We start from the raw sequence: 121896 nt of genomic DNA on the forward strand, positions 1-121896 counted from the left end.
GATTATGATATTTCACAAACAAATTATTGATGATGAATTGGCATGTGAGGAAGAAAATGACAGGAACTTTAATGTGAAATCTGCATATAGTTTATTATTTTATGATCGACTGCGATGGGGTTGTAGTTCTTTAAATAAACTATGGAGTTGGATAATTATGTTAAAATATACGCTATTTTTGTGGATATTATTTCAAGACAAAACACTAACTGTTGATAATTTGATGAAAAAGGAGAAGAATTATGGTTTACATGTGTTTGATATGTACGACAGCCGAAGAGACAGGAGATCACCTTTTCCTTTATTGTTCTTTGGCTTATAATATTTGGTGTTGGATTTTACAGAAATTGGGATTTGTTATGGTATTTCCTTCTTCACATATGGATATGTTAAATCAATAGGATTTTTATTATCTTTCAAAAGGGGGAAATCTTATATGGAAAATAGTGAAGGGGACTGTCTTAGGGGAGATATGGAAGGAGAAAAATCTAAGGGTGTTTGAGGGAAAAATGATTGAAGAGATTTGAGTTAGAAAGAAGGATTATTCACTGTATTTGGAGTTGGATTACTAACACTAAATAAGGCTTTCGACTTTCAGAAGTTGATGTAGAATTGAATTTGCATAATTTGATAAGACAAAAGGTATGGAAGGTTCGAATGAGAAGTGTTTGGAGTCTACCATTGATAGGCAGTATTAAGATGAATTTTGATGGGAGTTCTTTTAGAAATCTAGGATAGGTCGGATTTGGAGATGTTATTCGAGATTCAAATAGAAATATCGTTCTTTGTTATGCTAGGCCATGTGGAGTGGAAACTGCAATATCTGGAAATGGAGGCGTTGTTACAAGGACTTTGAATTATTAAAAACAGATTCCAATTCACAACATGTATTGTGGAGGGATATTCGCTCAATATCATTAATTGGTGTAACATATGCTCTTGTTCACCTTGGAGGCGTTGAAGTAAGTGGATGGAAATAATGGATTTAAGGACAGTTGCAAACCTTAGTTCATCACATTTATAGAGAGGCGAATGAAGTTGTTGATGTTCTAGCGAAGAGGGGACTTCAGTTGGATACTTTGTTTGTTTATAAGACTTTAAATTTTTAATCAGTTCTTACAATTATGTAATATTTTTTGTACTTATTAATGAAATTTGTGTAATTTTCTCAAAAAAAAAAAAAAAAGACTGAATTCTCCCTCTCACATGCGTCTAGATGAAACATTTCTCTTTACACTATGTTCCATCTCTCTCTCTACCATGGTGCCATATGTACCTCTCACCTCAAAAATGTATTTCTCTCTTTCTCCTACACTGCTAAAAACATTATTAATCTCTCACTCTGCATGATGTAAACATCTCTAAAAAATGTTCTAATTCTCTATCTCCTCCTCCTCTCTCTCCTTCAAGGGCACCAATCTTCTCTTCTTTCTCTCTAAAAATTGGCGTGTACAGTGTAGTGGATGACGGAAACCAACATAGAAACCCCCAATTATGATTGAAAGAAAGTTGATCCAAATATAGGGAAAGAAAAAGAAAAGAAAAACCCTAGATCCTAATGTGATAGGAGAAAAGTACCAGTAAACAAAACCAGAAGAAACCCTGCCTTCTCCTTGAGTTTGAAGGCAGGTAACCCCATTAAGAATACAGTCGAGACTATCATAAGATAAGCATTCACAATCTACATTTTGCTTCCCCTTTATTCTTCTCTTTTGTCCAACTCAGAAGGGCTTCTTCCTCTCCATCGAAGAAGCCTCTTATTAAGTATTGTAGAAACTGTATAAGATTTGGCCTCTCTCTCACCACCACTCATATCACCATTACTCCACCTTTTCCCTCCTATAAACCCTAATTCTCCACTGATTTGCAAAGAAATCATAAGTTTTGAGTTTAGAAAGAGAAAGAGATGCGAGGGTCCAAAGAAACCTTGAGTTTCTCATTAATAAATATATATGAGTAATGATCCTATGAGACCCTCTCACACCCATGTGTGTGGGACCTCAAAGGATCACCATTAAATTTGGCACAAATCTCTAGAAAAGTTATCACATGGGTATGGGACTTGACCTTTTTCTAGATATCCGTACCAAATTTAATAGTGATCCTTTGGAGTCCTACACACATGGGTGTGTGAGGGTCTCATAGGATCATTACTATATATATATATCTATTGGGTTGGATCCGGATTGGATCCACCTGTATTCGGACCTGATTCGAATTTGTATTCGAATATGTATTTTGGATCTGAAACTGAATTTTGAATCCAAATCTTGGATCCATACTCACATCCGAATAGGATCCAAATTCAGGTATCGGATGCGGAGGACGGGCCATTTTGCTTTAAAAATAGGTGCTTATCGATCCGCAAATTATGTACCATTTTTTGAGTTTCAAAATTTATTTCGGCGTTGGAAATTGATTATAGTGCCATCATAGAGATTTCCATCACCAAAGTACTTTGCTGACGAGGACTTGAGGTGAGGCTTTATTTTGTTTTTATAAAGCTTTGGCCTTGTAGAAATTTCATTCTTAATTAAGTAATGTTAACATTCGAAAAAAGGTAATGATCGTATGGATCTATTATATGGGCCTTTATATCTCTTTGTCGATATGACAGAGGTTCTTCAATTCTCTCAGAGTAGCAATGGACGATCAAGGACCTTCAATTCAATCTATTGACTTCAATGATCAAGGACTTTCTTTATTTTCGGTTTTTTATTTTTCTTTCTAATAAGTATTGAAGACCTGGTTATGTCCATATAAAATTACAAGGGATTGTATACTATTATAAGATTATTTGCCTTTAGTACAAGAGGGTTACAATAATTTCTAGCCGTGCATGGCAAACTTTGAGAAAAATTTATAAACTTTAGTTTAGTCATAGCATACATTCCAATCATCCAATTTAACATCCATTGGCTAACATAATTTGTTATCTTATTGTATACTTTCAAAATGGAAGGTAAATACATGATCCTTTCTTTCAAATTCATATAGTCGGTTAGCAGTCCATCCACATATTTGTAAGCATGAGTGTGCGAACGGTGGCTCGTCGTAGAAATAGGGGCAGCTATAGGCCTAGTAGCCCGGCACTAAAAAAACTAGGGCGTGAGCAGGCGAAAATGAGCCCGACTCAGTTTGGCCTATCCTGACCCTTATTTTTTATCATTTGTATATGGGCGTGGTTTCTATAAGGTTACAACCTTAAACAATCCAATTAAGACGCACCTCTAAATTTTAAAATAACATGTAATTTTGGTGTAAAACATTCTTAGGATTATCTCAAAATCTATTTTCATATCTAATTATAAAATTTTAAACTCTAAAAATGGCTAAAATCAAGTAGATCTATATACATATGAAAAACTTGAAAATAAACAGTCTAGATAATGTGTTGCAAGATGCATTATTACTGGGACTCAAAATCTTTTTTTTTTCATAGTTATACATCTCAATGTCGAGGGAAAAAGTTTATATAAAGATGCTACTTTATAATGTAGAACTACATATGCCCCTAAAAAATCCATCGAAAAAGGTCGTTTTAATGTTGAAAACCTTTTGCCCCTAAAAAATCCATCGAAAAAGGTAGTTTTAATGTTGAAAACCTTTCGTTTGATCATCTCGACATCGAGATGTATGACTATGAAAAATAAAAAGATTTTAAGTCTTAAAAATAGTGCATTTTACAATATATTATATGCACCGTCCATTTTCAAGATTTTTGTATGTTTATAGATCTACTTGATTTTAACCATTTTTTGAAATTTAAAATTTTATAATTAGATATAAAAATAGATTTGAGATAATCCTAAGAATATTTTACATCAAAATTATATATTTGAAAGTGCACCTTACCTCTACAACTACGAATGCATCTGTATACAAACTGCCCCCATGTCGAGATCAAGACAGTTTTTCAACATTAAAATAAATTTTTTCGATGGATTTTTTTATGTGCATCTGTAGTTCCACATTTTAAAGTTGCAATCTTATATAAACTATTTCTTTTTTTTTATTGTTTTCTTTTAATTTATCCCAGCCGGCCCGGCCCTCAAGGGAACAGCGGTTAGGCCTGGGCGTCCCGTCCCAAGCCCGGCCTGTTGCCTGCCCTACGTAGAAACGACGGCCTCCATGAAACGCGTCCAACGCTTCTAAATTCCCTCCCCGCCCCTGCGGATGCTGCTTCTACACGCTAAGCAGCTTTCAATTTTCATCTCTGATAAAGAGAGAGGATCAATCTTTTCGATAGCAGAAACTAGAGAAAGATAGAGAAGGCACCTGGTTCTTCCCAATTTCTTAGAGAGAGAGGGGGGGGGATCATTTGTATGTCTGAGAAAGCAGCTGGGGATATGGAAGGTTGTTACAGAGACCGTAGACCTGATGCCCTCGGAGACTTGAGAGTGCTCCCTGATGAACTCATCTGCTCCATTCTCGACTTTCTCTCTCTTCGTGATGTTGCTCGCCTTTCTTGTGTCAGCAGGTCACACAATCTTCTTTTTGCCGTCTAATCATTTCCAATTAGTTTGTTTTCTCCTGATTTATGAATAGAGAATTTTTATTCTGTCTTATATGTTGAATTTAATGGTTTTATCTCAGGTTATGGGAATTTACTGAATGAATTAGGCTAAATTTTATGATAATGACATTTAATTTATGGGCAATTCCTTTGGCCTTCTTCAATTAAACAGTGAATTAGATTTTTGAATTTTGTATCTTGAAACACAATCATAAATACTCTTGGAAAACCATAATGCAAAGCCTCAAAGGATCAGTAGAATGAGGTATTTGAGAATGATGTAGAATTCACTAGATTGGATAAATATATTTGAAAAGTTGGTAACTTTCTTTTATAATTTTGTTCAACCATGGAGTTACAATTAAATACAGCGATTGGGGTAAATTCGTTTACTTATGTATTAATTTTCCCTCTTCTATATTCTCAATACGAGTTTCACTTCTTAAAGTAGCTTCCTAATGAATTACAGAGCAGGGGAAATAAAAAATAAAAAAATAAGAAAAACTACCTTATGGATGCCCTGACTGGTTGTTCCTTAGCAATTACATAGCGTTTCTGCATGTAACCCTGATAAATCAAGATAAAAGAATTCTCTCCCTGCATAAAGTGGTGGTGGTTGTGAATTTCTTGACCTTTCATTCTGAGAATTCCAAACTTTGTGCAAATAGTCAGTGCACTAGTTATAACCACATGTCCTGCCTAATGAAATCATTGTTGTCAAGTTCATCCTCAAAGAGATGGTCATGTTAGAGACCATAGGTGCCTAATGGTATCAATGGTCACATTTGCAATGAGGCATGATATGTATTGTTGGATGTCTGTAGTTACTTCCAAATTCATCCGTTAAGCACCCACTTCTTAACCTGTAATTTGAATATGTAGGAGTTCTACTAGGGGAAGCCCCCCATAATGCATTCTAACTTTACTCTTTTCTGAAATGGCATACTGATGGAGTCAATCATAAAGATGAGTACGGAATGTCAGGTCCTCTTGTCTTAGGCCTCCAGATATCCAGACAAAAAGGGAAAAAAAAATCTATCAGAGTAGACATTGTGAACATTTAACCGTGCACATATCGAATCTACTGAATCTAAATCACATCTCATTGTATGCATGTAAAAGCACCTTTCCACATAATCCTAGGTCTTCTCATGATCTATCATGTTGACAATTCTAGGATTTTGAATCAGACTAGATGATTAGAGAGAGGGTTCTCAATTTTCATTGATCATTCACATTTCCAATAGCCCGTGATTCTTATAAACTGTTCACCATTCTATTTTTTGTCTACTTTTCCTTTAAATTGTAAATTTTTGCCAAAGTGTAGTTCTCATCTACTCAGACTTGTACATTTTTATACGTGTTCATGGAAATTTGAAACAGTCACCTATAAAAGAAGGAAATGCTGGGCTCTTGAATCTTGAACACATTTCCGTCATGGGCTGTCAATGCTCTATCACATTGTACTTTCCCTTGATGATACCCTCCTAATCAAGAGATGATTGAGGAGATACCTGCCAGCTTTTTACTAGTCCCTATGCTTGTATCTACAGTAATAGGTCTCTGCATTTTCATCAGATAATCTTATATACATTTTGTGTCTTTTGGGGAATATTTTGGTTGATACTCTTCACTAAATAACCCTCTATTTTCTTGCTTTCTGATCATTCTCTAGGCTTCACTATTCTTTTTCCTTACTTGAGAATGTCTAAGAAGCCACATATATTTCATACGAAATCTTTAAAGCAGAAACTGTTATTTAGGGTTGAGGTGACTGGAATTTGGTTATTTAGAAATTTGACCACTTTGCATCCTCAATCTGAAGTGTGTTTTAAAATCTGCAGTGTTATGTATATATTCTGCAATGAAGAGCCACTTTGGATGAACCTATGTCTCGCCAATGCTGAGGGCCTGCTCGAGTACAGAGGTTCCTGGAAAAAGACTGCTATACACCAGTAAGTACTCTGCGTAGATCACTTTCCTAGATTTTTGTTTCATTTGAATAAACGTAATTGTTGCCCAGTGAAGCAAGGATTGAATCGTGGGGACCTTCTTCATGGATTTGGAATTAATGAAGATCTGTGGATAAATGGTTGCATTTAAAATGGGCTGAGACTCCTAACTTAGTAGTAATAACATTTATTATTTGTTGCTGCTTATAGACTTGCATATATTCTGTAACATTTGGCCAGTTGGCATCTCATCAAGTCTGTTTTACTCTGGACAGTTTACGTCTTTCCAACGAAGTTTCAGAATCTTGCAGAAAACCTTTGACATTTGACGGTAATAATTGCTTGACCTTCTGGGTCATTATGTATCTATCGGTAAGTCTTTTAAATATTTCCTCTTTTCCATCATTAATATTGATAAGTTTTCCTTTTTTACAGGATTCAATTCTTTGTTCCTGTATAGAAGGTGGTATCGGTGTTTTACTATGTTGAATGATTTTTCCATTGACAGAGGTGTGGATAGGAGAAAAGACCTCTCTATTGAGGAGTTTTATGCTCATTATGATGGGCAGATACCGGTAAATCTGTTTCTAGTTGCTGCAAAATTGGCTTTGTTATTTCTGGTAGAAACTCTGCACTTATTTGCTAAGCAATCCTATGGCTATGATGAAGTTTTTTCCTTCGTGAACCTGGAGTGTCAGATATTTTACTGCCAGTTCTAATACTGGCCAATTATCCGTGCTAGTAATCCTAGCTTCATACAAAATCCTTTGCATTCATATGTTTAACTATTTGATTGAGTCTTTTTTGCCTTTAATAGAGTACTTTTTGTTTTCAGAATCTGAAATGAAGTCCATTTTGATCAGTACAACCTGGAAATGAAGTTCAACATCTGAATTTTTTTTCAGGATGTGGTTTCTTCCACGTCTGATTATTGTTTGGAAGATAAACTTTACTGCCCCATTAATATTGAACAGTTTAAACACTTTATACAGGTTTTGCTAACTGAATTGGTCAATAATTGGCCTGCAAAAAGCAAATGGACTACAGATTATTTACTTCAGAATTATGGAGAAACTTCATTTCGGCTTTCTCAGAGAAGTGCAAAGAAAATCGTTATGAAATTTAAGGATTACATCTCATATATGAAATCTCAACATGATGAGGATCCTCTTTACATCTTTGATGAGAAGGTAAGTTAAATTTAAAAGATTTTTCTCAAAAACAAAAATTTCTTACTTGGAGAAAAGCATTTATAGTTACCATTTCTTTTGTGCAGTTTGTGGAAGTTGCACCAGGTTTGTTGAAAGATTATGCTGTACCTCATCTCTTTGAAGAAGACCTATTTGATGTCCTGGATATATCAGAACGACCATCTTTTAGGTGGTTAATTATTGGGCCTGAAAGGTCTGGTGCATCATGGCATGTAGATCCTGCACTTACAAGTGCCTGGAACACTCTTCTGGTTGGGCGGAAAAGGTATATTCTTTGTCTAACATTGATAAGCAACAATGATCCTCCATTGGTAAAGATAGTCTATTTGCATCCTAACTGTAACCAAAAGACTGTGTGTCTTTGAAACAAAAGTAAACATAATCAGTCATGAGTATTATGCCTTTTCTTAGCTGTATATGGCACAAAAACTCTCTGTTGTTAATAGATATAGCTCATCCAAGTTTTGACCTGATTGTTAGGCCTGTAGGTGTTTATATGGTTTTCCTTGATTGATCCTGAATGTATTGTATGGCGCCTATTTGTGCATGGGATTTTAACCATTTGTTGGTGTAATTTCGTTTTGATGTACTTTATGAGGATCTTAGAAATCATGTGTTCCTTCTCACTTCTTTTATCTGTGTATTTCATGCATAAAAAGGGTCTAGACATCTCTTCATTCTAGTGTATTGGATCTTTTTTTCTAGGCCATTTTGAAAGGTCCTTGCAGACTCTTTTTCTTTAAGGTATTGAAATAAAAGATGACGGTTGGGCCCCCACATGATCATGGTATCCAGGACACCAAAAACATTTATGTTTATGCGCCTAGGATTTTGCTTATTGTGTGCTTTGTTATTATTTCCAAGTTAGTTAGTGAAACAAAAAAATAGTTATGCCCAAATTTAATATGGTGTGTTCTCTCTCTCTCTCTCTCTCTCTCTCTCTCTCTCTCGCTCTCTTCTCTCTCTCTCTCTCTCTCTCTCTCTCTCCTTTTCTTTTCTTGAATTATGTCCCCCAGATTTTGTTGCCTTTTGGGACCTTGTAAGCCCTAAAAACTCCTTTTGGACCGAAGTACAAGCTTAACCATGTTCAAAACAGCATAATTGTGGTTATGACTGCATAAGCATGGTCAATGTGGTTAACCGAGAAGAAGATGCACAACCAAGGCTAATATAAATGCACAAGGTCTAAACTGCATCACCAAGTCCTAAAACTACTTGACCAGCTGAGGTGAAAGTCTACATTCCAAACAGCCCTCCACTGTTTAGATTTCCAAGTTCCAATAGGGCAATGTGAACTCCGTCGAGACTTAAATGACCCCTTTGCTTCATTTGTTGGATGCAAAGCCATGAGATGTACTTTTTTCTTCAATATATTTAATGCCTCTGACTGGAAAGTCCCAAGATGCAATTGGGTCATGGTGAAAATGTGTTCAAGATGCAACCAAGCCCAATGAAGCAATATGAGGATTCTCTGTGTTGCATACTCAAGAAATATCTCTAAAGGAAACAGTCTCTTGCTGATTTGTCCTGAAATGGAGCTAGCCTGGGACAAGGTTTGATTTGGTCCAGGTTTGAAAAAGTTATGTCAGGTCAACTCCAAGAAATAGAGGCTTTTCACTTAACTGTGGCAAGAGATTGTTTTGTATCAGTTAACCATTGCAAAAGCAAGAACAGATAACAGGAGACTTGAAATCAATTCCAAACTGGAGCATATATGAATGGAACTTGGATAAACATGGTGAATAACTATTGGCTGTTGAAACGGTGGCACATGGCAATCATGCATCTATATGTGTGGGACATGTGACAAAGAACTTGGGTGGTGGAGAGAAAGTAACCGTGCGAAAACCCCTAACCGCAATCAAAACTCACAAAATGTAGTTAACCATGATGAAACGTCGTAATCACAGCCAATAGTTAGGTCTTTCATATAAAAAGACTGAGGTTCTAAGTTAGCTCACAAACACCAAACCATGGGTGGAAGTGAAGTTATCTATCCTAACCACTTTAAAGGTTGCTCAAAAGTTTGGCCAGCTAAAAGATAGAATTAGGGACAAAACTCAGCTGCAGCCATGACCTGGCTCGGGTTGGCTCAACCAACCAATTGCACGTGTGTGCACAAATGTTTCTCTCTTCCAAGCCCCCATCTCCCACTTGTAAAGCCGTCGAGAAGCTTATCTCTAGGCCACGTGGGACAAAAACTTTTACCTAAGCCATGATTTAAGTTTGAAAATGCCCTATCAAATTGTAATGTTCCATACATTTGTTTTAAAACACCTTTTTCAAATACTAACAGTGTTTTTAGTTTTTTTTAAAATTTCCAAGTGATCTTCCTTTTCCTTTTAATAAGTGAGGAATTTTCTGGGTCTGCTTCTTATATTCGAAAGATTTGTATTCTGAACGATTTTTCTGGTATTTTTTCACAGGTGGGCATTATATCCACCTGGTAAAGTACCTGTAGGAGTTACAGTAAACGTAAGTGAGGAAGATGGTGATATCAACATTGAGTGTCCATCATCGTTGCAGGTAGTATGCTTACCTTGTCATTCCTGATTAATCTTTTTATCTGGTGGTCCTGTTTTTGTTATTTTCCTCACTCATTAATATTAGAAGTTAGCCTCTAATGCATGCCCCATAAAATTATCTTCTTTTTCATGTTTTTCTTCATTTTATCAGTGGTGGCTAGATATTTATCCCCTTCTTGCGGATGAAGACAAGCCATTGGAGTGCACACAATTACCTGGAGAAACAATATTTGTTCCTAGTGGGTGGTGGCACTGTGTGCTAAATCTAGAGACTTCGATTGCTGTCACTCAGAACTTTGTTAATACAAAAAATTTTGGATTTGTTTGTCTTGATATGGCTCCGGGTTATCGTCATAAAGGAGTTTGTCGTGCTGGAATGATTGCTATTCAGGAAAACAGCTTCGGGACCAGCAAAATAGGCCCATCTTGTGTTACAGAGCAGTTTAATGACTTGGACACTGGTAGGAGGGAGAAAAGGCTCAAAGTTACCAGTCGTCATGAGCATCGCGACAATGGACCTGATTCAATTGTTGGGAATGGCAAATTTTACCAAAATGGAAATGACAAAGTTGTGAGCAATGGAGAAGGAGAATCACAACCCCATGGATTGAAATCTCAAGAATATTCTTATACTGTAGATTTCTTATCCATGTTTCTCGAGGCACATAGAGATCACTACAATTCAATCTGGAGTCCAAGCAATTGCATTGGTCAAAGAGAATTTCGGGAATGGTTGCTCAAACTTTGGGTTTTAAAACCCGGGATGAAGGAAATGATTTGGAAGGTACGTATTTCAAATCGTATTTCATTTGCCACAGCCATCATGGGTTTTATTGGTCTGTTAAGGACTAACGTAACTTGTTATTTTTTTAGGGTGCATGCATATCATTAGATGCTGATAAGTGGTTGGAGCGAGCAATGAAAATATGTGCTTCACATAATTTGCTCTCGTCTTCATTGGAGAATGAGAAGCTTCCTGTTAGTACAGGGAGTAACCCGGTAAGTTGTTTTTTGGCACTGTAAGTTCCCAAAGTTTGATAAATTGCAGTAAATGGTGATGACTGTCTAAACAGAGTTTGTAGGAAATGCCAGTGCCAACATTTTCTCACTGAAATAATTAATTCCTTGAATATTCATTGACTTCAATTTGCATGTTGAAAAATCACATTATATAAGATTCATGTTACCATTTTCTCATGACTGTTTTATAAATTTCACTCTTAACAGGTTTACTTTGCTGGGGAACACGTTATAAAGATTTATGTGGAAGGAGGCTTGGAAGCTTCTGTTAACAGTTTGGGCACAGAGGTATGCTCCTATGTTTCGAGATTGTTCCTTAACCATCATATATTGTTTCTTAGCCATATGCATGCCTTCCATTTATTCTATTGTCTTTGCAGCTGGAGTTCTATAGTCTACTTTGCAAAGTCAAGTCACCTTTAAGAGAACACATTCCAAAGGTTTTGGCAAGTGGTATTCTTTTTTATGAAAGTGGTTCCTACGGAACTGTTTCTTGGGCTGGGAAAGGAGTTCCAGATATAATTGCTAAAAGCAATTTGATTTCTGGAGACAGTGTGGCTGATGATTTTTCATTTGGCATACGGAACAAGAAACGATTTGAATTAAACACGGCTGAATGGAAGAAACCACAAAATGGAGTCGTTTCTAGTTCATGCACTAAAATATGGCCTTACATGATCACAAAAAGATGTGATGGGGACATTTTTGCTCATATGTAAGTTCTGAAATTCCTCGTACTTAATCTATCAGAGTGATTTGTTTCTCGTCCATCATGAATTAGTCTATTTCTTGTTTTATTTGATTCGTTTTTTTGGGGTCAAGTTTTCAATCCCTCAGTGAAGGGTTTTCTGAAATTATTTTTTGAACTACAGACGAGATAGACTGTCATGGAATGATATTCTCAATTTAGCATCATTTCTGGGTGATCAAGTTCGCTGCCTTCACTTACTTCCATTGCCATCTTTTCCAAATTCATATCATCCCCTGTCCTTGGAGGATGCAGAAAACATCGGTAAGAACAAAGCATGTGTCAATGATGAAGAATTGGGCAGTAAGGTGCCTTTAGAGAACAATTTTCAAGCAGTTAATGAAAGCTTTATACCTTTACAATGGGAGTTGTTTGTTGAAATAATGAAGAGAAGGCAGAAAAATGTCTTGACTCGCCTAGCTAAATGGTAAAGCTTCTCTTCTGCTACTTCTATGGTCAAGAAATATTTTGTAAGTCACACGCATCATTTTCACAAGTCAAATGCTGGAAATTTTGATGTTTCGAGGTCTGTTTTTCTCGTGTGTCGTATAAGGGTACCTTATAATTGTAACACATAAAGACATGTTGCTACTATATAATTTGACATAGTATGGCATTTATATGTTAGTGTTTTAAACTTTGAACTGGTAGTTCGGACCAATCATCCACTAGTTCCGAGTCGGATCGACCGTCTCCATGAGCTGGCTTGGCCCAGCTCAGCCGACTCAGTGAAACTTAAAAACAAAAAAATTGTAAAATTTGAATCATAGTTGTTTAAAACTTATAAACAAAGGTTTAGGATTCACAATTCAATCTTATAACAATGGTTTTTATGACATATTGCTTATAGAAAGGATTATTGGGGTGAACTAGTCTGAGGTCCCAATTCCATGGCGTACTCGTACTGGTCCCTGACTAATTCCAATGTGGCTCTGGTGGTTCTAAGCCAGCCCGGCAATTTTTAAAGCATTGGTATCTGTTACAAATTATGTCAAAGTGTATCATGGTACATGTACCTTTTCAGTTTTGCACATGTACCATATTACACAACATATATAAACTTATCATCCCATCATTTATACAAACTATGGATGTCCATGTCTGACTCGACATCCAAGGTTTGAATCGCGGATAGCCTACACAACCCCCGCTTCATGTCTAACCCGACATTCAAGTTGTGAGATTTTCATTGTTGTAGGCTTGGCAGGTTGGAAAAATAGATATTCAGGCATGATCGTATATTGGAATTCTAGACTATCTACTAGTCATTGGACTACAATCTCCATTGTTTGGAACAAAACAATTAGAAAAGATACGAGAATGACCCAAAAAGAAAAAGAAGTAAAGGATGCTTATCACCCAAATTTTATAATGTTTTTGTATTGAAAGATTAGTAAATATTCCTTCTATGTTACAGCTATAATGATTCGAACTTTGTAGAATACTCTTCTGCAGATTGTCAATTTGGTAACATGTATGCTAGCTAACCTTGGTTCCAAAAGCATGGTGATTTCCAATAAAGCTGTTACTATGGTTATGTTTATATAAATGGAATCAAAATAGGTATTTGACTGCAGAAATGTGCATTTTCTTAATTTTGTTATGTTATCTTGATGTTGTGTCAATTACTAAGGGAATTCATCTTACTTCGAAATTAAAATTTGAAATACATAGAATTATCTAGCTACATTGCTGCAAAGAACTTAGTAATTCTCTTGATATGGTTTTGATTAAAGCAATACCTGAACGTGTTGGATTTCTTGTTAAATTTTGCCACTCCGATGTTTTATGTTGATTAAATTTAGCTCTGACACATGGTTCCTACATGTAGGGGCGATATACCGAACACTTTGTTAGAGAAAGTTGAAGAGTATCTCCCACACGATGTGTCTTTGCTGATTAGCAAATATAAGGTTTCATCACTGATCATCATGCTTTGAGATCCTTGATAATAAATATCTGTCCTACAAATTGACACCTACAAATTTTATGTTTTAGGATAATGAAGGTCGTACTGCAGGATGCAAGGCTCCTACTTGGATACACTCAGATATTATGGATGATAATATTCAAATGGAACCATCATCTTCTAGTCAGTTCTCCGATACTATGGACTCAGATGCAAGACTGGTGGGGAATAACCTGATGGAAGTCGATACAGGTGACATCGAAGTGAGGAAATGGCATCCTAGCTATGTTCTCGATTTCAGTGATCTATCTATTGGTGAGCTTTCTGTTAATATTTTATTATTTTAAATATTTCAGAATAAGTTATTCCTTGGCATAACAATCTACTCAAGGGTATTTCTGAATTTTATTTGGCATTAGTTGGTTTATAATGTCAGACTCATAACAACCTGAAATGATGAGATGGCCCAAATACAATATGATATTTATGCATGAGTTTCATTGGGGATAAGTGCTCATGCTTTCTCACCCAGAATAGCTTGAAATTATGAGATGGCACAAATGTAACATGATATTTGTGCATGAGTTTCATTGAGGATAGGCTCGCTGTCTCTGTCTCTCTCTGCATGTGTGTGTCTCTGTCTGTGTGAATGTGTGTGTGTGTTTGCGCATGCATGCGTGCGACTTGCGCACACAGTTACAAAGTTGCATTGTCTCTTTTTATGTTCTTCTGAGCAACCCACTCAATTAAAAGAATTGTTCTCCTCGTGCCAAAGTTCATGTGTGTGAACACATTGATATAATATTGATGATTCTAATACATCAATAGACAAACCTTTTATACCTCACATTCCCCCCACTTATCTCCAGTTTTTTAATTTTCAAAGTTTAGATTACCATTAGAAACAAATCTCTTAATTCATCTGATTCTGATACAAAAGTTTGAGCATGCTCTATTTTTAAAATTATTTCCTTCTTTCTATGTGATTCATTTTCCAATTTAAAAAAGAAATTGATGGAAAAGCTTCTTGTTATATAGGAGGTACCCATGCATACTGGATAGTGTATGTACCAAGAATGAAATTGGGCATGTAATAAACTCATAGCTAGGAGAATGTTGTCCTCTTTGAGTTTTAGTTTTTTAGCTCAGGTTAAAATTGTAGTCTGAAGCCATATCAAAGTTGGAAAAGATAGAACCCTGAGTGTAGATGGATTTAATAGGCATGTTTTCGAGAATGTTTGGATGTGGTGAGGGCTACATGATGGAGGTTTCTCATGAACTCACTAGAAGTTTGGATCATAGATATTGGGATCTACAGACCAAGGGTTTAATCCCGCTACGGAAGCTCACTCCTACGCTTCAGGGAGGGAGATCACTCCTATGTGATTTATACACATTAGGATCTTGATCCTTCCTATTAGTGATAGAGATCCTGAGTTATAAGGGTTCCAGATTCATTAACACCATATCCAAGAGTTCATCAGTAAGCTGAACTAGCTTCCACCAATGTGGAATCAAGTTCCCCTTAGTGGTGGACTCTACTACCCCTCTCGGGCTCTTTCACAGGTCATGAGTTCAAACCTTGAGCTCCAACTGAATTTTAAGTAATGGCTATTTTACATAATTACTCAACACTTTTAGGTGTTATATAATAAATATTAGTTGCATATTTTGTTCACACACATGGTTTTTGATGGTGGTAGACTATATTGTACCTCTTGGACTCTATAACAGGTCACAAATTCAAACCCTGGGGTTCAAGTTAGTGGAATGAGGTATTTTGTTGGAGATTATGAAGAATATGGGATTTGGGGAGACATGGAACTGATGATGTTCACTCAACCTCAGTTTGAGGATGTATCTTCAGCGCTTAAAAATTGCCGATCTGGATCGGGAATTGCCCAAGATCGTGCCCCTTCTTGATCTGGATCGACATTTCAGTTAATATATATATATATATATAAAGAGAGAGACGAGAGAGAGAGATGAGAGAGAGAGAGAGAGAGTTATTTCTTTTTCTTTTTTTAACCTCAAAAAAGGGGAAGACTCAAACCTCTGACCCTGTGGTTGTTAACCACAAGGTCTAGCCAATTAGGCTCTTCAAGTTATTTCTAATAGTTAATATAGTTACACTATATATATGATGATCTTTTTATTTGGGTGGATTGCCAATAGACCCAGTGGGTGAGAGATCCAACCCACAGATTCGTTTTTTTAAATATTGCTTATCTTAACACATTTTTCAATGGAGAAGGATGACCATGATTGTTATTATGTTACGGTCATATGCTACACTCAAAGAATACAAAATTTAAATTATTATATAATGATTCGATCTTTTAAATTTATAAAATTTCAATTTCTTTAAAATTTTATTACTTAATTAAAATATTAACTACACTGTGAGTACAAAATATGAAAATATTATAGAATAATTGGACCTCTTACAGTTTTACAAAATTTTGAATTTAAAATTTTATAAATTATTTATAATATAAAACAAATTTTCTCTCGACCTAGGGAACCCTAGTTAAATGTACCCGAAAACCTTGATTTTTTATCAAATAGAGCTCGACTTACTTATTGTTTGACCTCTCGAGGTTGGGATTGAGCTTAGAAACATATTCCCAGTAAAATTTTGGGTTTAGGGAAGCAATTCCAACCCTAGTGACCTTCTAGCATTTCATGATCCCTCGCATCCATTCTGATTGCGGAACCGGCTGCAGTATCAATCCCAATAATTATGGTTTGGATCAAGATGCAGTTTAATTCAATTCAACGCCCTAGTGATCATAAGTAAAGTGGTAGAGGACATTCACAACATCTGACCTATTGACTTGGCTGGTAATCTGTATATAATAGCTGTGAAGGTTTTCCAAGTAAACCCAAGGGAAACCTTTGGGAGCATTTATCTCCCTGGCAAAATGATCATCTAAGGAGTTGTTTTATCTTTGGTGGAGAACTGGTTCCACAATCATGCTCAGATTCAAGGAATTAGGAAGGAAATTGAGGTCATGTAAGGTAGACTTGCTCATGGCTATTGCAATGATTGGAGTTTCTGGAATATTTCCCAATGGCATTTAGGGCTGGGTGGAGTTGATGAAGATCAACATGCATCTTTTGCTTGCTTTTGTGATGGTGAATGTGTTTCTAAAAGGTTTTCTCAAAGTTCTAGGGACTGAGGCAAGGATATATTAACTTTCATTACATTCAATTTCATTGCATAAGCTTTTAACTGGGACATGATTAGGACAAAGTGTGGGATTCCTTACAATGGAATAATGAGGATCAATGGCCTCCCACCTTTATATTGTTGAGGGTAGTCTACTATTTTATAAGTATGCAGTTAATATCAGGCCTAGGCTTTATGAGAAAAATTTAGGGCAAGGCCATGCCTCTGAACTTCTCTAGAAAATGCATGTTCTGGTGCCAGAAACCCCTATGATGGCCAAAAATTAATTCATCCGTAATTATAAAATTTAAAGATCCAATAGTTATGCAGATCTGGCAGATCTATGAACACTTGAAAATGGACATCCCAGATAATGTGTTGTAAGATACACTATTTTTAGAGCATGGAAATCCTTTTTTCCCATATTCGTAGTTGTCGAAATGGAGATGATCAATTTGAGTGTTTTCCTGCAGTAGAACATGCTTTTGCAGCGGGTTTTTAAGGTATGATTCTAATTTTTTTCACGGGGCCAATGCCATAATTTTAAAATGTCTTAGCAGGCAAATTAAATTCCTAGATGTTACAAGTCTGTCTCAAACCAGGCAGCTAAGCTATAGAAGACTTTGGTTGTACCCTCTTGAGATTTGGGTTCGGTGGATTCGTTTACAGTGGTAACTCGCAAGTTGGGTTGTCAAGTTGGATTGATCCAAAGCTTCTTTCTTGTTGAGCTGAAGAAGATTGTGGGATTCAGTTCTAGCCACATGGAGAAGTTAATATCTATCAATGGATGAAAAACCCTTTTGGAAATTGAATGTTATAGTAAAGTTTCATCTGGTTTCAGCCCATATTTTTCTTTTTCTTTGCGTTCCTTTCTATGCTCGAAGGAAACAGGTATTGGAAACTTTTTATGTTTCATGCATTTTTATAAATTCTGGAAGTTTGTTTTAACTCATGAGTACTATGCTAGATGCTTAAATCTATTTCATAGATATAGACATCATTTTCTCCTTCAGATAATCTATTGTATCAGTTCTATTAGTTCTCACTTGATTTGCTTATTCAGGGGATCCTTTATGTGACTTGATACCCATACATCTGGATGTCTTCAGAGGTGATGTCAATCTGCTTAGGTGCTTCCTACAAAGTTATAAGCTTCCTTTCATCTATAGGTCAGAAGCCAACTTGACTTCAAATAGTCAAGAAGACAATAAAAGGATTGGACGAACCTCCTACCATATCATGTATGTGGATGCATAATATATCTTTCCGTTGATTTGTATATTCTTCTTCTTTCCCTCCCTTTTGGTCTCCTTCATGCTTCTAAATGTCCATCTTATATGTCTCCGTCTGTGCATAATCCTTGAGTACAACTTGATGTATGCAAATTTTCTATGCAATCATGGTTGATGAGTGTGCCTATGTGTGCGCGTTTATAGAGCATTGATTGATTTTTCTGGCTGAGTTTTTGTAGGTGTTACTGCATTTTGCACGAGGATAATGTTTTGGGGGCAATATTCAACCTTTGGAAGGACTTACGAAAAGCTACATCATGGGAAGAAGTCGAAGAGAGGGTATGGGGCACCTTGAATGATTATCAAGGTTTTTTTGATAATTGATTATCAACTCTATTGAGAGAGAATTTAATGGCCTAACTTTTTCTTGTCTAATTTCTTTGCATGTTCATATGGGATTGTTAATAATGAAATGGTATGATTTATTTCTTTCCTTATTTGCAAACCCATATCTGTCCTACTTTTTTCTTTCTAATATTCTCTGGACTCAGTATTCAAAGACTCAGCCAAGTCCACTCGGTTTCCACCTAGTTACTTGGCCCCGAGGTTGTCGAGGTAAGCGCTCCTATAGGCACATTTGGGTATGTGGGACCATGTACTCAAAGGAGTATTTTACTGAATCGACTAAGTGCTATAGAACTCGGGCAAAAATCGCCTTTCTATAGTACTCAAATGGGACTCTATGCTACTCGCCCAAGTATTATTACTGAAAAAAGTACTAGGGGAGCTGATTTCTGCCCCCACCTTATTTCATCTCTCTCTCTCTCTCCACCTCAAATGGAGCAGAAATCCACCCCCCTTTTTATTTCTCTCCCTCCCCCCATCCTCTCTCTCTCTAAAGGCGTGGCAGAATACCACACCCCTATTTTCATCTCTCTCTCACCCCCCTTTTTGTTTTTTTCTCCCTCAACCTCCTCTCTCTCTCCAAAGGGGTGGCAAAAGACCACACCCCTTTTTCATCTCTCTATGTAGGCGCTCTTCCCAAATGCGCTGTCTCTCTCTCTCTCTTCCCCACCCCCTCCCCCTCCCCCAAAATCTATTTCCTTGTTTCCTTTTTTTGCTTTTTTGGGATTGTTATTTTATTTTGCCTTTTGTTAAGGCATTTCCATGCTTGTAAAGTATTTCGAGTGAGTCCACTCGGCTTCACCCAAGTTACTCAACTCAGGCCAGGGACGAGTGCCAATCCCGAGCCAAGTAGTTTGACATTGCTCTCAGCAGAAAGAAGACCTTTGCCATCAACAACAAACAATCATTTGCATATCCTCAAGCAACACATATGGCTTGCAATTAGACCTCGTTCTTTAGCATCATGCATGCATGCTAAGTGAGGCACATGTGAAACCTCCTTAGATATGAAACGTTTCACGAAGGAACACAAGCTCTATACGGGCTTGTGCTACTTTGGGGGTTTAGCTATCTCTCATAATAGATCAATTTTTAGACCGACAAAACTGGATGGAGTAACTTCAGCCTTGGCCAACCTAGGCCAGGATGTGTTGCGTGAGTGCTTGCAAACGTGCCCTAGTGGTAAAGACTCTTGATGCAAGCTTTGGCATGATGATGTAGATAAACAATTAATTCGGTGGCACTTGGTAGGCCACTGAGACGACCTCCTGGAGGTTTGGTCAGTCGAACCAGGGGAGCATAACTTGACCAGGTACGGGCATGTTCCATGTGCCCAAGGTAGATGACCATGTACCTTGCTAGGCTGGTGTGTTGACCCTAACTGTCAAGCATGGATTATGAAAATAATTGTGCAATCGACTCAGACATGGGTTTGTTTAACAGCCATAGGCCATGTGAGCGAGGGTGAGTGCACATCTAGCTGGTGTAGGTGGGCATTAACAGCAGCGTGATGGCCATGCATGTCTGAATTTGTATGCATAAATAATAATAACCTATGCATTGCTTTGCCTTGAACCTTAAATGCCATCCCCCTTTAATGAGCCATGTCACAACCATTGATAGTAAGGCATGGTCAGTTGTATCTGCCACACCAGGTACTGGGCAATGTAATAGTAGTGCAGGCCTTAATGGCTGTGTAAATGAGACTGAGTGTGTGTGTATACGCACATACTCAGAGCTCTATAAACCCCTTATCCATATCCTTAAGGGGCATTTGTGGCTATATATGACGAATACAGAGCAACAAAAGTAGGTTATAGCTCTTGTCTATAACTTGTGCATGTCTTGTGTTCTTGTTTGCTCCATTCTTCTTGTATACTTGTTTGGGGCTTCTTTGACTCAGCTTAGTGTGGCTTTGGTTGGCACTGCAAGGGTTTCACTATCTGCAAAGTTGGGCTCTGCGGCAGTTGGTATTAGAGTGTGATTATATGACCATAGCTAGTGGTCTCTCAGCCAAAATGCGAGTGTGTCAACAACCTTCTAAGAGCAATTGAAGCTAGTCATGACTCTATGTGCAAGAAAATGCTCCCTCTCCCCCCCCTTTGCAGTTAGAGAGATGCTCCCTATCTCCCCCCTTCCAGGTAGAGAGATTCTCCCTCTCCCCCCTTTGTAAGTAGAGAGAGAAACAAGGGTGTGGACCAAATGGTATCTCCCACTTTATGTGCAAGCAAAGGCTCTCTCTCTCCTGTTGGATTAAAAATTGTTGGTTGCTCCATACGGGACCATGGTTCAGTTCCTATTCAGGCAACTGTTTTTATACACCTATTCAAGAGCTCAGAGAAAACCCAGAGAGAAGAGTCAATTTCACTGGTTTTGTTAACCACCCTTTATTTCATCCTTAGATGAAGAGAGAGAAAGGCTCCCAATCTTTACGTTGACTATATAATTGAGAGGGAATCAGGTGTTTAAAGCATTTGAGCCCTGATATTTCCATTTTCTAGTGAAAAGAAAACATAGCTCTTCATCCAATGTTCGTCTTATAAAACCTTTTTTAATGAAACCTTTTTTAGTGAGAGAAAGCTTGAATCAGCATTTGGTGACTACTCATTGAACCCATGTCCAATTGAGAGAAACCATGAACTATTAATGAACAATTCCCATTGAGAGAAAGCAAGAAACACCATTTAGTTTTGATGCTTCTAACCCTTTCTTGTGAGAGAACCCAAGAATCAATGTTGGGTTTGATTCAATTGCTGAGAAAAGATTCAAAGGATCCTATGATCCTTAATTGGATAGAAGACAGGGATGAGATGGAGAATTTTGAGGCCCAGACCTTAGGGCTTGAAAGGCATTGTTTCTTAACATTCAAAATACTTCTTGGGTAGAAGAATATCCCTGTCAGATATTTCCCTTGTCCCTTCTCTCTTATTTTGTTTTTCGTTCTCTATCTTTTTTGGTAAGTCGTGCATTTTCCATGGAGAATTCTGGGCTCAAAACCCTAGGGATTGAATTTTCACACACAACTCTATTTTTTCTCTCTAGCGTAATTGATAATCCCTAGAAATATAAGGTTGTTGTAATGTCTTGTTTATCTATTTGTTTTAAATAAAGTGTTTTGTTAGTGTACTTCCTCTCATGGTGTATTTCACTTAACCAGCTCAACATTCATTGGACCCTCATTACCCTTACTTTGTAATACAAAACTTTTCGAGTAGGGGTATGAGGCATCTTTTGTTATTAGAAGAGGTAAAATAGATATTTCTATAAAAAATTAGTGGCATTCTATCAGTTATTAGAAAATTAATATTCCATGTACATGACATCATATCCCATGTATATAATATCACATCCCATGAAGGTGATGTCATTCCCTCTATAGATAATAAATGTTTTTTTATGAAAAATTTCTACTTAACCCTTGATTAATTATCTAAAATACCCCTACAGGAAAAGTTACTATCTTGTGGATTAAGGTTGTCAAGTGTCAAAAAATGTTGAGTAAACTAAGGGAATACCTCATGTCAGGAAATAACCTAACAAAACGCTTAAATAAATTTCTTGCCAAATAGTGAAATTACATATATGGGGATTCATCTAGATGTTCAAATCAAGATGTGATTTGAAAGTTCCAAAAACTCATTTTCAAGATTGAAATCATTTTCAAGAATTTATTTTCTAGGGACAGCAAGCAAGCCAAAGGATCAATTCTTGACAAGCAATGCGCTCTAGATTGCTTATGAGGCTTTATGAAGCTTCGATGGACGGGCTCGATGAGGAAGTGTGTGAAGAGACATCCAAAGCATGACTGATGAGAAGCGGTTGTTCAATTTCATTTCTGGGTTACAAGGTTGGGCCCAAGCTGGGTTGAGGAGGCGAGGTGTGCGAGACTCACCCATGCTATGGCAACAACTAAGTGCCTAGCAAACTACAACCTCATTGGAAAGTTGGTGTCAACCCATGAGGAATAGACATCCTAGACCCATTGGATAGAGAGTGTTGCATGGTAGTGGGACCGGACCTTATAAGTGGCGACCAAAGAGAGAGAGGCACCCTGAAAGGCCTTCTTAGCTTGCTTCATAAGTAAGGGTGACCATTGAGCTAGGACTACCCACAAATGTGGCGCCTTAATTTGGTTCAGCAGTTGAGGATGAGGAGGCCTGGGCCTGCTTAATGCACTATTGACCATGAACTGGTGGGTTTGGGAGGAGTATAAGCAGATGATCATTGATGAGGTCAAGTAAGAGGAGTCAAATGATGATGAGTTTGGTGGGGTCATCGTGAGGAGTCCGTGCTTGTTGAGGCTAGTGCAGTGGCCAAGGAGGCCCTGCTCCACAGGGAATGAGGTGTCCTTAACCAATAAAAGCTATGATGCAGGGAGGCATCCACCAAGTCCAAGTGGAGCAAATAAGAGTAGATTTGGCAACCAGAATTAGTGCCAATGGTGCTATCATCACTGCAGTAAGGTTGAACTTAGGCCCTCCTCTTGAGCGCCACATGAGGTGGCATGGCTTGTGATGGCAACAACGGACTTAAACACACCCAGGTGGGCTTATGGGGTAAGCATAGGATTTGACCATGTGTGCATCAGTAGTAAGACTTGGTGGCAATAGTCCTAACCAGGGCCATAACAAAGAGGACTTAGCAAAAGCCTTTATTCAAGCATGTTTCAGTCTTGTATTATACCAAGGTCTGGAGGGCTCTAGTGCAAGACAAGTGTCCAACATGGATGTTGGAGTAAAGCTGGCGGAAGCTTGTTAGAACCCTTTTGCCTCGTGTGTGTGCAAGCTATGGGAGACATGCGCTTAACCTCCTTAGCATTGGAATATTTTACAAGGATCTGTAGGTCATGTATGGAGTTCTGCTGCTTTATGTGATTTAGCTGTTTCTCCTAGCAAGCCAGTTGTTTAGACTTATAAACCTATATGATGAAGTACATTTAGCCTTAAATGATCTTGGGTTGGAGGCAAAGCAGGTGCGGCATGTAGTGACCTGACTGTACATGTGGGATAGCTGCAAAGACCTTTGGAAAAATAGTAAGAACAAATGGACAAGTTGGTAGGATTTGGTGGATCGCTGATACCAACTAGCAAAGGCTTGGTTGATCGAACCATGGGCAGCAAGACATGACAAGACATGGGCAAGCTCTATGTGCAAGAGGGGATATACTTGGCTTGAAGCTGTGTTGACATTGACGTTGTCAGGCGCCCAACTTGGTGCATGAGTGCTGGATAAGGTGGAGAGCCAGAAAACTTCCATTGACCTAGCCAGCCTTAGGTGTAGGCAGCACCATGGTGCATGTGATGCACATATGCCAGTTTGGCGGGATGAGGTGTCACTCTTGCCTGCCCAGTTCTTTACACCTACACTCCTTGTTGAGAGGGCGGTGATTGCCTTGGGTCGACTGATGGACCCAGGTGGACAAGGCATGCGAGCGGTGCTTGACCCAAAGATGCAACACAAAGATAGTGGTGTATGGAAACAAGGGGGGCAGGCCCCACAACCAGCTTAGTGCACAGCGAGGTGGTGCACTGGACCGTGGGCTCCATGGCGAACCTAGGCTGGGCGGGCAGCCAAATTTGAATTCAAAAGTGTCGGGAGAATGATGGTGCAATAGGAGGCCCACGTGGCTAGTCAGCATGGCGTGTGGAGGTGGCAGTCCTGCAAGCACCTGCCAGGGGCTTGCAGCGCCCATCATGAGGCACCAGGAGGCCTGAGCAGGCCCAACAGTCATATTGGCAGTGCACAACAAAGGCTGGTTGCCATTTGTCTAATGTAATTTGAAATTCAAATGTGTAACTTGGATTCTCTAACCCCACCTAGATCGTTGGTGGGCATCTGTGGCAGTGTACCCTATAAGTGTAAAGAGCTAATAAAATTGGACCACAGCCCTTAGACCCTTGTCTTTGTGCATGTGTATGCTTGTGTGCTATTTTGTGCACTTGTGCTGTGTTGGTGGTGCTGGTGAGGTTGAACCTGTGCTCAAAGTAAGTCAAGCTTGCAAGCCAAGGCCACTCTGTTGGCTAGGGGAAAATAAAAACTCTAGCACTCGTGACAACAGCCAAGTGTGGGATTCAGATTCAAATTATGTAACCTCCCCAAGCTTGGGCTTGTATAGCAAACAAAGGCCATGTGAGAGAGGGTGAGTTCACAAGTAGTGCGCCTGGTTGGGCATTAACAGCAGCCATGTAACCATTCACGTTGCATGGGTAATAATGACCGATGGAGTTGGTTGACCAGACCCTCAATCAGCCTACCCCTCACCTTAGCGTGGGCTAGTGTAATGGCCATGCTATGTAATTGGCAGTAATGGTGCTGCAAGCTTTAATGGCCATGTAAATATGGGTGGGTGTATAGGTGCATACACGTGGCTATATAAACCTCTTGCCTTGCCCTTTAGAGGCATCTATAGTCACATATGACCAACTGTATATAACAATAAGAGCAAGCTATTGCCCCTGTCTATAACTTGTGCGTGCTTTATGTGCTTGTTTTCAACATTTTTCTTGGATGTACTTGTAGAAGGCTTGCCTTGCATTAGTCCAGGTTCAACTTTGGCTTGGCAGTGCACAGTTTGATTAAAGTGAAAAGTTTACCCCCGCGACACCTATTGTCAATTCAATCTGCCCAGGGCGCTTTCAGGCCATTGAATAAGGCTCAGATCCATATGAATTTGTTCGAAGTTCCAAAATTTGAGTTAAGAGTTCTTTTCTAAGGAATTTGGACCGCAATCAATGTCTTTTCTAATTTATACTGAGACATGACTGATCATTATCATAATCAAGCACAACGCTTATTTCTTCCTTTACAATTTACCAATCTTTTTGTTGTTAATATGACAGACTATTGAACTATGTGATCATCAATTAGGTGTCCCAAAAGTGCACATACAATGCCCTCAGATAATGTGAAGTTCTCAAATGTGATTACAAAATTGAAACTTTTAGAAATGAATTTAAGCATACCGTACAGTAGCATATGTAGGGCTATCCATGGTCTTTTTCCATGGATGGAGCGATGAATCATAATTCTCAATAACAGACCTTCACCAGGGTATGCTTTATATCTGCAGTTGATGGAAAGGGTGGTACATGCCTGTGCGGTTTTCAAGAATTATATCTGATTTCTCTGACTAAGTATTTTGGACTTCAGAGTGTGTATAAAGCAGGACTTACTAGTAATGCACTAAACCTGCCTTTGAGTTACATGCCCTCTGAGGCTTGATAATTTTGAGAAACAAGAAATGTTAGAAAGTTTTTCAAGGACATCCAATTTATGTGAAAGGTAACATACCATCTCAAGGTAATGGTCCTCAGGTCCTCACAAACAACACTTTGTAAACCACATGCCCTTTGTACGTAGGTAATGAGAGAGAGAGATCTACATAGAAAGGAATCATAGGATTTCCTATTAACTCTTGACCTTAATGAGACTAAAACTAGCTCTCTTTCCAAGGCCTTTCTCTCATCCCCTGCCTCACATTCCCCACGCAACATCTGAACATCACCTCCCGGGTCGGTTGATATTAGATGGAATAATTCAATATTTGATGTTCAAAGGGTCCAAAATACAGGTCCTCCCCGGGCCACTCTTGTGAGGCTGACATCCCCTTGAACTTGTTAGGTAACAAGCAGGGTCCCCAAAGAATTAGCCACCTTGCCTCCCCTATTTGCATCTGCTTAGCACTTTTCTTTTTGGGGGAGGGTTGGTGGTAGGATCGAACATGTGACATTGTGGCGGAAATTTCACCACAGTAGTCATTAAGCCAAATACCAGGTTCCCCTCTTCCCATAGTCAAATGTCTCATCTACCATTCCTTCCCTCCCCAAAAGATCAACCATTCAAGCATTGTTAACCCCAACTGGCTTTATACCATAACCATGGCTATAGTGTTGATATACTCCAAACCTCTCTTTCCCATCCCACAGAGGATGGAAGTACATGACAACCCTGTGAAGGTTATAGCATCGGGGTTCATCATGTTCTTTCTCATCTATCAAACTATGCAAATATTCTTTCTGCCTCACTGCTGATCCCGATCCCATGAATCATATCATTGTAGAGAGGCAAGTTAGGTTATTTCGAACTTTTCACAAGCATATGCAGCTCCATGATAACGTTCTCTCTTTGGAAGCATTCAAGAAGGGCCTGGATTGGAGTCTTTTGCTGGCTGGTTGTGCTCAACATCCATTGATGGTTCATTACATTGAATGCATAGAGAGGACCCACCTTTTGCTGGCCCTGACACAATTTAATCAGGTCCATTGCCCACACAAGTCCTATCCTTTTGCTGGCTGGTTGTGCTCAACAAAATCCTCACCATTGCTCACCTGGGGAACTGCGGATTGACTATCCCCTACATTTCCTACTCCACAACAAAAACAATGAATCTGAGTCATCTCTTTTTACATTATCTTTGTGCTTTTCATGTCTGGTCTTCTGTACCGAGCTTGTCAACTTCAGCTGGGTTTTGTGTGGTTCTTTCTTTCTTTTCTTTCTCCAATTGTTTTTTCCACCATAACCAAGTCGGGATCATTGGCATAGAGGTTGTTTCTATTCACTTTCCAATGGCTATTATGGATCGGGTGCAACAACAGAACTTCTGAAAACACAGGTATGGGAGTCGAGTTACTGCATGCTAACATATTAGCTGATGTTATTTTTGAGCGAGATCTACAGAGAAATTCTGTAAGTTAAAGCTATGGAGGAGAAAAAAGAAGAGGTCTTTTAAAATTAGCAAATTTTAATATTTTCAGTGTGTTCACTAAAAAGCACAGGTAAAAGGTAAAGAAGAAAAATAGCTCGAGCTCATGGTTAACCTAGAAGGATTTCTTGTTGCGGCCTTGAGGTTTTGCTCGAACCCAGCTTACCTTCTTAGAAAAGAAGATTTGGCAAAATCCTTGTATTCAGGAAGGAAAAAGTTTATATAAAGGTTGCAACCTTAAAAAGTAGAATTACAGGTGCACCTCATAACTCCATGGAAAAGGTTGTTTTAATGAAAAAACTTATAATTGACTATCTCGATGTATAAATATGAAAAAAAAAAAAGATTTTGAGTCTAAAAAATAGTGCATCTGCAATACATTATCTAGACATCTATTTTTAAGATATTTATATGTTTATAGATCTATTTTTGAAGTTTAAAATTTTATAATTAGATATGAAAATGGATTTTAAAATAATCATAAGAATTTGTTTTTTCAAAATTACATGCTAAGATGAAATTTGGAAGTGCGCTGTAATTGAATTGTTTAAGGTTGCAACCTCATAGAAACCAGGCCCATTCATAAATGGTATATGTTATTGAAACACACTTTCCCGCATCTATTGGCTGTCCACCTAACCTCTTTTAGGGCCCCTGTAGATAGGAGAAAACCATGAATGCTAGATATTTGAAATCTAAAGAAATCAATGGATTTTCAATATCAATGATTTTTATCATGGATTCCTTAAATCTCTTGATTGGATAAGCTATACAAAATTCATGGATTCCTTGCAATCACTTCTATGTCTATTATTTGGTAACAAAACTTGATACAAATTCTCTCTCTAAAATTTTTATATACTTTCTCTCTAAACTCAAAATTGGGGATAGTGTATCTATAAATTTTTTGAGATAGTTTCTCTCTCTATTATTTGATACGGTTTGTCTCTCTAAAATTTTGAAATAGTTTCTCTCTCTAAAATTTGATATAGTTTTTCGCTAAACTTTGATATACTTTCTCTCTCTAAAGTTTAAAATTTGAGATACTTTCTCTCTCTAAAACTTAAATTTTGAGATAGTTTCTTTTACTTTTTTTTTGAAATAGTTTCTCTCTAAAACTTTTATGTACTTTCTCTATTTAAAATTTGATATACTTTCTCTCAAAAATTTTAATATACTCTCTCTAAAACATAAATTTTGCGATAGTTTTTCTTTCCAAAAAATTTGAGATAGTTTATCTCTCTAAAAACATTTAGGTAGTTTCTCTCTCTAAAATTTGATATAATTTCTATTTTTAAAATTTTCATATATTTTCTCTTTCTAAAATTCAAAATTCGGGATAGTTTCCCTCTAAAACTCAAAATTCGAGATAGTTTATCTCTCTAAAAAACGAGATATTTATCTCTAAATTTTTTTTTTTGGCCGTTTCTCTTTTTAAAATTTGTAAGAGTTTCCATCTAAAAGTTTAAGAATATTTTTTCTTTCTATAATTCTAAGAATACTTTCTCTCTCTAAAACTTAAGATTTGATATAGTTTCTTTCTCTAAAAAATTTTGAGATAGTTTCTATTTCTAAAACTTTTTAGGTACTCTCTCTAAAATTCGATATAGTTTTTCTCTCTAAAAATTAAAATATGAGATTGTTTCTCTCTCTAAAAATTTTGAAATAATTTCTCTCTATAAAAAACCGAGATAGTTTCTCTCTCTAAAACTTAAAATTTGAGATAATTTCTCTCTCTAAAATTTTGAGATGGTTTATCTCTCTAAAACATTTTGGTACTCACTCTCTAAAATTTTAACATACTTTTTCTCTCTAAAAGTTAAAATTTGAGATAATTTATCTCTCTAAAATTCTGAGATAGTTCATCTCTCTAAAAAAATTGATACTTTTTCTCTCTAAAAGTTAAAATTTGAGATAGTTCATTTCTTTAAAAAATTGATACTTTCTCTCTCTAAAAGTTAAAATTTGAGATAGTTAAAAATAAAATAAAATAAAGGGTTGCCTAATTGAAAATCTGATGGGTACCCTGAGGGGGGGAAACCCGCTACTGCATTGGTGATTGGGGGGTGGATGCCTTTTGCATAATGTCCCTCCCACCTTCATCATTCTCACGGTTAACATACCCCAAGAAACTTAAAAAAAAAAAAAAAAAATAAAAATATTTGCCTAACTATAAATCTGTTGGGTACCCTACCCCATGAGGGAAAAACCACCCACCCGGGTATTTCATAAAAAGGGACGGACCCCTATTGTATTGTATTGTATTCCCCCAATTCTCAGCACACAGAAGGCACATAGAGAAAGGAGCCTAAACCGCATCCCACGCTCAAATCATTATAAACACACCCCATTTACTCGCACAGAGGCTTCCCAAATTCTCTCCATTAGTATAGTAGAATAAACAAACAGAGCAAAATAAACAAGTGGGATAAGAAAAGCATAGCAGAATAAATAAGAGAGCTCTTGCCTTCCTACTCATTTCCTTTCCCTCTTTACCGTATGCCTCCCCATCTAAACCCAGAGTAGGGAAGGAGAAAAAAAAATGAACAGTAGACCCAACCACATTCTAGAACCAAACCGAAAAATATTTCAAATCTTATGGGAAAAAACTATTATCTTCCAGGTATAAGGTGAGCAACTTACACAAAGAATACTAAATTATTCTCGAATTTTTAAGAGCCCTACTTTCGGTGTTGCACGTGGCATTCTAATTTACCCTACAATGCAAGACCCAACTGCATGATTCAGTTGTCCCAATAATGAGATTCAACTTCTCTTTTCAAATCTTGTCACAAGCATTCAAATATTTGCCCTCATACTGGAGCATCAAATTCTCCCAACACTTGGAACTTATTAGTTTATTAAAAACCTCAAATTTGCATCACGCGACATTTGTGGATCTTTTCAGGATTGAGCACAAGAGTATAACCAATTTAGTAACTCATTGGTTTATCATATAACCTTAGCTGCCATTCACAATAAAGCAGGCACGCATTATTACGGGTGTGTCTTCAAAAGCTCTCTCAATTTCTGACCATGACTATCGCGGACCAGAAAGGAAGGGGTTCTCAAAACAGGAAGCAGAGGAGGCAGTGTGATCTAAAGTTAGATGGGCCTTTTCATATTTTGGCCCCAAATAATGAAGGTTTTACTAAAGCTCAATAAAAGAGAAATATATCATGACAACCCTAGCTCTTAAAGAGCACCCAAAAAAAAATTTCAACTCACTCCATAACAGGAGCTTCCCAATCAAAATCAACATCGTCAACGCATAGGTTTCAGTTAAAATTTAAAAACTCACTCTAGCCATTATCGAATCCCGGGAAAATTAAAGGAAAAAAAAAAAAAAGAGACCTTTCTAGGCGGCAACAGAAGGTTTTGATGCAGCAGACAGCCTCGATCTCTTCTTGGCCAAGCTCTCGCTCCTCCTCTCACGCTGCTCCTTGATCCTGCTGGCAAGAAGCTTCTGGTACTCTGCTGCCTCAGACTTGGCCTTTGCAATCCTCTTCTTCTTCTCTGCCATCCTTGCACGCTTCCTCTGAAGGGTCAAGGGGGTCACCAACCTCTGAATTTTTGGAGCCTTACTGCACTTCTTCCCTGAAGCTCAAATGTACTTTTTATAAGCAAAAATCAATGAAGCACAAAAACTTCCAAGAAAACATCGAAATAGCAATACCTGACAAAATAACAGAATGTAACCTCTTATTCTATGCAGCATGTGCGTGTTTGTAGCTCAACACACAATGACAATAGGAGACATCACATCAATCCCACAGGTGGATGAAGAGGAGAGATTTTTTCTCTCATCTCTCTCCATCCCTCTCATCAGAAAGAGGCACCAAACACAGGCTGGGAACCAGTAATAGTAAGATGTATAACATTGATCAAGGAAACCAATAGCCCAGCTCCCAGATGCCAATTTTAAGAACATAAAGTTCGAACCCACCTGACTTGGTTGTGAAGGTTCGGCGATAAGTATTCACATATTTGCGAACATCATCCTCCTTGGAGAGGTTGAAGAGCTTGCGGATTTTAGAAGCCCTCTTTGGACCCCTCATCCTTGGCTTCTCAGTGTCAGTGAGGCCAGGGAGATCATTCTCACCCTTCTTCACGATCACGAGGTTCAGAACAGAGAGATCAGGGCTCACAATGCATCCACGAACTGACTTACGCCTGCGCTCCCCATTACGCCTCCCATACCCACGAAAGCAAGGGATGCCTGCAAAAACTCATAAAAATAACCCATTAGAGCAAGGGGTGCCTGCAAAAACTCATAAAAATAAATTTAAGAAAAATAACCAGTAGGAGGAAACAAGAGAATGATGAGGTAGAACTTCATGATTACAAACAGATTTCCTGAAGTTGTGGTAGATCTCAGCCGAACAGCTTCCAATTGCTAAATGGCTGGTGTTCGACTGTGAGAGAGACCCACCAAAGCATGACAAGACCCAGTCATCTGACCAGTTCTCTCTCCAACACCATCCATCTATTTTGAATGGTGTAGTCCAGATTCAATTTCTACCTGATCATCCCTCAAAACCATGAACACATAGAAAATTGAGAAATAAGCCCTTTTCACCTTGAGGGTCAGGACATAACAGGCTTCAGCACAATGCCTCTTGAATTAGATTCCAATTTAGCCATTTGTCTTTTAACAAAAGCCCTCAACTACCACACAAATGCACACACAACATGTAAACGTAAGATAAAGAGGAATGGAGCCCACCTCTATGCAGCAACAGGCGGACACGGCCAGGAGTTAGGACCCCCTGCTTCATAGGGAACCCTTGTTTATCGCAACCTCCCATGATTTTAAAAACATAGCCCTTGAATTCCTGTGGATAATCTAATGGTCAGAACTGACAAGATTATACCATGAGAACTTGGCCACATTTAAAAGGGGTCATGAAGATGGCTATACCTCACCAAGGGCATCTCCGCTGACCTCCTGTGAGATCCTCTTGTCGTAAAAGGCACGGCTGTAAAGTATACAAGGAGTTTCAGGAAGACATCCATTACATTTAAAAGGTTGCAAGGTGGGTCCAGTCATAGTAATTTAATTTGAAATGAAATAAATATTACATGCTACAATTAAAGAAACAAACAAATCACTATTACACAACATGATTCAGCACACTGAGAGGCCAAGTTTTATGCATATGCCTTCATTTGTCATGTTGACTTGACTTACTCAATCATTATGTTTTATATGAATAGAATATATTATGAACAATCAATATGTACTTGACAATGTATTGCATAAGTACTCCAAATGTCGCTGCAAAAGTATTCAAACATTTCCTAATATTAAATACTTATTATAATTTTATGAGTCCCAAGCAAGGCTGTTATTAGCATTAATTTCACAAATAAAAAAAAGGTCGGTATTAGCATTAATGTGCAGCATTGTGAATAGATATCATGTTGTAACAATCGACACCTGTTCAACTGCAAAATATAACAGTCCGCACACAATGTTGGAGGAATTGAGAAGATTATAATTTTAATTCTCCAACAATATAATAAAGAATAGAAAAAGGAAAAGTATATGCACAGCTTTCATCAGAGAAGCTATAATTCATGTTTTCACACCAACATTACTACAAAATTACAAATAGGAGATACCAACTACAAAGCATTAACTCAATAGCTAGCTAGCAGTGCCCACTTCACTGTCCCAGAGCATGACTTATGTTTCATCAGATTTATGCCCTCTTGAGATGTCATGATACTCTTATACATACACTTCAATAGGGTAGGTGATATATCAAAGTATCAAACTTAGCAGAAGTAAGAGGATGGATTAGACAGACAGTTGCAAGCCTCGAGAGCAATGTTCAAATGACCAGGCAAGAAAGAAAAGTTAATTTGGTAATATATCAATTCATTTCAACTAACACAAACTAAGGGAAAAAGAACCGGGCCAGATCATATCATACCAAAGCAAAACTGAACAGAACATACAACGGATCTAAATCATGATCAAACAGCGTAGTAATGCATCAAATGACTCTGTACTCTAATAAAAAAAACATCAAGCAGGTCATCTCTTCGCCCCAATCTCTTATTGGTCTTTAATATTACTACTAAAATGTGAACAGAACTACCTTCTCTTTTTTTTGAGAATTGAGCTGCTAAATTAAAAATTCATCATTCAATATCCATGCAGAAGTACACAATCACCAATGGTATACAAAGTTTGAAATGAAACCATTGCTACAACAGGTATGCTGCTCCTATCCCACAATCCAGTAGAACAGCAATTAAAAAAGAATAAAAAGCTTGATGAGAGAGACACAAATTGCAGCAGAATATCAAAAGCCATCCATTGCAGGGCTATACGCCACCTCTCTCGCATGTCAAAGTTAAATAAGATGGCAAGTACTGCAGGATTTGACATAGTGATCAGAAATTCAAAAGCGATTTATCTTAAGAGCTTACATGGAAATGTTGGGTTCTACACCCTGCAGACATTAACTGGGTAGAACCAAATTCAGTCTTAGAAGGTTTCAATACCCATCTAGAGAGTTGGAGGACGCAGTAATCAAAAGGAGACATGGATGGAAGGTGGTTTCCCATGAATGTAGAATAGAGATGGGAGGAATTTCTGCTGAAATCCAAGATCAGTTAACCAAAACATTGCATTAAAGACATTGTACACATTCTTTTTCTTTTTTCTCTGCTGAATGACATTGTACACAATTCTGCTGAATGGTTTATACTATGGATAACTTGGATGCATGGCATGTCAGAATTTTCTGTTGCCTAAGGCAACAATTAATTGTAGTCTGTAGACTTCCTTTACTTAATGAAGTTTGTCACAAAGCAGAAATTTTCCACCAACAAGCCAAAGGTCGACCTCTGACCAACAGACAATGCAAGGAGGCAAAACATAGTAGACTTGAAATATTTACCAACCTAGGAAAAAATGCAGCTGATAACAAAATCAAAATCATTGCCACAATATATATATAACAATCACTCATACAGGTCATTTTAATTTTGTTAAGTAGTCGCCACCACGTTAGTGGGGTGAGGGTCGAGATATCTTAAATAACCAAGTTTTGATGCAAGTATTTAAGGGGTAAATATACTATCTATCATTCGGATTTCAAACAATATGCTAGCAACTCTTCAACCATCAGATGCAAAAAAACAACAGTTGACAAGCTGCTATCAGACTGTTTGATACCCCAATCCTAGCTTGGTATGACTTTCCAACATCTGACACTCATTTTCTGCCCTCAAGCTATCAACAGAGTACAATAATCATCCCTAGGAACTTGACATAATAAATATACCAAGAAATGTCCCCTAAAATTCAGAATGTAAATATACCACTAAAAAAGGGGAAAAAAAACTAAAAATAAATTTCTCAAATACATTTCAAAGTAATGTCAGATAAGCAGTAGATCCAAGACAAAGATTCATGCTTTACAACTTAACAAGTATTGAAATATACAGGAAATAACTCCTCCTACTCCACTCCTACGTTTGCTTCTGAGTTGAACACCAATACAGCTATGTCAATCCATTCTGTTCCTCAATTCTAAGGTCTAACTCAATCTAGAAAATTCCCCAAATTTGGCTCTTTCCAGAATTTTAGTAGAAACACAGAAAATTTGAGTACATATCATTGAAAACTAACTTACAGAACTGGAAAGATGTCAGGACGGCTGGACCAGCTAGTTTACAGATTTAGACTGGGTTATAGATCCATCTCGAAATCATCATATATTTATCTTCCTTGCAGGCAATAAAAAAAATATAGAAAGGCAGCCAGCCAGCCAATGTACACAGGTAAACGAGGATGGAGATTAAAATTCCACCATGGCATTTGGACAGCATAGTCATAGAAATCAAGCATACGGAGTCTAACTCTCCTATGCTTGGAATATTTCATGTTCCAAGGGAGCCAATTCAAAGAAAAATAGCCTAAGAGTTTAAACATAAGTTACATAGGAAACTGTGCAGAATTTGCAAACATGCTCAATGTGGTGAACTTTGTTAATATGGTCCTTTTATTTTGACATACATTGCCCCTGCCCTCTCTCACAAAAACATTATGCACAGGGTGCAAGTTTCATTATTCACTACAAAAAAGATGAAAAACCTTCATAAGGAAATGACTTAATCTGAAATCACTAAAACTACACTCTATCTGCCCTAATGGGTCACTGAGTACTTCATATCTGATGCCAGCGTAATGTCAGCCCTCATTTTCACTCACTTAGGCCAAATCAATTATCACTTGCTTCAATCAATGTTATCAGGTTCACTCACTTAGGCCAAATCAGTCAAACTCTTCAACCTCAGTACCTAAACTGAAGCCAAGAGAATCACTCCCAAGTAATTGCAATACATAGGTATCATTTCCAAAACTAGCCCCTCATTGAGAATTCAGTAGCAATACCCCCGACACATTAACATTTTCAGAAAATTATATACATCTCATAAATTGAAATCTTTTAGAAGAACACGAATCAGCCAAATAGCAGTACTTCCCTTTCATGCCAAAATGAAGAGCCCCCGGAAGGCATCTGATATAAAACCTAGTGACAACTAGACATGAAGCACCGACAAAACCACATCCATCCACAACTTCAGAATTTTTTTAAACTAAAAAAAAAAAATTTAACAGACATCCCAGGTTTCATCCCATATATCACCCATCTAACCCTAGACCCACCATCAGGGTTTGATTTCTGTTAACATTGAATCAATCCATCCAATAGACTCTGGCTTTTATAGCAACAGTTTAACTATTCCAACTTTTTTTTTTTGAAAGCCATATGATTCCAGACCATTGCATCCTGGTCTAGGCCCTTCCTTTAAACGTGTGTATAAAGCCTGGAACATCGGAGACTTTTTGTTCACAAGTATTGCTCCCACCAAATTGTGGTGACAAAACCTAGGAAATTCTGGTTGCAATTAGCTTCTTAAAAATACACAGAGGTTCAATAACGTTCCTAATATATGCAACACGAGATCAGTGGAAATCTGCACACGAGATTGCAAAGAAAGTACTCAAAATCAAATGAGATAAGAAATGTATAATATACACATGAGCATCCATCTGAGATCTCAATAAATCAAACGAAAACGTTCCAGAACGAACAACCATTCACTTTTGGCAAACTAACTCCCAAGTGATAAGTATAAGTATGTAAAAGAATTAGACAAAGCAATCACACCATGCAATGTATGAATTTTGCAGCTATGTATCAGATCGAAAACAGACACCACTAAACATACCTTAAAACAAGGATCTTACTTATATACTATCAAACTAAATCAATAAAATAAGTACAAACTGTGGCGCAAATCACTACATGAACATGCAAAAAAAAAAAAAAAGTAAAAAAACAAGGGAAAAAAAAGAAACATGCTCTTTCCTCTGCTCAAATTCATAATGGCTACTTGTCCTAACGAGAATTCTTGTTCTTTAGGTCAAATATTGCATATTACAAGACTAAACAAGCCAAATGTCAATATTACAAGAATCTTATCAGTTTCAAATCCCAAAGAAGAACACTAGCTCGCTTTCAGCAATTACGGGTATTCCAGTATCAAAAACACAGCGGCCAGAAACAGATAAATGCAGAAACTTAAACAAGTAATTTGATGGAAAACAAAAACTAGATCAAGGGCCGAAAGAAAAGCATACAGTTTCTGGTCATCGTCGATTTCTAACTTCTTCTGGCAACCGGTGGTTGGATTAGCAATGTTGAACTGTTACACAACACAAGCACAACAACAAGAAGGAGGTGAATATCAATCACGCCAAAGAGGGAAAGTATCAGTCAAGCTATAAATCCACAGTAGACAGAGAGAAACCTTCATCTTGGCCAAACCACCGAACGCTGAGGAGAGGAGATTGCAGTTAGGGTTTCTTGGAGCTACTTATACTCCCCTCTTATTTTACGGTAATTTACGCTCATGTCCGATTAGTATTGAGAGGCTGGGGTTTGTAATTTCGTATGAGGAAAGTATAGAATGACACAATTTACCTTTTATATAAGATCACACTAATAAAGACTATTTGGTGGCTCCAATTATTTCATTGACCAAGCTCAAATTTTAAAAGAAATTTTCTCTAACACCAAACTATCAAAATTCATATCAAATGGTTGCAAGGAATTGTGACTGTCTTGTATAAAAAGTAAATCACCTCATTGTATACAATCATGTATGTATAAGGGGTCAAATTTAAACCATTATAGCAGATACGCCCTCTAAATCTTGCTAAAATAATATAGTTTACAATGGCTTAAAATTTATTAGAAAATTGTCTCATGAGAGCAGGGCTACATTTGTACAATATGTGGTCCAGAGTTACAAATCATCCATCTTAAAGATGGATGCAAATAGGTGGTCCATCTAAAAATTAGTATAATTAACGGTCCAAATGTTTTCTTAATATAATTACTATTTCTAGTTTTCAACTTTTAAATTTCTTTTCATATTTATGATTTCCATGTTAAAGATTTTATATTCTCTAAAAATTAGGATCAAATTATATTAAAAAATATATTTATTGCCAAGCCCTCATTTCTACAATATGCGAGCTGGCCGCATAAAAACCATGTCCAAATTGATTTTCATTGTCAATTACAAAATTTAAAGTTTAGAAAAGGGGCTAGGGTCGTGGTGGTAGCATCCCCATACCTAGTTACTACATTGTGGTTTTTATTTCTACCACTAACACCACCTCACTAATACCTTCAAAAATCTAACTCCTAATCTACTTAAAAAAATGAGTTGGGGCCTGTTTTTCTCATTAAATTACCCAAAAAAATAATAATTAAAGCTCCAAAAATAGTGTAGATCGAACATATTTATAAATATTTAAAATGATTTAAAATAGCCTGTCTAGATAATGAGTTGTTGGATGTTGTACTTTTAAGGCTTTAAATTCTCCTTTTTTATATCTATATATCTCAAGTCGAGATTATCAATTATAGAGTTTTTTTGACATGGAAATAACCTTTTTTAATTAGAATTTTAGGATTTACCTTACTTCAACTTACTTATGTATTATAAGGTGTTAACCTTATATAAACTTTTTCTTTATATAAATCTTTTTATCTTGCTATGTCTATACCCACTTCTTGTCTTTCTTGCTAAGGGGATTGTATACTATGTGACTATTCATTTTTAATACAAAGAGGTCACAAACGCCTTTATGCTCACTTTTAGACCATTCGCTTTACGAAAGTACCCATCAAGTATCACATAATGCTCCCTACATCAACCCCGCACGCACCCATGTTCCCTCTCACTTGCTCTCCAAGTCTATCTCTAAGGGCCTCTCTCTCTTTTTGACAAGATTACTATCATTTCATTAATTTGTCAAAAGACAACATTACACTTTCATTAATTTGTCAAAAGACAACAATACAAATTTACAGATAAAAAAAAGTCAAACAATTAAAGATTAAAAAATAACAATCTCTCTCAAGCTAGCTCCTTTTTTGGCCAAAACATATGCCACCTCATTAGCCTATCTGTAGACATGTTGTAAAGAAACTACCAATTGAGAAGTGATATCTATAACCTCCATCCATTTATCTTGCAACATCCATGGTGATTTAGTTTCCTTATTGCAGCAATTTATGATGTTGAGCGAATCACCCTCCACAATAGGAGGCACGCTCTTGAATCTTTGAAAAAGAATATGAAGTCGCTGCAACACCCTTTCCATCTCCACATAATTGGCAATATTCAGGCATAGCATAGCACAATACCCCCATTGGATCCCTTATGATGCCTCCAAATCCAGCCACACCCAGGTCCTAAAGAACTCTCATCAAAATTTAATTTGAGACTCTTAATTACAAGCGGTATCCATACTCATCTGATCGTAACCTTTAAAACCTTTTGCTTAAACAAGTTTACAAGGTTAACATAAACATCAACTTCAGAAATGCCAAACCTCTCTTTGGTGATCGACAACCAACTCCAAATATTGATGACAAATTTTCCTTTTACCCAAATTTTCCCCTACCGCTCTTCCTTCAAGGATTCCCAGATTTCTTGCTTTCCACAACTCCCACAATACAGATTGCCTTTACCATTTGCTAAATTTTCTTACCAACGAGTGTTAAAGAACCGCACTCCCATTGAGTCAACATGTTAGTATGAGAGTTAGGGGAAACCACAGAAAATCCCAGCCACTGAAACATCCAACTCCAAATATTATATGCAAAAGAACAATGTAGAAACAAATGATCCTCACATTCTTCCACTGCCCTACACATAAAGCACATATTAACCATAGCTCTGCCTCTCTCCATCAAATTATCAACCATTAGAGTCTTTTCTTGAAATAAAATCCATAATAAACTCTAATTTATAAAGGGATTGCCCAACTCCATATTTTGTATAAAGACGGGCAGTTCCATCTCAACCGACCATAGGACAACAAGGAATATGCAGATCAAACACTGAAAATTCCATTACTTCCAACTTTCCAAACTAACTCATCATCTAGCAATTGAGAAAAATGGCATCCTTGAAGATTATTAAGCAACTTCGTATATTCAGCAATCACAAAATCTAAAATCCTATTTCGCGTCAACTGAATCCTCCACTCCCCTAACCCAACGTCTCCATTGAAAATTTGCAAGACAGTCCGCCTCTTGACTCGAAGAAAGAGCAAAGACCAGTGGAAACTGAAATTTAAGAGGAGTCTCTCCTAGCCAAATATATTACCAAAATGAGATCGAGTTCCATTTTCCAAGCATCCATCTTGAGCCATTAAACACTCGTAATCTATTTCCCATAATCCCTTTCCGTAAAGGTGATTGATCTGTTGCCCTTCTTCCCCTTGAAATCCATTGAGATGTATGACCTACTCCATATTTAAGTGTCAACACTTCTTTCCACATTTGATCCCCACAATGTATAGACCGCTACTACCACTTTGTTAGAAGGCCTTGATTAACCAACTTCGCTCTCCAAATTCTCAACCCACCAACTTTTTTAGGAGTACATACTCTCTCCTAATTTACTAAATGATATTTTCTGCCTTCCCAATAAGATCCCTATAAGAAATTCCACATCAGTTGTTCCAAGTGTTTGCATACTGCACTAAGCATCACCAATAAAGACATTAGATATGTGAAGAGTCTCAGGTTTATCAGAAGAGACTCAATGTCTAATTATAGTATGAATATACAAACTTGTCTTTTATAGATAAATTACAGATGGAAAAATATAAAAATAAACCAAAGACACATAAACTATATTCAGACTTAACATAAATATAAGATATTCTACCTATCATTCTCATATATACTGATTATATTATACACCTTCCATAATAACTTGGCATACAAGATATACTTTCCTTTCACACTCTCCCTCAAACTCAATATGCTATGAGAGAGAGTAGCTGGAGTTTGAACACTAAATTATATAAACAAGCAGTTATATTCTTTAAGTGCATACTCAAATTGTTTGATCAACCAGCACAGATGAGCAACAAAATAGGTCAGGCTTAAGCAATTATAGATAAGCAAGCCTCAGAAATAAAAACAGGAACATAAGAAGCTTGAGCAACAGCCAATTAGTAAGCCTTAGAAACAGATGGCTCGAATAGAGCATGCTCGAACAACAGCAGATCAGCAGGGCTCGAGAACAAAGCATGCTTGAGCAATAGCAGATCAGCAAGCCTTGAGAATAGACGACCCGAACAGAGTAGGCTCGAGTAACAGATAAAAACTCTAGATCTTCACTAGTCAAGTAATGTTCTCTCTCTCTCTCTCTCTCTCTCTAAAATGAAACCATGGAAGGTATTCTACAACAAAGGAAGTTTCACAGTTGAAAAAAAAAAAAAGTGGATTTTACAGTTATTAAAAGTGTTATACTGTCATACAAGCGGTTTTCAGGGAAGCGAATAACTAACTGATCTACCATTGGCGGTTTTAACGTATCTAACATAGGATATTTTGATAGAGGGTGATATTGCAGGTGGTATTCAAATACTGATAAGGGCTGGGTGGTTTTTTGATGAACGGTTTCAAATGGTGGTTTTGATAAGGTGATTTCAATAGGTGGTTTTTGTATGGTGGCTTTCAAGGGACAGGATTTCATGTTGAGTGGCAGAATGGTGGGTTCAAGGACCTTTTTGGAGGGTCCAAAGCATTATTCGGTAAGCTCATATACTTTTTTGATGAGTTTTTTGGTTAAGTGGGTTAGATTTGCGATGGATTTGGACCATGAGATCAAAATATAGAGGCTAACAACACAAAGGGGTGGAAGACTATTTCCTAGATAGATTGAATTGGGACAGAATCAAATAATAACATATGACACTTGATCATAGGAATGGACACGATGAAGATGAATTTGGCTATAATTCCATGTGAAAAGTCACAGGTTTCTTAGAAGAGACTCAGTGTCCATCAATAGTATGAATATACAGGCTTGTCTTTTATAGACAAATTACAAATGAAAAAATAGAAAAATAAATCAAAGACACATAAATTATACCCAGGCTTACCAAAAATACAAGATATTTTATCTACCATTCCCATATATACTGATTACATTATACACATTCTATAATAACCTGGTATACAAGATATACTTTCCTTTCACAAGATAAACTGGCAAATTGGATAGTGATGCTTGAATTAACGTCACTCTTCCCCCTTAATGATAAGTGTTTGGTCTTCCATAAATCTAATTTGACATGGACTTTTGTATAATGAGATCCCAAACGAACTTGGGTCTATTTGATAGGCCCACAATATTAAGATATTTTAGAATATTATAAGATCCGAGCTTTCTTAATTTGATTTGGTCAATGAGGATTTTTATAACACCAAAATAGATTACATATGATTTAAATATCACCCCAAAAACATAATCCCCAAAAAAATATGTCTTGACTTGAATTTTAGAAACTTTTAAATAACGGTACCTTGTGGGTTAGCGTTTCTCTATCAAAATATTAACGTGAGAAGGTCCCCTCTCTTTTACATAAAAAACTAGCCTCTCTCTTTTTTATTTTATGATGGAAGGTGGGAAGCCTTGCCTGATGGGATGCTCTCATGGTGGAAGTGGGATGCTTCTTTCTCCCGATTGATATGAGTGATTCGTTCTCTCTCTAAAATATTTCTCTCTCTCTCACTCTACATATTTTCTTGGAGCATAAGTTTGGTAGAGGAGGTGAGGATGTGCAGGGTTTAATGATTGTTGCTTTGGAATTAGAGAACGTGTTGAGGTATACTCTCTCTCTTTCTCTCTCTCTCTCTGTCTCTCTTTCTCTCTCTCTTCTATTTTGTTAAACTGCTTCTAATGGTTGTAAAAACCGACTTAATGTCAACAAACTAGTTCTAATGACTGTAAAAATTTGACTTAATAACTTAAGTATGATTAAGTTATCCACTGTCTAATGAGAGTTGGTTACAATCTATCCAGCATACACAATAATATCCTAGGACATCTTTTCCTACCTTTTGATCTGCCATTGACATGAGTGATTCTTTCATGTTATTTGTGACTTGATAGTTTCTTTTTCCCTATTAATTGTGTTCGTAGATAGTTTCTTTCAGTTACATAGGTATTAAGGATTTAATAATGAGTCATCTTTTTTGTTCAAGTATTCAAATCTACAGCGGGATGAAATCAGTGATATTTTCATAAATCAAAATATTTATGTAGTCTTGCATTGCAATGCATGCCATTAAGTTTCATTTAAGAAGGATTTCTATTTTTAAGGACCAATCTTGTCGTAGAAGGTTTCTCTTCTTTAAACAAAAGAATAGTAATGCCCCGAATGTATTCTATGGTTGTGGGAGAAGAGGCTACCTTCCTTGGTGAACTTTAATTTCCACCCGAATCCTAGCCAAGCTACGACCTAAGCATGCTAGTCCTACAGTAGGTGTTCTCCAGCATGATAATTTTATGTTTGTTGATATTAAGTCAAGTTTTTAAAGCCCTCTATGGCTTGTTTATTTAGTTATAAGAAACTCATTTATGAAATTGATAGGATTTGTTTATATTTGTTGCAAGGTACCTTTGTTCATCACATATATGGCATGCAACTCTGAATTTTTTGATAATTCATTTCCTAGATTATTTGTTCATTATATATATATAGTGTGCAACTCTGAATTCTTTGGATCATAATTTAGATATGCCTTGGTGACTAGTATGTTTGCTGACTTGCAGTTAGGCTGTCACTTATTTCACCTTATCGAAAACTCAAGTTTTTCTTCTGATGATAATCGTTGTCTTCATGCCCATTTTTGCCTTGTCTTATTTTGTAAATTTTTATTTTTAATTGAAATTGGGGCCATGACCAAGGCAAGTTAGATCACAATAGATAAACATATTGGATGATCTCCTCATTGTTCCTTGGCATGGTAACGCTTGACATTGTCTAATGATCGAATACTTTCATATGTTTTTTTGACATAATGAAATTTTTTTAAAAAATTAGGTGTCAAAATATGGTGTCTACTGCTCCTGGATCCCAAGACTGTAATAGGGCCAACTAGACACAAGAAGATAATGCTTTTATTTTAATTTATTTTCAACGCTTATAAAAAGACCCGAACTTTTAATAGGTACTACTACACAAGGAAGAGTCGCATTGTCAACTATCTAACCAGAGCAAAGAGGGCAAGCTAGAAATGATTCTGAGGCTCCAAATTCCCCACCTAATTTTGTGCCGCTATCACCTGATTTAGATGATGAACCTTATGTTAATGAAATGAAGGATGATGTTTCTTAAAGTAACTTGCAACGGGCTACCACCCTATCAACCACCCCTCACCATAAAAGGAAGAGAGGCTTGGGTGCTAGCCAACACATTGCAAATGCTATAGATAAGATAGTAGAGCAAAGCGCCAATTGTGATCAAGAAAAGATGATGCAACCTACTAAAGAAGATTGTTCTTATGAAACTTGCTTAGAAGAATTGCAGGAGTTACGAGAATTTTCTGCAGTTGAGATGGTGGAACTAGTAGAAATTTTGAAGAATGGAAACAATAGATTTACATTTAAGAAAGTAAAAGGATTAATTTGTGCGGCTTGGTTATGCTAAAAAACTAGTGAACCGTATAATCTAGTTGTTAGTTTCTAGATGGCATGAACATAGTTTGATGGTGACATCAAACTTGGTTCAATTTCATTTATTATGATTTTGTAATTAGTTGGATTTGAGATTTGTTAATTACTTTGTAATTGATTTGCTAGAAATGTTAAAAGTTATTCTCGTTGTCCTCAATGACATTATTAGATTATTGCAAGAAGGTCCCATGTTTATGAAATGATTTATTAATTAGGGTGAACTGAAGTCAGAATTGATAAATTGTAGCCATGGATTACGAATTTAAAGAAGAAAGCGAACAGGAGGTTATGCGATTCCTTGTCGAACATCTAGTCTCCAAGTTGCTAAATATATGCAGGAGTTAATAGATGAAATTCCTATCCATTGTAAGGACAATCTTCGTATGGAGCAACATGTCTTTAAGAATCTTTGTAATACCTTACTGTTGACAGTTAAAGAAACCAGATATTCAGTTTCATATCTTGTATATTACAAGATATTAAGTTTCCTATATTGAGTTTCCTTTTTTGTGAGATTACTATTGTGGTGATATTTGTTTCTTAAAAGACAAGTGTTGTAACTTCATAAATCTCTGGTAAACCAGAGTAATCCCTATGAATGAAATATGGTTTCTCTCCATGGACATAGGCACCATTGTCGAATCACATATATGTTTTGTCAATCTATTTCTCTTATCTATTTCTTTTATTGCAACTTCAACATGGTATTAGAGCAAGCTAATCCATCACCATTGCTATGCGACCTTCAATTTTTTTTACAAAAAACAAGGAAGAACTCTGCTCTTGCTGTGTACTAACTCTGTTCTACTCTCCTGCTCTTCTTTCTCCTTTCTGAAGGTGATAAACAAACGTTTCTGCACGAACGTGGCCGCCAACCTTTCTTCTTCTCTTTCCCTGGTTATCTTTCTGTCTCATCAGTTTGTCTCTCTTCGAGCATGGGGGTGGTTGAATGAAAAGTGTAAAAGTCAAAGGAAAGTGCAAGTTGAAGGATAATGCAAGTGAAGGAAAGTGCAAACTTTCATCCTTTTTCACGAGTGCAAACTCTCCTTTTTTTTATGGCTTTTACTTGTTGTCATGGTGGCGTATTGTTTATGCGCGTCGATGTCTCGATTTGAAGCCCAATTTGACTAACGCTCTAGCATGTGGTCTAGTTTTTTTTTTGGATAGTATGGAAGTTTGCAAATTGAGTTTGCACTAAAAGAACATCCCTCTTACAAACAAAAGGTTTGCAACTTTATTATTTATTTTGGAGTGCAAAAGGTTGCAGTGCACCCTCAAATTCACCTTGATATTGATGTGCTCTCGGCAATTTCTAGAGAGAGAGATACTGTCATTCTCATTGGGTTTTTTGGTTGGTTCTAATTGGGTCATCTTCTATTATTTAATCGCACTTGCTATTGATCAGATAAGTTTTCTAGTCCTTGTTATCTCTTTATAATAGCAGATTCGAAAAATAACTTCAGTATGAAACTTTCTATTGTTCATTTGAGTGGACTTAATTATCTTGCTTGGTCAAAAGTTGTTTCTTATTCTCTCATTGGAAAATATAAACTTCGATACATAACTATAAAGAAAATCATAAATCTTAATTTCAAAACCTCTAAAAAAAGTGTTGAGAAATATTATCTGGTTGCTAATAATGAGAAATATGAAACAAAAATGCCTCAAAATAGCAGTAATAAGACAAAAGACAGATTTACCGCTAAGACTGCAACCACTCAAACCCATCACTGTAACTGTGATCATTATCAACAATCAAGTAATAATCAGTTCTTCTGCCACACATGATCCCTCCTTTTTATTCCCGGACACAAATAACCTAATTTCGTTCATGTCTTCTTATGACATTTTTCCTTGAATAATATACTCAAGGGTCACAAATCATATGAATAGTAACTTGTAGTGTCTATCTAACCTAAAAAATAATGAAAATATGAACTCTATGTCCATTAGTAATGGTTATTTGATGCATGTCCATAGTGTTGGTAAGACCAATTTCTTCTCCATGTCACAAAACTTTGAAGTTTGTTTTATGCTATCATTTTCCTCTAACTTGATATATGTTAGTAAAATTACTCAAAATATGAATTGTAATGTTATTTTTTCTCCCAACTTTGTGACTTTCCAAGGCCAGGCCACGGGGAGAAAGATTGGTGAAGGAAGATTGTATCATGGGCTATATTTATTCAATCATGAGAATAAAGCTTTGGTTGCCAATCAAGATAATTATGATATTAATAAATTGTGGCATTAGAGATTTGGACACCCCTCAGATAAATTTTTAAATTTTTTATGCTCTCTTTATCTTTGAACTCTCATTCTTGTGAAGTCTGTAATTCTCAAAACAAACAAGGCTTCTTTTCAGTCTTCTATGCATGTTTCAAATGAACCATTTTATTTAATACATTATGATGTGTGTTAGAACTCCTCAGCATAATGGAGTTGCTGAAAGGAAAAATATACACGTTTTTTAAACTACAAGGTCTTTGATGTTTCATATGCATGTTCCCAAAATTTATTGGTTATTTGTTTTAACTACTTGCTATCTGATTAATTGACTTCCAAGTAAAATTAAGGATAAATCTCCCATTGAAATTTTGAAAAGTAGAAAAAATTGATTTGTCCCATTTGCGAGTATTTGGATGCGTGTCTTATGTTTATGTGGCTGGGAACAACCAGAATAAACTTGATAAACATTCCAGTAGATGTATCCTACTTGGATACTCCTCTACTCAAAAGGGATACAAATGTTATAATCCCATATTTATAGAGATACTCAATTTGTTGAAACAGAGCCATATTTCCATGACACATTGGAGAGTGGTTTGGAAAATAGAACTTAGGGGGAGTGTTCAAGAGGTTATTTGCCCTTACATGATATTAGCACCAGTGATGTGTCCAACACACCCGGAATAAGTCATGATCATCAAGCCGAAGCTGAAGATACCTCTGAAACTCACCAAACTGGTTTAGAAGAAGAAGACTACACCGTGGCAATGGCCCCACCAGACCTCCCTTGCACAGGTTTTCTCGTATCTCTCAACCTTCATCTAGACTTCAAAATTTTTATACTTACCATGCAGTTTCTTATCTTGTTCAAAATCATATTTCCTATTTAAATATCTCTCCTGACTATTTTACTTTTTTGAGTTCTATTTCTAATAATTATGAGCCAACCAATTTTCAAAATGATATTTTTCAACCTGTGTGGAGGAAGGCTATGAAAGAAGAACTTTAAGCACTTGGCAAGTATCATACTTGAGATATTGTCAAGCTACCTAAATGGAAAAATGCAGTTGGATGTAAATGGTTTGTAAAATCAAATATAATAGTGATGAGTCTGTTGAGAGACATAAGGTCAGGTTGGTGGTTAAAGGGCGTACCCAAACTTATAGAGTCGACTATAAAGAGACTTTTGCACCAATTGTCAAGATGAATAATGTTCGTGTTCTTTCGTTCATCGTAGTTAATTGTGGGTGGTCTCTACATTAGATGGATGTTAAAAATGCCTTCGTACATGGTAACCTTGAAGAAGAAGTCTATATGAGTCTGCCTCCAGGTCATTCTAAAGAAAATGAGAAAGGTCTTGTATGTAAATTAAAGAAGGCCTTGTATGGACTTATATACACCTCTCGCATGGTATGCCAAACTGATCTCAGCTTTAATGAGTGTCGGGTTTCTTAGAAGTATAACTGATTCTTCGATATTTATAAAAAAGGGGACTTTAGGTATAACAGTTGTACTCATTTATGTTAATGATATTATCGTTACAGGTGATGATAAAGAAAGAATCATGCAACTTAAACATTATCTTCACAAGAAATTTGACATCAAGAACTTTGGTCAACTAAAGTATTTTCTTGGGATTGAAGTAGTGCATTAAAAAAAAGGACTCTTTATTTCTCAAAGGAAATATGTATTAGATCTGTTGAAATAAACTGAGAAACTGGGAGTCAAACCCGTTGAGACTCCTATTGATATTAATTGCAAACTTAATTCAACAAATGGTAAACCTCTTAAAGATGTGGACCGCTTTCAGAGACTTGTGGGAAAATTGATTTATTTGACTGTGACAAGACCAGATATAATGCATGCGGTTAGTGTTGTGAGTCAATTTATGCAGCCTCCTAGATCATGTAATATGAAGGCCGTCGATAGGATTTTTAGATGTCTTAAGTCATTACTTGGCAGAGGTGTTTGGTTGAAACTAAATGGTCATCCTAATATTAGTGGTTATTTTGATGTTGACTGGGCAGGTAGTCTAGTTGATAAGAGGTCTATTATTGGCTATTGTACATTGGTCGGGGGAAATTTAGTTACTTGGAAAAGTAAGAAGCAAAATGTAGTTTCTCGATTCAGTGCAGAGGCCAAATATAGAGCGATGGCTTACCTACTTTGAGATATGAGCTTCCCAATGGTCAATCCAATGGAGATGTTTTGTGATAATCAAGCAACTATGCATATAGCCTCCAATCCAGTTTTTCTTGGAAGAACCAAGCACATAGAAGTTAATTGTTACTTTGTGAGATAAAAGGTTCAGTAAAAAATTATTGGTACTCCTTATATTTGAAGTGAAGACCGACTTGCAGACATGTTTATCAAAGCTATTGCAAAGGCAAAGTTCCATTAGATATTATCTAAGTTGGGCTCCATTGATATCTACACACCAACTTAAGGGGGAGTGTTCAGTTATAAAAACCAGATTTTGAGTTTCATATCTTATATATTACAAGATATTAAGTTTACTATATTGAGTTTCTTTTTTTATGGGATTACTATTGTGGTGAGATTTGTTTCTTAAAAGACAAGAATTGTAACTCTATAAATCTCTAGTAAATCTCTAGTGAATCAAAGTAATCCCTATAAATGAAACACTAGTTTACCCTTCGTTTACATAAGCACCATAGTCAAATCATGTATATGTTGTGTCGAGCAACAAGTGGGAATGTTTTTATACATCGTAGCTCATAACTCTGACAATCGCATAATATAAGAACGATTCCAATACTCTGGTCAAATAGTTAATTGGTACTTTGAATATGTTCTTAAAGCTACGTATACATTAACACCTTGCTACATCTGCGTCTCATCAACAAATACTCCTCAAGAGCTTTGTTATGGGGACATTTACTTCCCTTTCTCCAAGGTACAATTTATATAACATTATTTTCAAAATTATAGTTATTATTATTAGTATCTCACCAAAATTTTATCTTATGAAAGATTGTTTTGGAGCAATTGATGGAACTTACATCACAGTGACAATTGACGCTGAGAACCAAGTCCTATATCGCAATTAGAAAGGGTTTCTTTCCCATATTATTATGGCAATATGTTCATTCAATTTTTTATTCACATATGTCTATGCAGAGTGGGAGCGCTTTGTTGTTGATTCTACAGTTTTCCAAGTAGCTTTACAAAATGGCTTCCACGTTCCCCAAGGTGCTTCTAACTCATGGTCAACTAAGCTAAGTAAATACTACCTAGCCAATGCAGGTTATGTGAATACCTCACATTTTATTGCCCCATATTGTGGAGTTCGTTACCATCGTAAAGAATATGAGCGTGGACAAAGTGCTTCACAAGACTACAATGAGTTATTCAATTTGAGACATTCTTGTCTAAGAAATGCTATAGAGCGCATATTTGGTGTACTTAAAAAGCGCTTTGCTATGATCTCAAGGCCACCTACATATCCAATTAAAAAACAAGTCGAGTTAGTTATTGTAATGTGTTGTATAATTTTATTCTGAAGGTGTTGACTGGCTCTATGAGGAATATGACAAGGAAATCATGTTCGAGTACATCGACTAAAGGATTTTGAAAAGAAAGTAATCCACGTGATGCGGGTAGTCGATTGTGAGACAACATTGCAAATGATATGTGGGCTGATTATTATAATAGAAAAAGAAGCTAGTTTGTTGTTTGGTTGATGATATCTTTATTTCTTTTCTTTTTTAAATAACTTCTTCACTATTACCTTACTTAGGAATTATGTCTCTATATTGATTTTCTAATGTAGCAAGTTTCTTATATGAAATGTCAATAAACTTTCAATTCAAAACAAATGGTCTCCCTCTATTCCTCTCATGTAATATTAATATGTTACGCATAATAAAGGTTGGATGTCACTGATGCTCTCCCTCTCTTCTTTTCTATTGCATTATGCTTTTATAAATTATTGGTTTTTATAAATAATTTTTACGAGGAATGCTTATCTTTAATAGCCAGAGAAAATACAAGTTTATTATAAATCAAATATGTGCTTAATGAAAAAACTTCAATTTGTTTTGATTTTGTCTTCCAAAAAATCATCTATCTTAAATCTTAAAAAAAAGGTAGATAGTCAAACATGCACAGAAAGATACATATCAGGATAACATATATATACATCCAAATACTTTCTCGGAAACCTTTCAACCTTACATTCCATTTCTAAAGCCAAAACCTCCACCACCGCTTGAGAACACTCAACACCCACCAAAGAAGTTTTCAAAACATTAACTTTTAACCCCAAAGCCATCTCACAACATTGTAGGGTTCTTTTATCCCTCAAATTCCCTCTAACTTAGCACCACAAAAAAGTAGGGTATCATCAACATACTGTAAATGTGAAATAACCAATCCTGCATTGTTAGCAGCCTTAAACACAATAAAACATCCTCTTAATTGTATGTTTGAAATCATGAGGCTGAAATCCTCAGTCACCATTGTAAATAAAAATGGTAATAGTGGATCCCCTTGCTGTAGTCCTCTCGAAGATTTAAAAAATCCTTTGGGGCTCTTGTTAACTAGAACCAAGAAGTGAGCACTAGTAAGACAACCACATATCCAAAATCTGCATTTCTTTCCAAATCCCATACATCTCATGATTTCCTGCAATACACTCAATTCCACCCTATCGTAAGCCTTTCTCATATCCAATTTCAAAACAATCTCAGATTCCGTGCTCATCTTACCCCGAGTGGATATATTCTTATGCAATCAGAACCCCATCAAAAATAATCTGATCCTTAGTGAAAGCCATATGAGGCCCTGATATCATAAACATAAGAACCATTTTCAACCTTTTTGCTAAGATTTTTGCAATCATCTTATAAAGGCTAATACGTCGCACATCTGAAATCCTAAAATAAACGTGTTTTTTACAATTAAAGCAATGTATCCTGCATTAATCCCTTGGTGTAGAACCCATTTTATAAAGAACTCTGTCACCATCAAAAGATGATCCCTTTTCATAATATCCCAAAACTTCTAAAAGGAAATCAGCGGGAACCCATCCGGTCTTAGTGTCTTATTACTAGGCAAAGCAAAGACCACCTCTTTTAACTCCTTTTCCATTATCATTTTTTTCAAGTAAAGTATTGTCATTTGAGAATGGGGTTGAGGTCATGGTGATAGCACCACTTGTGCCCCAACTAAGATTTAGGCTTCCATTTTCACCTAAGGCATTAAAGAACCACTAACGATTTCAAAAAATGGGCAGGGGCTCGTCATCCCCACAGAATTACCAAAAAAAAAAAAAAAAAGTGCTATGTTACTAGATAGCCATTTGAAGGGAACCCCTTGGTAATGTACTTGAAAAGACATCTTACTCATAATTTTTTTTTGAAAATGTTTAATAAATTTCATTTCCCAGCCTTCGGTATCTTTTTCCCCTATTCTAAAAGACAATACCTTTAACATCATTTTTGTCTTCTCCTTGAGTTTGTTATTGCTTGAAAGAACTTGGTACTCACATCTCCCTCCTTCAGCCACTTAACTCTTGATCGCTGCTTCCAATAAATTTCTTCTAGCACATGGTTCTTATTCAGCTCAACCAACATGCGCCGTTTTTCGTTCTCCTCCTCGGTATTAGCATGCCCATGATTTTGGATGGATGCTTCAATTAAGTCAAGATGAGATAAGATATCATTCAACTTATTTTGGACCAAAAAATTATTGTCCCTCTTCAATTGCAACAATATTACCTTAATATTTTTAGCAATTTTTTATACACCTAAAAGCCAAACCAACCATAAACAATTGTATTACACAAAGTGTTTTTAACCATCATTCTCTTCCAACCAAGTCTTCTCCATCCGAAATGGCTTGAGCCCACTCAATGAACTTTCTGTTTGCAAACTAATGGTACATAATCTGAAGCTAATTTTGTTAATGCATTGACACGCACTAAAAGATAGCATCTCTTCCAGCTTTTCGAAATAAAAAACCATATATCTTGCTCATAATCCACTTATGAGAGCAATTATTAGCCTGTGTAAATTTTGCACCATGAACAGGAATATCAACCAGTTCATTTTGCATTATAAAGTTGTTAAAATATCTGACACTAGAATTGATTGGAATAGCAATAGAAATTTCATCAGGCCAACGTATCATGTTAAATTCCCCTCCGATACACCACGAGAAGTTAGAAGAAATTGCCATAAAAGAAATTTCAGCCAAAAAACTTCTTTCATAGCATTAAAATTAGGGCCATAAACATTGAAAAGAACCCATCTAGAACGTATACATGGACTATAAAAAACAACAGCTATCAATCTTTCCTTAACCACAATATCTACCCAAGTCAAAATTGAAGAATCTCACATAATCCACCCCCAGAAGACGCAACAACATCTATCCCATCAAAACCAACAGATCCACCCCCGCACACACCCCTTACACTACTTGGGAAGTTTAGTTTCTTGGAGCATTACAATTTCCAAACTATGATGCCTGATAAACATCAAATATGATGCCTGATCAACATCAAAACCTCCTTTTTTTTCTATGAGCCCCCCCCCCCCCAAGGCCCTTCACATTTCAGTTATGGATTTTCAACCCCCCCCCCCCCCCCCCCCCCCCCCCCCCCCTCCAAGGCCCTTCACATTTCAGTTATGGACTTTCAACCCCCCCCCCCCCCCCCCCCTCACAAGGCCCCTCACATTCCAGTTATGGATTTTCAAGCCCCCCAAGGCCCTTCACATTCCAGTTATGGATTTTCATAGGGACCAAAAGATGAAGCACCATCTACCACCGCCCCATCCTCAGAAGTAGTCTCGCTGTTATCAGTCAACACTGTGAACTTCTCTTTGTCTATCCTCCAACACCACTCCCAACTTGAGCACGACTTGCTCATTTTAATGCAATCCTCAGAGAGGATCGAACCCCCTTACCATTTTCCCACGCCTGAGCTTTGCCATTATCTTTAACGATTCCCTTCTTATTGATCTCTCCATCCTTCTTCTCAGCTACAACAATCTCGCCCTTTTTCTTCTTACACCACTCTTTCATAGTTTGTAAAGCTTTGCCAATATGGACCTCAAAATAAGCCCCTATGTCCGAAGAACATTTCTTCAAGAGCTTTGTCCTCATTCTCCATAGGATTGTTATTCTCTAAACCAACAGATGCTTTTTCATGATCAGCCCCGTCAACCTCCTTTTCCACCATTTCCGCATGCAACACTTGTAGAGGTTGAGCTCCAAATCACCTCCCCATCCGAGCCCCCTTCAAGTACGCAACCAAAGGAAAGGAAAAAAAAAAAAAGTAAAAAAAAGAAAAAGAAAAAGAAAGAAAAAGTATTAAAAAAAAAAAAGAAAAAAAAAAGAAAGAAAGTAAATTTTCTGAGTTCATCTCTGTGTTGTTTGATCGAGTTTGTTGTCCTGTTACTCAATAATGTCTATTTTCGTCTGCGAGCTACTAAATCCGTCTCAAATCCACACCAAGTTATGTTGGCTCTTCCAAGTGCCATGTTGTTCTCTCAACTGTCTCGACTGCTTTGTCTAGAATTTTTTAATCTACTTTGATATGGCCCTCAGTTCTTAAAGCCATATGTTCTTGAGACTTGTTATCGGTCGCTGCTTTATGTACATGTTGATCAATCAATTTGAGCATGGCAACCACTGTACTTACCACTCCTGCTGTACACTTGAAGATCCAACTGCTTGTTTCCTCAATTAATATTGTTGTTCTCTCATAACATCTTGAGTTTGATGGAGAGTGTGAAAAGAAAGTATATATTGTGTATCAGGTTAATATGACAGGTGTATATTGTAATCTGTATATCTGAGAAGAGTAGATACAATATCTTGTATTTATGATAAGTTTAGGAATAGTATAAGATTTATTTATATTATTGTCATTTGTTTATAAAAACAAGTTTGTATATTCATATGTTTAATGGACACTAGGTCTCTTCAGAGAAACTCGAGGCTATCCACAAAATCAACATTATGAAGAAAATAAAAAAAAAAACTCAAATCAAGTAGATATATAAATACTAAAAAATTTTAAAAATGAAAGGTCCAAAAAATTTATTGTGAAATACACTTATATTATTTTTTTTTTTTTTTTTTTTATATTCATACATCTCGATCTGATAATCAATTAGAGAGTTTTCCAACATCAAAACATTCAAAACAAACCTATGTTTTTTTAGGCGCATTATAATTCTACATTTTGAATTAACCTTGACCTTATATGAACGTCATCCTTGCTTGTATATTATAAAAATTTCACGTATCCTTATCTCTGTGGATAATGGCATTTTTGGCAGTTTCATTAGCTTTCGACTCGTCCAAGTGGGCGAGGCAAAATCACGGGAGGAGTGACAGAGTCCAACTTCTTCGTTTACAGGAGTACTGAAGCTATTCGTAGTGGTGGTGCTAGTTGTGGCGCTAGATAGAGAGAGGATAATTGAAGGAAGAGAAAGATTCTAGCTCTGCTGATAGAGGGAGAGGGAACCAGAAATGCAGGTCCCGTCTTTATAGCCTCTGGAAATTAAAACAATGGCTTTTGCAGCCCCTTTCTCCTGTTCCCTGCTCTGCTTTTCTCCTACAAACCTTTCTAAAACATTCCTCCGTCCTTTTAATGGCAACCCAACTTCAAATCTCTGCACAACTCAAAGACTATTGGGTAGAGGCATAAGAAATGGAAGACGGTATACAGAAATAATCGGAGTTTCTGAGAGCTCTTCTTTTCTAGGTTCCAATGAACCTGCAATAAAGGCTTCTGGTTTAGGAAGAGATGATGGAGAAGAACTTTCAAAGGCGACTCTGTTATGGAGGGCGGTTAAGCTTCCCATTTATTCAGTGGCTTTGGTTCCTCTCACTGTATGTTGAATTTATGTTCCTCCTTTTAAAATGTTGAATATTTGTAAAAGATTTTTTTTTATATACTTTTTGTTCAGTTTTTGCACTTGGCTGTTTGCTATAGTTTTACTTTTGCAAATTTGGTTTCAAATTTCCCTTCTTGATGCTTATGGATCCTTAAATATCATTAAGAGATCCTCGGTTTTGAGTTACGACTTGTCTGGTAAATTTATGGTGAAGGTTTGTAGGCAAATTGGTTTGGTGCTCTGCAAGATGAAATTTTTTAGTGCCCGAATCACAATGGTAGTATCTCTAATATTCTTAGAATTTATGTGGTGGGGAACTTGCGTTTCTTCAAGCTGTCATCAAACCTTTTGGAAATTAGAGATATCTAGCTGGCAAGTAGGTTCATATTTGTTATCGTTATTCATATTTGTTATCTTTATTGGGAATTTGAGGATAATCTGCTTCATGGAACTTGTTTCATGATTGAGTTAATGCTCAATCATCAATTATATTAATCTAGAAAGCTCTTATATCAACCTTAGGAAGTTTGTAAGTGACTACTCATGAACGCCATTATCTTCATGATCACATTCATCCGCTTCATTGTGATGGTCATGTCATGATCGCATCCATCAGCTTCATTATGATGGTCATACCATGATCACATTCATCAGCTTCATTATGATGGTCATGCAAGAGTCGATAGTTTACACTTAACATAAGAAAAAAAAGAAAACGAAAAAGCATAATAGCCCCTAGTTATCAGATTCATAAAAACACATAAACCATTCCCAATATCCTCCAAACTATCAATTTTTTAGTCATGTTTTTTGGCTACAAGCTCGTTGTTAGTTTGCTACGAGCTTATATGGCTCAACTCTATTGAAATTTCCTTGTGAAAATTCCAAATCACTGCTTAACTTGAGGGGTGCCACAAAATGGCATTTCATATTCTCATATTTACTCCACAAGCACTTGCTAATCCCAGGGATGATAAATGCATTAGACTTCATTTATCAGGATAAAAGACCATAATGCCAATAATTTTGAGAAAAACCAGAGTTGATTCGCTATCACTGTCATATGAAAATGATAAACAGTGGTGGAGAATGACTGGGACCCACTAGAACAAGACAAGATCCCCATCGTGGGTACACTGCTTCCATTACTATCCATCATCATAATTTTTTCAATGAGGATCTCAAGGGAAAGGGTTTACCACCGTTTGCTTGTATGCAATCTATGCTTGGGTACTTAATTTGTTTTGTGCAGAGTTGGTTTGTTTTTTTTTAAATTGTTATCAGTGATTTCTCTAGATTTAGATGGTTATATCTTACCAGAAAATGCAAAATTTACTTGGTTGTGGCTTAATGAAAAGAAAATATTACTTCATTTTATTTTATGAAACACTAATTAGAATTGCATTTTTCCATAAAATCTGACCAAGCATATGTTTGTACAAGTTGAAGAGTTTGCACAAATTGCACGGTCTAGTTCACCATAAAACACTCCCTTGACTTTCAACTTGACATAATGGGGTTGGTGAACTGAAAAATGAAGATAACATGGAAACAAACTACACTCATTGTTGATCTTAACATTCTTATAGCTGTTGGGGTAATGTTGATGCTTGAAGGGTGCATATGCACCCATCAATGGTTCAGATTGAACCTAGTCTCACTCAACAGCTTCAAAACAATTTCTTTTTTCTTCTTTTTTTATTTTTTTATTTTTTATTTTTTTATAATTTAATATTTATCTAAAATTTTTGATGTAAATTATTTTTTATAAGGGGAACCAAATAAAAATAATAAAAAATATTTTTAACAAAAAAGATTGACCAAAATACCCATACTTGTTTAAAATATTTTATTACTTTTTTTATTTGATTCCCCTTATAAAAATTAATTTATGCCCTAAATTTTAGATAAATATAATATTAAAAAAAAAAAAAAATTTGGCTGTTGGATATGGCCTTCTTGAATCTGTGCCATTGGATAGGTGCTTGTGCACCCTTCCAATCATCCACATGATGTGGACGGAAGACTTTCCTCTCGAGGTATTGAGTTCCATGATGCAAATTATTGATTGGTAGAGTTACGATTCTATTTGTTTAATATTTTTTTTGTTGAACATCTTGCAGAAGAACCTTGATTACATGCATATTAAGGTGTTCTGGTTTTTGCTAATAAGCATTCTTGGCCAATGCTTCACAATATTTTTGTTATGTATGCTGTGTTCTTTTGGTGTTTCACCGTTGGAGAAACTTAATAGCTATTCATAGGTTTACCTAGTTGATTAGGGAGGTTGTCATTTTTATAGTTCCGATGAAAATTAGGCTTTCTTGTTATGTTTCTTTTAAAGGGGCTCTATTCTTAAAGCTTTTTGATCTCTAATCTGATCAGAGCAGTGTTCGTAAAATTGAACCGGCCTCGGAAACCTGCCAAGGGCCAGTACCGAGTAATCGGTAAACCGGCCTTTTTGGGCAAGCCCCGGCCGGTCAAAAAAGTTTTAAAAAAATAGTAAAAAATCTAAAAAGTAAGAAGAGTATATTGCATGCTTGATTAAATAAAGCACATCCAAATGAAGTTGAAAATTAGTGAAAAAAATGGATTTAAAAAAATTGATTTGTGCCTAGGGATATTTTTGAAAATTTTCAAAAAAGATGGAAAAATGTAAAAATAAGTATTAATGGCCAAAACACTTTCCAATCTTTGCCAAAATGATGAAAGACATTCAAAAACGCATTACAAACAAATCCCTTATTTTTTGGGATTTTATATAATTGTTTTTGAATTTGTTTTAAAATACCTGATCACCAAATCAACCAGCGACCGGTTCTGATCTAACCGGGCGGTTCCAATTTGAACTGCCCGATTCTGTGAACACTGGATCAGAGTGCACCATATTTGTTGATCTTTCTTCATATTGCCCTGATATTCGTATTATAGCTAACTAAATTTGCTGCTGCATGGTTTGAGATGTGCTCAAAGTCTGTTGGTGTGTGATACATAAAAATTTGATAACTCTATTGATCTAGCTCTGTCATCTGATCCAAGTGTAAATTCTGACAAATACATCAGGTATATTCTTTCACCATGCATTTCGTGGTTCTGTATCTCTTCATTAATCCTATTGCAGCTATGTTTAGTAGCCTTCACTTAGTTGTCAATCCACTTTTGTTGCTTTTCTTTCTTCCTGTTAGTTGCCTCTTTCTACAAGTAGATAGGAATACATAGTTCCCGAAAAGTGTAAACAAGACATGACGGCCATACTAGAAGAAATTAATGCATTTAAGCAAAATAATACATGAGATTCAGAGAGCTCCTCTAGTTGATATGATTCATTTATTTTTTGAGTAGATATGGATCTAATTAATTGTAAGTTTTTAGCTTAAGGCTCATCCAGTGGCCGAATGAGAGTGTGGTAAGTTACGAAGAAATGTTTTAGCAGTATGATCAAGAGCATGGACTTAAGGTGATAATGAGGACACACACTTTTGCACCTATGATATAACTTACTGCTGTCTGTTCAGGTTCTTCTCCATATCGTTAGTACTAGATGCTGGCTAATATATCAGATGAATTTAAGAATGTCTTCTAAATGGGATCTCTCCGAGGAGATTTATGGGTAGGCCGCTCCATGATGTGATTAGATGCTTACTTCCCATCAAATCCTACTCTATATGTTAAACATTCTGGTCATGACATGGTGTTTACTATTGATACTGATTCTCCTAGCATATCTCTTCTCAAGCATGCATGAATGAAATATATGATGACTCTGCTATTCTTTCTTGATCTTGGGGCATTGATGTCAGTTGTCGCATAGAAGTAAAGGCAAGAAGTATTTTCTTCAGCACATCTCATTGACATGAAGAGCTTTACTATTGTACATGAACCTAAGTATTTGTGAGTGATGATGTTCATCTTGACTGGACAACATACAGTTGCCTGTTTGGTTGGCCTATCTAACTGACTATTACCAGACTATATGTTTCCATTGCCGACTTGCTGCCAGATGGTAACCCACTTTTTTAGTCACCACAGAGCCCTTAGTTTTTGTTCCCATTGTGTCATCAACGATGCTACTTGAATTCAGATCATAGGCTCATTGTCTCTCCATCTTCAAAGGGAGATATTACTTGATGACATTATTCACCCCGCAATTTCTTTCCACTTCCAAAGAAATACGCCCAGATTTTAAGATAATACTAAGTGTTTCAAGATTTTCATATATTTATAGATCTCGACATTGAGATGCATGAATATGAAAAAAAAAATGTTTTTGAGTCCCAAAAATAGTGCATCATGCAACACATTATCTGGACCGTCCGTTTTCAAGATTTTCATATATTTATAGATCTACTTGATTTTAACTATTTTTGGAATTTTAAATTTTCTAATTAGGTATGAAAATAGATTTTAAGATAGTACTAAGTGTTTTTTACAACAAAATTATATGTTATAATAAAATTTTAAGGTGCTCTTTAATTGGATTGTTTAAGGTTGCAATTGTATAGAAACCACACACATAGTATAATGTGACTCCATGCAGCACAAACAGTGAGGTGCAAGTCAACTCAATGATATGTTATTAACACCGACGGTTGAAATGGTAAGGCTGTTGACATCTGCTCAAGCAGAGGAGTGGTCTACCTCTATCATCTGTAGTTGATAAAGGACAGTTGAGATGTGTGCTGCATGCATCATAAGATACAATCCGTTGCATGAATTCTCCAGCTACACTTACAAGTACAAACAATTTATACATTTGTCAACCTCCTCTCCTTCAAACCGGAGCGTTCAATTTATATGTGCAGTGATTTGCACCAAGAGTTTATGTTTTTTGAGGGTTATTTTTGAAGGTTCATATGAAATCTTTTCTGCTAAGGTAATGATGATGGACAATATCTTTGATGTAGTGAAAAACTGAAAATCATTTCTTAAGTTATTTAGTGTTCTTTTTTTTTTTGACAAGGTTACATAGGATTGGAACTTGAGATGTTGTCCTATGAAAACCCAGCCTGTACCGTCTTGACCCAAGCCCGATTCCTAGTTTGTTATGTCTTCTTATTATTAAATACAAGATAACATGTCATTCTGATTGTACTAATAGTTTTTGTTCCATGCATCTCAACCTTCCATATCAGCGAATAGAGTTTAAATCCATATATGCTCAGGAAAAGCTTCCTGTACATTAATTAAAATATGGTATCTTTTTCTTCCCTCTCTATGCCAAAAACATATACAACCTCCCTAGAAAGTATGTAATATCTAGATATTTTTTCCGAATATCTCAATCCATGGTTCAGTTGTTGTCGATCAAACAAGCAAAAGATACACGGTTCGGTTAAGGCTGGTAACCACCTAGAGGCTAATGATGGTGACAACCTAAGATTGTTATATTTGTGAATCCAAATTACACATTTGGGTTGTTTAGCTTCATTTATTTATACGTTCTTTTTGACTTTTCTCTCTAGTTTTGAGTCATTGGATTTCAACTAATCCAATGGCTGTGGTGCTTTGATAGTACCATATAGAAAGGTTTATTTATTTACTTTTTAAGTTAACCTTTTCTCGAAAAAAAGTTTTTTTTTTTTTTCTTTTGTAGGAGAGAAGGAAAGGATGCAAAGAAAAGAGAGCTTACAGTGGGTTTTTATGCCATGTTTCTGTGCCTTACTTTCTAGAGAGAGTGAAAAAGGAGGGTCATCTTTTTGGATTTTGAAGCCCTATTGCAGGACCCATTCTAGTGAGAGAGAGAGTCGAGAGAGAACCCTTTTTTGTTGTCTGGTGCCCTGTTTTGGGCTTTGTTTTGGAGAGAGAAGGTTGTTGTAATTTGGTGTTTTGGGCCTTGTTTTCTCTTGTAATCTCCTTGAATCAATTAGTAAGGCCTCACACCATTCTCCCATGGATGGAAGTCACAATTTGTAGGTAAACTACGTTAAATCTTATGTCGTTTCATGGTTGATTGCTTTCCCATGCTTTCTTACATTGTTATTTTGATTGTATAAGATTCCATGTTATTTCCACTGTATGTTTATGTGGATTAGATGCACAATAGCTGTTTATGCTTCATAATCAACAACTAGTATCTGAGATTAAGGTTTTGTGATTCACTTTATTTATGAAGAAAAGGGTTTTCGTTCTTGTGCTTGTTTGTTATATTTTTTAAAATGGACAAGGCCAATGGAATTTGAAAAATTAAACGAAAGTAATTGGTCAATATGGAAGATGTTGATAGAAGATTCTTGTTGGGAAAGAATTAGATCAATCACTTTGAGAAAAAGAGCCCATCCTTGTTGGAATGGAAGACTAGGGATTGGATATTCTTCATAAAAAATATTTGGCAGCCATTAGACCTTGTATTTCACTCCCAATTTTATTTCATGTTTGCCAATGTAAAATATCTACAAAGCTTTGGCAATCTTAGGAGCAATCTTTTGAACAACCCTCTGATGCAAATAAAATGCATGTGATGAAAAAGATATTTCTTTTGAAAATGAAAGAAGGAGCAACAATGGAAAAATGCTTGAGTGAATTTAATTCTGTTGCTGCACAATTGAGGTCTCTAAAAGTCAAGTTCGATGAAGAAGTTTTACATTTTCTCTTGCTGAGTTCTTTACCTCCTAGTTGGGATACCTTGATTACTACTATGACAAATACAATAACAAGTTTAATTTGAAGGATGGTATTACTTCATTGTTGAATGAAAGGGTGGAAAAGTATCTACGCAAATGCTTGCTGAATCAAATCAAGTACTGACAATAGAAAATAGATGAAGGACAAAACAAACACACCAATCCTTGGAATCTAACAGGGATAAATCTCAGGGTAGAGGAAGATCCATGTCATAATGCAAGAATGTTACTTGTTGGAATTGCAAGAAACCTTGTCATACAAGAAAAGGTTGTTATGCTTTGAAGAATAAGCAAAGGGCTAAGAGCAAGAATAACAATGTAGAAGCAAGTACTGTAGCTGATGGTGAAGAAGGGGTCACTTTTACTGTTGCATGTACATCATTATTTACTGAAGACACTTAGGTTTTTGACTCTGATGCTTCATTTCATGCTTGCCTAGAAAGCTTATATTTTCATCATGCGCAAATGTAGATGGTGGTTTTGTCTATCTTGGTAATGACCATGCTTGCAAAAATTTGGGCATTGGAATGTTATTATTAAGCAACCGGATGGAAAGAAGCACACATTGAGAAATGTGAGGCATGTTCATGACTTCTCATTTTAGTTGAGCAATTGGATGACTCTGGTTTCATTGTAACTTTTGGAAGTGGATCATGGAAGATTTCACAAGGTAGTATGACAATCTTAAAGAGGCAAAAAGATGGAACTCTCTACATTCTTCATGGCACAGCTCAAAGGAATGATGCTATAGAGCAGATCGTTGCTATGACTGGTAAGCATGAGTTTATGCATATTTGATATAGTTGCTTGGATCATCTCAGTGAGCATGGTATGTAGGTATCATAAAATCAAAACCTTATTCCTATTTCTAAACATTCCATTCTTTATTTTTGTGATCATTGTGCCATGGGTAAGCAGTGTAGAATTAGCTTCAAAAGCAATGAATCTCATAGAAAAAGCAAAGCATTAGGATTATAATATGTTCTGATGTTTGTGGCCATGTTGATTTTAAATCTCTTATGAAGCTTCTTATCTTGTGACCTTTTTAGATTATTATTCTGGAAAGTGTTGGTTGTATCCTTTGACATTTGAGGATCAAGTTTTTGATGTTTTCAAAGCTAAGGTTGGAAAAGAAACAAAAAGATTTATTAAATGCCTACAAACTGATAATGGTGTGAATTGCTCAAATGCTTTTGATGCTTTTTATAGAGAGAATGACATTAGCAGAGTAAGAACTATTCTTGGAGCACCACAATAGAATAGTGTCATTGCGAGGATGAATAAGACCATCATTGAATGTGTAAGACGTATGCATTCGCAATCTGGTCTTGGCAAGCAATTTTGTGCTGAAGCTATTGTTAGAATTGTATATTTGATCAATATATCTCCTAGTGCACCCTTGAATGGTAAAATACCTGAAATTCTTTGGAGCGATAAAAGTGTGTCATATGATCACTTGAACATTTCGGTGTGAAGTTTATGTTCAAACGTCAAGTGTAAATAGAACAAAGATGGATTGCTAGTCAAGAACATGTACTTTCTTAGATATGGTAGTGATGATAGAGGCTATAGGCTTTGGGATGCTATTGCAAAGAAGACCATAAGGAGTAGGGATGTTCTCTTAATGAGAATGTGATGTTCTCTTTAATGAGAATGTGATGTTTGCTTAAAAGAAGTAAGAAGAGCCAAAGCAAGAGAGACTTGTTGTAGATATGCAAGTTTGAGATCCCATTGTTTCAATGCAAAAAATTCAACCTCATGCTCAAGATGATGTTGATGGAGGTGATGATCCATTCCTTTTACTCTCTCTCTCCAGAGCCGGGCCCAAAATCAGGCACCAAACACAAGGGTTGCAGCATAAACAATTATTGTGCATTCAATTTATATAAACATGCAGTGGAAACAATATGAAATTTCATACAATCAAGACAACAATGTAAATGGGAATGCAATTAACCATCAAACAACACAAGATTTAACATTGTTCAGCCACAAATTGTAACCTATATCCACGGGAGAACGGTGTGAGGCTTTACATACTGATTCAAAGATATTAGAAAGAACAAGGTTCAAAGCACGCAATTACAACAACCTTCTTTCTTTAAAACAAGGCCTAATTGAGGGCACCAAATACAACAAAAATGGGTTTTCTCTTGACTCTTTCTCTCACTAGAAAAGGGCCTACAACAGGGATTCAAAACCCAACAAGATAACCCTCTTTCTTCATTTTCTCTCTCTAGAAGGTTAGGCACGTAGATAGGGAATAAAAATCTGTTGTGATCTCTATTCTATCTTTTTTTCCTTTTTGTTCTCTCTTACTAAAACAAATGACAAAACCCCTTTTAACATGGTAATTTCAAAGCACCACAATCATTGGATTAGTTTCAATCCAATGGCTCTAAACAACCCACGTGTGTGATTTGGATTCAGACATATAATATCTCCCACTTGAAGACAAGTCACCAAGCCTCTAAAGCAACCACACATGCACCATTCTCCATCTCCTTGAGGTTATGTCTCCTCCAATTTTGAAAACCTTCTACACATCTTATTCTTCTCAGTTGAAACAACTATTGCCAATACATCAATGAGGTTCTTCTCAGTGTTGATCTTATCCATTTGCAAATCCTTATGTTCCAGGGCTAACCGAATGACATAGTGTCTAACCACTAACAATGTATGACATAATTATCTTATTTCAGCCCAAACTGGTCAAGTAATCTCCTCAACCAAATCATTTCTTTTGTTGCATTTGAAAATGTTGCCAATAGTGGATCTTCTAGTCTCATGGCACCTTGGCATAATCTGTATCTACAAAACCAACAACTTCCAAAGGTGAATTTTCAAAGCACAGACGTACATTTTGTGCCCCCTTCAAATACCTAAGGATCCACTTTGCTGTTTGCCAAAGTTCTCAACTGGGATAAGACATATCTAGAAACAACTCCCACTGCATACAAACCATTGCAGACATGGAACTACCCTTTGCAAAACTATATGGAACATTTTTCATCTTGCTTTTATCTACCTCGGTAATTGGAGAGTCATTTTTAGACAACTTAAAATGTGCAGCTAATGGTGTAGGAACAAGTTTATTGTCAATCATATTAAAGCGCTCAAGAATTTTAGAAATGTATTCAGATTGACTCAACTAAAGCTTGTCTTGCTTTATATCTTTGTGAATGTGCATGCCCAATATCTGCTTGGTTGGAACAAGGTCCTTGGTGGCAAAATGCTTGGACATATCAAGCTTCAAATGCTTGATCGACATATAGCAATAAAACAACAAAAAAATCATGTCTGAAGTACACACAATGATGGAATTCACATCTAGTATAACCTTCATCTTGCAAAAAGTTGTCAAATTTCTTATACCATTACCTAGATGCTTGCTTCAAAACATATAATCCTTTTTTCAACTTGCAAACCGAGGAAGTATTGGTTTTGTCCTCAAAACCTTCAGTTTGACATAAAAATTTCTTCCAAGATCACAATGCAAGAAGGCAATTATGATATTCAATTGTTCTAGTTCCAAATTCAAGTTAGCAATCAAAGATAAAACAACTCTAATAGAGCTATGCTTAACAATAGGAGCAAAAATTTCATTAAAATCAACACGTAGTTTTTGCCCATAGCCTTTCACCACAAGTCTGGCCTTATGTCGTATAATACCATTTGCCTCCTAGTTAATTGCATACATTCACCTATTCTTTAATGTTTTCTTCCCCTGTGGAATTTCCACCACCTTCCATGTACGATTCTTGTGCAAAGTATCAATCTGTTCCTCATCATTAGGACAATAAATAGCCTCTTGAAAAGACTCAGGTTCATCATCATCAGTATATAAGGAAGGGGAGTACCTTTGTGTGGGCTTGTGAGGGCGTGTGGATCTTCTCAATTCTTGTCTAGGTGTAACTGGTATACGTTCTTCATTTTCAATCAATTCAGTGTCTTCCTCCTAACAAAGAGACAAACAAATGTATTACAATACGGTCATCACTCTGAGATGAGAGGTTTTTACTTGGATAGTGTGAGAACAAAGAGGCCAAGTAAAACTCTATATACAATGCCTGGGATGGTGATGCTCCAGTTTCCATGTTTGGCATTTCTTATGAAATTCTTGTCCATAAATACCTTCTCAGTCCTTCTGAGGCTCCTGTTCCCTCTCTTGCTCCCTAAGTTTATTAGTTCCCCATCTTCCTGTTCCAACTATTGTTCATGATCTTTGTTTTTCTCCAACCGTGTTTTCCATCTCCTTGATATTCTCTAGTATCCTGAGAAATTATGTTGTAGCTGTGAAAATTGATGACCGATAAACTACCATTCTTTATGATGCTAATTCAGCTGTGGAATTGATGACTGGTAAACTACCATTCTTTATGATGCTTATTCTAGCTCATGTTGCACATTGAGAAGTATGCTTCATTGCCCTCACAAAAAAAGAAAAAGAGGGGGCCTGCTGGAGGGGGGTTGGCTTTTGTTTCTTGTAGAACTTCAGAATCTTATGGATTGCCCTGTGGTCTCCACTTGTAAGATTGTAAGTTGTGAGTTACCTTCTGTGTTTATAATTGTCGTATAGGCAACCAAAAACATGAATACTTCACTGTTATTTTACTATGGTTTGCTCCAAATTGCACTGATTCCCCAAATCAATACAGTTTCTTGAATCCCCTGCATATAAATGCTAGCACTTTTGTCTACAAGAAATGTGAACACAGCATTATTCAGATGCTGAAATCTTCCATAGTTGAAAGTGACAAAAGATATTTTTCCAAATTCCACTATGAGGAAAAGATACCAAGTCCATTTTTAGTGAACTCCTGCAAACTATCCTTCTTAAAATTGCCGGGAACCATACTTCTTTCTGTGAAATATTATTATATTGTGGTTATGTTAACCATAGGCCTGTGCTTCAGTACTGGATATTTCAGCCTGCAGATAAGAATAGCTGTTATCAGAATCATAATTATTTCATAGAATCTGATTTAGACTAAAAAGCTGCATTATGATGATTCAACTGTTGCTTATTTTTGGTACCACAGTTTGAACCATTCCTAGAACTCACATATATACTTGATAAATGCATGTAAAAATATGACAAAGAAACTCTAAGAATTGTGTCCCTTGTATGAATATTTTCTGCGTAACTCTTTTTTAGCATCTTGCATGGTTGCTATTCCGAAATTGATATTCTACCCTCCTACAATGAAGCAATACTCAATTCTATATATTTTCACTAATGCTGTGACAGGTAGGTGGTGCAGCAGCATATTTACAGACTGGATTCTTTGCTGCTAGGCGCTATCTTGTGCTCTTATTGGCATCAGCTTCCATCATTACTTGGCTCAATTTGAGGTGAGATTCATTGCGACGCAAGAATTTGACTGTGCCACAAAGTACATCAGGGAACCAATCCATCAATATTCATATCTAATGTCTGTTTTGCTACTATAGTTGATCATTGTGGTTCCTTTTATTGATATGATTTTTATTTTTCACATAATCAACTCAAGGTTGAAAAAAAGGCCAGATGTTGCTCATGTGTTGGTGGGCACCAAGGGTCTCTCTGAGACCAAGATACGCATATATGTGCATTCCAAACACACAGACACACACACACACACACACACACACACATATATATATATATATATATATATATGCATATATTTGTATTTATTTTAAATGTTTACATGTGCAAATATATTCACTTTAATGCTGTGAAACACATTGAAATAATTGAATCACATTTCACAATTGTAACAAATCAGTAGTCACGTATTAATGGAATATTAAATTAACTTAGCTGAGAGTAAAGGTCTAAAAGATATGACATTGATATGTTCATATCCATAAAGTAATAAAAGTACTCAAATATTGAATAAATACAAGTCTGCAATCTCAAGTCCAAAATTCACAGACTTGATCTCCATGCACATTCCAAAACGTAAATTTTCAATTTCCAAACCACGATATATTGAAATCAGTTTTCTAGGCATTAGGTGCGCCTTACCTGCCTAGGCGGCCACCTCCGGCTTCCCAGGAAGGGCCCCATAGGCCTAGCCGGGGCACCCTGGCCTCCTAGGCGGCGTGCCACTCCCTAGGTACTAGACAATTGTTTTTATGATATTATCCAATGGGCTTTATATAAACCATGTCCTTGAGTCTTCACCATCAAATGAATTGATAAATTGTAGAGAAGTTGGACCCACCATTCCACCATTGAGTCCACTTTTTCTCCATTGTGCCCACCATTTTGTTGGGAAGTGATGACCCAACAAATAATGAGTATTCCATAGTCCATTATATTATAAAATATTCAAGTTGTCCGAGGACCTTTTTTGGTTTTTACGCAGCAATGATGTTTATGATTATGATACTGGGGCTGACAAAGACAAGAAAGAATCAGTGGTGAACATTTTTGGCAGGTGAGCACTTAAGGAAATGTAATAAAACCCCATGGACTGTGGAAAAACCATAGTCCATTGGGCCATCTATTCATTGAAATGTTGGATGGTGATGGAGTGAGTTTGGCGCCAAACCATTATGGTGATGTCAATGTTCCTCTCTCTCTCTCTCTCTTTTACATACACATACACACACGTACACACACACACACACCTTACTCCAGCATTTCAATGGATTGTGATGACTAGTGGACTTGTAGTTTTTTCATAGTCCACTGGCCACTAGTCTACTTATTTTTTTTCAGTTTGGGAGATCCATGCTTCTTGTAGAATCCTGCAAAAATAGTAGTGAGGTTGATAATTATGTTATTCATGTGATGCAGTCGTGGAATGACCCTCTATGCTGCCTTTGCTTTCCTAGCCTTTGGCTTTGTTGGACTTGTTTTTGCTTCTATAGAAGCGGGAAGCATTGTCTCTATTATGTTATTAACAGGTGCTACAATGTGTGGCTATGCCTATCAGGTATGAAGTTGTCCCTGGTCTAAGCTTTTTAATCTCCGCCAATGGAGAAGTTTGGTGTTGAATGCCTTATGAGAAATCTTAGATATCTTCTTATTTATTGCTGATTTTGTAGAAGTGGTTTGGTTACAATAAAAATATGGACCTTGTCCAGCTTGAAAGTAGCAGCATATTCACTAGCTAGTGATGGGTTCTAGGTTAGAAAGGTTAAAAAATGGAATTTACAGGGCATTCAACCCAATCGAGGAGGTGATATTGTGGATTGCCTTTGAGTGCGGGCAATGTTGCGAATCATATGGTATGGGTATATGGTAGGGAGGACATAAGATGACCTGATATGGGAGTGGGGATATGTGATGCCATTTGGGTTCTTTTATTTTATTATTTTTATTAGGACGTTGAAATTAAGTTTGGGGTTATTTGGGCTTCTAGTGTTTTAGGGAATTTGTATCCTTTTTGTTATAGAGAATTGAAGGATAGACTTGAAAGTTTAGCTTTTAATAAAAAGGTTGGGATTTAATATTGATTAGGATTTCTTAAGGAGGAAGTTAGGTTTTACGGTATTCTTTTATAAATATATAACTAGTGGACTAGAAATAGTGAGAGAGGAGATGAAAGTTGATTTGAACTCTTGGGGAAAGATCATTTTGAGTAGATTCCCCTGAAAACCTAGAGAGGGTATATTCTCTCACCTTTATGTTCTTTTTTATTTTTCTGATTTATTTTTTCTTTCTGCCCCTTTTTCTTCATTAATAAGACTGCATTTTTCAAAATTCAGGACATAGATACAGATATGATTGTCCTCTCCTATATAGGAGCAAATGTATATTGTAGTTTCAATAAGATTATATATGATGATATGTCATCATCATCAACATCACACACACACATATATATATATATATATATATATATATATACACACACACACATATAGGTTTTGTTAGGCTACACCACTTGGTGGTGTAGACCCTTAAAGTGCTCAACATTTTTGGACACTAAAATACCCTTGAATTGTAATACAAAATTTTTCAAGTAGGGGCACTTTTTGTCATTTAGAAGGGTAGAATGGATATTTTTATAAGAAAATAGTGGCATTCTATTAGTAGTTAAAAACAATTAATGCATCTTGTGGGTGATGTCACACACCATATCGATGATGTCATTATCCACTATTGTTAATAAATGCTTTTGTTTCTATTAGGAATTTCTAGTTTACACTTGACTAATTACTTAAAATACCCCTAAACAAAAAGTTACTATACTATAAGATAAGGGTATCTAAATGTCTAAAATGTTATGCACTTTAAGCGTCTACACCACAAATGGTGTAGCCTAAGAAAACCCATATATATATGGGTAAATATAGAATGAGACCATTTATCTTTGGTACAAGGTGAGACAGTAATCTTGACCATTGGATGTGAAATTGGGTGGCTGCAATTATTCCATTAACCAAGCTCAAATTTCAAAAGAAATTTTTTTGAACTTTGTGACACATCCAAGCTATCAAACTTCACATCATATGGTTGTAAGTAATTGTGACCACCTTGTATCAAAAGTAAATGGTCTCATTGTATACAATCCCTATATATATATATATATATATATATATATATATATATATATATATATATATATATATATATATATATTGTTTTTAGATGGAACACCTACATGCGTCCGTCTTTAAGATGGATGCTTTACACTGTTTGGACCTCATATGTGGTCATGTGGTCCAGCCGCATGAAACAATTTTCCATATATATATATAAAACCAAAATATTAATGCTTACAAATACAATTATCATAATGATATTCTATGAGTGCATATACTATGTTTCTGCAAAAGCAAAATTGACATTTACTTCCTTTAGCAAATGACCTGCTTAAAGAGAATTCCTTGATCTGATATTGTGTGATCCATTTTACTATCATCAGGCGAGTAAATTAGGGAAAAAAGGGAAATTGAGTACCTAAACACCTAGTTTTATCTGTTCAAAAAGTGGACAGTCTGTGTGCAATCCTAGGGTATAATATTTTTTTCTTTTTTCATGCAATTCCAGGATGCATATTGAAGTTCTCTTTCTAGGGTCAGTCACCAGGTTGACGTTTGCCTAAGGTTCTTGAAAACTAGAACCTGACGTTTTATTGTTGGAAGCTGGTCATATTTTATAGGGTGCTGTATAATGAATCATATTACAAAGGGGAAAAAAACGAAGCTGTGGAAAATGTGGAAATTCAGGAAAATGCAACTTTCTAAGTAGAACAACTAGAGATGGATTCCACCATTCAAAATCTAACTGCATTGTATTTTTCCATATTAAACAACTCTTAACAGGTTGCTTTGTTATTTTTCATCTAAATGGAGTTGGAATATATCCCCCTATTGTGTCTTGTGCATAGCAGCATAGTAAACTCCATTACAGTAATTTTTTTGTGCTAGATGTCTTTTTCTAACAAAACGAGCATTAGTAAGCTTTTCTCATATCTTGCACCTTACTATCCTTTCCTATTTTTATAAATGTTACTGTGCCTTAGGTTTTTAAATTCTGAGGTAGATAGGGATGGATATATCTGATCTTTTTGGCAGTGTCCTCCATTTCGACTGGGATACCTGGGACTTGGGGAACCATTGTGTTTTATCGCATTTGGCCCTCTTGCCACCACTGCATTTTATTTGTCTCAAAGAAATAAAAGGTAATTATGCATCAGATGATAAGCTTTTGTAGGCCCCTATTTGATTTACAGTGTCTCTCATTATGATTTTAAACGATTGGCTTTTCAGTGTTACAGTCCTTCTTCCATTAAATGGCACAGTTCTATCAGCAGCTATCCTTGTTGGCATTACAACCTCTCTGATTCTATTTTGCAGCCATTTTCATCAGGTCTCTCTCTCTCTCTCTCTCTCTCTCTCTCTCTCTCTCTCTCTCTCTCTCTCTCTCTCTCTCCAGTCCTGTTCTTCAAAGGCAAATAATATAAGTGTATGACCTTAACTATATCAGATTGAAGGAGATCTGGCTGTGGGTAAAATGTCTCCCCTGGTAATATCCAAACCTGAACATTACTACTTATTTTAAATTGCACATAGCCATATTGTTGTGGAAGTAATGAAAAGCTTTGTGTTCAGGTCCAAATTGGAACTGAGAAGGGGTCGAAGGTGGTGAAGTTCAGCATTTTGATACTTTATTCCTTTCTATTTGTTTTGGGTGCATTGAGGGCTCTTCCTTTAACATGTGTCGTAAGTCTCTGATAACTTATGAAATATCTCTTTAAAATCCCTCAAATTTGTCATAGGATTTTCGGAAACATGTTGCTTTAACATCGTGCATTGTGTAAGTATCATTATTGATATGTGTAGTTCTTGCACTGATTCTTTTATTATTAGCTAGATTTATTTGTTATTTCCTTTTGGTGTTCTCTGTCATTGGTACCATATGCTGATTGTCTCATAGTACTAAGTGATTTTAGGTCCTCTGCACATTAACCCTCCCGATTGGAAAGCTAGTTGTTGACTACGTTCAAGATAACCATAACGTAAGCGTCCTTGCCCACCCTTTTACTTGCTCCTATGTGTTATTGCCTCTCAGAACTGTGGATTCTCATCTCTTACAGGATAAGACGAAGATTTTTATGGCCAAGTATTACTGTGTGCGCCTTCATGCTTTATTTGGAATTGCTCTGGCTATTGGACTAGCCATGGCTAGAAGGATGGCTCATTTTTTGAATGAAGGTACAAGAAGGTCTTTTGTATTTAGGGGTTCTACTTGGTTTTTACCTTTTCTTTTGGAGTTCTTTAGGGGGACCTAGGCTTTTGGATCACCTGTTTTGCGCTCTAATGGGGTTTGTTATAATGCCTATAGAGATGCAAATGAGCCATGACAGAAGGAAAAGCTTGAAAAAAAGGAAAAGCAGTGTGAATGTATACTATCTGATGGTTAATGTTTTGGTATTTTGTCAGCATGCATTTATAAGGGAAAAAAAGAAGCAGCCGCGCATATCTGTATCATTTTAGGGCAAATAAAAAGACAATCAAGGTAAAGAGTGTAGGATGTGAGGAAGTCCCTTATTAACTCTCTAAGGTCCGTCTTGACTCCTTTTGGGTAGATCAGTGTGGATTCCTGTCGAAAGAGTCAATTTTTTGGAAGTCTTAGTGAGAATGGAGGACTTAACTATCAACTCAAGTGGTACTAGCAGCACAACCCCAGCCCCATCGTAGCGGTTCGTCTTTACTCCAGAATCCCTAAGTTAGGGACTTTTATTGTTTAAAAACAAATTACATAGAGCTCAAACAATAATGTGGTCATTTCCAACAATTATTTGAGGCAAAGATACCCCATGCTTAGTCAAACCATCCGCAATATAATTCGCTTTCCGGTAGACGTGATTAAATTAGATCATGACATAAATCAACAATTTCAGCCCATAGAGAATAAAATTTCCAATGAGGCTACGTCACTTTGTTGCTCCAATTTATGATATTTTGCGAATCGTCTTCCACCACAAATGCAACCCTTCGAAATTTTCTTTTGATACATCGCAGCCCCTTGCAATATATTTCAGAATTATGTTTCATTTGAGGTTGCAATCCCAACAAGGCCTTGCACAAGAAAGAAAGAAAGAACCAATCCTCTCCCATCTCTTAGCACCCTTCCAAAACCTGCGAGCTCTGGAAATACCATCAAAGTTAAAAACTTCAAACAACCCTTTTGTGGTCGGCACCACCTTTCCTTTGGTCTCAACTTCCATGATTTATTTAAAACCACATTTTTTAGATTCATTGAAATGTCAACCTTATAAATACCCCTTCCTTCTTTTGAAACTGAGAACCAATTCCAAACTCCAAATAGAATAACCTCCTTCATCTTTGATACACTTCAAAAGCTTTATTGTTACTTTCCCTCCCTACTTCCCACAAAATAGCTGCTTGAGAAATAACCCGCCACCTGTAAGTAAACCTAATCCCTCTTGGCCATTGTTTCTTCACGATCCTCGAGGTTTTTAGCACTAGTGTTTTCAGAACTAAATTGGACATGCAACTGATTATAGGCCAATCCAAACTAATCAAAGCAATGAGAAGGAAAATTGTTTCATGCGGGCTGGACTGCATTTCTACATATGCGGTTCAGAAAGTGTGAAGTATCTATTTTAAAGATGGATGCAAGTGGGTGTTCCATCTAAAAACAATGAAAACTAACAATCCAAAAGTTTTCTTACTAAAATTATTTTTAATTTTTAATATTTAATTTTTAATATTTAATTTTAATTTTAATTTTTTCATATTCATGATCTCATGTTACAGATTACATGTTCTTAAAATTATGCCTTAAAATCCATTTCAAAAATAGATTTCTACCTATGCAAGCTTGGCCGCATAAAAACCGGGACCATGAGAAATTACTCCATTCACATCACAAACCAGTTTTAGCCAATCCTTTTGACTGAAATATGAAATTTTGTGATTGGCCTGTGTGAATTGTATTGCTCCTCCCTTATTTTCCTCCTATAGTGGTTCCTACCTTTGCATAAAATAAAACAAAAAAGAAGCTAGAAGAGGTGAAAATAAATTAGATGGTTGCACACAGTGATCTTCTTGTAGTATAGGTATATGGTTTCACATAAGAAGTTAGTACATAATTCTGATCTCCTTATAGTATAGGTATATAGTTTCATATAAGATGTTTGTAAATAATTGTTATCTCCTGGTAATATAGGTATATGGTTTCATTGAATGCATCGCTTCTTTTTAACTGGTTACGTTATTGAGAGTTTGTTTGAACTAATTTTTTAATATATTTCCTACACTGTTTCCTGCCTCTCCTTTGATATCGTATATGCGGAGATAATATGGAGGTATATGAGGTAATTATTTAAATGGTGTGGTGGTTCCTGATGGGTTACAACCTCAAAATTAAAGCGACGTCTGAATTTTATTACATAATTTTGGTATAAAAAATTATTCACTGTATGCATAATTTTGGTATATTGAATTAAAAAATTTTAAACTTTACACTTAAAAATAATTATAAAACACCTAGATATATAAATATATAAAAATCTTAAAAATGAAATGTGCTACAAAATGCACTATTTATTTTATTTTATTTATATTCATGCATCTCAATGTCAAATCTCAATATCAAGACGATCAATTAGAAGATTTTTGAACATGCTAAACAACATTTTGAGATGGATTTTTAAGGTGCACCTTTAATTCTACATTTTTTTGAGATGGATTTTTAAGGTGCACCTTTAATTCTACATTTTAAGATTGCAACCTTTCATAAACTTTTTCATTGTTTAAATGATCTTTTACATATTTAATTTTGTATTAATTGCTAGATAAATTTAACTGGGACCAAGAGTTTTATTATCATCAACCTCCAAAACAAAAACTGATTTAATTTTTACAAATAATTTGTAGAGAACCAACTCTCATTGGAAGAGATTTTTGATGAGAGAAATTTGTTGGAGGTTTGTTTCCAAACAAAGTTTATTGTTTTATACGAATTGGAAACTGATTTTTGGAGTGAGACAAACTTATTAATATCAATGTTTAACTGCATTATACCGATTGGAATACTGTATTTTTCTTTGTGATTTTGTATGCGACGAAACAACTCAAGAACGTTTATTTCTAATCTCGCCACACTTATAGTCAACCGCAACCCAAAATAACCACCATGAATAATAATCATTTTCAATGTATATAATATGATCTCATTCCATCTACCAAAGTAATGTAATTTTTAATAATTTGAAGACCACGCTTTACACTGCCTTCCTACTTTCATCTGTTGAAAATTTTCCCTTCGCCGGAAAAATTTGAGATTTTCAAGAACATAGATTTATTTTTTATTGCACTAAACAAGAAAGCGCAATTGTTTTTTGGGGAAATTATAATCCCCCCCGGAAACTAAACTTTCGTGAAAATCGAAAGCTCTGATACATTCCAAAGCATGGCCAAGTTAATATACTTTTGAGAAATTAGAAACAAACAAAAAAGGCCCCAATAAAAGAGAGAGCTCCCTTATATGGATAACTCAGTTATAAGGCCCGAAACAATTAAAAGTAAAGCCTAGAAAATCAAATTAAAACTTAGAAGAGGTTATTTTGATGCCAAAAACATTGATAATCTCAAAAGAAAAAATATTTTAAATCTTGGTAAACGTTGTAAAACATTTTGTGGACCATCGGTTTCCAAGATGTTCATCGGTTTAAGCAGAACTTCTTTTTTAAGCAGAACTTCCTTTTTAAGCAGAAATTTTATAATTAGAGATGTTGAACATAAATTTTCCTGCCATCAGCTCAAAATGCGATTGAAAAAAATCAATTTAAACATGAAAAAAATACATATTAAAAGTCCAAATACATCCAGGAATCACAGAGAGGAATACTTGCTCAAAAACGAGTATCACAACCAGCAAAAAAATTCTAAACTGTTAAAACTGTAAATAAGAATTCATAAAAATCTTAAAAATGTCAAAAGAGCAAAGAAGAATTCATAGAGAGATCGAGAGAGAATAAGCAAGAATAAGATAACAAAAATTAACCAAAAGAGACAATTAAATAGACGGAGAAGAAGATCTGTGAGAGAGAGAGAGAGAGAGAGAGAGAGAGAGAGAGAGAGAGAGAGAATGAAGACATAACTTCTAGAAAAGCACAGACTTTAAAGAAAGACAGGAGTAGGACTGAATTTTGTGAGAGTGTCTCAGACATCCAAGGAAGAGTTAGGCAGCATTAGCTCTCAAGCCTGGCGGGGCGAAAGCTCTTAGGCGGCCACTGCGAATGTTTTTCTGAGAAACAAGCCTTTCCTTTTATCATCATTGACACACCCATTCATCCAATATACACATCTTCACATGAAGATCACATCAAAACCATTACAGAGTTATCAAAGACCTTGACTTAAAAAGCCCAACAGATCAGAGAAACAAACCCTAAAATTTGAAAAAAATAGAAATAAGAAAAATTGAAGTATACATCTTCCGTCTTATGAAAGACCTACATCACAGAGAGAAACTTTTAGTAAGATAAAATGAAATCCTTAAAGCAGATCAGAGAAACCCATTTATGGAGGAGGAAACCCAAACCCCAATCCAATACCTCATGAACCCTTAGAAAGTACAAAATAGCTATCTATAAAACCCTAAGAAAGTACAACACAGCACTCGGATTTCTCTGTGCAAAGCGCTGAGAGAAACCCCAAGAAAAAACCCTCGGACACTGGTTTTTGGGAGAGAGGAGAGGCATTATATAGAAGTTGTTTGGTACCCAAAACCCTAATGGAAGCTTCTAGGTATTGGATCTCTTCGCGAGCCTTGGGCCGTCCATTTCCAGTAATCAGAACGGCTGAGATTTAGTTAACGTTTGGAAGGCTAAACTTAAGGCGTAACTAGACCCAAGATTTTCGGGATTTCCCGGTGAGCTCTCTCCTCAAATTGGAAGGAAGAGCATGTAATCCACGTCATCCATCTCAAAAATATATCGGTTAAGAGGCCCCATTTAATATATATAGAGGCCTCGTGGCATAAAAACCAGTTCTATTATTTAAATTAAGTAGATCTATTAACATATGAAAATCTAAAAAATAGATAGTGTAAATAATGTTTTTGAAAGATGTACTATTTTTTTAGACTTAAAAATTTTTATTTATTTATTTTTCATATTCATACATGTTGCAATATGTATTATTTTTGGGACTTAAAAACATTATTTGCATATCATATTCATACATCTGGATGTGGAGATGATTAATTATACAGTTTTTAGCTTAAAAACAATTTTTTACCATGGATTTCTTAGGTGCATATAAACTTTTTTCTTTTAAAAATGGGAAAAGTTTGTATAAGGTGTCAACTTTTTATTATAGAAGTGAAATACGTTGGGAAGGGGCTAAGGTCGCAATGGTAGCACCCCATACCCTAGTCAGCACATTGTAGTTTACATTCCCACCATTAACACCATCCCACTAACATCTTCAAAAAGCCAACTCCTAATCTACTTGAAAAGAAGGGTAAGGGGCTCGTCTTCCCCATTGAATTACCCGAAAAAAAGAAGAAGAAGTGAGATACACCTAAACAAACCCATTGAAAGGTTCATTATGTTATCATCCCGACATCGAGATATATAGATGTAAAAAACAAAAAAAGTTATTTCAAGGTTGGTTTGAAGTTGGAAAGGTTTTTAACTGAACATCTCGACATCGAGATGTATGTTGAAAAAACAAAAATAAATAAATTTCAAGTCCCAAAAATAGTGCATCTTGCAACACAATATCTGAATCGTCTATTTTAAAGATTTTCATGTGTTTATAGATCTACTTGAATTAAACTATTTTTTGGGTCCAAAATTTAGAATTAGAAATGATAATAGATTATTAAGGTATCCTAAGAATTTTCGGCACCCAAATTATATCTTATACTAAAATTTGGTATTGCAGCTTATTTTGATTTTTTAAAGTTGCAATCTTATACAAACCACACCCTTAAAAATATTACAATGCTTATTCTTTATTAAATTTTTTTACCATTTCATATTTTTTGAGTCCACATACTCATGTAGAAATGCGGTCCTCTTAATAATTTATTGTCCAAAATTTAACAATTATAAATAAAAATAGATTATTAAGCTATCTTAAGAATTTTCGGTACCCAAATTATATCTTATACTAAAATTTGGTGTTGCACCTTACTTTGATTATTTAAGGTTGCAACCTTGTACAAACCACACCCTTAAAAATATTGTATTGCTTATTCTTTACTCTCTTTTTTACCATTTTATATTCTTTGAGTCCACAAACTCATGTAGAAATGTGGTCCCCTTAATAATTTAATTTTAAAATAGAATTTGATCCTAATTTTGAGGGAGTATATAATATTTAACATGGAGATTATTAGCCTATAAAAATAAATATTTTATAAAACTAGAAATGATATTTTTTGAAAAAAATATTTGAATTTTACTTTTTCTTTGGAGGACTATTATTTATGTGACCCGATTTTGGTAGACAGTGTAGATCTCCAAGTCCGTATAGTAACATGTGGGGGCTTGGACGCACCAAACAATTTTCCTGACATTGAGGGTATTTTAGTTCTTGGATTATTTCTTAGGGAAAGTCTTAAGTGTAACCCTACCCACATATAAAATATATGTGATCTCTGCTCTCAATTGTAAGATTTGAGAAGATGGCTGGAATACCTTTAGTCACAATGTCATAAGTTGGCTCTTGAGTGTCAGATCTTGATTTGACGTCTTAAAGTATTTTATTTGTAATATTTTTATTCTATAAATCATTTTGCAGCGAAATTTGGGGCACATATATATCTGACAGGGATGAACATGATAAAAATAAATTAAAAAATATTTTCCTAGATAATTGTCACACCCCAAGAATTTACAATACTGATATTCCTGAGATGTGGCAGTCAAAACATATATATACATCTCTTTTTAGGACAAATTTACAATGACAAATTTTTAAAAAGTACCAAAAGAAAGTTTAAGCACAACTTCAATATCTTCCCAAAGTTGATCCTGACGAGCACTCAAATGAAACCGCAATTATCCTAAAAAATGTTTATCATAGTTTGATGAGTTTGGCTACCCAGTAAGTGATCATCATAATCCTAAAAATAATCATGATTGAAAGATATCAATATTTTCCAAAGTGAGATCTATTAACAGAAATGTATCAACAGTTTCACTTTCAATAAATGCATAATTAAGTATAATCCAAGTAATTGAAATGCTTATAACACTTTTAACGGCAGTGCATAATTCAAAGGATTTCACAAAATACCCTACTGGCGTCCCAAGTAGGTCACCTATATACCCCATCAGCGTCTTGATGGGTCCACTTAATCCCTATCGGCGTCCCAGATAGGTCCACTTAATCCCTGCAGGTCCACTTATACCTCACCGGCGTAACGGATGAGTCCATTTAATCCCTACCGACGTCCTAGATAGGTCCACTTATACCTCACCGGCGAACCGGATGAGTCCACTTGCATACTTAAATTATTTCTAAATCTCTTTAAACATTCGAAAGCAGCAATATTATGTACTCAACATATCACTGAAATCATTAATATGAATTTCACTTAAACCATTAATAACAGTCACGCTCTATAACATTTCAAAAATAACCAATCAAATATTTTGGGCTCAAATTTAGAAAGGTAGCAGTTTGTAAAGGCATTCTAGCATAATTGCCAATTTAATATGTATAGAAAAACTCTTATAGAAATTCAAGAATACGAAATTATCACAATTTATGGGATATCAATCCACAAATAAACATTTCACAACAATACTATAATCAATTGCAAAAATGTCAATTTTTAAATATTAAGGCAGTCATTTGCGCATGAATTTTACAATGTCTAAATATTCAAAACAGTAGAAAGAAATATCACAATTTTACTAAAAGTAGAAATATCACATTTATTTCTAACAATAGACAAGAAAAATAAATAAATTTATTTTTCATAATTTACAGCATTCAAAATTTCTAACATAGATAAAATATCACAATTTTTATTAAATAGATTATTTTTCAGGAAGATGATGTCACTTACTCACAAATATTTGAGAGGGGGCTTCCAATAAAAATTCAGCTCGAGAGAGGAGTTCACTGTGTTTCGACCAGAGAAAAAATCTCAAAAGTTTTCTAAGGTAGGAGTCTTCACCTCTCTGAATTTAAATTCTACTAACATATTATTTTATTCTTTTATTACGATACAGGTGTGAGCGTTAGTTTACGCTTTAAACACCTCAAGCTTTTATTACGTTACAGGTGTGAGCGTTAGTTTACGCTTTAAACACCTAAAGCCCACGTCCTTTAGTGGACGTGGCAAGAGCAAGGAAACACAAAGCTTTTAAACGAAAAGCTTTGAAAAGTAGCAATGGTCCCTAAACACCATCATGTTCAAACGAATCATCATGTATTAAAAGATTATTATTATTATTTTTTTTTTTGAAAGTTTAGGATTGTTACAATAAAACAATACTAGAATACCCTTAAAACTTTAGAGGCATTCTGGTTATTTATTCTCCACATAAATATTTTTTTGCTAGGTGCCCAATAAGAAGATGGGATACCTTAGTAGAATAAATATTTTTTTATTTTTTGCTAAGTGCCCAATAAGAAGATGGGATACCTCAAATTTAACTTGATTTTTTTAATTAAAAATCAAATAATGTTTTGGTGTGACATTGTAGTATGAGCAATCCTAACAATCTATTCAAATTGAACAGCTGAGAAGTGGGATCACATGAAATCTATATGTGGGTGGGTCATGTAGAATGCTTTCCATATATACCTCTTCCAAAGAGAGGGGTAGGTTAATAATATTAGTTCGGGAGCTGTCGGTGTCACTCTTTCGCCACTGAACATTTTGTTAGATGTTATATGCATCTTTAAAAAAACAAATAAATAGACATTATTGAATTACTGGGTTCAACAAAAAAAAGGTCATTACCTTCATAATACAATTACAAAGTATATGGATCATCGACCTCATGTTTCTTATTGAATTCCATGGATGGGCTCTTCTAAGTTCAAAAAAGCCATAGGGAAGGGAACACCTATGGAAAGCCACTACGTTGCGATAAGAGAAATTTACAGAAAATCTGTTTCTATTTTTGGAAATTTGAAAATAGTCATGTATATCCTATAATTTAAACTAAAATCTTACGTTTTTATCTAATAATGTATTTCAATTCTATATTTTATATTTTATATTTTACACCAAAGTCTAACTTTTTTTTTGTAGTGAATAATGTATTTTAATTCTATCTTATTTTCAATACATTGATTAAGTTCAAATTTTAAGTATCCATGCTTCTTATCTTAATACACTTGTAAAACATTATTAAAAATATATTTCAATGACAAAAATACCCCTATAAATTTCAAAATTTTTGTATATTTTGTTTATTATTATTATTTTATTTTATTTTTATTTTGTTTATATTGTGAGATGGTGATAGAGAAGTTTCTATAAGGCCTAGGTATTATGAAAACAAGATAAGCCACACCTAAAATCCTCATCTAGAAAGTACTTTTGGCAGCATAAATCTCCATGCTGTATCTAAAATCAATTTTCAACCTCGATAATGAAATTTGAAACTCAAAAAATGATAAACATATTGAGAATCTATGAACACTTGCTTTTAGGGGAAAATGGATGGCCTAGATAATTTGTTACAATATACATTATTTTTAGAGCTTAAAATCCTAATTTTTTCCCAACCATAACGTTCAAGCTGAAATGATCGATGTAAATATTTTCCAATACTTGAATCGCAATTTCCAATATTTTGATAGGGCTGCAGCCTTATCAAACCAATTTCCAATATTGATTCCCCAAATTTGAGCTATATTAAATAAAATAAAAGTTAAAACACAATTCACACTCTCAAAAAGTGAGACTATAAAATATACATGTCGATTTTTAAATTTTGATAATTATAAATTTTGCTTGAGTGATGCCTAAATTGCGATCAATCCTATATTTCATGAGCTCATTGAGAGAGAGCAAGGAAGTACAATAATAATACGTAACACTTTTTTTTTCTTTTGGGAATACATATATAAATTTTTTTTTTTGATAAGTCAGTGGGGGAGAAATCCTCATCCCAAAATTTTCATTAATAATAGAATACATACACATAATTACTATACAATAAATAAATGGCAATGGAAAAACATATACAATGACCCTAGCCTAACATGTACATTAACATCATTTCAAGTAACAGATGATCTCTCCCCACCATGAAGGGAACTGCATCATATTTGATAATTTCGAGGGTTATCCAACCTCATAGTAATAAGTGTACCAATACGTGTACTGTATATTTACCCTGGAGATCCAACTTCCATGTTCCTACAAAATCAACTTGTTTCATTTGTCAAACGGACAAAAAGATAGGAAGAAAACTTGTATCTTCGCTATTATCAATGCGTAGATACAAAATCAGTAGTAATTTTGCAACAAATTAATTTGTACAGTAAGAAACAAATTCTATTCTAGGAGAAAAGGGCATTTCTTTCTACTCTTGTGCCGCTTGCTAGCAAGGCCTAGCTAAAAAAGCCAAAAAAGCCCTTACATATTGGAGTATGGCCACAAAGGCCTCACGACTGCCATTTACTTCATGGTCTCTTTTTCTATTATTTTAAAATATATTTAATAATATTATTTACTTTATGCTATTTTCAATAAGTTACTTTTCAACTATTTTTTCTTCATCACATTCTCACTAAACTTAATTATGCCCAAGAACATGAGCCTATATAAAACCACCATGCCCAACAATATGGCCAAGTCCACCCACTTGGAGTACCCCATCTCCACTTGCCATGTCTCTGAAAAAATCTTCTCTCCTGTTATGGTGGGTGACCCTCCTACTAAGCCATTAGGGAAAGTAAGACCCTCAAACTCATTCTTGTAAAAACCTTGGTTAGCATACTTATGGAATGCGATGTAGTACATTGGGTACTTCCAAAACGGCTTAGGCAAGTCGTTAGGCAGTCGGAAAAAGCCACCGTTCAGCATCATGACACCTTGGATACCGGCACCGGTGATGATGCCCATGAGGAAGTCGGGGATGAGGCTCGCAACAATCATCATGAGGCTCTCTACAAGCATCATGCACACAAAGAGGACTAGAGCAAAGTAGATGAAGTACTCGGCTCCATCTTGAAGACGAGCCAAGTAGTAGGCGATGGCTCCCGGGATTAGAGAGATGAGGAGGAGGTAGGGGGTGGAAGAGATGGTGTTTCCAATCTCATAGGCGCCCACGCTGTAGTGCCCGTTTAGTCTCTCACGTCCGAAGATCTGTGACCATGAGGATCAATCCATGTGAGAGAGGCAGAGAGAGAGCGAGAGTCTCTAGTCATTTGCATCTTGGATTATTAGGTGAGATGTTTTGACCCCTCGATGTAATTTTTTCGTTTTCTTCTAATCTTTAAGCTTTTTATATGGAAAATTTTTATATAGAGCCGAGGCTCTAAACAATCAAATTAGAGTCGACCTAAAACTTTTTGAGGTTGTTTTGATGCCCAAATATCCTTAAATTGATCATCTCGATATCAAGATTCATAGACATGAGAGAAAATTGGATTTCAAGTTTTAGAAATAGTGTATCTTGTAATGCATTTTTGGACCGTCAATTCTCAAGTTTTCATAGATATGCTTGATCTACAGTGTTTTTCAAACTTTGAATTTTATTACTAAAGATGAAAATATATTTTAAGGCTATCATAAAGATTTCCAGTATTTAAACTACCTTTCTCGATACTATTTGAAGGTGCGCTTTACTTTGATTGTTTAGAGCCTCAGCTCTATACAAATTGCACCCTTTTTATATAGGTTCATGGTTCCGTACTCTTGATTCTTTTTTCTTTAGTATTCTAATTGAGTCATCAAATTTTTTTTTATTGTTGCTGTAAAAAGGAAAATAAATATATGGAAAGATAGTAATGAAAAAACGACCTTCATGTCCTCCACAAAGGAAGGGAAGCCTCCAATCGCCATGAACGTCAAAAATGCTGCCACAAACATGAGCATGGAGCCTCTCGCCTAAAATATTTGTCAATACAAAACACACGAGAACCATGATATTTAGAAGGTAGAAAGCATAGGTTGTTCAACTTTTGATTGAAGTTGAATGGACTCAAGGTAAAGGCGATCAGGTGCCACAACATGACATTTTGAGTTCCATTTTTACCACAAGTAAAGCTGTTCCCCACTGATCTACCCTAAAAAGCAAAAAAAACTTTTAATTGAAGCACAATGTCACACTAACCTGAATGGAGCCAAAGTTGTGGCCAATGTCAAAGAAGATGGTGCCTACACACACGCACAACGCAATGTAGATTCCTAGGCGCAACCAATAATATCCCAAATCCCTATACATGTTCACAAAAGATCTTCTTGTCAAGACTGATGCTTGTGTAAAGAAGCTTGCTTGGCTTCCTTTCTTTGTCAATGCTTCTCCCTCCTATAACAAATCTTTCAAAGAGTTAGACATACACACATATGGAGAGAGAGAGATTGAGAGAGAGAGAGGTCTTACACCTTTGGATATATCAGCTACACGAGCAAGGACTTGTTTGGCCATGTTGGATGACTTGTAAGACTTGACTAAGATATCAATGGCCGCATAAGCTTTTATGGCCTTGGCCTCGGGACCTTGTTCAATATCCTAAGGAAATTGACTACTTCTTAGTGACAAGCAACAACCTTGGATCAACAAACACCAGCCCAAATCCAAGAATTGCAAGCCTAGGAGTGCTTGAAAAAGTATTAGGCTTGACTTGGGCCATCATACAAATATATATGATATATATTCTCCAGCATGGCATAACTCGGCCCATTGGCCAGTGCACTTTACTTTTTAGAAAAATATCAATAAAAGTGTCAAAACCCATTGCAATGTAGCTAAAAGAATAAAAAGATTACAAATTACACTTAATATAAATGGATATATTAATCGGGTACTTAAAGAAATTGTGGAAACTTTCTCTTCCAACTTGCCCCAATTCGATATTAGGAAGCCATAACAATTAAGGGTGCTTTGGTAATTTTTGTCCCAAATAAGCCTTAACTAAAGGATGTGGTTTGTATAGAGCCTAGGCTCTAAACAATAAAATTAAAGCCTACTTTCAAATAGTATCGAGAAAATCTTTGTGAAAGCTATAAAATATATTTTCATATTTACTTATAAAGTTTCAAGTTTCAATTTATCTATGAAAACTTGAAAATCTTGAAAATTGACTGTCCAAAAATATGTTACAAAATACAATATTTTGAAAATCTTGAAAATTTTGATGTCGAGATGATCAAGTTGAAGATATTTGGGAATCAAAACAACCTCTTTTAGTAAATTTTTATAGGAAGGCTCAAATTTGATTGTTTAGAGCCTCGGCTCTGTATAAACTTTTCCCATAACTAAATGACACTTTTGAGGGTAAAATTACCAAAAACCTCCAATTTTTTTGGCTTGTCAATACTGATTGGGTGAAATTTGGATAGTTTTTAACATTTTCTTTGATGAAGTGCTTGATTGATAATGAAATTTAAAGGCATATCGCCAATTGTAATTTGTAATATTTTAACCCATTTAGTGATGTTGTAAAGGTTTCAACCCATTTTCCCTATTTTCTTGCCCAAACCCGGTCCAAAAGCCCACATAGACATGAGAGGGGGATAGATTGTGCATATTCCAATTACCTTATCAAAGTCAGAGTTGATGGTGCGGAGGAAGTGATCTGATGGGTTTCTCAGTGAAGGGCAAGGGAACCCACTCAGTGCAAAAAACTCACTGGCTGCAGTGGCCGGGCCAAAATACACAGTTTTCCCAGTGGAGAGGAGGCATAGTGTGCTGAAGAGGCCGAACACCTCAGCACTAGGCTGGTGTATCGATGCCACGATGGTTCGACCATCATGCGAAGCCAAACGTGCAATTCGAGTCATGACATGGTAAGATACTGCACTGTCGAGCCCACTAGTGGGCTCATCAAGAAAGAGAAGGCTAGGTCTCGTGAGGATCTCAATACAAACGCTCACCCTTCTCTTTTGGCCACCACTTAGTCCCTTAACGCCCCAACCCCCTATCCTTGTATGCATCGCATCTTGTAAACCCATCTCTCTGATGGTTTTCTCAGCCCTCTCTCTCTTTTGGGAGCTCGACATGGTGCTGGGCAACTGGAGCTTGGCTGAGTAGTACACCGCTTCCCATACCGTGAGGGTGGTCATGAGTGTATCATCCTGGGTCACATGGGCCTAGGTTCCAAAAGGCATATGAGGCTATATAGATTAGAAATTGAAAGTGAACGGTGCTGGATCGGTCCTTTGCATCTACGAAGAGGTTTATATAGAGGCGAGGCTCTAAACAATCAAATTAGAGCCCACCTAAAAAATTTCATTAGAAGAGGTTGTTTTGATGTCCAAACATCCTCAAATTGATCATCTCGACATCAAGATGCATGGACATGAGAAGCAACATAAATTTCAAGTTTCGGAAATAGTGCATCTTGTAATGCATTTTTGGATCTTCAATATTCAAGCTCTTCATGTTTTCACGGATTTGATCTATCCACACTATTTTTGAAGCTGTAAAATTTTTAATTAAAGACTAAAAAATATTTTAAGGCTATCACAAAGATTTCCAATATTGAAACCATATTTCTCGACACTATTTGAAGGTAGGCTTTACTTTGATTGTTTAAAGCCTCGGCTCTATACAAACCGCACCCTTACATTTAAGGTGCATGATGTATCCTACACCATAGGAACATGTATTGCGTTCTAAATGGTGAATAGTCGAGATTAACTCTATCCAATTGACTGCTCATCATCAAGAATTGTTGTTAATCTCTCAATGGATTTTGGATGTTCCCATGGTGTAGCACATACTATATGGAACTTTAGGAACCCTGTCCTTCTATTTAGGAACCATGTACCTTAGTATAGGGTCCAACGACTAAAATAAGAGGGCTCAACGACTAAATTAAGAGGGCTGATCCCAATGTAAAATCCAGAATTAATGCATCAAGTAAGGTATGTCCATACCGATGTTCCATATGCCAGGGCTTGTTTCCGACCATTGACAAGGATCTCCCCTGTTTGCTTTGTGTTAGAACTCACTCGGCCTACAAATCAAGCAATCCAAGTGTAGGACATCACAAGTGTCAGAATACAATGAACACTCATGAAAAATGAAAGGGCTGTGTGATCTAGCACAACATGTACAATCAAATTTTTTGCATTCTTTCTTTTGCAATACCGGCTGGATGACTTACATATGTCTAGAAAATATAACTTTAATTTACAAAAATAAAACCAAATACAACCTAGGATCTTCTCTTGCACACCATTGCAATTCTATGAAAAAAATATAGTTAAATTCATTATTTTTAACAAATATTTGTATTAGTAGGAATTTAGAAGAGATGCTATCCTTGTACAATAGAGTCTTAATGAACAAAGTTTATTTCCGTAAATATTAAATTTAAGTCCTCAAATTATAAGGAGTCCCTTAATTTTTATTTCCAATGCAATAAGGAATGCGACATTTTTTAATTTTTATAAAATTTAATTATTAACATTTTATTGTTAAACATAATTTATTCCAATTTAAATTATGAAATTTAAAAATAAAGTAATAATGTTAAAGCATCAAAGGCTATCTATTTTGATTGATAGCTGCTCGTGACTAAACACACTCATTTAAGGAAGGAACAAGTTTAGATGAGGTGTGAACATCAAACTATAGAGGTAAAGCGTACCATAAACATCCACTTCAAATTAATCATCCCGGCCACAGAATATAAGAATATACAAGAAAGATTTCAAGTCCTAGAATTAATGCAATGAACTATTTGGACCATTCATTTTCTAAAATTTAAAGTAATTTTAGATTAACTATATCTGCACTATTTTTGGAGCTTTAAATTCATAATTTAGAGAAATATAGATTTTCAAGCTACCATTGCTCGAGCAAATGGAGAAGTAAAAGTCTAATCCGAGATTGGAACCCTAATTATCGTATCAAATTGCATTGCCTGCCTTTTATAGGTAACTTCAAATAATCTGTATTTTTTTTTAAATAACATTTTGTTTTCTTTTGGATAAGTTGGGTTACTGAAATTAGGCTCCCCTAAAAATAGGGGCAGACCAGGTTGACAGCTTTATTACGCTTAAAAGGACGAGAAAACCCTAATGTTCCAAAAATTTTGTGCATCCAAACAAAGTATAAACAACCAAACATCTTTTTTGGTGGTATTAGAACTTCACTTTGATTAGAATGTTCCGTTTTGTTACGGCATGTTTGGTTGGTGCACGTTAAAATTGCCTTATACATATTTTTGTAAATAAATCTCATCATAAAATATTTTACTATAAAATGGTCCACTTTGCATAAAAATATAACCACATTTCAACCCATGGCAAGCATTTCTCTGGTTTTATTTAAATATAATATATAAATTACTAATATATATTTATTTTATGTTATGTTATATTATACTATATGTTTTATATTATTGATGTATATTAGTATTATATATAATAGATATTACCTCTATATCTATGTCTTCTCACATATTTTTGGATTTTGTTAAAACCCCATCGACAAATGCTATCCCCACTTGGACCAATACAACACCAAAAGTGCGTCAGAAAGGGTGGAGTTGAAGCTTATTTTTACATATCCAGTCCCTATACATTGGATTCAGAACTAATGGAATAGCTATATAATATATAAAGAGGAAAGTTTATATAGAGCTGAGGCTCTAAACTTTGAGCCTACCTCAAAAAGTTCACTAAAGAGGTTGTTTTGATGCTCAAATTTATTCAAATTGATCATCTTGACATCAAGATGCATGGACATGAGAAAACATGGATTTCAAGTTTTGCAAATAGTGTATTTTGTAATGCATTTCTGGACCGTCAATTTTCAAGATTTTCAAGTTTTCATAGATCAACCGATCTATACTTTTTTTGAAGCCTTGAACTTTATAAATAAATATGGAAATATATTTTCAGGCTATCACAAAGATTTCTAGTAGTGAAACCATATTTCTCGACATTATTTGAAAGTAGGCTCTAATTTGATTGTTTAGAGCCTATGCTCTATACAAACTGCACCCATAAAGTTATATACTATATTACATATATTTATATTATACTAAATTATATTATATAGATATATATTATATTTATATTGTATTACATATTATATCTAATATATTTAGTTTATTATATATAATATATAATATATTGTATTTTATTAATATTTAAATATTATTTGAATAAATATAACTATATATTTTAAGTTATAATATTTAAATAACACATGTATTTAAGTACTAAGAAAGTTATCAAACATATGAATTACCCAAAAAAAAAAAAACAAATTGCCAATTACATGTTAACAAACTTTGAGAAATGAAAGTTTACAAAAGTCTTTTTTTTTGCAAAGTGTTTACGTCTATAAATATTTTTTTTCAAAAAAACGTGCCCTTAGACCAAGCCCGGATCACAAGAGCCTACCTAGACCACTAAAGGCTTCTACCAAATAAAAAAATCAATCGGCCAAAATATTTTGCACTCCCCCTTGAGAGTATCTATTTACTATGGGTAAAACTCAATTTAGAAGCACTTTTAGGATTCCAAATTCCGGAGATGTAACCTTCTCAATCCATAAACCAACTTTACTAATTTTTTTTTTTATGAATCACAATCTCGATGTACTTAAACAACAATGCCTCAAGATTAAAAAGAGGCTGTTCATTTCTTGGAGGTTTAGATCGAAGTGTTAGAGAACTCAAAATCAAAATTCTCTTCCCAAAATAATGATAGGGGGTTCCTCAAATCTGAGATAAAAATCCTTTTAAGTCAGTCTTTTCCCCAAGGGATAAATTAATATGTGAACAATTGTTTCATGCGGGCTGGACTGCATTTCTATAATATGCGATCGATAGGTATAAAGTATCCCTCTTAAAGATGGATGCAAGCAGGTGATCCATCTAAACGGTCCAAATGTTTTTTTTTTAATATAATTATTATTTATAGTTTCAAAATATATTTATTTTCATATTCGTGATCTCCATGGTAAAAATTATATATTCGCTAATTATTAGGATTAAATTATATTTAAAATAAATATAATTTAATTGCCAAGCCCACATTTCTACATTTGCAGGCTTGGCCGCATGCTAACCACGTCCTTAATATATTCCCACATGAACATAGTGAACATGCTCAATAATAAAAAAATCTAAAGTTGAAAGAAAAGCCTCAAACCTGCAAGTGCATCGAGAAGGGTTGACTTTCCGCACCCTGACAGGCCCATGATAGCCAAGACCTCGCCTGGTTGGGCGCACCCATTGAGCCCCTTTAGAATTGTGCACGCACCCTCTGTCCCAAGAGCCGTGACCCACAGATCGGTCCATGTTAATGACAATTTGGACCCAATGGAGCCTACTGGATCGATATCGGGCAGAACAAACTTATGCTTGGTCCTACCCATCTCCACACTAGTCTCAGCAGTGTGTTTAGAGCAAATCTTGGCCGGTTGGAGAGCTGGTGAATTGAGGTGGAAGAAGCATTCGGTGGTGGTTGATGCATCCTCATCTGTGTCGGAGACATTTAGGCTGGGGTTTGGTTGGAATGGTTTGGGAGTGATTTCATCAAGGGAGATGTCGTCTTTGGATTCATGTTGGAAGGGATTTCGGCCGAGGAAAGGGTTTGGGGATTGTGTTGGGCTCGACCTCGGCGTCCATCGTGGGACATAAGGGGGTGAGGCCATCGAGATTGAGAGCAGCTTGAACAAGAATGTAGGGGAGAGAGAGAGAGAGAGAGAGAGAGATTGGGGAGGGGCGGACGGGGGCTGGGAAGACTGGCCTGAGGGGACGATGGTTTTAAACTCTTTTTGGTCCATTTAAAATGCGCGTGTAGAGGTATTTTGATCATTTTAATTTATCGAAAATATTTTTTGAATATTTTTTGCTAGTGCGATTTTAATAGAGGAATGAACATAAAAAATTTAGTGTCAAATTAGTCTATAGAAAAAACGAAAATCCACACATAGTACATCAAGCAATGAACTTAGGGGCCCTCTTGTGGAAAAAATGGCTCCTGCCATTGTTTCAAATGGCTCCTGCCTTTGCTTCAAAAGAAAATTTAATGGCCTCAATCATCAATGCAAACAGTTGCCTCTCTCTCTCTCCAATGACTTGGAGATGCAGTTGTCTGTCTCTTGACATGGAGATGACCCACACATCTTTCTCTTTCTTAGATGGTTTTAAGAGGACCTGACTTTCTACATTTTTCATGGAAATTTTTTTAATGAATAACATCAATGCATTGTGCCTATCTTCATGTATAGAAACTCCATCTTTCGACAAGATTTAGAGGTGTGCCATCTTGGATTATTTACGATGGAAACCTCAAGGAAATACTCTCTAATTCCCCGAAACTAGTTTTTGGGTCCACAAGTAAATTTTGCCTCCCCTATAGAAGGGACTCGCGAGGAGGGCTTGTAGCAAGCATTTCATCAGTGCTTGTTTAGTCAATGGAAGCACCATGGAAGCTAGAAAAGGAGCCCTTCTTCCCCACCCTCTGCGTCTTATCCCAATATTTCCATTCACTGCTGTCATGTGCTTTTTCGATTTCTCCATGGCCTTAGAGGGCTCCGCATTTTGTAGAAAAAATGAAATAGTGGCCCTCTTGGATTTCAATGCTTCTAATTCCAACCCAAATGCTACATTGAAGGTCCAAATGGATTCCTGGAAGGGGTTGAATTGTTGTGATTGGGAAGCAGTGGAGTGCCACACTTCCTCTTGTAGTGGTTCCTACCTTTATGTTATTTTGGGATGGGTTGACGCAATAATATAAATCCAAATATTAAAAATGGGTTGATCTGATGATGACGACTTCATTTTATAATATAATTTTAATATTTTTTCTATAAATCCCAATCACATGAAATTTGAAATATCCATTCTTCTCATCAAGGCACATCTAATAAAAGTTCTACAAAATAATTTAAAATAATAAATTAATCAAAATTCCCTTTAAAATTTTTAAGTGTATTTTGGTCTTTTTATTAATTATTTTTTGATATCTTTATTTGATTATTCTATTTTTAAAGATAAAAGCCTTAAATTTAAAATGATTTAGATTTATTGGAAAAAATTAAAATTAAAATGCAAAATACAATCCTGATCATTAGATCACCCTAAAACCAATATGGGCCATTGAGCATTCACTGTAACTATCAGCTAGCGGCCTGCCCTCATATTCTCCCTGTTATTGTATATTAAACTTCCCAAGTTTTTTTTGTTCTTTCAATGCACATTTTTATTATGGGTGGGGTTACAACATTAAACAGTTCAATTAAGGTGAACCTCCAAATTTTATCATAACTTGTAATTTTGGTATTAAAAATTCTTAAGATTATTTGAAAAACTATTTTCACATCTAATTATAAACCTTTAAGCTCTAAAAATAGTTAAAATCAAGTAGATCTAGATATGTATGAAAATCTTGAAAATGGATGGTCTATATATATGTATGAAAATCTTGAGAATGGACGGTCTAGATAATGTGTTTCAATATGCACTATTTTTTAGATTTTAATCTTTTTTTTTTTCTTTTTCATATTCATACATCTCAATGTCGAGATAATCAATTAGAAGATTTTTCAACATTAAAACAACCTTTTTCAAATGGATTTTTTAGGCGCATCCGTAGTTCTACATTTTAAGGTACATTTCATGGACGCAACCCTATGTAAAATTTTTCAGTGATCTTCTTGTAGTATAGGTATATGGTTTCACATAAGATGTTTGTAAATAATTGTGATCTTCTTATAGTATAGGTATATGGTTTCATATAAGATGTTTGTAAACAATTGTGATCTCCTTGTAATATAGGTATATGGCTTCAATGAATACATCGCTTCTTTTTAACTGGGTTATGTTATTGAGAGTTTGTTTGAAATAATTTTCTAATGTATTTCCTACACTCTGTTTCTTGCCTCGCCTTTGGATGTCGTACATGCGGAGATAATATGATGGAGGTATATGAAGTAATTATTTAAATGGTGTGGTTTTTGAAGGGTTACAACCTCAAAATTAAAGCGAGGTCCAAATTTTATCATATAATTTTGGTATAAAAAAGTATTCAGATTGATCTCAAAATCTATTTTCATATTTAATTAAAAAGTTTTAAATTCTAAAAACTAAAAATAATTACAAACAACTAGATATATAAATATATAAAAATCTAAAAAATGAAATGTGTTGCAACATGCACTATTCATTTTATTTTTTTTATATTCATGCATCTCAATGTCAAATCTCAATATCAAGATGATCAATTAGAGGATTTTTCAGCATTAAAATAGCATTTTCAGATGGATTTTTAAGGTGCACCTTTAATTCTACTTTTTAAGATTGCAACCTTTCATAAACTTTTTCATTATTTAAATAATCTTTTACATATTTAATTTTGTATTAATTCCTACATAAATTTAACTGGGACTAAGAGTTTTATTATCATCAACCTCCAAAACCAAAACTGATTTAATTTTTACAAATAATTTATAGAGAGCCAACTCTCATTAGAAGAGATTTTTGATGAGAGAAATTTGTTGGAGGTTTGTTTCCAAACAAAGTTTATTGTTTTATACGAATTGGAAAATGATTTTTGGAGTGAGACAAGTTTGTTTTCAATCAATGTTTAACTGTATTATATTGATTAGAATACAGTATTTTTCATTGTGATTTTGTATGCAACGAAACAACTCCAGAACGCCTATTTCTAATCTCGCCACACTTATAGTCAACCGCAACCCAAAAGAAGCAACATGAATAATAACCATTTTAAATGTATATAATATGATCTCATTCCCTCTGCCAAAGTAATGTAATTTTTAATAATTTTAAGACTACGCTTTTCACTGCCTTCCTACTTTCGTGATACATCTGTTGCAAATTTTCCCTTCGCCGGAAAAATTTGAGTTTTTCAAGAGAATATAAATTTATTTTTTGTTGCACTAAACAAGAAAGCGCAATTGTTTTTTGGGGAAATTATAATTCCCCGCACCCCCCCCCCCCCCAAGAGCTAAACTTTCGTGAAAATCGAAAGCTCTGATACATTCCATAGCATGGCCAAGTTAATATACTTTTGAGAAATTAGAAACAAACAAAAAAGGCCCAAATAAAATAGAGAGCTACCTTATATGGATAACTCAGTTAAAAGGCCCGAAACAATTAAAGTAAAGCTTAGAAAATCAAATTAAAACTTTGAAGAGGTTATTTTGATGTCAAAAATATTGATAATTTCAAAAGAAAAAATATTTTAAATCTTGGTGTCCGTATCTCTTGTAATACGTTGTAATACATTTTATGGAACATTAGAGATGTTGAACATAAATTTTCCTGCCATCAACTTTAAATGCAATTGAAAAAAATCAATTTAAACATGAAAAAAAACATATTAAAAGTCAAAATACATCCAGGAATAACAGAGAGGAATACTCACTCCAAAACGAGTATCACAACCAGCAAAAATATTCTAAAATGTTAAAACAGTACATAAGAATTCATAAAAATCTTAAAAATGTCAAAAGAGCAAAGAAGAATTCATAGAGAGATCGAGAGAGAATAAGCAAGAATAAGATAACAAAAATTAACCAAAAGAGACCATTAAATAGATGGACAAGAAGATCTGAGAGAGAGAGAGAGAGAGAAAAAGAGAGAACGAAGACATAACTTCTAAAAAGGCACAGAATTTAAAGAAGGACAGGAGTAGGACTGAATTTTGTGAGAGAGAGTGTCTCAAACATCCAAGGAAGAGTTAGGCAGCATTAGCTCTCAAGCTTGGCGGGGCGAAAGCTCTTAGGCGGCCACTGTGAATGTTTTTCTGAGAAAGAAGCGTTTCTTTTTATCATCATTGACACAACCATTCATCCAATATAAACATCTTCACATGAAGATCACATCAAAACCATTACAGAGTTATCAAAGACCTTGATTTAAAAAGCCCAACAGATCAGAGAAAAAAACCCTTTGAAAGGTTCATTATGTTATCATCCCGACCTCGAGATATATAGGTGTAAAAAAAAAAAAAAGTTATTTCAAGGTTGGTTAGAAGTTTGGAAGGTTTTTAACAGATCATCTCGACATCGTGATGTATGTTGAAAAAACAAAAATAAATAAATTTCAAGTCCCAAAAATAGTGCATCTTGCAACACAATATCTGAATCGTCTATTTTAAAGATTTCATGTGTTTATAGACCTACTTGAATTAAACTATTTTTTGGGTCCAAAATTTAGAATTAAAAATGAGAATAGATTATTAAGCTATCCTAAGAATTTTCTTCATCCAAATTATATCTTGTACTAAAATTTGGTATTGCAGCATATTTTGATTTTTTAAAGTTGCAATCTTATACAAACCACACCATTAAAAATATTACATTGCTTATTCTCTATTATCTTTTTCTACCATTTCATATTTTATGAGTCCACATACTCATGTAGAACTGCGGTCCTCTTAATAATTTATTTTACAAAATTTAACAAATATAAATAAAAATAGATTATTAAACTATCCTAAGAATTTTCGGTACCCAAATTATATCTTATACTAAAATTTGGTGTTGCACCTTACTTTGATTATTTAAGGTTGCAACCTTGTACAAACCACACCCTTAAAAATATTGCATTGCTTATTCTTTACTCTCTTTTTTACCATTTTATATTCTTTGAGTCCACAAACTCATGTAGAAATGTGGTCCCCTTAATAATTTAATTTTGAAATAGAATTTGATCCTAATTTTGAGGGAGTACATAATATTTAACAAGGAGAATATTAGCCTCTAAAAATAAAGATTTTATAAAACTAAAAACGAGATTTTTTTAAAAAAATATTTGAATTTTACTTTTTCTTTGGAGGACTATTATTTATGTGACCCGATTTTGGGGGACAGTGTAGATCTCCAAGTCCTTATAGTAACATGTGGGGGCTTGGACACACCAAACAATTTTCCTTACATTGAGGGTATTTTAGTCCATGGATTATTTTTTAGGGAAAGTCTTAAGTGTGACCCTACCCACATATAAAATATATGTGATCTCTGCTCTCAATTGTAAGATCTGAGAAGATGGCTGGAATACCTTGAGTCACAATGCCATAAGTTGGCTCTTGAGTGTCAGATCTTGATCCGACGGCTTAAAATATTTTATTTGTAATATTTTTATTCTATAAATCATTTTGCAGCGAAATTTGGGTCACATATATATCTAACAGGGGTGAACATGATAAACATAAATTAAAAAATATTTCCCCAGATAAAACAATACTAGAATACCCTTAAAACTTTAGAGGCATTCTGGTTATTTATTCTCCACATAAATATTTTTTTATTTTTTTGCTAGGTGGCCAATAAGAAGATGGGATACCTTAGTAGAATAAATATTTTTTTATTTTTTGCTAAGTGCCCAATAAGAAGATGGGATACCTCAAATTTAACTTGATTTTCATAATTAAAAATCAAATAATGTTTTGGTGTGACATTGTAATATGAGCAATCCTAACAATCTATTCAAATTGAACAGTTGAGAAGTGGGATCACATGAAATCTATATGTGGGTGGGTCACGTGGAATGCTTTCCGTATATACCTCTTTCAAGAGAGGGGCAAGTTAATAATATTAGTTTGAGAGCAGCCCGTGTCACTCTTTCGCCACTGAACATTTTGTTAGATGTTATATGCATCTTTAAAAAAAACAAAGAAGAAGACATTATTGGATTTCTAGGTTCAACAAAAAAAAGGTCATTACCTTCATAATACAATTACAAAGTATATGGATCATCGACCTCATGTCTCTTATTGAATTCCATGGATGGGTTCTTCTAAGTTCAAAGAAGCCATAGGGAAGGGAACACCTATGGGAAGCCACTACGTTGCGATAAGAGAAATTTACAGAAAATCCGTTTCTATTTTTGGAAATTTGAAAATGGTCATGTATATCCTATATTTTACACTAAAATCTTACTTTTTGATCTAATAATGTATTTCAATTCTATATTTTATATTTTACACCAAAGTCTAACTTTTTTTTTATAGTGAATAGTGTATTTTAATTCTATCTTATTTTCAATAAATTTGATTAAGTTCAAATTTTAAGTATCCATGCTTCTTATCATAATACACATGTAAAACATTATTAAAAATATATTTCAATGACAAAAATACCCCTATAAATTTCAAAATTTTTATATATTTTGTTAATTATTATTTTTTTATTTTATTTTTATTTTGGTTATATTGTGAGATGGTGATAGAGAAGTTTCTATAAGGCCTAGGTATTATGAAAACAAGATAAGCCACACCTAAAATCCTCATCTAGAAAGTACTTTTGGCAGCATAAATCTCCATGATGTATCTAAAATCAATTTTCAACATCGATAATGAAATTTGAAACTCAAAAAATGATACACATATTGAGAATCTATGAAAACTTGCTTTTAGGGGAAAATGGATGGCCTAGATAATTTGTTACAATATACATTATTTTTAGAGCTTAAAATCCTAATTTTTTCCCAACCATAACCTTCAAGCTGAAATGATCGATGTATATATTTTCCAATACTTGAATCGCAATTTCCAATATTTTGATAGGGCTGCAGCCTTATCAAACCAATTTCCAATATTGATTCCCCAAATTTGAGCTAAATTAAATAAAATAAAAGTTAAAACACAATTCACACTCGCAAAAAGTGAGACTATAAAATATACATGTCGATTTTTAAATTTTGATAATTATAAATTTTGCTTGAGTGATGCCTAAATTGCGATCAATCCTATATTTCATGAGCTCATTGAGAGAGAGCAAGGAAATACAATAATAATACGTAACACTTTTTTTTTCTTTTGGGAATACATTTATAATTTTTTTTTTTTTGATAAGTCAGTGGGGGAGAAAGCCTTATCCCAAAATTTTCATTAATAATAGAATACATACGCATAATTACTATACAATAAATAAATGGCAATGGAAAAACATATACAATGACCCTAGCCTAACATGTACATTAACATCATTTCAAGTAAACAGATGATCTCTGCCCACCATGAAGGGGACTGCATCATATTTGATAATTTCGAGGGTTATCCAACCTCATAGTAATAAGTGTACCAATACGTGTACTGTGTATTTACCCCGGAGATCCAACTTCCATGTTCCTACGAAATCAGCTTGTTTCATCTGTCAAACGGACAAGGAGATAGGAAGAAAACTTGTATCTTCACTATTATCAACACGTAGATATAAAATCAGTAGTAATTTTGCAACAAATTAATTTGTACAGTAAGAAACAAATTCTATTCTAGGAGAAAAGGGCATTTCTTTCTGCTCTTCTGTCGCTTGCTAGCAAGGCCGAGCTAAAAGAGCCAAAAAAGCCCTTACATATTGGAGTATGGCCACAAAGGCCTCACGATTGCCATTTACTTCATGGTCTCTTTTTTCTATTATTTTAAAATACATTTAATAATATTATTTACTTGATGCTATTTTCAATAAGTTACTTTTCAACTATTTTTTCTTCATCACATTCTCACTAAACTTAATTATGCCCAAGAACATGAGCCTATATAAAACCACCATGCCCAACAATATGGCCAAGTCCACCCACTTGGAGTACCCCATCTCCACTTGCCATGTCTCTGTTAAAATCTTCTCTCCTGTTATGGTGGGTGACCCTCCTACTAAGCCATTAGGGAAAGTAAGACCCTCATACTCATTCTTGTAAAAACGTTGGTTAGCATACTTATGGAATGCGATGTAGTACATTGGGTACTTCCAGAACGGCTTAGGCAAGTCGTTAGGCAGTCGGAAAAAGCCACCGTTCAGCATCATGACACCTTGGATACCGGCACCGGTGATGATGCCCATGAGGAAGTCGGGGACGAGGCTCGCAACAATCATCATGAGGCTCTCTACAAGCATCATGCACACAAAGAGGACTAGAGCAAAGTAGATGAAGTGCTCGGCTCCATCTTGAAGACGAGTCAGGTAGTAGGCGATGGCTCCCGGGATTAGAGAGATGAGGAGGAGGTAGGGGGTGGAAGAGATGGTGTTTCCAATCACATAGGCGCCCACGCCGTAGTGCCCGTTTAGTCTCTCACGCCCGAAGATCTGTGACCATGAGGATCAATCCATGTGAGAGAGGCAGAGAGAGAGCGAGAGTCTCTAGTCATTTGCATCTTGGATTATCAGGTGAGATGTTTTGACCCCTCAATGTAATTTTTTCGTTTTCTTCTAATCTTTAAGCTTTTTATATGGAAAATGTTTATATAGAGCCGAGGCTCTAAACAATCAAATTAGAGTCCACCTAAAACTTTTTGAGGTTGTTTTGATGCCCAAATATCCTTAAATTGATCATCTCGATATCAAGATTCATAGACATGAGAAAAAATTGGATTTCAAGTTTTAGAAATAGTGTATCTTGTAACGCATTTTTGGACCGTCAATTTTCAAGTTTTTATAGATATGCTTGATCTACAGTGTTTTTCAAACTTTGAGCTTTATTAGTAAAGATGAAAATATATTTTAAGGCTATCACAAAGATTTCCAGTATTTAAACTACCTTTCTCGATACTATTTGAAGGTGCGCTTTACTTTGATTGTTTAGAGCTTCAGCTCTATACAAATTGCACCCTTTTTATATAGGTTCATGGTTCCGTACTCTTGATTCTTTTTTCTTTAGTATTCTACTTGAGTCATCAAATTTTTTTTTATTGTTGCTGTATAAAGGAAAATAAATATATGGAAAGATAGTAATGAAAAAACGACCTTCATGTCCTCCACAAAGGAAGGGAAGCCTCCAATCGCCATGAACGTCAAAAATGCTGCCACAAACATGAGCATGGACCCTCTCGCCTAAAATTTTTGTCAATACAAAACACACGAGAACCATGATATTTAGAAGGTAGAATGCATAGGTTGTTCAACTTTTGATTGAAGTTGAATGGACTCAAGGCAAAGGCGATCAGGTGCCACAACATGACATTTTGAGTTCCATTTTTACCACAAGTAAGGCTGTTCCCCACTGATCTACCTAAAAAGCAAAAAAAACTTTTAATTGAAGCACAATGTCACACTAACCTGAATGGAGCCAAAGTTGTGGCCAATGTCAAAGAAGATGGTGCCTACACACACGCACAACGCAATGTAAACTCCTAGGCGCAACCAATAATATCCCAAATCCCTATACATGTTCACAAAAGATCTTCTTGTCAAGACTGATGCTTGTGTAAAGAAGCTTACTTGGCTTCCTTTCTTTGTCAATGCTTCTCCCTCCTATAACAAATCTTTCAAAGAGTTAGACATACACACATATGGAGAGAGAGAGATTGAGAGAGAGAGGTCTTACACTCTTGGATATATCAGCTACACGAGCAAGGACTTGTTTGGCCATGGTGGATGACTTGTAAGACTTGACTAAGATATCAATGGCCGCAGAAGCTTTTATCGACTTGGCCTCGGGACCTTGTTCAATATCCTAAGGAAATTGACTACTTCTTAGTGACAAGCAACAACCTTGGATCAACAAACACCAGCCCAAATCCAAGAATTGCAAGCCTAGGAGTGCTTGAAAAAGTATTGGGCTTGACTTGGGCCATCATATAAATATATATGATGTATATTCTCCAGCATGGCATAACTCGGCCCATGGGCCAGTGCACCTTACTTTTTAGAAAAATATCAATAAAAGTGTCGAAACCCATTGCAATGTAGCTAAAAGAATAAAAAGATTACAAATTACACTTAATATAAATGGCTATATTAATCGGGTACTTAAAGAAATGGTGGAAACTTTGTCTTCCAACTTGCCTCAATTCGATATTAGGAAGCCATAACAATTAAGGGTGCTTTGGTAATTTTAGCCCCAAATAAGCTTTAACTAAAGGATGTGGTTTGTATAGAGCCTAGGCTCTAAACAATAAAAATTAAAGCCTACTTTCAAATAGTATCGAGAAAATCTTTGTGAAAGCTATAAAATATATTTTCATATTTACTTATAAAGTTTCAAGTTTCAAATTATCCATGAAAACTTGAAAATCTTGAAAATTGACTGTCCAAAAATATGTTACAAAATACAATATTTTGAAAATCTTGAAAATTTTGATGTCGAGATGATCAAGTTGAAGATATTTGGGAATCAAAACAACCTCTTTTAGTAAATTTTTATAGGAAGGCTCAAATTTGATTGTTTAGAGCCTCGGCTCTGTATAAACTTTTCCCATAACTAAATGACACTTTTGAGGGTAAAATTACCAAAAACCTCCAATTTTTTTGGCTTGTCAATACTGATTGGGTGAAATTTGGATAGTTTTTAACATTTTCTTTGATGAAGTGATTGATTGATAATGAAATTTAAAGGCATATCGCGAATTGTAATTTGTAATATTTTAACCCATTTAGTGATATTGTAAAGGTTTCAACCCATTTTCCTTATTTTCTTGGCCCAAACCAGGTCCAAAAGCTCACATAGACATGAGAGGGGGATAGACTGTGCATATTCCAATTACCTTATCAAAGTCAGAGTTGATGGTGCGGAGGAAGTGATCTGATGGGTTTCTCAGTGAAGGGCAAGGGAACCCACTCAGTGCGAAAAACTCACTGGCTACAGTGGCCGGGCCAAAATACACAGTTTTCCCAGTGGAGAGGAGGCATAGTGTGCTGAAGAGGCCGAACACCTCAGCACTAGGCTGGTGTATCGATGCCACCACGGTTCGACCATCATGCGAAGCCAAACGTGCAGCTCGAGTCATGATATGGTAAGATGCTGCACTGTCGAGCCCACTAGTGGGCTCATCAAGAAAGAGAAGGCTAGGTCTCGTGAGGATCTCAATACAAACGCTCACCCTTCTCTTTTGGCCACCACTTAGTCCCTTAACGCCCCAACCCCCTATCCTTGTATGCATCGCATCTTGTAAACCCATCTCTCTGATGGTTGTCTTAGCCCTCTTAAAATTATTAAAAAATACATTACTTTGGTAGAGGGAATGAGATCATATTATATACATTTAAAATGGTTATTATTCATGTTGCTTATTTTGGGTTGCGGTTGACTATAAGTGTGGCGAGATTAGAAATAGACGTTCTTGAGTTGTTTCGTTGCATACAAAATCACAATGAAAAATACTGTATTCTAATCAATATAATACAGTTAAACATTGATTGAAAACAAACTTGTCTCACTCCAAAAATCATTTTCCAATTCGTATAAAACAATAAACTTTGTTTGGAAACAAACCTCCAACAAATTTATCTCATCAAAAATCTCTTCCAATGAGAGTTTGTTCTCTATAAATTATTTGTAAATATTAAATCAGTTTTGGTTTTGGAGGTTGATGATAATAAAACTCTTAGTCCCAGTTAAATTTATGTAGGAATTAATACAAAATTAAATATGTAAAAGATTATTTAAATAATGAAAAAGTTTATGAAAGGTTGCAATCTTAAAAAGTAGAATTAAAGGTGCACCTTAAAAATCCATCTGAAAATGTTATTTTAATGCTGAAAAATCCTCTAATTGATCATCTTGATATTGAGATTTGACATTGAGATGCATGAATATAAAAAAAATAAAATGAATAGTGCATGTTGCAACACATTTCATTTTTTAGATTTTTATATATTTATATATCTAGTTGTTTGTAATTATTTTTAATTTTTAGAATTTAAAAATTTTTAATTAAATATGAAAATAGATTTTGAGATCAATCTGAATACTTTTTTATACCAAAATTATATGATAAAATTTGGACCTCGCTTTAATTTTGAGGTTGTAACCCTTCAAAAACCACACCATTTAAATAATTACTTCATATACCTCCATCATATTATCTCCGCATGTACGACATCCAAAGGCGAGGCAGGAAACAGAGTGTAGGAAATACATTAAAAAATTATTTCAAACAAACTCTCAATAACATAACCCAGTTAAAAAGAAGCGATGTATTCATTGAAGCCATATACCTATATTACAAGGAGATCACAATTATTTACAAACATCTTATATGAAACCATATACCTATACTATAACGAGATCACAATTATTTACAAACATCTTATGTGAAACCATATACCTATACTACAAGGAGATCACTGAAAAAGTTTACATAGGGTTGCATCCATGAAATGTACCTTAAAATGTAGAACTACGGATGCGCCTAAAAAATCCATCTGAAAAAGGTTGTTTTAGTGTTGAAAAATCTTCTAATTGATTATCTCGACATTGAGATGTATGAATATGAAAAAAAAAAAAAAAAAGCTTAAAATCTAAAAAATAGTGCATATTGCAACACATTATCTAGACCGTCCTTTCTCAAGATTTTCATACATATATATAGACCATCCATTTTCAAGATTTTCATACATATATAGATCTACTTGATTTTAACTATTTTTAGAGCTTAAAGGTTTATAATTAGATGTGAAAATAGTTTTTCAAAGAATCTTAAGAATTTTTAATACCAAAATTACAAGTTATGATAAAATTTGGAGGTTCACCTTAATTGAATTGTTTAATGTTGTAACCACACCCTTAATAAAAATGTGCATTGAAAGAACAAAAAAAACTTGGGAAGTTTAATATACAATAACAGGGAGAATATGAGGGCAGGCCGCTAGCTGATAGTTACAGTGAATGCTCAACGGCCCATATTGATTTTAGGGTGATCTAATGATCAGGATTGTATTTTGCATTTTAATTTTAATTTTTTCCTATAAATCTAAATCATTTTAAATTTAAGGCTTTTATCTTTAAAAATAGAATAATCAAATAAAGATATCAAAAAATAATTAATAAAAAGACCAAAATACACTTAAAAATTTTAAAGGGAATTTTGATTAATTTATTATTTTAAATTATTTTGTAGAACTTTTATTAGATGTGCCTTGATGAGAAGAATGGATATTCCAAATTTCATGTGATTGGGATTTATAGAAAAATTAATAAAATTATATTATAAAATGAAGTCGTCATCATCAGATCAACCCATTTTTAATATGGGCCGTTGGATTTATATTATTGCGTCAACCCATGCCAAAATAACATAAAGGTGGGAACCACTACAAGAGGAAGTGTGGCACTCCACTGCTTCCCACTCACAACAATTCAACCAATCCATTTGGACCGTCAATGTAGCATTTGGGTTGGAATTAGAAGTATTGAAATCCAAGAGGGCCACTATTTCATTTTCTCTACAAAATGGGGAGCCCTCTAAGGCCATGGAGAAATCGAAAAAGCACATGACAGTAGTGAATGGTAATATTGGGATAAGACGCAGATGGTGGGGAAGAAGGGCTCCTTTTCTAGCTTCCATGGTGCTTCCATTGACTAAACAAGCACTGATGAAATGCTTGCTACAAGCCCTCCTCGCGAGTCCCTTCTATAGGGGAGGCAAAATTTACGTGTGGACCCAAAAACTAGTTTCGGGGAATTAGAGAGTATTTCCTTGAGGTATCCATCGTAAATAATCCAAGAAGGCACACCTCTAAATCATGTCGAAAGATGGAGTTTCTATACATGAAGATAGGCACAATGCATTGATGTGATTCATTAAAAAAATTTCCATGACAAAATGTAGAAAGTCAGGTCCTCTTAAAACCATCTAAGAGAGAGAAAGATGTGTGGGTCATCTCCATGTCAAGAGACAGACAACTGCATCTCCAAGTCATTGGAGAGAGAGAGAGGCAACTGTTTGCATTGATGATTGAGGCCATTAAATTTTCTTTTGAAGCAAAGGCAGGAGCCATTTGAAACAATGGCAGGAGCCATTTTTTCCACAAGCGGGCCCCTAAGTTCATTGCTTGATGTACTATGTGTGGATTTTCCTTTTTTCTATAGACTAATTTGACACTAAATTTTTTATGTTCATTCCTCTATTAAAATCGCACTAGCGAAAAATATTCAAAAAATATTTTCGATAAATTAAAATGATCAAAATACCTCTACACGCGCATTTTAAATGGACCAAAAAGAGTTTAAAACCATCGTCCCCTCAGACCAGTCTTCCCAGCCCCCGTCCGCCCCTCCCCAATCTCTCTCTCTCTCTCTCTCTCTCTCTCTCTCTCTCTCTCTTTCCCCTACATTCTTGTTCAAGCTGCTCTCAATCTCGATGGCCTCACCCCCTTATGTCCCACGATGGACGCCGAGGTCGAGCCCAACGCAATCCCCAAACCCTTTCCTCGGCCAAAGTCTCTTCCAACATGAATCTAAAGACGACATCTCCCTTGATGAAATCACTCCCAAACCATTCCAACCAAACCCGAGCCTAGATGTCTCCGACACAGATGAGGATGCATCAACCACCACCGAATGCTTCTTCCACCTCAATTCATCAGCTCTCCAACCGGCCAAGATTTGCTCTAAACACACTGCTGTGACTAGTGTGGAGATGGGTAGGACCAAGCATAAGTCTGTTCTGCCCGATATCGATCCAGTAGGCTCCATTGGGTCCAAATTGTCATTAACATGGACCGATCTGTGGGTCACGGCTCTTGGGACAGAGGGTGCGTGCACAATTCTAAAGGGGCTCAATGGGTGCGCCCAACCAGGCGAGGTCTTGGCTATCATGGGCCCGTCAGGGTGCGGAAAGTCAACCCTTCTCGATGCACTTGTAGGTTTGAGGCTTTCTTTCAACTTTAGATTTTTTTATTATTGAGCATGTTCACTATGTTCATGTGGGAATATATTAAGGACGTGGTTAGCATGCGGCCAAGCCCGCAAATGTAGAAATGTGGGCTTGGCAATTAAATTATATTTATTTTAAATATAATTTAATCCTAATAATTAGCGAATATATAATTTTTACCATGGAGATCATGAATATGAAAATAAATATATTTTGAAACTATAAATAATAATTATATTAAAAAAAAAACATTTGGACCGTTTAGATGGATCACCTACTTGCATCCATCTTTAAGAGGGATACTTTACACCTATCGATCGCATATTGTAGAAATGCAGTCCAGCCCACATGAAACAATTGTTCACATATTAATTTATCCCTTGAGGAAAAGACTGACTTAAAAGGATTTTTTATCTCAGATTTGAGGAACCCCCTATCATTATTTTGGGAAGAGAATTTTCATTTTGAGTTCTCTAACACTTCGATCTAAACCTCCAAGAAATGAACAGCCTCTTTTTAATCTTGAGGCATTGTTGTTTAAGTACATCGAGATTGTGATTCATAAAAAAAAAAAATAGTAAAGTTGGTTTATGGATTGAGAAGGTTACATCTCCGGAATTTGGAATCCTAAAAGTGCTTCTAAATTGAGTTTTACCCATAGTAAATAGATACTCTCAAGGGGGAGTGCAAAATATTTTGGCCGACTGATTTTTTTATTTGGTAGAAGCCTTTAGTGGTCTAGGTAGGCTCTTGCGATCCGGGCTTGGTCTAAGGGAACGTTTCTTTGAAAAAAAATATTTATAGACGTAAACACTTTGCAAAAAAAAAGACTTTTGTAAACTTTCATTTTTCAAAGTTTGTTAACATGTGTTTGGCAATTTGTTTTTTTTTTTTTGGGTAATTCATATGTTTGATAACTTGCGTAGTACTTAAATACATGTGTTATTTAAATATTATAACTTAAAATATATAGTTATATTTATTCAAATAATATTTAAATATTAATAAAATACAATATATTATATATTATATATAATAAACTAAATATATTAGATATAATATGTAATACAATACAAATATAATATATATCTATATAATATAATTTAGTATAATATAAATATATGTAATATAGTATATAACTTTATGGGTGCAGTTTGTATAGAGCATAGGCTCTAAACAATCAAATTAGAGCCTACTTTCAAATAATGTCGAGAAATATGGTTTCACTACTAGAAATCTTTGTGATAGCCTGAAAATATATTTCCATATTTATTTATAAAGTTCAAGGCTACAAAAAAAGTATAGATCGGTTGATCTATGAAAACTTGAAAATCTTGAAAATTGACGGTCCAGAAATACATTACAAAATACACTATTTGCAAAACTTGAAATCCATGTTTTCTCATGTCCATGCATCTTGATGTCAAGATGATCAATTTGAATAAATTTGAGCATCAAAACAACCTCTTTAGTGAACTTTTTGAGGTAGGCTCAAAGTTTATTGTTTAGAGCCTCAGCTCTATATAAACTTTCCTCTTTATATATTATATAGCTATTCCATTAGTTCTGAATCCAATGATAGGGACTGGATATGTAAGGATAAGCTTCAACTCCACCCTTTCTGACGCACTTTTGGTGTTGTATTGGTCCAAGTGGGGATAGCATTTGTCGATGGGGTTTTAACAAAATCCAAAAATATGTGAGAAGACATAGATATAGAGGTAATATCTATTATATATAATACTAATATACATTAATAATATAAAACATATAGTATAATATAACATAACATAAAATAAATATATATTAGTAATTTATATATTATATTTAAATAAAACCAGAGAAATGCTTGCCATGGGTTGAAATGTGGTTATATTTTTATGCAAAGTGGACCATTTTATACTAAAATATTTTATGATGAGTTTTATTTACAAAAATATGTATAAGGCAATTTTAACGTGCACCAACCAAACATGCCGTAACAAAACGGAACATTCTAATCAAAGTGAAGTTCTAATACCACCAAAAAAGATGTTTGGTTGTTTTTACTTTGTTTGGATGCACAAAATTTTTGGAACATTAGGGTTTTCTCGTCCTTTTAAGCGTAATAAAGCTGTCAACTTGGTCTGCCCCTATTTTTAGGGGAGCCTAATTTCAGTAACCCAACTTATCCAAAAGAAAACAAAATGTTATTTAAAAAATAATACAGATTATTTGAAGTTACCTATAAAAGGCAGGCAATGCAATTTGATACGATAATTAGGGTTCCAATCTCGGATTAGACTTTTACTTCTCCATTTGCTTGAGCAATGGTAGCTTGAAAATCTATATTTCTCTAAATTATGAATTTAAAGCTCTAAAAATAGTGCAGATATAGTTAATCTAAACTTACTTTAAATTTTAGAAAATGAATGGTCCAAATAGTTCATTGCATTGATTCTAGGACTTGAAATCTTTCTTGTATATTCTTATATTCTGTGGCCGGGATGATTAATTTGAAGTGGATGTTTATGGTACGCTTTACCTCTATAGTTTGATGTTCACACCTCATCTAAACTTGTTCCTTCCTTAAATGAGTGTGTTTAGTCACGAGCAGCTATCAATCAAAATAGATAGCCTTTGATGCTTTAACATTATTACTTTATTTTTAAATTTCATAATTTAAATTGGAATAAATTATGTTTAACAATAAAATGTTAACCATTAAATTTTATAAAAATTAAAAATTGTCGCATTCCTTATTTGTATTGGAAATAAAAATTAAGGGACTCCTTATAATTTGAGGACTTAAATTTAATATTTACGGAAATAAACTTTGTTCATTAAGACTCTATTGTACAAGAATAGCATCTCTTCTAAATTCCTACTAATACAAATATTTGTTAAAAATAATGAATTTAACTATATTTTTTTCATAGAATTGCACTGGTATGCAAGAGAAGATCCTAGGTTGTATTTGGTTTTATTTTTGTAAATTAATGTTATATTTTCTAGACATATGGAAGTCATCTAGCCGGTATTGCAAAAGAAAGAATGCAAAAAATTTGATTGTACATGTTGTGCTAGATCACACAGCCCTTTCATTTTTCATGAGTGTTCATTGTATTCTGACACTTGTGATGTCCTACACTTGGATTGCTTGAATTGTAGGCCGAGTGAGTTCTAACACAAAGCAAACAGGGGAGATCCTTGTCAATGGTCGGAAACAAGCCCTAGCATATGGAACATCGGTATGGACATACCTTACTTGATGCATTAATTCTGTATTTTACATTGGGATCAGCCCTCTTAATTTAGTCGTTGGACCCTATACTAAGGTACATGGTTCCTAAATAGAAGGACAGGGTTCCTAAAGTTCTATTTAGTATGTGCTACACCATGGGAACATCCAAAATCCATTGAGAGATTAACAACAATTCTTGATGATGAGCAGTCAATTGGATAGAGTTAATCTCGACCATTCATCATTTAGAACGCAATACATGTTCCTATGGTGTAGGATACATCATGCACCTTAAATGTAAGGGTGCGGTTTGTATAGAGCCGAGGCTTTAAACAATCAAAGTAAAGCCTACCTTCAAATAGTGTCGAGAAATATGGTTTCAATATTGGAAATCTTTGTGATAGCCTTAAAATATTTTTTAGTCTTTAATTAAAAATTTTACAGCTTCAAAAATAGCGTAGATAGAGCAAATCCGTGAAAACATGAAGAGCTTGAAAATTGATGATCCAAAAATGCATTACAAGATGCACTATTTCCAAAACTTGAAATTTATGTTGCTTCTCATGTCCATGCATCTTGATGTCGAGATGATCAATTTGAGGATGTTTGGACATCGAAACAACCTCTTCTAATGAAATTTTTTAGGTGGGCTCTAATTTGATTGTTTAGAGCCTCGCCTCTATATAAACCTCTTCGTAGATGCAAAGGACCGATCCAGCACCGTTCACTTTCAATTTCTAATCTATATAGGCTCATATGCCTTTTGAAACCTAGGCCCATGTGACCCAGGATGATACACTCATGACCACCCTCACGGTATGGGAAGCAGTGTACTACTCAGCCCAGCTCCAGTTGCCCAGCACCATGTCGAGCTCCCAAAAGAGAGAGAGGGCTGAGACAACCATCAGAGAGATGGGTTTACAAGATGCGATGCATACAAGGATAGGGGGTTGGGGCGTTAAGGGACTAAGTGGTGGCCAAAAGAGAAGGGTGAGCGTTTGTATTGAGATCCTCACGAGACCTAGCCTTCTCTTTCTTGATGAGCCCACTAGTGGGCTCGACAGTGCAGCATCTTACCATGTCATGACTAGAATGCACGTTTGGCTTTGCATGATGGTCGAACCGTGGTGGCATCGATACACCAGCCTAGTGCTGAGGTGTTCGGCCTCTTCAGCACACTATGCCTCCTCTCCACTGGGAAAACTGTGTATTTTGGCCCTGCCACTGCAGCCAGTGAGTTTTTTGCACTGAGTGGGTTCCCTTGCCCTTCACTGAGAAACCCATCAGATCACTTCCTCCGCACCATCAACTCTGACTTTGATAAGGTAATTGGAATATGCACAATCTATCCCCCTCTCATGTCTGTGTGGGCTTTTGGACCGGGTTTGGGCTAAGAAAATAGGGAAAATGGGTTGAAACCTTTACAATATCACTAAATGGGTTAAAATATTACAAATTACAATTGGCGATATGCCTTTAAATTTCATTATCAATCAAGCACTTCATCAAAGAAAATGTTAAAAACTATCCAAATTTCACCCAATCAGTATTGACAAGCCAAAAAAATTGGAGGTTTTTGGTAATTTTACCCTCAAAAGTGTCATTTAGTATGGGAAAAGTTTATACAGAGCCGAGGCTCTAAACAATCAAATTTGAGCCTTCCTATAAAAATTTACTAAAAGAGGTTGTTTTGATTCCCAAATATCTTCAACTTGATCATCTCGACATCAAAATTTTCAAGATTTTCAAAATATTGCATTTTGTAACATATTTTTGGACAGTCAATTTTCAAGATTTTCAAGTTTTCATGGATAATTTGAAACTTGAAACTTTATAAGTAAATATGAAAATATATTTTATAGCTTTCACAAAGATTTTCTCGATACTATTTGAAAGTAGGCTTTAATTTTTATTGTTTAGAGCCTAGGCTCTATACAAACCACATCCTTTAGTTAAAGCTTATTTGGGGCTAAAATTACCAAAGCACCCTTAATTGTTATGGCTTCCTAATATCAAATTGGGGCAAGTTGGAAGACAAAGTTTCCACAATTTCTTTAAGTACCCGATTAATATATCCATTTATATTAAGTGTAATTTGCAATCTTTTTATTCTTTTAGCTACATTGCAATGGGTTTCGACACTTTTATTGATATTTTTCTAAAAAGTAAGGTGCACTGGCCAATGGGCCGAGTTATGCCATGCTGGAGAATATATATCATATATATTTATATGATGGCCCAAGTCAAGCCCAATACTTTTTCAAGCACTCCTAGGCTTGCAATTCTTGGATTTGGGCTGGTGTTTGTTGATCAAAGGTTGTTGCTTGTCACTAAGAAGTAGTCAATCTCCTTAGGATATTGAACAAGGTCCCGAGGCCAAGGCCATAAAAGCTTCTGCGGCCATTGATATCTTAGTCAAGTCTTACAAGTCATCCACCATGGCCAAACAAGTCCTTCCTCGTGTAGCTGATATATCCAAGAGTGTAAGACCTCTCTCTCTCAATCTCTCTCTCTCCATATGTGTGTATGTCTAACTCTTTGAAAGATTTGTTATAGGAGGGAGAAGCATTGACAAAGAAAGGAAGCCAAGCAAGCTTCTTTACACAAGCATCAGTCTTGACAAGAAGATCTTTTGTGAACATGTATAGGGATTTGGGATATTATTGGTTGCGCCTAGGAGTTTACATTGCGTTGTGCGTGTGTGTAGGCACCATCTTCTTTGACATTGGCCACAACTTTGGCTCCATTCAGGTTAGTGTGACATTGTGCTTCAATTAAAAGTTTTTTTTGCTTTTTAGGGTAGATCAGTGGGGAACAGCCTTACTTGTGGTAAAAATGGAACTCAAAATGTCATGTTGTGGCACCTGATCGCCTTTGCCTTGAGTCCATTCAACTTCAATCAAAAGTTGAACAGCTTATGCATTCTACCTTCTAAATATCATGGTTCTCGTGTGTTTTGTATTGACAAACATTTTAGGCGAGAGGGTCCATGCTCATGTTTGTGGCAGCATTTTTGACGTTCATGGCGATTGGAGGCTTCCCTTCCTTTGTGGAGGACATGAAGGTCGTTTTTTCATTACTATCTTTCCATATATTTATTTTCCTTTTTACAGCAACAATAAAAAAAAATTTGATGACTCAAGTAGAATACTAAAGAAAAAAGAATCAAGACTACGGAACCATGAACCTATATAAAAAGGGTGCAATTTGTATAGAGCTGAAGCTCTAAACAATCAAAGTAAAGCGCACCTTCAAATAGTATCGAGAAAGGTAGTTTAAATACTGGAAATCTTTGTGATAGCCTTAAAATATATTTTCATCTTTAGTAATAAAATTCAAAGTTTGAAAAACACTGTAGATCAAGCATATCTATAAAAACTTGAAAATTGACGGTCCAAAAATGCGTTACAAGATACACTATTTCTAAAACTTGAAATCCAATTTTTTCTCATGTCTATGAATCTTGATATCAAGATGATCAATTTAAGGATATTTGGGCATCAAAACAACCTCAAAAAGTTTTAGGTGGACTCTAATTTGATTGTTTAGAGCCTCGGCTCTATATAAACATTTTCCATATAAAAAGCTTAAAGATTAGAAGAAAACGAAAAAATTACATCGAGTGGTCAAAACATCTCACCTGATAATCCAAGATGCAAATGACTAGAGACTCTCGCTCTCTCTCTGCCTCTCTCACATGGATTGATCCTCATGGTCACAGATCTTCGGGCGTGAGAGACTAAACGGGCACTACGGCGTGGGCGCCTATGTGATTGGAAACACCATCTCTTCCACCCCCTACCTCCTCCTCATCTCTCTAATCCCGGGAGCCATCGCCTACTACCTGGCTCGTCTTCAAGATGGAGCCGAGCACTTCATCTACTTTGCTCTAGTCCTCTTTGTGTGCATGATGCTTGTAGAGAGCCTCATGATGATTGTTGCGAGCCTCGTCCCCGACTTCCTCATGGGCATCATCACCGGTGCCGGTATCCAAGGTGTCATGATGCTGAACGGTGGCTTTTTCCGACTGCCTAACGACTTGCCTAAGCCGTTCTGGAAGTACCCAATGTACTACATCGCATTCCATAAGTATGCTAACCAAGGTTTTTACAAGAATGAGTTTGAGGGTCTTACTTTACCTAATGGCTTAGTAGGAGGGTCACCCACCATAACAGGAGAGAAGATTTTAACAGAGACATGGCAAGTGGAGATGGGGTACTCCAAGTGGGTGGACTTGGCCATATTGTTGGGCATGGTGGTTTTATATAGGCTCATGTTCTTGGGCATAATTAAGTTTAGTGAGAATGTGATGAAGAAAAAATAGTTGAAAAGTAACTTATTGAAAATAGCATCAAGTAAATAATATTATTAAATGTATTTTAAAATAATAGAAAAAAGAGACCATGAAGTAAATGGCAGTCGTGAGGCCTTTGTGGCCATACTCCAATATGTAAGGGCTTTTTTGGCTCTTTTAGCTCGACCTTGCTAGCAAGCGACAAAAGAGTAGAAAGAAATGCCCTTTTCTCCTAGAATAGAATTTGTTTCTTACTGTACAAATTAATTTGTTGCAAAATTACTACTGATTTTATATCTATGTGTTGATAATAGTGAAGATACAAGTTTTCTTCCTATCTCCTTGTTTGTTTGACAGATGAAACAAGCTGATTTCGTAGGAACATGGAAGTTGGATCTCCGGGGTAAATATACAGTACACGAATTGGTACACTTATTACTATGAGGTTGGATAACCCTCGAAATTATCAAATATGACACAGTCCCCTTCATGGTGGGCAGAGATCATCTGTTTACTCGAAATGATGTTAATGTACATGTTAGGCTAGGGTCATTGTATATGTTTTTCCGTTGCCATTTATTTATTGTATAGTAATTATGCGTATGTATTCTATTATTAATGAAAATTTTGGGATGAGGCTTTCTCCCCCACTGACTTATCAAAAAAAAAAAAAAAATATATGTATTCCCAAAAGAAAAAAAAAGTGTTACGTATTATTATTGTACTTCCTTGCTCTCTCTCAATGAGCTCATGAAATATAGGATTGATCGCAATTTAGGCATCACTCAAGCAAAATTTATAATTATCAAAATTTAAAAATCGACATGTATATTTTATAGTCTCACTTTTTGAGAGTGTGAATTGTGTTTTAACTTTTATTTTATTTAATTTAGCTCAAATTTGGGGAATCAATATTGGAAATTGGTTTGATAAGGCTGCAGCCCTATCAAAATATTGGAAATTGCGATTCATGTATTGGAAAATATATACATCGATCATTTCAGCTTGAACGTTATGGTTGGGAAAAAATTAGGATTTTAAGCTCTAAAAATAATGTATATTGTAACAAATTATCTAGGCCATCCATTTTCCCCTAAAAGCAAGTTTTCATGGATTCTCAAATGTGTATCATTTTTTGAGTTTCAAATTTCATTATCGATGTTGAAAATTGATTTTAGATACATCATGGAGATTTATGCGGCCAAAAGTACTTTCTTGATGAGGATTTTAGGTGTGGCTTATCTTGTTTTCATAATACCTAGGCCTTATAGAAACTTCTCTATCACCATCTCACAATATAACCAAAATAAAAAAAAAAAAAAAAAAATAATTAACAAAATATATAAAAATTTTGAAATTTATAGGGGTATTTTTGTCATTGAAATATATTTTTAATAATGTTTTACATGTGTATTATGATAAGAAGCATGGATACTTAAAATTTGAACTTAATCAAATTTATTGAAAATAAGATAGAATTAAAATACACTATTCACTATAAAAAAAAAGTTAGCCTTTGGTGTAAAATATAAAATATAGAATTGAAATACATTATTAGATCAAAAAGTAAGATTTTAGTGTAAAATATAGGATATACATTACCATTTTCAAATTTCCAAAAATAGAAACGGATTTTCTGTAAATTTCTCTTATCGCAACGTAGTGGCTTCCCATAGGTGTTCCCTTCCCTATGGCTTCTTTGAACTTAGAAGAGCCCATCCATGGAATTCAATAAGAAACATGAGGTCGATGATCCATATACTTTGTAATTGTATTATGAAGGTAATGACCTTTTTTTTGTTGAACCCAGAAATTCAATAATGTCTTCTTCTTTGTTTTTTTTAAAGATGCATATAACATCTAACAAAATGTTCAGTGGCGAAAGAGTGACACGGGCTGCTCTCAAACTAATATTATTAACTTGCCCCTCTCTTGAAAGAGGTATATACGGAAAGCATTCCACGTGACCCACCCACATATAGATTTCATGTGATCCCACTTCTCAGTTGTTCAATTTGAATAGATTGTTAGGATTGCTCATATTACAATGTCACACCAAAAAATTATTTGATTTTTAATTAAGAAAATCAAGTTAAATTTGAGGTATCCCATCTTCTTATTGGGCACTTAGCAAAAAATAAAAAAATATTTATTCTACTAAGGTATCCCATCTTCCTATTGGCCACCTAGCAAAAAAATAAAAAAATATTTATGTGGAGAATAAATAACCAGAATGCCTCTAAAGTTTTAAGGGTATTCTAGTATTGTTTTATCTGGGGAAATATTTTTTAATTTATGTTTATCATGTTCACCCCTGTTAGATATATATGTGACCCAAATTTCGCTGCAAAATGATTTATAGAATAAAAATATTACAAATAAAATATTTTAAGCCGTCGGATCAAGATCTGACACTCAAGAGCCAACTTATGGCATTGTGACTCAAGGTATTCCAGCCATCTTCTCAGATCTTACAATTGAGAGCAGAGATCACATATATTTTATATGTGGGTAGGGTCACACTTAAGACTTTCCCTAAAAAATAATCCAAGGACTAAAATACCCTCAATGTAAGGAAAATTGTTTGGTGTGTCCAAGCCCCCACATGTTACTATAAGGACTTGGAGATCTACATTGTCCCCCAAAATTGGGTCACATAAATAATAGTCCTCCAAAGAAAAAGTAAAATTCAAATATTTTTTTAAAAAAATCTCGTTTCTAGTTTTATAAAATCTTTATTTTTAGAGGCTAATATTCTCCTTGTTAAATATTATGTACTCCCTCAAAATTAGGATCAAATTCTATTTCAAAATTAAATTATTAAGGGGACCACATTTCTACATGAGTTTGTGGACTCAAAGAATATAAAATGGTAAAAAAGAGAGTAAAGAATAAGCATTGCAATATGTTTAAGGGTGTGGTTTGTACAAGGTTGCAACCTTAAATAATCAAAGTAAGGTGCAACACCAAATTTTAGTATAAGATATAATTTGGGTACCGAAAATTCTTAGGATAGTTTAATAATCTATTTTTATTTATATTTGTTAAATTTTGTAAAATAAATTATTAAGAGGACCGCAGTTCTACATGAGTATGTGGACTCATAAAATATGAAATGGTAGAAAAAGATAATAGAGAATAAGCAATGTAATATTTTTAATGGTGTGGTTTGTATAAGATTGCAACTTTAAAAAATCAAAATATGCTGCAATACCAAATTTTAGTACAAGATATAATTTGGATGAAGAAAATTCTTAGGATAGCTTAATAATCTATTCTCATTTTTAATTCTAAATTTTGGACCCAAAAAATAGGTTAATTCAGATAGGTCTATAAACACATGAAAATCTTTAAATAGACGATTCAGATATTGTGTTGCAAGATGCACTATTTTTGGGACTTGAAATTTATTTATTTTTGTTTTTTCAACATACATCACGATGTCGAGATGATCTGTTAAAAACCTTCCAAACTTCAAACCAACCTTGAAATAACTTTTTTTGTTTTTTACACCTATATATCTCGAGGTCGGAATGATAACATAATGAACCTTTCAATGGGTTTGTTTCTCTGATCTGTTGGGCTTTTTAAATCAAGGTCTTTGATAACTCTGTAATGGTTTTGATGTGATCTTCATGTGAAGATGTTTATATTGGATGAATGGTTGTGTCAATGATGATAAAAGGAAACGCTTCTTTCTCAGAAAAACATTCGCAGTGGCCGCCTAAGAGCATTCGCCCCGCCAGGCTTGAGAGCTAATGCTGCCTAACTCTTCCTTGGATCTCTGAGGCACTCTCTCTCACAAAATTCAGTCCTACTCCTGTCCTTCTTTAAAGTCTGTGCTTTTTTAGAAGTTGTCTTTGTTCTCGCTTTTTTTCTCTCTCTCTCTCTCTCTCTGATCTTCTTGTCCATCTATTTAATGGTCTCTTTTGGTTAATTTTTGTTATCTTATTCTTGCTTATTCTCTCTCGATCTCTCTATGAATTCTTCTTTGCTCTTTTGACATTTTTAAGATTTTTATGAATTCTTATGTACTATTTTAACATTTTAGAATATTTTTGCTGGTTGTGATACTCGTTTTGGAGTGAGTATTCCTCTCTGTTATTCCTGGATGTATTTTGACTTTTAATATGTTTTTTTTCATGTTTAAATTGATTTTTTTCAATCGCATTTAAAGTTGATGGCAGGAAAATTTATGTTCAACATCTCTAATGTTCCATAAAATGTATTACAATGTATTACAAGAGATACGGATACCAAGATTTAAAATATTTTAGTTTTTGAGATTATCAATATTTTTGGCATCAAAATAACCTCTTCAAAGTTTTAATTCGATTTTCTAGGCTTTACTTTAATTGTTTCGGGCCTTTTAACTGAGTTATCCAAATAAGGTAGCTCTCTATTTTATTTGGGCCTTTTTTGTTTGTTTCTAATTCCATAGCATGGCCAAGTTAATATACTTCTGAGAAATTAGAAACAAACAAAAAAGGCCCAAATAAAATAGAGAGCTACCTTATATGGATAACTCAGTTAAAAGGCCCGAAACAATTAAAGTAAAGCCTAGAAAATCAAATTAAAACTTTGAAGAGGTTATTTTGATGCCAAAAAAATTGATAATCTCAAAAGAAAAAATATTTTAAATCTTGGTATCCGTATCTCTTGTAATACGTTGTAATACATTTTATGGAACATTAGAGATGTTGAACATAAATTTTCCTACCATCAACTTTAAATGCGGTTGAAAAAAATCAATTTAAACATGAAAAAAAACATATTAAAAGTCAAAATACATCCAGGAATAACAGAGAGGAATACTCACTTTAAAACGAGTATCACAACCAGCAAAAATATTCTAAAATGTTAAAACAGTACATAAGAATTCATAAAAATCTTAAAAATTTCAAAAGAGCAAAGAAGAATTCATAGAAAGATCGAGAGAGAATAAGCAAGAATAAGATAACAAAAATTAACCAAAAGAGACCATTAAATAGATGGACAAGAAGATCTGAGAGAGAGAGAGAGAGAGAAAAAGAGAGAACGAAGACATAACTTCTAAAAAAGCACAGACTTTAAAGAAGGACAGGAGTAGGACTGAATTTTGTGAGAGAGAGTGTCTCAGACATCCAAGGAAGAGTTAGGCAGCATTAGCTCTCAAGCCTGGCGGGGCGAAAGCTCTTAGGCGGCCACTGTGAATGTTTTTCTGAGAAAGAAGCGTTTCCTTTTATCATCATTGACACAACCATTCATCCAATATAAACATCTTCACATGAAGATCACATCAAAAGCATTACAGAGTTATCAAAGACCTTGATTTAAAAAGCCCAACAGATCAGAGAAACAAACCAATTGAAAGGTTCATTATGTTATCATCCCGACCTCGAGATATATAGGTGTAAAAAACAAAAAAAGTTATTTCAAGGTTGGTTTGAAGTTTGAAAGGTTTTTAACAGATCATCTCGACATCGTGATATATGTTGAAAAAACAAAAATAAATAAATTTCACGTCCCAAAAATAGTGCGTCTTGCAACACAATATCTGATTCGTCTATTTTAAAGATTTTCATGTGTTTATAGACCTACTTGAATTAAACTATTTTTTGGGTCCAAAATTTAGAATTAAAAATGAGAATAGATTATTAAGCTATCCTAAGAATTTTCTTCATCCAAATTATATCTTGTACTAAAATTTGGTATTGCAGCATATTTTGATTTTTTAAAGTTGCAATCTTATACAAACCACACCATTAAAAATATTACATTGCTTATTCTCTATTATCTTTTTCTACCATTTCATATTTTATGAGTCCACATACTCTTGTAGAACTGCTGTCCTCTTAATAATTTATTTTACAAAATTTAACAAATATAAATAAAAATAGATTATTAAACTATCCTAAGAATTTTCGGTACCCAAATTATATCTTATGCTAAAATTTGGTGTTGCACCTTACTTTGATTATTTAAAGTTGCAACCTTGTACAAACCACACCCTTAAAAATATTGCAATGCTTATTCTTTACTCTCTTTTTTACCATTTTATATTCTTTGAGTCCACAAACTCATGTAGAAATGTGGTCCCCTTAATAATTTAATTTTGAAATAGACTTTGATCCCAATTTTGAGGGAGTACATAATATTTAACAAGGAGAATATTAGCCTCTAAAAATAAAGATTTTATAAAACTACAAATGAGATTTTTTTGAAAAAATATTTGAATTTTACTTTTTCTTTGGAGGACTATTATTTATGTGACCCGACTTTGGGGGACAGTGTAGATCTCCAAGTCCTTATAGTAACATGTGGGGGCTTGGACACACCAAACAATTTTCCTTACATTGAGGGTATTTTAGTCCTTGGATTATTTTTTAGGGAAAGTCTTAAGTGTGACCCTACCCACATATAAAATATATGTGATCTCTGCTCTCAATTGTAAGATCTGAGAAGATGGCTGGAATACCTTGAGTCACAATGCCATAAGTTGGCTCTTGAGTGTCAGATCTTGATCCGACGGCTTAAAATATTTTATTTGTAATATTTTTATTCTATAAATCATTTTGCAGCGAAATTTGGGTCACATATATATCTAACAGGGGTGAACATGATAAACATAAATTAAAAAATATTTCCCCAGATAAAACAATACTAGAATACCCTTAAAACTTTAGAGGCATTCTGGTTATTTATTCTCCCCATAAATATTTTTTTATTTTTTTGCTAGGTGGCCAATAAGAAGATGGGATACCTTAGTAGAATAAATATTTTTTTATTTTTTGCTAAGTGCCCAATAAGAAGATGGGATACCTCAAATTTAACTTGATTTTCTTAATTAAAAATCAAATAATGTTTTGGTGTGACATTGTAATATGAGCAATCCTAACAATCTATTCAAATTGAACAGCTGAGAAGTGGGATCACACGAAATCTATATGTGGGTGGATCACGTGGAATGCTTTCCGTATATACCTCTTTCAAGAGAGGGGCAAGTTAATAATATTCGTTTGAGAGCAGCCCGTGTCACTCTTTCGCCATTGAACATTTTGTTAGATGTTATATGCATCTTTAAAAAAAACAAAGAAGAAGACATTATTGAATTTCTGGGTTCAACAAAAAAAAGGTCATTACCTTCATAATACAATTACAAAGTATATGGATCATCGACCTCATGTTTCTTATTGAATTCCATGGATGGGCTCTTCTAAGTTCAAAGAAGCCATAGGGAAGGGAACACCTATGGGAAGCCACTACGTTGCGATAAGAGAATGTTACAGAAAATCCGTTTCTATTTTTGGAAATTTGAAAATGGTCATGTATATCCTATATTTTACACTAAAATCTTACTTTTTGATCTAATAATGTATTTCAATTCTATATTTTATATTTTACACCAAAGTCTAACTTTTTTTTTATAGTGAATAGTGTATTTTAATTCTATCTTATTTTCAATGCATTTGATTAAGTTCAAATTTTAAGTATCCATGCTTCTTATCATAATACACATGTAAAACATTATTAAAAATATATTTCAATGACAAAAATACCCCTATAAATTTCAAAATTTTTATATATTTTGTTAATTATTATTTTTATTTTGGTTATATTGTGAGATGGTGATAGAGAAGTTTCTATAAGGCCTAGGTATTATGAAAACAAGATAAGCCACACCTAAAATCCTTATCTAGAAAGTACTTTTGGCAGCATAAATCTCCATGATGTATCTAAAATCAATTTTCAACATCGATAATGAAATTTGAAACTCAAAAAATGATACACATATTGAGAATCTATGAAAACTTGCTTTTAGGGGAAAATGGATGGCCTAGATAATTTGTTACAATATACATTATTTTTAGAGCTTAAAATCCTAATTTTTTCCCAACCATAACGTTCAAGCTGAAATGATCGATGTATATATTTTCCAATACTTGAATCGCAATTTCCAATATTTTGATAGGGCTGCAGCCTTATCAAACCAATTTCCAATATTGATTCCCCAAATTTGAGCTAAATTGAATAAAATAAAAGTTAA

The 121896-nt window shown here is 35.1% G+C and overlaps 5 protein-coding genes, 4 non-coding genes and 1 pseudogene across 17 annotated transcripts; 4 read left to right on the forward strand and 6 right to left on the reverse strand.

Annotated features, from left to right (window-relative positions):
* The first annotated feature begins 4053 nt into the window (after positions 1-4053).
* On the forward strand, positions 4054-18774 carry LOC18443011 (putative glycosyltransferase). The gene is made up of 16 exons (XM_006853216.4): positions 4054-4480; positions 6361-6471; positions 6744-6799; positions 6904-7043; positions 7461-7658; positions 7745-7944; positions 10106-10205; positions 10356-10988; positions 11078-11203; positions 11432-11512; positions 11605-11939; positions 12097-12399; positions 13804-13885; positions 13971-14196; positions 18117-18294; positions 18525-18774. The coding sequence occupies exons 1-16, from the start codon at positions 4326-4328 to the stop codon at positions 18667-18669; spliced, it is 3069 nt and encodes a 1022-aa protein (XP_006853278.2). The 5' UTR covers positions 4054-4325; the 3' UTR covers positions 18670-18774.
* An 11712-nt stretch (positions 18775-30486) lies between these two features.
* Positions 30487-37259, reverse strand: LOC18443012 (small ribosomal subunit protein eS6). Its single transcript, XM_006853217.4, has 6 exons — positions 37229-37259; positions 37059-37123; positions 32313-32370; positions 32118-32226; positions 31338-31610; positions 30487-30988 (listed from the first exon to the last, which is right to left on the reverse strand). Exons 1-6 carry the CDS (start codon positions 37232-37234, stop codon positions 30750-30752), a joined length of 750 nt encoding a protein of 249 aa, XP_006853279.1. The 5' UTR covers positions 37235-37259; the 3' UTR covers positions 30487-30749.
* A 17966-nt stretch (positions 37260-55225) lies between these two features.
* ABC4 (UbiA prenyltransferase family protein) lies at positions 55226-73084 on the forward strand. Of its 8 annotated transcripts, none has more exons than XM_088864899.1 (11): positions 55226-55573; positions 59094-59188; positions 67450-67553; positions 68555-68626; positions 68989-69127; positions 71718-71824; positions 71913-72012; positions 72130-72168; positions 72255-72365; positions 72596-72661; positions 72740-73084. In XM_088864899.1, exons 2-11 carry the CDS (start codon positions 59162-59164, stop codon positions 72932-72934), a joined length of 960 nt encoding a protein of 319 aa, XP_088721025.1. In that variant the 5' UTR covers positions 55226-55573; positions 59094-59161; the 3' UTR covers positions 72935-73084. The 8 variants fall into 8 exon arrangements, 3 of the variants coding, with proteins under 3 accessions (XP_088721025.1, XP_088721026.1, XP_088721024.1); XM_088864900.1 differs by having other exon boundaries at positions 71921-72012; XR_016054157.1 differs by lacking the exon at positions 59094-59188 and having other exon boundaries at positions 71666-71824.
* Positions 73085-76831: 3747 nt separating this feature from the next.
* Positions 76832-76956, reverse strand: LOC148782269 (small nucleolar RNA SNORD14). Its single transcript, XR_016055144.1, has one exon. It is a non-coding gene; the product is annotated as a small nucleolar RNA SNORD14 (small nucleolar RNA).
* Positions 76957-83060: 6104 nt separating this feature from the next.
* LOC18425554 (ABC transporter G family member 1) lies at positions 83061-91637 on the reverse strand. The gene is made up of 6 exons (XM_088864896.1): positions 90940-91637; positions 87706-87785; positions 86365-86916; positions 84938-85132; positions 84625-84711; positions 83061-83967 (listed from the first exon to the last, which is right to left on the reverse strand). The coding sequence occupies exons 1-6, from the start codon at positions 91574-91576 to the stop codon at positions 83365-83367; spliced, it is 2154 nt and encodes a 717-aa protein (XP_088721022.1). The 5' UTR covers positions 91577-91637; the 3' UTR covers positions 83061-83364.
* A 3839-nt stretch (positions 91638-95476) lies between these two features.
* Positions 95477-95601, reverse strand: LOC148782270 (small nucleolar RNA SNORD14). Its single transcript, XR_016055166.1, has one exon. It is a non-coding gene; the product is annotated as a small nucleolar RNA SNORD14 (small nucleolar RNA).
* Positions 95602-98946: 3345 nt separating this feature from the next.
* On the reverse strand, positions 98947-102654 carry LOC148782271 (ABC transporter G family member 1-like). Its single transcript, XM_088863837.1, has 5 exons — positions 102241-102654; positions 101082-101210; positions 100814-101008; positions 100502-100588; positions 98947-99844 (listed from the first exon to the last, which is right to left on the reverse strand). The coding sequence occupies exons 1-5, from the start codon at positions 102652-102654 to the stop codon at positions 99242-99244; spliced, it is 1428 nt and encodes a 475-aa protein (XP_088719963.1). The 3' UTR covers positions 98947-99241.
* A 2937-nt stretch (positions 102655-105591) lies between these two features.
* LOC148782272 (ABC transporter G family member 1-like) lies at positions 105592-114207 on the forward strand (annotated as a pseudogene). Its single transcript, XR_016054160.1, has 7 exons — positions 105592-106342; positions 109504-109583; positions 110351-110901; positions 111931-112059; positions 112133-112327; positions 112554-112640; positions 113298-114207. The product of XR_016054160.1 is annotated as an ABC transporter G family member 1-like (transcript).
* A 3330-nt stretch (positions 114208-117537) lies between these two features.
* Positions 117538-117662, forward strand: LOC148782273 (small nucleolar RNA SNORD14). Its single transcript, XR_016055169.1, has one exon. It is a non-coding gene; the product is annotated as a small nucleolar RNA SNORD14 (small nucleolar RNA).
* Positions 117663-118981: 1319 nt separating this feature from the next.
* Positions 118982-119106, reverse strand: LOC148782274 (small nucleolar RNA SNORD14). Its single transcript, XR_016055164.1, has one exon. It is a non-coding gene; the product is annotated as a small nucleolar RNA SNORD14 (small nucleolar RNA).
* Positions 119107-121896: the final 2790 nt, after the last annotated feature.

The sequence above is a fragment of the Amborella trichopoda genome, chromosome 4, assembly GCF_054954075.1.
Source record: "Amborella trichopoda isolate Santa Cruz 75 chromosome 4, AtrichopodaSantaCruz75HAP2 v2.0, whole genome shotgun sequence".
Taxonomy (NCBI): domain Eukaryota; kingdom Viridiplantae; phylum Streptophyta; class Magnoliopsida; order Amborellales; family Amborellaceae; genus Amborella; species Amborella trichopoda.

Coding starts and splice junctions, on each gene's coding strand:
- LOC18443011 (XM_006853216.4), top strand. CDS start 4,326: ATGTCTGAGAAAGCAGCTGGGGATATGGAAGGTTGTTACAGAGACCGT. Junction 6,472..6,743: donor AAAAAGACTGCTATACACCA/GTAAGTACTCTG, acceptor TACTCTGGACAG/TTTACGTCTTTCCAACGAAG. Junction 11,940..12,096: donor GGGGACATTTTTGCTCATAT/GTAAGTTCTGAA, acceptor TTTGAACTACAG/ACGAGATAGACTGTCATGGA.
- ABC4 (XM_088864898.1), top strand. CDS start 55,250: ATGGCTTTTGCAGCCCCTTTCTCCTGTTCCCTGCTCTGCTTTTCTCCT. Junction 71,825..71,912: donor TTGTCTCAAAGAAATAAAAG/GTAATTATGCAT, acceptor TTGGCTTTTCAG/TGTTACAGTCCTTCTTCCAT. Junction 72,366..72,595: donor CTCTTCCTTTAACATGTGTC/GTAAGTCTCTGA, acceptor AAGTGATTTTAG/GTCCTCTGCACATTAACCCT.
- LOC18443012 (XM_006853217.4), bottom strand. Junction 32,371..37,058: donor ATCGACGATGACCAGAAACT/GTATGCTTTTCT, acceptor TATACTTTACAG/CCGTGCCTTTTACGACAAGA. Junction 31,611..32,117: donor CCGCCTGTTGCTGCATAGAG/GTGGGCTCCATT, acceptor GAGTTTTTGCAG/GCATCCCTTGCTTTCGTGGG.
- LOC148782271 (XM_088863837.1), bottom strand. CDS start 102,654: ATGGGTTTACAAGATGCGATGCATACAAGGATAGGGGGTTGGGGCGTT. Junction 101,009..101,081: donor TAGCTGATATATCCAAGAGT/GTAAGACCTCTC, acceptor GATTTGTTATAG/GAGGGAGAAGCATTGACAAA. Junction 100,589..100,813: donor ACAACTTTGGCTCCATTCAG/GTTAGTGTGACA, acceptor CAAAAATTTTAG/GCGAGAGGGTCCATGCTCAT.
- LOC18425554 (XM_088864896.1), bottom strand. CDS start 91,576: ATGGACCAAAAAGAGTTTAAAACCATCGTCCCCTCAGGCCAGTCTTCC. Junction 86,917..87,705: donor CCCTGGCATATGGAACATCG/GTATGGACATAC, acceptor TTTGGAACCTAG/GCCCATGTGACCCAGGATGA. Junction 83,968..84,624: donor CCTTTGTGGAGGACATGAAG/GTCGTTTTTTCA, acceptor TCATGGTCACAG/ATCTTCGGACGTGAGAGACT.